Here is a 112,901-nt window from a genome sequence, read left to right on the forward strand (position 1 = left end):
GTTAAAGGATTTACAATAGCCTATCATGGCTACTCAGTTAAGAGATTTAATTGATTCACATGTTAGAATGTCTTAGCAATGATCCTTTAGTTAGCACTCTATTGTTTGATGTCAGATCACCTCTATCTCAATGTATACTTGATCCTTTCTGATCAGATGTATCTCTACTATCTTCTGATTCCTTTCCTCTATTATCCTTTAACTGATTCTGTAGTGTAACTCAAATCATAACACCTTAGTCACCACGAATGCTCTATTTGCACGTGCAAACTCTCTTCAATTCTCCTTAAACATTCATAAAAAATTTATGGTTTGTCCTCTTTAAGAAGACTTAGGTGACTTAGGGTTAGGTATGAATCAACAGTAGTGATTCACCCATATTGCCGGCTAATCCTTCCCTTTTTCTAATTGGATGCATGCAATGCATAGTGATTCACAATTAAGATTCATCCTTATCATCAAAGATTGTAAAATAATTTTTAAATAGGCCAAAAAATGGTTTACATAGAAGTTTGTGTCATTGCAAGCATTTATGTCAAACTTGTGTAACTCAACACTTGAAGTTCTTGATGCTCGACATCAACTACAACTTCAATGCGATAACTCGACTTTTGAATAAATCGGCATCCACTTATCACTTGGCATATGAATAGCTTGACACATACCATCTACTCGACACTTGAGTGACTTGATACTTACTAGTTACTCGACTCATACTAAATATTTGTCACTCGACATATACTATGACAACTTTATGATCGACATGTATTATGTCTAACATGAACTAAGTAAATGACTTAAGTATATTGTAACTCATATGTCAAAACCAATTTGAGATTAACCGATAGTAGTTTAATATAGTTATTATTTGTATTAGTTTCATAAACATTATAGAAAAAATTATTAAAATATTTTTCATATTTATAATTATTTTTTCAAATTAATTAATAATATTTTTTAATGAGAAACTAATTCATTTAGCTGATAGGCTATGTGGGAACTTTGTTCCTAGAAATTGAAATTTTGACAAAAAAGTTAGTTGGCTAAAAAATTTGTCAGTTTGACTGGAAAATTGTCATTTACTAGCTAGTATTTATCTTACTCCACTTTTAACTTTTATTTTGATATTAATTAGTTGTTATCTCCACTTTTAACTATTATTTTTTCTTGTTCTATTTATTTAAAAAATTAATTACTTGTGATTTCTAATTAGCTCATATTGTGATCTCTATTTATTTAACTTTTGATTTTTAAAATTGATTTAGATTTTAATTTTTAAATTTTTTTAATTTATTATTTATATTAGTTTAGTTCTTTAAATATTTTTATTTAGTTTATATAATTTATTTTGTCAATAGAATATTTGTTAGATGTTGCTATTTATCTCACTCCACTTTTACCTCTTGTTTTGATATTTATTAGTTGTTATCTCCACTTTTAACTATTATTTTTTCTTTTTCTATTTATTTAAAAAATTAATGACTTGTGATCTCTAATTAGCTCATGTTGTGATCTCTATATATTTAACTTTTGATTTTTAAAATTGACTTAGATTTTAATTTTTAAATTATTTTAATTTATTATTTATATTAGTTTAGTTATTTATGGGCATTTCTAAACTCATTATAGAAGGTGATTCACAAATCATTCTTAATGCCATTAGGAAGCAATCCATGCCCAACTAGATTCTTGATTCAAGGTTACAAGAAGTCACCCTTCTACTCGAGAAATTTGAAGAGTTAAGTATATGTCATATTTATAGAGAAAGTAATTCGAAGGCAAATTCCTTAGCTAATCATGGGGCTAATGGTTTTCATTTATCCTTTATTTGCTCTTAGGTTTTATCTTTTGTGCTTTTATGAATTTCTATAACATTCAGTGAGGATTTAGTGTAATTAGATTATCCTTTTGTTCCTCTTGGTATTATGGCTTAGATGAGCTTTTATGTTCTCTCCAAGTCATGATGATTGGAGTGATGGTGTCGGTAGTATTTTAGCCTTATTTAGGTCTAGGTTGTGCCCTCTTCCTTATTAATTTAAGATCTTTATCTGTGATCTTGGTTGGAGTACTTTAATTTAGCTTCTTATAGGTTGTCACCTCATTATGTGGTGATAGTGGTTTGTTTCCTATTAATGAGCTTTGTGTGCCTTCGAGAGTCTTCCATCTACCCTTGGCTTCTGGTTTCCATGCGTGCTCGGTCTAGTAGGGTTTGTTTCTGCAAGTATGGACACCAACGTTTGCATTTTCCACACCTCTAAAGTTAGGACCATGGCCTTTATTAGGGAGGTTAAGTCGAAACATTGGAATAACATTCTGAGAAAGCTCAATGGAATGACATGAATTGCAGTAAGCCACGCAATAGGAGAAGGGGTCTTTAAATATGACCATTCATGGTGCACCAACTGTGATGTTATAGGGATTTTTATTGGCTGTATGGCTCAAATTGGTTTCAAGAAGTGGGCAATGGTTAGGTTGTGTCTCAATATTTTTTAATCCACCTAGTGCAAGGGCATCGAGGAGGCCATCATGGGATTGGATGAGAATCAGTGCCTACTACTTCTAGAAATGTATATGAAGTATGCTCCAAGGAGCTTGATAGTTGCCAACATTCCAAGGAGACCTACTCTAATTATTCTAGACAACTATGCTTTCAACATGGTGTGGCCAAAAATGGAACCATCCTTTCACTTCCTAATGGGCTGGAGGAAAATCGTCCCGACAACAAGGCATGGGTGGTTGACAAATTACCTCAAAGTGCATAAAGCCTATGTGCATCCTAGAGTTACTTTCAAAGACATGGACAAAGTTAATTTCACCACTTCGAACATAGAGAAAATGAGTTGGGAGAGGTCTTTATTCATGTTCCCACCATTCTTCAAGGTAGAAGACCCCTGTGACGTTGCAAAGGTGATAATGATTTTTTGGAAGAAATGAAGTTTTCCATTACTCAGGTTGTGATAGTCATTTTCCCTTTTGAGGTCAGTTGTCATGTAGATGGTGATATAGGAATTGATTTGTAGATCTGTATGTTTATTACTAGCCTCTATATATAGGGTAGGTAGCTTCAACATATTGTAGATATTTATATCCAAAAGTTTGGGAATGTAAATATAAAATATTTTGATTACTAATTGAATCATAGGTAGAACCGTATGGACATTATATACTCAAAGCCTTTGTAAATCTATATTTCAACATACTCTATTTTGGTTTGAGCGAAATTTATGTCAATATTATATAATTTTGGCTTGGCTTAGATGTTCATATAGTAATTTATGGGTGTGATTTGATTTACTATTATGATGGATGTTATGATATATGGTTGGGGCTTCTCTTGTGCAGTCACGATGAATTTGTTATGTTTTATATGTGCTCTGTTCTTTAAGGCTCTGGTTTACAATTTCCTATTCTGAATGTTACAAGTTATTTTGGGCTAAATTTTGATGACTATGTAATTATTGAGAAGACATACGGTTTAGATTTGAGTAGGTGTATTTCTATCTAAGACAACATTCGATCAAAACAAATGACATAGTAGAGCAATCTATTAGCAGATTTTCTTTTTTCATATTTGTCACCAGGATTTCAGAGTTAGGCTTGTAGTAAAGTTAAGATGGTTTGGATATCATAGGTGTCTTTCTAGTTTTCTTCAGATGATGTTATTCTCATTAATTTAACAATTTTAATTAGTTAGAAGTAAGTAGAGCTAATTCCTTTTAATGCTTCTATCATTTATTATATGGTAGAGTAGGTTGTATTTAATAGTATATTAGTTCTTATCTTGTTCTACTTAGATTTCTACTGGTTTTATTTCATTTTAGAGCATTTTTCATGGCTCTGGTTGATTATTCTCATTGAAATTGTTTAAGGATGGAATCAATCATTCCAAATCCTTGGTTGGATTATCCTCATTCTATTTTTTTATGTTAACTAACCATTTTATATGATTAGCTGGTTGGATGTCTCTTCTACACGATAGATTTGTCTCTTAATAGGCTGATTTATTGGATTCTGGTCTAACATCATTCAGTAGCAGTCTCAGAAAATCAAATGAAGATGTAATAATTAGGGGTATGCTCCATTATCGATTGTAATCTAATTATAATATAATCTAGGTTATCAGTTCACTAGGGTATGCCCCTTTTAAAATTGTAATAATATAGGACATTTGTCCCGAGCAAGACTGGAGGTTTTCTTCTCCATTCTTTCCTACTAGTGCCCATTTGAACAAAGTAAGCTATTGTAACTTATCATTTTAATTAATAAAATTATCATGGCCTTGGCCATTTATTGATAATAAAAAAAAATAGTTTAGTTATTTAAATATTATTATTTAGTTTCTATACTTTATTTAGTCAATAGAATATTTGTTAGATGTTGCTATTTTTTCATATTTCTTTTATTAAATTTTTATAATAGATTTTTTGATGGGATATATATACATATATATATATTTTTTATTTGATAAGTTGAATTTAAATAAATAATATTTATAATCTATTTAAAAGACTTTAGTAAATATTATGTTATTTGAATTAAAAATTATTAATACTCTAATTTGTTCACATAAGATTATACATTAAATCTTCACTTTTAACTATTATTTTTCTTTTCTTATTTATTTTAAAAATAGTTACTTGTGATCTCCACATTAGCTCATATTGTGATATGTATTTATTTAACTTTTGATTTTTAAAATTGATTTTGGTTTTAGTTTTTAAATTATTTTAATTTATTTTTTAAATATTTTTTTCTATTAGCTATAGAGAGATCAAAAGAAATATACAATTCACCGAGAGTCAAAAGGGAGGCAAAGCCTCACACCAAAACCAAAGATGCCATAATACAAGTATGATAGATCATATACAGCAAGAGCCCAAAAAAGAGAACAACATAACTAGTGCAGAATATCAGAGTAGTTATCCACCCACGCGGTCCAACTGAGTGGGCCTTCCATCCAAATGATATTCTTCTGCTCTTGGATCTAGGATAGCTTAAAAATCTCCTTTTGAGTGGCATTATGATTCTTTTTAATAGCTTGGTTTAGCTTCCAGCACATATGCTCAAACACCCGCAAATTATCTAGAGTCCTCCATTAATACCCGTGTTTAAGCTCATAAAAGAAGAAAGTAGCTTGGCCATCCTTGAGGAACATTTGTAGTTTGTCTTTTTCAATAATCATGGTGGTTTGAACCTGGAAGAATATTTTAAAATGTGTGAGTTTATGATAAACTCAGTAAGAACTCTTGGCTTACCTTGATATTTTTCCTCGTTCCAGCATTTCCAAATTTGCCAAAGAATGTTAGAAGACAACATATTCTAGAAAAAACTATCATCTCTACTAAGCCCTTTAATGTGACCTGTAACAATTTCAATAATATTCACATTAAAGGGATAGTATATACCAAAAAGATTCCAAATTTCTTTAGCAAAGAGGTAATAAATAAATAAATGTCTACCAGTATCAGGTAGCCTACAAATATTACATAAATCAAAATGTTGATTATCTCTTTTAATAGGAAGTCTATCAATTAACATAAGCCATTTAAAACATTGGATCTTAGGCTCAACAGGACTTTTCTAAATATAATTCAACAATTTATTCCAAATTTTATTATCAAAAGAATAGTACCAAATTTTATTCAAATGAACAATAATATCCTCATTATGATCAATGACCTTGTATATGCTCTTAGTTTTAAGCTTGTCTAAGACTGTTCCATCTGGCCATTTACATTTAAGGCACCTATAAGAGTCCACATGACACACAGAAGGAAGGTCTTTAGAAGCTTGCACAATTAAATTATAAGTCTTATTTTGAGACAGAGGTAAATTAAATTTACTCTTAAGATCCTCCCAAGGAATAAGAATATCATGCTCAAAGATATCAGCAAATTAAGTGATACCAGATTTAGCCCAAGATTTGGTAGAACACCCTTGGTAGAGGGCTAAAGGCTTATTGTTTATACTCAAATTCCACCAAATGGATCTCTCACCATGAAGTTGATAATCATTATAAAAATCCTTATTGGTGATAAACCTTTAGACATGGTCCCATGCATGCCAAATAGACTTAAAGATGGAAAAACCTTGAACAATACCTAGAAATTTACCAACAATAAGGTCATATAAAGGGAGATTCTTCCAAGATCTAGCCTCCTTGGGAAAACCTCTCTCAATGTTGTGTCTCACAAGCACTTTCCAAGGGCTATCACCTTCCAATGACTAAAAGATCCACTTGGCGGAAAGAGCTATACCTTGTAGCTTGAGGTCTTTTAACCCTAGCCCACCTAGTGACTTATCAATATGACAACAGTCCCACTTAATAGCATGATACTTTCTTTTGCCCTTGCCATCAGACCAGAGAAAATGCCTGATGGCCTTTTGAATTTCAAGAATTTGATAATTGTTAAACATCCAACAGAACAGTAATAAATACTATAAGAAGATAAAAGATTTTGACAAACTTGAATTCTCCCAGCAAGAGATAAGTATCTATTATACCATTTTATTAAGCTTATTCTTAATCTTGGCCTTCACCCAAGCCCACATGTCCTTAAGAGAAGGATCAACAGAATAGGGAATACCAAGATACTTGACAATAGTTTTGGGGCCTCCCCATTGATAATTGTGCTAAAGGAACCATTCAGGAGGCTAATCATCCCAACCTAAACAAATATATTTAGCCTAGGAGATTGTAGCACCCAAGATAGTACATTACATATCCAACTTAACTTGCAAATTCTTAAAGTTGTTATCAGTGAGTTCAAAAAAGATAGTAGTGTCATCAACAAAGTGGTTATTTATAAGCTCATCATTATTAGGAAGATACAAACCTCTAACTTCTAGAGACTGAGTATTATCCCTAAGAATATAGGATAAAGCTTAAGTAGCAATAACAAAGAGAGCAAGAGCCAAAGGGCAACCTTGCCTGATGGACCGACTAAGGGGGAAAGGGTTAGAAATAGATCCATTAATCTCAATTTGGGCACAAGCATCTTTGAGCAGGGTTTCAACAACATTACAAAAATAAGGAGGAAAACCAAAGGACTGCAACATCATGATGATAAACTTCTACTCAACCCTATCATAAGCTTTCTCGAAGTCAAGGAGGAGAAAAGCAGAATTTTGATGAGAGCATTTAGCCCAATCCATGGCTTCCCAAGTAGTAATAAGATTTTTCAGAATGTATCTACCTTTAATGAAACCAAATTGAGTAATACTAACAAACTTAGGGAGAATGTGAACCAGTCTAAGGGCTAAAACTTTCACAAGAATTTTATAGGAAACATTAAGGAACATAATAGGCCCCAATTCTTGATAAGAGATTTGTCTCCTTCCTTAGGAAGGAGTTTAATAATACCCCTGTTGATCTTCGAATTGAGAGAGCCATCGTTTAGGGCCTCATTGTAAAGATCAAACATATCCTTGCTGATCCAACTACGATTAGCCTTATAAAATTCAATAGAAAGCCCATCAAGCCCAGGGGCCTTGTCATCCTTGAGAGCTTTCATAGCCCCTTTGATCTCATCAATAGATATAGGATTTGAGAGGAACATGACATCTTCAACATCTAATTTAAAAGGAAAAAGAGGCCTACACTTGAGTCTAATATCATCAGCCTCCATGGAATCTTCAGAAGAGAAAAGCTTACTATAGTAATCAACAAAGGCCAAAGAAATACACTAAGGATCAAAAGCTTCCTGATTATTAATAACAAGTTTGTCAATAGACTCTTTAGTTTGTTTCTGTTTAAGAAGATTAAAGAAAAAATTAGACCCATGATCACCATGTTGGAGCCAGTTAATCCTAGATCAAATTTTAGCTCCTTGGATTTTGGTATCTTGGTGTTTGCTGAGGGCATCTTTGATGGCAATTACCTGGTTCAAGAGATCTGTATTAGATGGGTTAGCCTGAACATTATACTCAGTTGATTGAAGTTTAGAAGAAAGAAGTTTTTTAGTGAATCTGTAGTCTTTGGCACACTTTTGGCCAATAGTTTGAAGAAAAGCTTTCCAAGCCAGGAGATTAGCCTTCCACTTGTCAATCATGGAAGACTCCTTCATATTAAAGAAGTTGATGTTTCTAATGATTTGGAAAGCACAAAGAACATCTTCATCCTACAAAAGCTTAGTATTCAGTAAGAATTTGGTACAGGTAGGTTTCTATCAAACAAGCACAAAATTGATACTAATATGGGTGAAAATAGGATGATGATCAGAAAGGGTGGTAGCAGAAACCAAGACAATATTACCTTTACTATCAAGAAGAAAAGAAAAGAAGTCCTTGTTACCATAAAAGTGATATAATCTGGAATAGATCCTAGATTGACGTTGCTAAAAATTGCACCATGTGTGCCAAATTCCAGGATGGGAGTCTTTATTGTTAGCCACAGGATCAAACAATTTTTTTGAGTTAATAAATTTAGACCAATGTAGATTTTCATAATCCTTCCATCTGAAAGGGTTGCCACCAATTTTATGCTTTTGGGACTCAACCATGTTGAAGTCTCCTCCAAAAAACCAAGGAATATCAGGGAGAGTGGATAACCAATTCCAAAGGGAGATTCTATCTTTAGTATTATGAGCGTAAATAGAGCAAAAAATAATAGGTTTATTATTAATATTCATAGTAAACCAGACAACCCTTTGACAAGGAGAAACACCATTATTAGATATGAGTGTCCCCCACTTGGGATTGATAAGGACAACAATTCCACCTTCACCCCTAATGTGATTGGAGTAAAACTTAATAGCATCTTTCAAAATAAAATTAAGGTTGGTATCAATCATGAAGCCAATAGCTTTAATTTCTTGCATCATAAATAAATCAATAGAATTAAAAGAGTTTAAAACATGCTTAACAACATATTTTCTATCTAGAGACTCAATCCCCCTAACATTCCAAGATAAGCAATTCATTGGGACACATTGAAAGGGGTTTTGTGGGATTGCTGGAAATATCCCTAGCTTTTTTATTAGCAGAATTGTTCTTGGATCCTGGTGGTCTCCCACGCCTTTTGGTGGAGATGGCATCTAACCTATAAGTCTCATCAAAGACAAACAATTCCATGTCCATTTTAACATCATTCTAAGGTACCCTAGTAGCAGGGATAGCTTTGAAAATATAATCATCATCAATTTCCTTAAACACTTTTGGTGGTAACTTTGGCAAGTTCAAAGTGGGTTTGACAGTGTCAATAGCAAGAGTAGGACATTCAATCATGTCCATACTTGGAGGAGGATTCATGGTGGGAGGAGACTTGGGAGTAACATTAAGATTTTTGGGTTTAGGGTTACCCAAGGTAATCCCTTTCCTCTTTTTTTGATTTATGAGCAATGCAAATTCGTCATCTAATTTAGGCCCTGACAAAGCTTCTGAAGAGGGAGATAAATTTAAATTGAGAGCGGTCCCAATCTAGGTATTACCAAAAGAAATTGGAGCTTTCTTAGCATGTTGACTATCAGATGTGGAACCAACAGGGGGGTTAACCGGCAATGGGTGATTGCGAGGAGAATTAATGTTACTGTTAGGCTTAGCAGAAGGTTTATTAATGATGGGGCAATCTTTTCTATGATGTCCCTCCTTCCTACACAGAAAGCAAGCATTCAAGCCCCCTAAAACTTCAATGGGGCAAATAAAAGTTCATTAAGCGCATTAATATTAATCTAAGTAGGAATTTCTTTGCAAGGGAGAAGTGATATAAGGACTCTAGCATCCATGTGAGGAACTAATCTAACAATTTCATCCATCCTTACAATTTTTCCCAAATTATCCAACAATTGTGGCAAAAAGTGCCAAAGAAAGGGAGGAATGTTTTTCACAAGAATCCATCTCGGCGCTAAGAAGGCCAAAACTTTCTCATGGACGGCTTTAGGGGTCCAAGCTAATGTGCAGAAGGATGTCGACCCAATCGTCCAATATTGTTTTTTCAAAACCTCTTGTTGGGCTTCATGGTTAGCGAAAAAAATGACAAATAATCCCTTTTGAATCTGTTTGCAAAATGAAATATGAAACCCTAATTTAACATTCCAAAAATTTGTGGGGAGGACACTTTTCAACTTCAACCAAAAAAAATAAAATAGCAGTGTCCTTAAGCCTACTTTTTTCTTTAACTATTTCAGCAATCATCTCTGAATTAGGAATCAAAGAAAAAGGAGCCGAGGAAGCCAGAGAGTTCTTACCATTCTAGGCGACCTCATTGTTTTCAGGGCTAGTAACAACAAACCTAGCTTGATCATTGATTCCACCTACTGAATTGGAAACTGCCTCTGAGAATGTTCTTGCTTTGAATAAATTGTTAGCAGCTGAGTGGGGATCTCCATTAATGCTAGCAGACGCATTAGCCGTAGATGGAGGTATAGGATGCTGTGAGGGGTTAAATGAGGTGCCTGTAAGGGTGTTAGAATTAAAGGGGAGATTAAGGGAGGAGATATCACCTAGGAAGGTTGTACACTTGGGGACACCCAGGTGTCCATCGCCGTCGACCCCATTCTTTTTCATCACCACCTTTTTGGCACAAGAAATCGAAAAAACTAAATACGCTCTACCAAATTCACACTGCTAATTCGCTCTGCTCCATCACATTTAGAATATTCGCATTCCAACACCTTTATTTTTTATATTAGTTTAGATTGTATTAAATATAATTTTTTAGTTTCTATATTTTTTTAAGTCAAATATAATATTTTTTAGAGACATCGTTAATTTTTCATATTATTATTTTTATTTCTCTTGTTAATTTTTCATAATAGATTTTTTGTTGGAGTTTTTTTAAAGGATTTTTTTTCATATTTGATAAATTAAATTTAAATAAATAATATTTATTAATCTATTTAAAATATTATTTTATTTAAATTGGAAATTATTAATAATCTAATTCACATAAGATTATATCTTAAAAAATAATTTAGTTGATAGGCTATTTGTGAAAAATTTGTTCCCTGAAATTGAAATTTTGACGAAAAAGTTGTCAATTTGACTAAAAATTTGTAAATCCTTCCCATTAATTATTTATCAGTCATTTTTTATTATTATCTTACTCCACTTTTAACTCTTGTTTTGATATTTATTAATTGTTATCTCCATTTTTAACTATTGTTTTTTCTATTTCTATTTTTATTTATTTAAAAAATTAATTACTTGTGATCTCCAATTATTGTGATCTCTATTTATTTAACTTTTGATTTTTAAAATTGATTTAGATTTTAGTTTTTAAATTATTTTAATTTGTTATTTATATTAGTTTAGTTCTTTAAATATTATATTTTAGTTTCTATAATTTATTTAGTCAATATAATACTTGTTAGAGACTTTGTTTTTTTGGCATATTTCTCTTATTGTTTTTTCATAATAGATTTTTTGATGGGATTTTTTAAATGATTTTTTTTTTTCATATTTATTAAAATAAATTTAAATAAATAATATTTATTAATCTATTTAAAATATTTTAGTAAATATTATGTTATTTAAATTGAAAATTATTAATAATCTAATTTGTTCACATAAGATTATATTTTAAATTTTTACTTTTAGCTATTATTTTTATTTTCCTATTTATTTTAAAAATAATTACTTCTGATTAGCTTATGTTGTATTTGTATTTATTTAACTTTTGATTTTTAAAATTGATTTAAGTTTTAGTTTTTAATTTTTTTTTACGAGTTTAAATTTTTTTAAATATTATTTTTTAGTTTCTATAATTTATTTAGTCAAATATAATATTTGTTAGAGACATTGCTATTTTTCCATATTTCTCTTATTAATTTTTTATAATAGACTTTTTGATGGGATTTTTAAAAATGATTTTTATAAATTGAATTTAAATAAATAATATTTATTAATCTATTTAAAATATTTTATTAAAAATTGTTTTATTTTAAATTGAAAATTATTAATAATCTAATTCAAATAAGATTATATCTTAAAAAATAATTATATTATCGAACACCTATCGGCTTATTGTTGCAAGCACAAAAGTGTGCAACTGCTAGTTATAATATTGAGCATCTATTGGCTTATCATTGCAAGCACAAAAGCATGTGATTGCTAATTTTATTTGATTTGTAATAGGAATATAGTTTAGTGTAAGTTATATTTTATTGTTTAGTTTATATTTTTATTATTATTCCAAATTTATAATTATATTTTTATTATTATTCCAAATTTATAATTATATTTTTATTATTTTTACATTTTCTCATCTTCATGATAGATCATAAGTGTGAGAAATAAAGTTACCAAAATTACATATGAGATTAAAGTTACCAAAAATGTTAAAACACAACTAATAAAAACTTTAATAACTATTTAAATAAATATTACAAATGATGTTTATATAATAAAATAAATTTATTGGTCAAATAAAATTTTAGATAGTTTTTATTTTTTTATTGATCTTATAAATAGATTTAATTGTTATTTCAAAATGAAAAATCAAGTTTTAATTTAAAAATGAATAGATATACCTAATAATATAAAAAGTTTCAATTAATATTTTTATTAAATTAAAAATAAAATGAATGAAATATTTTTTTGAAAAAAATTTCTGAACTTACCTTAATTTCGAGGTGAAGTTCATGGTGATGGGTTACTTGGCATGTGCTTCACATGACATGCCCATAGTTTCTTGTGAACTTTGAAGATTTCTAATAGTTTTTAAATTAGAATTAATGTTAATTATCTTTATAATTTAAAACAAACTAATTGGTCATGTCTATGGATATTGTTACTTTGACTCAAATTAAATTCCTTTATGATCATTGTTGTATATATATATATATATATATATAACCTTGCATGTATAAAATTTTGGTTAAATACTTAATCTTGAATTATTTTCCTTTCCACTAATTGATCACTAAACTACAACAATTACTTTTAAAAATTAATGTTTTTCAATGTTAAAGCTCATGCAATAGTCAAAAAGTACTTCTCATTTATAATATTAAATTTGGCTCACAACTAATTGTAATAATCTTTATAATTCAAATTAAACCAATCGTACATTTTTGTGGATATCTTTTCTTTGACTCAAATTAAATTTCTTTATAATCATTGTTTTACATATTTTCTTTCTTATTTAACCTTTGCATTTTGCATGTATAAAATTTTGGTTAAATAATTAATCTTGAATTATTTTCCTTTCCACTACTACTTGATCAACTATTACTTCATTATGTTTTTAAAATTAAGATTTTTTCAATGTTAAAACTCATGCAATAGTTAAAGAAACAAATTACTATTCCAATTTGACAATTATTTATTTTTTGAAAAATAAAATAATTAACCACCCCTTAGAATGAATTTTGTGTGTATTTCAATATTTAGTGAATTGAAAACTTGTGCGCCAAGACAAGTTGCTCTACAAAAGAGGGGTAGAAGGCACAAATTCATAGAAAATGGAGCAGATTATTCCAGGTCTTCCTATTGAAATAGGCAGAGAATGCTTGTTAAGGGTGCCATTCATATATCATGATAAGCTGAGACAAGTTTCCAAAAGTTGGAAGACTATGGTTGAAAGTCATTTCTTTTATCGAGATAGAAGACGATTAAAATTAAATGAGGAGGTTATATTTGTGGTTAGAAAAACACTAGATCTGGAGGTGGGTTATACTTATGAAGTGTGTATATGCGATCCTCAACAAGATGCAACATGGAAGACTATGGGTTATATTTCTACACGTTCAACAATTTTGGCTATTTTCGCTGTCAATCAGAGCCTTATTTCTATGCAGAAAGACAAAATTATGAGCTATGATTTTTCTTCTAATATTTGGTTAAAGGTATTTTACATACATAGTTTTGTGTATTCATTATTTTAATATTATTACTTGTTAGAGAATTGCTATCACCTTATTGACTGATTTATGTGTGCATATATTGTTTGGGTTTAGGTAGCTGATGTGCCTAAAGTTAAATATTTCTATACATGTTCGACATCTCCAAATGGACATATATATGTGAGTGATGTAGATTTTGACACAGTGAAAACAATAGTGTACGATATAGAGGGACAAAAGTGGGAGTCTCTCCCTCTTAAGAAGGCGTCGAGGTCGTGGTCGTGGATGTATTCCTCAAATAGCATTTTTCTTGATGGAAATTTGTATGTGATAGATGTTTCAAACAATGTTGCAGTCTTTAATACAAAGACTCGAGCATGGAATAAGATGAAGCGTACAAAAATATGGCAAGCAGGGTATTTATTGGTTGCTTTTGGGGATTTATATTCTTTTGAAGCATATGGAGTGATGAAATACGACTCAAGTAGAGACGTGTGGAGGCGGATAGGAAGTTCACCAAATCATTTTTTTGGAGTTAAGTGGGCCACTGTTTGGAATAATCATATTTTTTTGAGTGTAATATCTAACAAGAACATGTTTAAAAATGTTTACTATTTGTATCGACCTCCCGTACAAGGAGAAGTGACTCAAGAAAGGTGGATTTCAGTCCATGGTCTACCAAATTTTGAATATTGTATAGATTCGGCAACTACTTTATTGATTTAAATGAAAATTTATTTTCATGTCTGTATAAAAAAGTGATAAATAGTTTTATTATAAATATTATTTTATTTTAAAAAATTAAATAAATATTATTTTATTTTTAAAAATTAAATAAATATTATTTTATAATTTTTTAAATCATTAATTCAGTATTGATTACAATTCATAATGATTAACACTCATCTATTTCAAATCGTATTTTGAAACTTAGTGACCAAATATTTTTTAAAAAGTATAAGATATTGTATAAATTTGAAAAATCTATTTTTTAAAATGTGCTACAAATTTGAAAGTGGGACTTAAAATAAACATATATAAAAAATGATTAAGCAAGTTAATGGTTGCATGTAATACAAAAATCATATAATCTATTAAAGACATGCAACAAAATAAAAATAACTTATTATAGACGAACAAGATTGATCTAAAAATATCAAAGTGCCTGTTCTGTTGGTACATAATATTTCCAAAATCGGGAGCGGCATGACCGAGTATATCGGGCAAACCTCTTCTCAGTTCCTGCCGCTGCAGAGAACTTAACTTAACCCGTGATTAACTTCGGTTGCATGCAGAAGACACCTAGATTGCAAAATGTGAGTGGGTTCCACTTGGTATAGAATTTGGAATACCACTTTTCAGCCCAGAATTGTGCAGAAGCATATTTCAAAGGGTAATACAATCAGAGTTGCTTCAAGCTAACTCACGTTCTGAGCATCGCGAAGCAACGCAAAAGTTAAGGAAAAGGCTGAGTGATTTTTGTGAAGAATATCATGTAACTGGTCCTACTGCAAAAGTTAAAAACTTTTCCATGCTAGGGAACAATCAACAAAAGATGCATCACCCACGCTGACAACTTATGCTAGTCGAAGATGAGATCCTTTTGTCGAACCTTCTTCTCCATGGATAGCAAGTAATAAGAAACTCACAATTTTGATTGACGAAGGCATTGTGAAATTTTAAGTTTTGATGTTGATATTTTGAGGTACTGTCTCTCCCTTGTATAATGTGTATTTCTATTGTTTGTTGGTGGTCTTCAACCTATCTTCTGGTGTTGTAGGGACTCGGGAGTAATATCTGAGTGCCTAATTTCACTTGTTTTAAAATGTATTCAATTGATTTTACTTGTACTTGTATAGCTCATATTTTTTATTTCATATATATATTTGTTAAAGCTCATATTTAAACTTATTTAGGAAATTGAAATTATAACCTACCCTTCTTCTATAATGGTCTTCCTTTTAAAATAGATGAATTTCCCTGGTTCAAGATTTGTTTTAATAGGACAAAATTTAAGACAATTGTTTTAAACACCATTTAGCATTTTTGCTAATTCACAAGTCACATAGCTATATATTTAGGAATTTAGGAGTAATGTTAAGCAGTTGGCAACATAATTGTCTGTACCTATGTTGCATATGAGACTATGATGCATCATCTGTAGAGTTATTTTTGGCTAAAAGAGGATTATAATAAAAATTCACCAATACAAAACAATATGTAGGAAACTATTGCCTCACAACAATTATTTTGAATAACTGACGTGATATTTCCAGAGTCCTTCTAAATGATAAAGAATGCTTCTTGTGATAACTACGTATGTAATTTGTATATCAACACTTCAGGGTGGACAGAAAACAGTAAGACCACAAACTCTCTGCTATCTAAAAATACTATTATTTAAGATATGGAAATTCTTTGAATCAAATTATTGGATACCATTCAGCAATGGAGTGCATTATACATGAAATGAGTTTGAAACAACCATGGGGATATTTTTCATCCATAATGCTAATAAATCACTATTTCCTCATTAACAGGAATACCAAGCCACATCTTTGTCAGGATTGAAAATAGGATCTTAACATCCAAGGTCGAAGACATTTATCTATAGCTTCATTGGCAACAACAGACTTTATTATTGATGAAGATTGTGAACTATGATAATTGAAAAAAAAATTATTTATGCAAATTTTCATCCTGGCGAAACCAAGAATAACTGCTAAAATTTCCAATAACGTGATAATGCCAAAAAAAAGCAAAGTTTGTTTATCAAATCAGAACTGCTAATTTTCCTCCCTTGCTTCATATGCACGAGGTTTTTCAAAATTCGCATAGATAGAAATTTGAGTGCGTAATGACTTTCCTGCAATGGTATAATCAACTGTAGAAACATGTGAAATCAGCCATGCTGTAGAGATTTTTTAATGTTAAATTATGTAATGGGCACCCAGGAATGCCCAAAAGCTGAACCAAGGCTGAAATTATATTAATTCTAAAAATGCTGCAATCAAGTACAAAGAGATGTATTCCAAAGGCCAAACCCTAAGGGAATGACGTCTAGAATGTTACAAGAGAGAATGAACGTCCTCTATTGCCAAAAAAAGGGAGTGTGATTCACACCTCCAAACTCTTATCAAATGCAATTCACAATCATCCAATACAATAATCCCATGCTAAACAATGAGACTTTCAGCCCTATTTATCCTTTTCTTCATCCTTTTGGAAGGAACTAAAACATTAATTAATTGCAAGAGCTAAAAGCTTCTCCTTCCAATAATTAATGCATACCCCACAAATTCCTCCTTGGCAATAATTAATTAAATCACGAGAGGCTTCCGTCCTTCCAATAATTAATACATACCCTAAAAGCTACTCCCTTGTAATTAATAATTAAATTAATTAAATACAAAGTCACCTTTAAATTGAATGACTTTATAAGAAATTAATTTAATTTTTTTTTATCCTCCACTTAGACTTTGGAGAACGTGAGAGCTAAAAATGGGATCATTACAAATCCGCCCTCCTTGAAATTGCTTGTCCTCAAGCAATCTGGCAATACAATGAACTCCAACCTCCACCCGGATCCCAATTGAAATAGTATGTGATATCCATATGGACATTAAACCAACTACAAATCAGCATCATCAGGGCCAACCACATGTCGTGCAACCTAGCACCCAATACTTGTGCTGATGGTGAAGAAGTCAGAATGTCACCAAAAGGTAACTCCATATAAGATCTATGAAATCTCTTCTTCCCAACTGTTGCAACAGAAAACTGTATCTTTGTAGATGGTGAAAACTCATAATCATCAACTTGTGTGGCTTCATTAGAAAATACATCAACCACTGCATTTATACCATTAAACTCCTCATTGGATGCTTCAACTAACATAGAAGTGGCTGCTGATATGATAGTATCTTCGCATTCTCCTAATCCCATTATTGTTGCATCGCCATCCGCTAACAAAGCTTGATATGTGGACTCCTGACTATCACCAATAGCATAGCCTGGTGGTGTCTCGATCCCATCTGAAGAATCAACTACCTTCTGCTTTGGAGCAACATACAAATCATCAATGTTGATGCCCATCGTTCTAGCCATAAGTTGCAACATCATATCCATTCGCCTCTTTTGCTCCTGTTGCATACGTTGCCTCTTCTCTAATGTACCCAATAACTGGCTGAACATCACATCTTGATCTGGACTAATATACATCTTTATCCGGCTATCAATATGATCTCCACAGGATGGCAGGACTTATAGCTCTGATACCACTGTAATGGGCACCCAGGAATGCCCAAAAGCTGAACCAAGGCTGAAATTATATTAATTCTAAAAATGCTGCAATCAAGTACAAAGAGATGTATTCCAAAGGCCAAACCCTAAGGGAATGACATCTAGAATGTTACAAGAGAGAATGAACGTCCTCTATTGCCAAAAAAAGGGAGTGTGATTCACACCTCCAAACTCTTATCAAATGCAATTCACAATCATCCAATACAATAATCCCATGCTAAACAATGAGACTTTCAGCCCTATTTATCCTTTTCTTCATCCTTTTGGAAGGAACTAAAACATTAATTAATTGCAAGAGCTAAAAGCTTCTCCTTCCAATAATTAATGCATACCCCACAAATTCCTCCTTGGCAATAATTAATTAAATCATGAGAAGCTTCCGTCCTTCCAATAATTAATACATACCCTAAAAGCTACTCCCTTGTAATTAATAATTAAATTAATTAAATACAAAGTCACCTTTAAATTGAATGACTTTATAAGAAATTAATTTAATTTTTTTTTATCCTCCACTTAGACTTTGGAGAACGTGAGAGCTAAAAATGGGATCATTACAAATTAATATTCATAAGTTTAATCTTCTAATTTTAAACAAAGACAATCAAACTTCATAGCACTCAAAAATATAGTTTATGTAGCAATCAAGCATAAGGATATATTATAATTCATCACACAATGCATAAGAATTGATTACAATATGATCGAAGCGATAAATTATGTAATAATATAATGATGGAATATGATATATTGAACAAAACATTTCAAGGAATGGCTTTATAAAGTCATTTTCCCACAGAACCAACAACCTAGCCACCAAAAACTTCTCTATCTAACAAATAACTAATTACAACCACCTTACTCAATTAATTAACTATTAATGTAATATATTTTAAAATATCCCCCTTATTACATCACTCTGAACAGATGTAGGAACAACGGTACAAGTTTGGGACAAACAACCACCCAAATATCACAAACCATGAAGGAAACACCTAATTGAATATATCCTTGGATGTCCTTAGTATTCATTAATACATATGAATTGATACATTCTCAACTATTCATGAATACACCATTCTTCCTGGGAACCAAGACATTCCCAATTATCCTCAAGAACCTTGCGAGACACACTATCAACACTCCACAATTGTAGTATCTCAGAACAGGGATAATAAAAAAATGACAATATTTGTTGAATATTTTGTCATTGATGTCAAAGGTTGATGATCAAGGTCGTATGGATTTTGGAGGATCACTATAAGAAATAGAGAATTGGAATGAAATGTGTATCAAGGTATTAATTATTCATTAGATCTTTAGATCTTCATCAAGTACTTGGTTGTCTAGGTGAGCTACTTGGTTACTTGGTTGAATTCCTTGGTTTTCTAGTTGGGCTTCTTGTTTGTTTGTTTGAGCTAGTTGGCTATTTGCTTGAGCTACGTTGACGGCTTGAGCTACTTGGTTGTGTGCTTGAGCTACGTTCTCTACTTGAGCCACTTAGTTGACGGCTTGAGCTACATGGTTGCATGCTTGAGTTGTGTGGTCATCTACTTGTGCTGGTTGCCTGTCTACTTTAGTGGCAACCTTATATTATATTAAATTAATATATTTCATTTTTAAATCACTTCCTCCTTGGCATACGTTGCATGTAAATCATAATCCTCCTTTTACACACATAGCATGTCTCTAAAAAATTATTATTTGTATCCAAATTTCTATAGATTTGTACTTTGATTTACATCCACTTTAGTGTGTCTTTCCCTCTCCTAAACAGTGTCAATTTCTCTGATGTGAGATGAAATATCAATGACTGAAAGAACATCTAGGGACGGGTAAGGCTATATAGTTTTAGATAGAATCTAAAGTACAAAATCTAAAGTCCAGAGACAATATATTTGGGCAAGAGGAAAATAGGAAGAGCACGAGCATTGAGGAAGATGGTGATGATGCGCATAGGGGAGAGTGATGCAAGAGGAGACAATTTCTTTACTAACGCATGAAAAACTTCAAGCCATGCTTCATTTTCGTCTGCAAACATTCCCCTGTGTAACTAATTTCTTCATTTTCTAAAAAGCCATAGTTATAGCTCATTACATGCCCCTTTTAAATATCTAGAGAATTGAAGAGAAATCAGAAAGACAGACATGAGAATTGCAATGCTTTGATGTTCTTAGACAGGAGAATTGCAATGCTTTGACCAAGAACATCTACACCTAAATTAGGACATCACCGCGCAGTATATTAGGAGTAAAAATCACTTTGGAATTTTTTTTTACTTCGTGTCCAATAATTAGAAACCAAAGAAAAGATAAAAATCTATTTCAAGTTAAAAAAATAGGTTCACAGACCCATCTTGGGAGAACTTGCTGGAAATTAGAGCATCCTACATAACATCGCAAAACCTAGATATTTGAGCAAAGCATCCAATGGGATAGTCAAAAAAATAATTACCTTCTCCTCTTCCAGTGCTTGGAGCGGCCTCTCCTATCAATCATTTTAGGATAGCCATACCTAGATGCGTCACAAAAAAAGGTACTTACAAACATATCAAACCTGTATAACCTTTAGGCTTAGATGTAAGAACGCTAACAATAGTCTTGGTCAGTCATGGTGATTCATTAGGAGATGGTGAATAATTATGGGTATATAGGAAACTGATTCAATCAGTGGTGAATCCGCAGAACACTGAGGGACCCCGACCAATTGAAAGGACATGAGATCGATTAGTTCTAGACGAGGTCTGGATTTTCAACTGCAATACTCAATTAATTGTTTTTGCATACAGACACATAATATAACTTTATTTCTATTTTTAGAGTTTCTTCAGAGATGGGAAGCTATGTGGATCTACACTCTAAAGACGTTTCTTTATCCTATTATCTTCATAATCCACATAGAGTATACTATAATATGTAAGATTAGAACACTTGCAATCTAACAATTGATTGGAATTGGAACAACATAATTTTATGGATTCAACGTCACCCTTGAAAGTGTAGCAACGACAAAGTGATTGCGCAAAGGGTTGGATGCATTTACTCTTTCAATGACCCCCCTATATGCGCACATTGATTCAAGAGGTAATAGTATCTGAGAACCTTGCTTAATCTAGACAAGAGGTCTATTGGTGACATGTAATGCATGTGGAATCTCAGCATGGAAGCATTTCTCTTCACACTCCACAATCAATATAAGTAGATATTTAATCCAGCCTTGTTGATCTTTATAAGCCATTGCCTGTTCTGTTCTTGGAATTTGTACTTTGCGAGTTTCTTATTCATAGCAAGGTTTCTATGATACTTTAAACTTTAAATAAACCTATTTGTACTTAAATTTGTCCATAAACATATTCTCATAGTCCATATTAGTAATTGCTTCAAGTGATATTAGTATTAGTAATTGCTTCAAGTGATCTTCCTGAAAAGCCCCTTGTGACAAATACATACAAAATAGTCAAGAAGTTCTTGATCAAAATGTAAGAGCTTTTCTACATAATTTGAAACTTTTGATGCTATCTTCTTCATAACTCCCCACAACATTATGTTTTCTTCATACTTTTCTCTTGCAGTGTACTACAGATTTAAGTACGAAAATTGATATATATATATATAAACAGATCACAATAGTTCAAGCGTGCATTAGATTTTGATATATGTATGAAGTCCTAAGAACTGTACAAAAGTTTGAATTGATATTGCATTAGTAAATCCCTACCATTTGGCAGGGATGGCTAGAATCTTTGAAAACTAAAAGCTAGAACTTTATTTATAGAGAGAAATTGAGAAGTTCAAGTTCAACTAATTGGATTTTTCATAGTAGGCTCCATAAAGGGGCTTGCATCCTTTCTTTAATTCTAAGAAAAGTACTACAGAAATAAAAAGTACAAGTTACTGAAGTAAAATAGATCTATATCTATTAAATGGGAGCTCCTCGTATATAGATATAAGCTTCAAGCTGGTCTTGGAGCATTGAAAGTTTCTCCACCAGTTTAGGGAATTTTGTGCTCTGTGGCAATTTGCAAACATTTTGTATTTAAAATTTATAATCTTAGAAGAGAACAAGATACTATCTATTTTGATATAATTTCAAAAATTTCTGACATATACTCAAATGACTTCTACTTAAGTTATTTCCACATTATTGGTCCGCACTGTGTATGGGTGATAGTGTCGGAAAATGCGGCCTATGAATTCCTAGAACAGATATGTAGAGAAAAACAAGAATACAAATTGAATAACTCCGTACATGAAGAGGATGAATATTATAAACAGACCATTTTAAATATGCTGTAGCAAATCTATATAAATTTTTGAGCTAATAGTGCAAAGAAGAAAGAGGAAAATAATGCTATGCTTAAAAGGAAATCCATAGGATAGCTGGGAAAATACCATTCGAAAGTAATAAACAGGTCTGTTGTCTTTCATAACCTAAATAATAAAATAAAGTAAAGGATAAAGGATTATCCAAAATTTGTACTTAACCAATAGAGATCCAATGCAAATCCAACTAAGACAAATAGGCCAATTTAAAAAGCAGTGACAGAGGAAATTAAATAAAGGGGTTTTTTTTATCTTGCATAACCTAGAACAGAGCAAGGGATAAAGTATTATTGAAAATTTGTACTTACCCATGTTATAAAACCAAAACATAAGATATCAGCATGCGTATTTAGTTCGGGAAACAGATTACCTGTTTGCACTGCAGATCTGGGTTTCTGTCCAACCCAATTGAAGAGTTTGCAGATAGAATCAAAATGGCTAGAGTATAGAAAATCCATAATATAGTGTTTGTGGAGCATATACCCTGTAGAAAATTGAAAATATAATGTTTCTGTGGCATAAACGTCCTTAAGATCCAAAAACCAAACTGAACCAATTCTGTCGTTGATAACTGCAATTCCATGATTTATCGGTGGCTTAGAAGTTGTTCAGAACAGAAGAAGAATGAGTTGAGTGCCCGCGAAAGAGGAGGAAATGAAAAGTTATGTTTAAGAAATCTGATTTTAGGCATTGTCTTTAACTTGAGCTAATTAAAAATTAGAAAATATAATTTAAATATAAAACAAGTATTAAATGTATTAAAGACAAAATTAAAAGATTGTCTTTAATTAACATCTTTAACCACTCTAGTGAATGCTTTCCTTCACCATTTTCAATGTCTTGCTGCACTTTTCCAGATTCATGGTTCAATTTCTTTGAATATCCAACCACGAAATCGAGAGACTGCACTTTTGTGTAATGGGATTGACGTTTCCCCATTATTTAACAAGAGCTGCAGGGCAGCCAAGTCCCTGCCGAAGATAGCAGAAGTTTCATGCTTGAATGCGAAGTTTTCATCCAAATAGGAAGGAGGGAATTTATAGGTACCTCAACTAAAGAGAAGAGCCCTACTCCTCAATTGGGCGCTTTTCTGTGGCGGTGAGAAAGCTCATGTGCAACCTGCAAGTTCTAATATATTTAGGAGTTTCTGGAAGGCACAGGAGAAGGTTGGAGTATGATGCAAACTGTTGATGCTTTGGAAAACAGCAGAGTCCACCTCTTTATATGCCCTCAAATGAGAATAGATACAATCTTCAGAAATGCATGCATTGCTATGAATTTGACAGTTACATTGCTAATTCATTTAAATGGACTGTATTAGCAAATGTGTTGTCCACAAATCTAGTATTCATCAAGAAAAAAGAGGAAAAACTGAACAAACAAATAATAAAAGTTAAATTTGAATTATTGATGAATTCTTTTACATAATCTAAAGTAAGTTTTGCCCTAACAAACTATAAATACAAAATGGTCTCATATATATGAGTTGTACATTTTAAGATTGAAAATTCTACACTCATTGAAGTTTGTCACCTGAAACATGGAATATAAATACTACAAAGTAATTCAACTGCAGGAATCTTCTATTTGGTTTGCGTTTAAAATATATGCCTTCCCTTTGAAAAGATCTTCCAAATATTGTATGAAAAATAAGATGTACTATGATATCATTGAATTGTTTTTGCACTTCAATTTCTGATCCACTCAACATTATCAATTTGCTTGTTACTGTTAAACTATAATAACGCAGAGATGACCAATGATTACCCCATTAGTTGTGGCCTATGGATACAACATTTAGGATACAGAGTAGTCACAACTATGAAAGATAACACTAACATAAACAGAACAATATGAACTCCACAGCACAGATTAATTATTCAACTGTGATTTGCATTGTAGTACAAGCACCTCCCAGTATAATTAGAGAAAAACTCATATAAGGAAAACACAGATCATATTGCACCTGAAAGAACTCTAATGAAAAGGAGCAGGGCATGGACTAATTGCACAGACCTATTTAAAGCTTTAAGTACTCTTCAATTTTCCTTCTGGAATTAAGTACATAATTGAATAGAGAGAAAAAAGTGATGCACGTCCCTTGACTTTGGCGATTACATGTGAGCAATACATCTATAGAGAGTCTATTGATTGTTGACTGGAATTCCAGAGCAGTAGACAGGCAGCAGGCATCCCATGCCATGAGATTTAATGTGAGTATTTGGTTCCAATGAACATTTCTCATTGATTATGTTATTGAATATTGTTGACTGGAATTCCAGAGCAGTAGACAGGCAGCAGGCATCCCATGCCATGAGATTTAATGGTAGTATTTGGTTCCAATGAACATTTCTCATCGATTATGGTATTGAATTTACAATGTAATTGCAATGCCATGCATGCTTTCCTATCCACTACAATATTCAATGTGACTGAGTAATTGAGATTGTTGTTGATTATAGTATGTGATTGGTTCTGCCTTTTGTTTTCCTTAATGGGGCAGGATTGCCAATTTCAGTCGTCTACTTGCTATTTGAGTGTCCTGGATGTCTCCACATTCTGTATGCTACTGTGTAGGTCTATCAGTGTTATATAAAAAATGAAAGAAAACTTTATAACTATATTAATGATTTGATCGATTGCCTTCTAGGTAAATTGTGTGTAATATATATGATAGTGTGCATATAAAATTTAAAATTTGGAGAACAGTTTAATTTTGTGCTAGATAACATCAAATTGACTATTTTTTTAAAGATCAAAAAGTCCAAACTCGTCAATTAGAATGCTACAAATCAATTATATTTGAAAAAAAAAAAAGAAAATTTGAACTTTAAAAAACTGTAATGATTTTTTCTTTCTCAGACTTCCAAACCAATTGATGCAAAACATGAATCCAAGTATATCTCTAGCTATGGAAAGGATGGTAAAGCTATCCTATTAATTCATTGTATCAAATCAAATGTCTAGCTTAATGAGATGATCAAGGTCATATAGTTATCTCAGAAATGGAGAATCTTACACTAATATCATTTTTTGAAGAAAATGATTTTTTTTTATTTGAGGTAGATTCATGCTTTCCATATTAATAGTTAGTGGAAAAGATATATTTTACATCTAAATTAAATCCCTTGATTACATTAATAAGTCAGGCGATAGCTTCTGCTGGGACTGCCAAGTTTTGCCAAGACCTCAAATAATATTAGACAAGAATAATTCTAATCATAACACTAATGACCAAAATCACTAAAGTAATTCCTCCATTGCTGGTGTTACTCGAAAAATTAAACCACCTTGCCATTTTAACTCTAAGCTACTTCACAAAATAAGATTGTAGAGCCTAGAAAGTTGTTGTTGCTTTATGACAGAGAACAGTGATATATTTAGACTAATTGGAATGTTGTTTCTATTTAATTGAATTAGCACTTTTAAAACAAAAACCTAAGTTACTGGGTTTTTTCAGAACCATCTCTACCAACCAGGCCCAGTAAATGCCCAAGATGGCTTTGTATTTTGCCCAGAGAAGCCCAAGGCTACACCTACTTGGCTATCTTTAAATCTATGCCATTTGAACCCTTTGTCAAGTGCAGCCAATTTGTTGCAAATGATGCTGAGGATTTCGTCCATGTGCACTAGTATGCTGAATTACATGTATCTCTTTTGACATAAGAAACCAATTACAATGAGGGGGTGATGAAGAATCGAAATCTAACTCTGAGTATGCTGAATTAGACATTATTGTTGCACAACTTGTCAAAACTTCTTTAGATGGCAAAAATTTCAACTAACCTAGGTAAAAATTCCTTCCAAAAAAAAAACTATTCTCTAATCGAACATCTCATATTCAGAAATCTTTAAAAGTATGCTTTCTAGAAATTTATCTGCGATCACAGAATTAGTGTAATTGGCTTGACGGTGATTTTCCCAACTTGTTTTTGTGAAACTTCAAATATCATTTTCAACCTCCTTTTGTAATGTCATATTTCACAATTCTTGCATGTTGAGTAATACCAACGTAAAATTAAGTTGACCATGTTTAATACCTTGATTCATTATGGGAAGTAATGAGGAGCTAAGAAGCAAGATACTGGATGGCATATTATAAGAATCTTGTTGACTCTCTTTACTAAGATCCAAACTAAAAATAGGTCTTGTGACTGGTATGGACAGTTTACACTCAAATGTCATCAAAATTGATACTACAATACAAACAATTTTGTACTCTAGAAAATTTGGCCTTGAAATGTAATCATTAAAACTCTGTTACCTCTATAACGCTTTCATAGTTATTTATGGTTGAGCCTTCACTTCCTACAGAGCTGAAGTTACTATTACTGAATTCTTGTCAATAAAATTATTAATTTAGATTTTGTAATACTGTCTGGTTCAAATGAATTACAAATATAATGTTCCTGTGTATCTACTATTAGGGATATTTGGCTGCCAAGCCTATCTAGAAGGAGGGGAGAGCTCATGGTTACAATTCGTCAAAGATGGAGATCATCTAGATTTGGAATCATAATTTGGGAATGACAAAAGTGTCCTAGAAGCTGGAAATATGCTGGAAAGACTGCAAAAGGAGTATATTACATGCATTCAGATAGATTTTGAAAGGATGTAAAGAAGCATTATCTTGGAGTGCTTAGGAAGATAATCCTTGGGGTCCTTTGTTGGATCAGTGAAATAGATACACAAGGAAATTGAGAATCCTAAGCTCCACCACAAACAAAAGGAAAAACAACATATCACTTTTTCAATGCAGGATTAAAACAAAAGAGTCCCAGCAAACAATGTCCATTGCTAAATAAACTCCCCAACCAAAAGATATTGATGAGCCGTACAAATGTAGAACTCATCTATTCCACATTAGAATGAATTTTGAAAAGTAAATTTGGGGAAAAATGTTCATTTCAGCATAATGAATCATTTGGTAGTTGTCACAATATTATCCAAAATCAATTTCTTTTTAAAAGCTTTCTTTCCAAATTCCATAAAAGTCAAAGCAAAAAATTTGATTTCCTATCATTGTGTTAGCACAAATATTTAGTCCTAGAAGCTACAACACATAAGGGTCCGGTTAACTAGATGAATAATCTAAAATTCAAAACATTGGAAGAATTTGTACCTCTTGATATAGGATTTTTTAAGACAAATCCTCAATGGATAGTTTGTGACAAGGCTAGTCTTCTGCCCTTCAATTGTTGTTTCCTGCAGCCATTGTGCAACTTTCAATGTGCAATAAGTGGCTGAAACCATAAAGCAAACAATTTATTGAGCAACATTTAATAAAGCCCATGCTCTGGGAGAAGTACTTGCCTTCATAAATACATCTATAAATGGATCTAGTTTGATGCCTACTTCCTTCTCATGTCTCAAAACTTCTTGCAGTGGGTATGCAAAGAACAAAAATATTAGTATGGAATATGCTTACAAGATTGAGAGAAACACAATGCTTGCACAAAAACCCACCATATCTTGACTTGAATCCTTGACATCGTCTAGAGAAATCTAGTGTTTCCCTTGCAGTCATTTCCACATTGTGCAAATCTCGCAGGCTAATGTAAGTAGAAGTTCTTTGAGGTACAAACACTGTTAACAAGTGTCCCTTGCAGGTCACGGTTCTGGCATCTATAGAAATGCATACGATTGCTTTCTCTGTGAGAAATAGATAAAAAGATACAAGTTGTTGTCATCACCAACATCAGCTTAGCACTAATATGGGACCAAATGAAGACAATAAATGTATGTAAACATTTGAACAAGTCTGAATGAGCAGAGCTTCTCTAAACAACAAATAGACTCTCAGTGCTCTATAAAACAAGTAGAGCTTCAAGCTACCCTGAGACAGCGATCAGGTCTTCCAGCCAAAGCTGTTAGCAATGTAGTTTTCCTAGATCTAGGTGGACCAAGAAGAAAATAGTTTAGTGATTGAACCAAACCTCTATACTTGGCAACTCAATCCCCACTGTAGTTGTACCCATTTTTATTATTATCACCCTTCTTTGTTTTGAATGCCATTACTGCAAAAGGATTTGAGTTTTAATTTTACCTCTCTACTCTTTCTCTGAATTTGGAAAGAAAGCGCTACTCTATGAATGAACGTCCTCTGCATTTCAGTGAAAAGTGTTGTGACTTCAATATTCTTGTATTTGAAATTTCAATTGCAACAACTTCACTGAGAATGCTCTTCCTGAGACTATCATAAGTAGGTAGCTTTTGAAGAGCAGCTCATTTAAGAGCCTTTCGATCACTGCTTGTGAATGATTGGATAGATCATTCTCTTTAATATTTGATGCATTAATTGGTTCTTCTCAATCCAATGATATTGTTAGATAATGACAACAATTGAAGAAAAGCAGAAAAACAAGATTGTGAAAACAATTTTTTATTTTATTTTAAAAAAAGAACAGTTTTTATTTTCAAAAGGAAACTTTAAGTCTTTGAGGAATAAATTGAGTTTTATTCTATGTCTCTTATCTTCAAGAGGTCATATTTATTTCTTCTTTGTGAAGGCATAATCAATGTTTGAATAGAAATATTGCAGCACCAACTATGAAGTTGAAGATGTAATGAGTTTCTTTTGAGCAATAAGAATACCAATACTTGCTCCGTGGATGTTTCCTTCACAATATGTAGACACATTTTGGGTATAGAGATACATAGAGACAGGGAACATGGGAAGCTTTGGTTATCATAGAAGAAATATGTGGAGAAGATTCTCATCAGATTCGGTATGCAAAATGTGAAACTTGTTAACATCCCTTTGGCTTCCCATTTTAAGCTTTCTTCAAGTTTATGTCCTAGTACTAAGGAAGAAAAGGATTATATGTCTTGTGTACCTTATGCAAATGCAGTAGGAAGTTTAATGTATGTAATGGTATGTACAAGACCAAATATTTCATATGCAGTGGTTGTTGTCAATAGATACATTGCATAATCAATGTCTAAATAGAAATATTGCAACAGCAACTGTGAAGTTGAAGATGTAATGAGTTTCTTCTGAGCAATAAGAATAACAATACTTGCCCCGTGGATGTTTCCTTGACATATTGTCAAGGTTTTACCACGTATATCTGTGTATTGTCGTTTCTATTGTTATTATTTTATATTTCTTTTACTATTTCTTTGCATCTAATTTGTGTTGGAAGTATATTGTTTCTAGTTAATGCTTCCGCTTCCATAACAAGTGGTATCAAAGCAATTTCGTTTTTATAGTAGTTGTATTAGAATTTGGTGTTGAATTTTTTGCAGCATCAAATGGCAAAGGTTTCAGATGCAAGATTCGAGGTGGAGAAATTTAATGGCAAAAACAACTTTGAGCTATGGAAGCTCAAGACACGTGACTTGTTAGTCTAGCAGAGATTGCATAAGGCATTAGATGGAAGATTTGGATATGAGATCCCTAAGCACAATCCGGTTGTGCTTGGCAGATGAGGTGTTCTTTTTAATATTGTTGAAGAAGATACAATTGCAGGTTTATGGGGTAGAATGGAGAGTCTTTATATGACAAAATCCTTGACAAATCAAATCTACTTGAAGAGGCAACTGTATAGCTTGCGAATGAAGGAATGTATAAAAATTCTTGATCATTTAAATGTTTTCAATACTCTAATTTGTCAATTTGGTAGTATGGATGTAAAAATCGATGATGAAGACAAAGCAGTTACATTGTTATGTTCTTTGCCTGAATCCTCAAATCACTTAGTTGCTTCTATTAGTTTTAGTATAACTAACTTCCTTGAATTTGATTATGTTGTGGGAGCTTTGTTGTCTGAAGAGGTGCGAATGAAGTCTAATATAGAAACCTCCACATCGGAAGCAGTTGTGGCTAAAGGTCGTTCCACAGAAAAAGGGGAAGGTTCGAGAGATAAATCTAGATTCAAGTCAAGAGGCAAAAAGAGTAAGGGAAAATGTTGGTATTGCAATAAAGCAAGGCATCTTAAGAAAGATTATTGGAAAAGAAAAGAAGAGAATGATGACTCCAAAAAGGAAGCGAGTCCAACTGAGGCAAATTCAGCTACAGTTGGTGAAGTGTTATTTATTTGTAATATCTTACAAAATCAAGATGAATGGATTTAAGATTCAGGTGCTTCTGATCACATGTGTCCACATAGGAGTTGGTTTTCTTCTTACCAACCTATTGATGGAGGTGTTGTTTTTATGCGAAATAATGCTTCTTATATGACTATTGGGTTTGGGAGTATTAGAATCAAGATGTTTGATGGTATTGTAAAGACACTAACAGGGGTAAGACATGTACCAGAACTAAAAAGAATTTAATTTCCTTGGGTGTTTTGGATTTTACTGGTTATAAATTCTCTTGTCAAGGTGGAGTTCTTAAAGTTTCTAAGGGAATTTTAGTGGTGATGAAGGCTACAAAAGTTGGAAACCTTTATAGGCTAGAAGGAAGTGTAGATGTAAATCATGCGACAGTGGTATCTAAGGAAAGTGATGAATCTACTCATTTATGGCATCAACGATTGAGTCATATGAGTGAGAAAGGGCTAAAGGTACTAGTAAATCATAATTTGCTTCCAAACTTAAAATCCTTGAATTTGAATTTTTGCAAGCATTGTGTCTTTGGAAAGCAATGTAGACAAAAGTTTAAATCTGGTAGCCATACAAGCAAAGGTATTCTACACTATATTCATTCAGATATTTGGGTTCTATCCTCTATAGTTTCTTTTGGAGGAGCGTAATATTTTCTGACATTTATAGATGACTACTCAAGAAAAGTATGGGTCTTTTTTATTAAAAGTAAAGCTGATGTGTTTGGTGTATTCAAACAATTTAGAGTTTTGTTGAAAAGAGTATAGGCAGATCAATCAGGTATTTGAGAAGAGATAATGGAGGTGAGTTCACATCTTTAGAGTTCGAGAACTATTGCAAAGAAGCTAGGATCATAAGGCATAAAACCATAGTTTACACTCCTCAACAAAATGGTGTTGTTGAACGCATGAATAGAACTCTTCTAGAGAGGGCAAGAAGTATGCTCAGTAATGCCAAATTGTTGCAATATTCCTGAAGAGGTATGGATAGGTCATTTATGTGATTTTTCAAATTTGAAAAATATTTGGTTGTGATGCTTATGCTCTTGTTTCTAAAAATCAGTGTTCTAAGTTAGACCTCAAATCCAACAAATACTCCTCTGTTGGATATGGCGATAGAGTTAAGGGACATAGATTGTGGGATCCTACTACCCATGAAATCATCATTAGTAGAGATGTAGTATTTGATGAATCCACTCTAACAAAATCAGATTTTGTTAAATAATTTGGAACAGAAAGAAGTACCACAATATCAACAAGTTCAGTTGGAAACTCATCCTTCTATAGAAGAAAAAGAGAAAGAAGATCTCTCCGAAGAAGAAGATGCAGATTTAGATATATACAGGAAATTGTGGAAATACCACAACCATCTCTTAGAAGATCTACACGAGTTAAGAATCCTCCTAAAAAGTATGATGATTTCATTTCATTAGTTGCTTTGATTTCTAACGATAGGGAACCAAGTTGTTATCAGGAAGCAATGAGTAATGCTAAATGGAAAATAGCAATGAAAGAAGAAATGGATGCCTTAGAGAAGAATAAGACATGGGACTTGGTAGAACTTCCGAAGGATAGAAAGGTTGTTGGCTGCAAGTGGGTCTACAAATTGAAGAAGGGTGTTGATGATAAAGTTGAAAGGTACAAGGCAAGGCTGGTAGCAAAAGGTTATTCTCAAAAAGAAGGTATTGATTTTCATGAGGTTTTTTCACCAGTTGTTAAGCTTGTCTCTATTTGGATTGTATTAACATTACTTAATCTTGAGTTAGAGCAAGTAGATGTTAAAACAACATTTCTACATGGAGGTTTAGATGAGGATATATATATGGAACAACTAGAAGAGTTTGTTCAAGATCGCAACAGAAAATTTGTTTGCAAACTCAAGAAATCATCGTATGGCCTGAAACAGTCACCCAGGCAATGGTACAAGAAGTTTGATTCCTTCATGGTGAGTCAAATCTTTGTAAGAAGTGAGTATGACCATTGTGTTTACTTCAAAAATTTAGAAAATGGCTTATTCATTATCTTGGTATTATATGTTGATGATATGCTTGTAGCAAGTAAAAGCATGGCTGAAATTAATAAGCTAAAGGCTCAGTTGGCTAGGACATTTGATATGAAGGATCTAGGAGCAACAAAACAAATTTTTGGTATAGAGATACAAGGGACAGGGAACATGGTGAGCTTTGGTTATTACAGAAGAAATAGTGGAGAAGATTCTCATCAGATTTAGTATGCAAAATGTGAAACTTGTTAATATCCCTTTGGCTTCCCATTTTAAGCTTTCTTCAAGTTTATGTCCTAGTACTAAGGAAGAAAAGGATTATATGTCTCTTGTACCTTATGCAAATGTAGTAGGAAGTTTAATGTATGCAATGGTATGTACAAGACCAAATATTTCACATGTAGTGGATGTTGTTAGTAGATAAATGGCAAATCCAGGGAAAGAGCATTAGGCAGTAGTGAAATTGGTGCTTCAATATCTTAGAGGCACAAGCAATTATTGTATCACTTATAACTGTTGTAGCGATTTGGTTTGTGGTTATGTTGATTCTGATTTTGCAGGTGATTTGTACAAAAGCAGATCTACAATAGGTTATGTCTTTAATCTTGTAGGTGGAGCAATTAGTTGGATGTCAAAACTCCAAGTGACGGTTGCTTAATCTAAAACTGAGGCAGAAAATATGGCTGTCTCACATGCATGTAAAGAGGCAATTTGGTTGAAGGGTTTTTTGGGTGAGTTTGGAAAGTGCTAAATAATGTGATTATATTTTGTTATAGTCAAAGTGCTATCCATTTGGCTAAAAATCCAGCTTACCACAGTAAAACTAAGCATATTGAGGTTAAGTACCATTTTGTATGACACGTTATTGAAGAAGGTGGAGTATCTCTTGAAAAGGTCCATACACCTAAAAATTGTACAGATATGTTTACTAAACCAATGTTGGTAGAGAAGCTAAAATGGAGTGTGGTTTCTCTTGGAAGTTGGTTTGCAAAAGGGGTGATACATGGACGTGGGCAAGTATTAGGTAAATTGTTGTCAAGGTGGAGATTGTTAGATAATATTTTTCACTTCCTGATAAGGGCAGAGGAAGCAATCTAATCTGCTGACCTTTCATTAGAACAACAGAAACAGGACCAGAACCTGCTACTAAATATAGAGTCAGTTCCATCCACATTGTCATGGAAGAATATGATGGTGGACCAAAATGGACAGGACTAGTACCTCCGGGGAAAATTACTGAACGAGAAGAAGGGAGATGGATCATTGAAGCAATTATGTCTCATAGTCACGGCGAAATAAACAATGCAATATGGGTGGTGCCAAGCCAGCTAAGCTTTCACAACGAAGAACATCTACACGGTATTTGCGCTTCCTGTTAAAAAATTTCTTTGAATTAATGTCGGTGTCTATAGAACTCAAAAGAGTTTTCTTCGTTCTTAGCATAAAGGCCCACATTTGTCAGCTGGTCTTCATAGTGCTGAGATGATCTATCAGCTCCATCTGAGAAATTTCAGATTCAAATGAGCTCCAATGGAAATTATTTCCAGAACCATTTAATTGTAGCTCTTGCCTAACATTAGAGTTTCCAATACTTTTTATTCGATTCTCTCCATCAGAAAAAGCACTTTTATTAGAGAAAGCATCAATTAAGTCAGAAATGTCTCCCTCTGTCGCATCAGTTGTCAATCCACCAGGCTGGAGGCATTCAAACACACACTGAAGATTGGATGCGTGATTTGCAAACTCTTGCAGTTTACCTTCAAACTTTGTACCCTCTAATGCAAGCAGGTCATTGCATAGCTCGGAAGTGCTAGCATCACCAAGCTTTCCTGCTTCATAGAGTGTAACTGCATGAGGTTTCAAACCTGAAAAATAAAAATAGTTTACAAGTCATGTTCATTGTTAAGTACCTTTAAATCTTCTTATTGAAAAACATAATTGTAAGCATGAGAATGGATCAAATAGAACATTTAACAGAGATGAATAAGAAAAATTTTAGATACGATGGAAACTTACACATCAGTATTATTACTCAAGAGCTCTACCAAATTCACAGCCTGATCATCAGTTGAAAATTGTAACATTGCATGTTTGTAATACCTCTATATGCTATAATATACATATTACTGACCCATTTATGTAGTTGAGTTTTGAGTTGTCATTCAAGTCCTTACAATAAAAGTGACATCTCATAAGTTTGATGCATATTTGATTGAAAAGGTTTGCATTTTTTCTTATAAAAGAGATGTCTAGGTATAAAAAAGAGGAACAGTTCACAGCAGCCAACTGATTTATACGAAAAAATGTTAAACAGAAAGCAAAATGTAATTACAGTCTTTTCCCAAAAAAGTGAATTACATATATAAGCCCATCAGTTTGGTGTGAAGCATAAGAAAATTGAAGTATAATGTCATAATATTTATACTTCTAATAATTGCACTCTAAAATGTTCTTTCATTGGATGCAAAACAGTGATATATTATCATCAAGCCTCCCTAGAAAGAAGGCCGGCCATCACTAGTGGGAAAGTTTGGATTAGTTGCATGATGTCGCTTTTCCAGAACTTCACCCTCTTTCCCAAAGGTTAGCCAGTGTTTAGACAGTTCGTAAAGATTTGCAATACGAATAGGAAGTAATTAAACTACAAAAGAACATGAAAGTAACCATCCATATTCAAGAAGCTCTCTTTAAAAGTCAAGCAACTTGTCAATGAAATAATTTTGGATAAAACCTAAGTTACCATGGTTCATCCCTGGATCCCCCGGACCTGTAGAAGTTTGAACTGGTTCGAAGTTTGGGTCCGGTTCGCAGTCAAGTTAGGGTAGGGTTCTAATTTTTTGTCTGCTGGTTCGATCTGGTTTGAACCTGGGTGAATCAGGTGGAAAAAATCGAAACCAATTCAGATCATGTGCTTTATGGGCCTTGTGGACAAATGAAAAGTGTTCTTTTGCAAAATTTAATAAGTTTTTGGTGTCGACAACCCTAAAAGTTTGTTTTGAAATGCTTTTGGTGGCCTCTCATTGTCATTGTCATTTTTTGAAGAATTTGATGCCAATACCATTGTTGCTGCTGCTGATCCCATTGGCCTTAGCTCTATTGCTGAGTCAACTAATGCCAAAGAAGAAGATGAAGATTGAAGAAGATAGAATATTAATAGATTTTTATTCCATTAGTTGAACAATGAACGTGAAACAATGATACTTGAACTTGATACTATGTTTCATTTTTAATGTTTTGATTCTTTGATGTTGAACTATATGGTGGTATGATCACTATGATTAGAAGTTTATGGTGTTTTTGTTGTTTAAATGTGTTTATGCTACTATGCTACTAATGAACCCAAACAAACCCAAACCCCTTTCCAAAACTTTGACGAACTTGTGAACCGATTCTTGAACTTCAAACTTGAAACTGAATCCGGACTAGTAACTTAGTAATTTATTGCTGAGCACCTTGCGAGCTATACCACAGTGGCTTTCCAAAGGGACCATACCACATCATTGTCTTCAAAGAGAGTTGAGCACATCAATTGGATGCTAATGCGGAGTGTTGACTGGCTTCTGCAATATTAGCCACCTTTTTAATGAGCATTAATTACTTTGTAATATCAGTAGTTTGTATGATGAACATAACATTGCTTAACAAACAATTCGTATATTACACATGGAGAATATATTTGTCAGTAGATATATTAGAAAACAACTGTTATCAGCCACTAGAAATTGAGAAACAATAAAATTTTGTAATTGCTGATTATAAAGTATGCAAAAGAAAGATGCCCTGTGCAATTGACAAAATGCGTTTAAGACCAAATTTTGAAAATGTGCCAAGTTTTTTGGATAATTTTTTTGTCTACTATATTACAATAGTAGTTTGAATTTTGTTTAGATTTTTTTGTTTCAATAGTTTCTGTTATTTTATAGATCCTCTAGTTTTAGAACTCTTCTTAGATCTTTTCTATTCAATAAACTTCCCTATTTGGGTGTTTGGATTTCCTATGAGAATTCACACTACAGCTGGGTGATTTAAGATTTCATATGATGATTCTTATCAGGTAGCGACAATAGTATTTGTGTGCACTTTTTCCCTACATTCTAGCACTAAAATTTCCTTGTAATCTGGGCATTTTACAAGGTGAAGTTTGGGCAGCATGGAGTTTCAATTCTTGACATTGCTGGTACATGCTACACTCACATTTGGCATGAGCTTAATTTCTGCCTGGGCACGACTATTGCAGCTCATTAGAGGTGTTTGGCTAATATCTTTGGAGCAGCGTATACTTCTGATCAAGTTGTGTATGGTGCTAGGCATGGAGTATCTAGTTCAGGGGCAAAGTAGACATATTCAGATGCAAACAGTGGCTGCTATCAACCAGTCCTAAATCTGGACTGAGAAAGGTTCACACATAAGTGATCTGCTATAAGCAACTAAATTACCAGGTTGCCAGTATTTAGTATTATAATTTCTTGAGCATTTAGTAGTTGAATCCTAGCATATGGTTAGAATCTTATAACGATTGTCAGATTGTAATGTATTGCATATAATTACAATCAATGAATTCATCCTATCTTGCTAATTAACTCTTTCGTGGTATAAGGTTTTTTCTTACATTGCATCCATATATCTAAGTTTGGTATTACAAGAAGTAGGAAAGCTGCAATTTTTAAGCATCCAAGATACATACTCTCTTAGTTTGTCAATGTGAGCTAGTTGGGCTCTTTACAAGTTGTGTCCTTAAGTGATGTCGGGTTGCCTTATTAGTGCGAGCTCCCTAAAGTAACAATTGAGATTGTTTTGGTCAAATCTTGTGATGAGTTCGTCTCTGAACTTATAATAGGTTATTGTGTGTCAGTGATCTGGAGTAACAAGGCAATGTTGCCACTAATCATTTTCAGGGTAAGTAATTATGTCTTTGTTTATCATATTTTGTGTTTGTGTGAAGGTGTTTTCATAACTTTCAAATGCTAGCACATTTCTATTAATAATAGCATGTATTTATTGTCACTTTAAAAGCTATGGACCTTATCGAGAACTAAAATTCAGCCATTTTTTTTCATGGTCTTCTTTTCAACCTTTTGAATCATAAGAAACACAGCGAATATTTCATTGGAAGAGTAGGTAGATTTTTTTGGATAAAAAGCTTAAGACAGATAAAAAAAGTCTGGAAAATAAGAGAATGAACATAACTGGTTCTAATGACACAGCTATTCTTAATCTTAAAGTTATTCCTAATTTTTTTTAATAATGAAGCATGACATTCACACATGTTTTCCTTGATACTTTGTAAAGCCTTTATCATTATTTACATTTTCTAAATTGTTGCAGGCAACAACAGTCTACAAGGGATTTGTGTCATTGTTGATGGTGGGATTTCGAACACAAGACACACTGTGAAGGCCTTTACATTGAGAAAATCAATTGTTATGATGGGGTAGCTTTCTTGCTGGTATGGAAGAGGCACTGGTTGATAATTTTACGCAGGTAATCTTTAACATGTATAGATGCATTATTTCCATTTAATATGTTGATAATTGTCTATAACCACTTTAGGAATAGCTTCAGTTTACCTTTACTTCAAATAAGATAAATCTAGTATAAATAAACTGTATTTTTTGGATAATTTTTAATTTAAATGCAATTTTTTTCAAAATAGACAGGGAAGCATTATGATATGGTCAAATAAACAACCCTTCCAACTTAAAAACCATTGGCTGGAAACAATAGCGAGAAGAGGAAATCCAAAACATAACCAACACATTTTGGGAACAAAATTTGTGAGTGAAGATGGAAGGCTAGGGATTTGTTCAACATTTGGCAATAATTTTTTTTTCATAGTTACACAAAGAGGTTTTTTACAACAAGTTTTACTCCAACTTTAATCTTGTGCCCCCTTTAGTATGTGATGCTTTATTTTCTCATGCTCTATCACTTTGGATTTGATTTTCCATTTGTTCTGGATTTTTGGCTGGATTTTTGTTTATATTTCTGAGTTGGCTTGTTAACTGCATTGAAGACTATTCATATTGAGGCTTTGAATGAAATATTACGCAAATGTTGCAGATCAAATAGTAGAGCCTCATCAGGAGCATAAACTATAGGTTCTTTTATTAACATCTATGGTTGATGCTCCATTTTCAAGGAAATGATGTTAGACAAACAGTCAACTTCTGAAGGGACTAACAAACAAATAGTATTTTGAATCAGAATGGGGGATGTATTTCATTAATAATATGACAATATAGTTGAAAGATCTCCAAATGGAAAATGAACTCTTGCAAAGTCCAAGTAATGAATAAAATTCTTGAAAAATATTCTAAGAAATCAAGTAAAACTGTTGACTCGTAGGCCCATAAACATGTTAATGATTAGTATTTATGCTTACTAATATGTACTTCAGTTTTATTCATTCTAGGTGCCCAAATGTTAAATTGATATTCATTGATGTCAATTGTTTTGCTCCTACTAGAATTGATAACTTTATAGGAAGACTCTTCATGGAAGAGAGAGAGAGAGAGAGGCACTCCTCAGATGACACCAACACAAATGTTTCTAAATTCATTTAGTTCTCATTGCAATATGTGTATAGTGAACTAATCACTATCACTGTCAAATAATATTACATATTGGAGTCTGCAATTTTTTTCTACACAGTAGTGGTACAAGATTCCCACTCTACCATGAGGATATTATTAAAGTAATTCATAGAAGATGTATGCACTTTTAGAGTGTCTATGATCAGTTCTGTAGTTCATTATACAGGTGATAGGTCACACCTCATACAAATTCTCTATTGATGGGATGTATTATTTATGTGCCTTTGTCTTCTCCTTTTGGCATTGAATTTGTAGGCTCTTAGTTCTAGAGTTATTAATTTTTCTATTCAGATTAATTGCTCACAAAGGAGACGCTCTGTATTACGGTTATGGCAGTTATTTGCAGCATACACATAAATTTTTTGTCGTGATTTGGGACTATTTTGAAAACATACATTGCTCTAAATCCTCAAATCAAAAGGGGATTTTAGAGGCCTATTGGGAGGAAGTTGCCCTCGCTCATAATGTGGAAGACACTTTTACAACCACAACAATAGGATGATATTTGGTGGAAGGCTAATTTAGGGATATCTTTTTCATAATTCTAGGGTATATTCAATGCTACTATTAAGAGTACTAGCATTAAAAGTGCTGCCAATTATATGGTCCAAATATTTTGTATCATATTTGGTTGTCATCGTGTCCTTTTCATGTGCCTAGAACTGGAACTTGCTCCATTTACCTTTAAAATCATCTACCCAAGATTAGTTATTAATGCCCCTAGATACATGATTACCTTGAAGTGTAATTCATGCATGCTAGGAGATATGTTATAGATATCTTTTCAAATTACTCTACATAATGATACCTAAGCTACAGATTTGGGTAAGAGAAGAATCATATTCCAAGTCATTTCTCCAACATTCTAAAAACAAATGGAAATGAAACTCATTTATAGGGGATATGTTAAGTGCCCAAAAAAATATGCATAATATAACAATCTGTCCTCTTTCCTAAATCATATATCCAGTTGGTAATAACACAGCTCTCTAGGCTGACAACTTACATAAATCTGTTGACATATTGTTTGGGTAACTGTAGTGAATTAATGACATAGTTTATTTCTTGTTACAAAAGAGGCCCATTTTGGTAATTAATGTCAGATGTCATATTTTACCACTAGATTTCTCTTAATTCGATTTCTCAAATAGTAAATTCTTTTGCCAAGTTAAGAGCATAACACTTGCCAATGATTCCATTAGTACTGATTTTATGAATATTTCTATCCACAGTGACCTAGTAATTTTTGAGGGCCACGATGGCCATGTATGTTTGCATCTCCTTAACAGAATGTTTATATATTAACCAATCTTATATCTGATTAGAACCTTTTTGTTCATATACTCTGATCTTTATTATTACTCAATGTGTAAAAGTTTCTCTCCTTCTCTTGGTTGTTGTAGAAAATATATTTAATTTAGATTTTAAGTATCCCTCCTAAGTTCCTTCCCGATCGATTAGAAACATACATGAGTCTGAGCTCCAACATGTTTGATTCTAGCATGATTTGGTTATCTGAGGTATGGCCTACATACATTGATATATCTTTTTTTGCTATTCGCCAATGGCTGTGTTATTGCCTTTGAATCACTGCCTGGTAACAACTTCTTTTTTAGTGGAACTGCCTTTATTTTCTTTTTTGGAAATCCCACCTTTTTTCCAATTAAAAAGTAATTGCATATCATTTATATTATGACTTTGGTTCTAAGGAATTTAAGAATAACTCACATATAGGTGTATATTCCTTGTCATATATCCTCCATAGTCCATGGCAGTCAATAACCCTTAAAACCACTATGATCACAGAGAGAATGTTGTGGTTAAGTCTCTTTATCTCAAAATTATATGTTATCCCCTCCTGATTCTGGTTTTAAATCGTCGTGATGTGTTGGAGCCAGTTCCCTTCTATTCCCTCTAGAGTCCAAACGTTGGTTGTCGTTTCCTTACAACTTCGTTTCAGAAAATATTGAATCTGTATATGTATATTTCAATTACGTTTGCAGACTACGAGAACCATTTGGAATAGTTTCATAGCCATCAAGTGTTATGGAATATTTCTTTTCATACTATGGTCATCTATTGAGCATGACAATCATCTTTCCTGAAATCTCTTATTTTAGGAGTTCGTAGTTGTTCTGATACTATATTCATTAATAAGGATTGTTGCAAATCTATTAGAACTATCTGTACAATATATATTTTTCAAAGACAGTAATCTCTCACATTTATATCGTGGCTAAGACGAGAAGAGACATGTTCTGTAAAGGGACATGTCTATTCATTGATTTATTATTTCTGATTATTACATTTTAGAAAGTTACTAATTATGCAAGATTATATATGTGTGTGTGTGTGTTTATATATTAATTATCTTATGATTACTAATCAAAATGATTAACTAGTAATAATACTAATGTATCTCATGGTTCAATCAATGCGACTGAAGCTACAACATAAACAAAACAAAACCTCAACCAAAAATCTCTTGATTCCCTTAGGGCCTGTTTGCTTGCAGGCATAGGAATGAAGAATAGGAATGGCTATTACAATAATAGCTATTTTTTGGAATGGGTATAAGCTCCTTATAGAGGCAAAATGAGAATATGTATTCTTATTCCTTATTCCAATTGACGAACCAAACTAAAAATAGATAATGTATTCCAAATTTTCTGTTCCTATTCCAACAACCGAACTTAAGATTTTGAATGATGTGAAGATACAATCTTCCACTACTTAACCAACAAATATGAAGGACTTTTCTACAACATTAGGATGTATGAAATCGTCCAGCATCTATAGCACTAAATAGGACCATCCACCATAATAGTGAATCCACATCATTACAAATAAATCACAAGAAACTATGGTACCAAATTGCATATAGTACCTTGACAGCCATCTCTTAAGTCAAGATTATATAGAGTTTCTCACATAGCTATCATGTTAATAATATCTAGTGAAACCAAAAACTTTCAACCAAGAAGATACATACAGATGGAGCCCTAATTTTAATTAAAATACTAAAGATCCATATATTATCCTCTAATTGTTGAAGACTATATATTTGAATCAAAGGACTCCTTAGCATATCAATTAATGAGGTTTCACGAGGATTGCATAGAGCACAATAGGGTGGTCACATACAAATTTATTGGAGCATCTGCACTAATCCCTTCTCTTTTTGGCCCACATCCTAGAGATTTGGACATCCTAGAGATTTGGACGCACTAGGCAATCCGTTGCCCCATCCCCAGCGACACTACCAAATTCGGCCACCTCCCCTGAGGATGGGGACGTCTCGATGTTGACTATTTATGTTGGATGTTTTATGTTCCAATTCAATGCAATGTTCAAGTATCTACTCTTTTACATCTTTATATCTTATATTGCAATACATCTTTTCATAACTATTATTTTAAGTGCCATATGTATATTATACACAACCCTCTCTCGGTCCCTCGCCACCGTTCCCTCGTCATCCCCCAACCATCCCCAAATCAAGGCCCCTCTGTCCCCCATCCTAGAAACTTGTCCACCAGTTCCACCGCCCCCCATCCCCCAAGGTGGTGTAACTATGCTATTAGGTTCGCACTCTATTTGGTATAGAGTATCATTAGGATAAATATAAATTCACGTGTATATCTTGTTCTCGTACAACTGCGATACTCTTTATTCAGTTTTCCATCCAATATTGGTGCGATGGTTGGTGCCATAGTAAGTGGGCAAGTTGGTAATTTTATTGGATGGAAAGGGGTGAGTATGTCTGACATCTTATGTCCTATTTGTCATACATATTGTTGTCATACACATATCGTTGTTATACGTTATTTACCAATGCTTGTCAATTCCTTAAGTGATTTCATATTGTAAACTGGAAATTTTTTACAACGCTTGGGTCTGGTTGTTTTATACAGGCACTAATAGTAGCAGCCATCCCAAATATTGCAGGATGGCTCATCATTGCATTTGCAAATGTAAGTTATTTCTATTAAAATCTGTATAGAAATTAATTGGCCATTTTCAAAATGAATAATTGTAAATATATTGACAACATATGTTTGTGAAGGTTGAATTTGGAATGATTTTGGATGCAGGATGCTGTGTTGTTGTATGTGGGTAGATCATTGATAGGCTTTGGTGTGGGAGTGATATCATTCATAGTAAGCTTATCAACTTGTCTATTTGCCTATATTTATCAAAGTTTTATCAATGGACAATTAATTTAGATTGTAATGAATCTGATTCTCTCCTTACAACATGGTAAATTCAGGTGCCTGCATATATTGCTGAAGCAACTCCAAAGCAACTGCAGGGTTTTCTTGGTGCTGTAAATTGGGTACGATTCTTCCATGTCTTGATTTTCCCTTAAAATTATTATCTCAACATGGTTTTCAGAGGAGAAGAACATGAGAGAATCAAGAAAGTCTTAGAAAGTCTATACAAGAGAAGTTCTCCATTTCTGCTTAGGATTTACTTTACATGATAGTATCAGGGTCTTCTTATTTTTTTTATGATTAGAACAATGTGTGTTAAATGCTTGTTACTTTTCCCGCCAATCAGGTTTAGAAAGACCATTAGTTATCATTTTCAGTCAAGCTAGAGAACGAACTATTTAGGAATGGTGATACATTTGCATGCTACAGTATCAGTGAATAACAGAGTTTGTTCCACACCACTTTTGGGGAGGCAAAGATGGTAGTTAACTATTATCACAACTTATCCTATGCATGTTTACTCAATGGACATTGAATGATTCCATGCTTTAAAATAGCCAAACTTGTGTCCACCATATTGTGTAGGAGATATTTTTATTGGGTTGACTACGTACTCAAAGTCAAGAATTTAAATAACGCTGGATCCAATAGAATTTTTACATTTTTGTTCCCATCAAATCCATGATAATGTATGGATCAAAAGCTTCCAAGGTAACTGTTGCCTATTTTGCTTCCCGCCAAAATTTGAACTTTGAATGCTTGCCCTACCCAATGGTCACCTTCCCATCTTTTATACTATTTAAATCCCCCTGGAAATACGGGAAATAAAACATTTGAAACCTATGGTATTTCCTAAGTATATTTCCATCAGCCTGCGACTTTTCGCGCTATTAGATCTCGGCGATCTATGGTGGGTGCTTTCCCGCATTCTCCAAATGCACGACCTTTAGTAATGCGGGGAAGCCCCTTTGCGATGTGTGGATTGTGGGTCCATGTTCTTCTTGCGGGCCATAGGATACAAGGTGGCTGGCTGAGTTGGCGATTCTATTGGTGCTCGCTTTCCCACATTCTGAGCTTTGTTAGACTTTTTGACAATGCGGGCAAGCGCCCTGGCGACACGCATCCATGTGACATCACAGAGGGTAGTTACGCAGGTTCAGAAAGTGTGTGTTACGAGCACCGTCAAATCTCCCAGGATCAATGGCTGGTGCATGCTCGCAATAAGGAGTTGCAAGGTAATTAAGTAATGCAGGTATGCGCCCTTGCGACACGTGGCTGATGCGACGTCCTGGGCCCGCCTTCTTTAGAAGGTGACGACCGCTCGTCTTCCGTGGCAGGTGTCAAGTGAGTCAGGGTACGAAGAAGGTATCTCATTGGTCCATCTTGCTGAAAGTATATAGTTGTATGAGATTTTTGATCCACCGTCCGATGCAATGAGATCGACGACAACGCTTGCCCACAATATGGAAGTGCATGAAGATTAAACATAGCGGGGAAGTGCCTAAACAACACGTGTCCCAGTGGGCCCGACGGAGGCAGCAATAGTTAGAGGTTGGTAGTTGGAAGACCGCCACGGTAAGGTTTCTGAGGAGGTGGTGCAATTAGTTATGGAAATATGGTCAACCGCAGGGATACTTTGCGGGGTGGCAAAATGAAATAAAGTGATTGGCCCACGTGGCCTATTTTTCTTACAACGTTTGGTTGAATGCTGATTTTTTGCTGATTCACGGGCCAAAAATGGAGGGAATCGAGTTCTGTTGCGTGATCTAATCCCTGTGATCAATGCCAACGACTCTTGGGTAAATGCTGAGCTCAGCGAATGCGGGAAAACACTCCCCTTCCCCAGTTTATCTATCTACCCTGGTCAGAACTGTTTAATGGTGACATTTCTCTCTTCTCAGGGCCTTGTTTCAAAAAGATCAGATTTCATTGCATCTGGATCTGTGCTCAGATCATAATTTCTCTAGATCTTCTCTGTAGGACTTAATGGCAGTGGTTGTAGAGTAATTTCAATGGGAAAATATCTTAGTTATGCCTGAGCTATAAAGGCAAATTTTGTAGATTTTGAAAAGGTCGACCCTTCTTTGACTTCTCTGATATTGCTCTGCAATTTCATGTGTAAATTCCCTTTGCCTCTGAACTGCATGACATTCTGCCTTATTTCCTTCAGCCATTGATGTAAAGTGCAAGAACTATTTGCCTCTCATTGGCGTATTATAGAGATCTGCAATCTTGCATGACTATATCTCTTTTAGCCTATGAATGGTATATGAGTGAATCCTCTCTTTCCTTGTGTCATTCATTTAGGTTTTCTGATCTGCATGTGATTGTTAGATTAAAGCAAGTCCGGATGTGTATATCTTTGGTGTCATGATGGTCCAATAGTGCATGTATGGGCAGAGATTGGTTTGAACACTCTATTTTGGTGCATCACCCCCTTAGGCTAGAATAGGTAGATTTTCTTTTATGCATTCCTTCTCCCTTTTCCTCTCCAAGAGTAGTTAGGTGCACCCTGATAGTAAAGGAAGTCGGCCTTCTCCAGAGACTCAATCTCACAGTTCAAGCTCCATAGCTTGGAGGTTGTTTCCATGTTTCACAAGGTTGTCCTTAGGTAAAAACTTTGGACAAGGGTGCAAACCTCTGTGACAACAGTAACTTATCTTTTGAAACCAAGGATTATTGTTGAAATTTAACAACAAAAATTGAATCACTCATTTAGGATATCATATGCGAAAGTTATGCCTAAAGTACTAACTGCCTATCTTAAATTTGCAATGTTAAAACTCACATTTTATACAGATCATTGTTTAGTCTTCTTTCATCTTCAATTGGAATCACATCAATCCATCCATAGACAAAAATATATATACTCAATTTCGTGAATGTTGGTCTAGGTCAGAATTTGAAAACAAAACTGGCATGCATGTTGTTCCTTAGCATATTTGGCATATTAATATATTATTCAAGCATGTTTTCAAAATCTATTTCTAACGGAGATAGACCTCTAAATATACTTTCATATAGATTTGAAATCACTCAAATTGAGCTTAAAATGAATACTTTGTCGATAAAACATTGTCAAGTAGTCTAAGGTGGTCAACACTCAGTGGATTAAAATTGAATTTTGTTTTGATCTTGTCCCTGGATTTGTTTTATATGCACCAGTTATGAATTTCTGTACATTTCTTGAATGTAGAGAGACCAATCACCTCTCTTACTCCAAGATCTCATGTTTTACTATAGTTGATAAATCATTTAGTGAGCGAATGACTTGGTGAGTTATCCTTGTTTCTTGTTTAGGACTTGGAGAAGCTGATGATGACGTAACATTGGCCAAGAGAAAGTATAAAACACCTTCCACTAATTAATTCAACATGCTTTTTTCGTAGTCAATGACATCATAACCTTTTGGAGAAAGCTCAATAAAAACATGTGATTGAATGCATTGCTAGCTATGCTTGGAATATTCAACACTCAACTCCTCTCTTGGGATGCAGATATTGTTGCAAACTGGCAACTAAATGCCTACATAGCTAATGCCCTAAAATTGTTAGAAATTAGGCCCTCAGACTATAGGACCTTGATTGATTCAATCATGAACTCTGGATCGTTTGAAAAAATGCCCCTATTTCTTCATGGGTATCAGTGAACTGGACAAGTTCCATAAATGGTAGAAGTTTGATTCAAGTATACCGCCTGTGACTGGTAATTGAAGAAAAAATGCATGCATATCAGACGCAAGTCCATATGATAAATCTCAACTCACCAGGTATTTGGTATTTATATACTAAATCCTTTAAAAGATTCATGCTATCTTCTGGTTGCAGAAGCAACCCAGGAACATGCACAACTTGTAAACCAACCATATTTTGACCACTTGTATTTTTGCAGTGTCCAAAGTAACATCCTTATTAAACTCAAAATGCAGGGTAGACCCTAACTGGCTTGCTGAGGAATCACACTCATTTTCTAAAACACATGAGAATAATCCCAGGCCTTGTTCTTTACTACCCTATCCCTTTGACAATGCAAAAGATGTCGATATAACACCACACTTGTTAATCTTCCACTAAGGTAAAGCTTTGCTGGGTTAATCTTTACAAGAGCCACTTGCAGAGCTGCTAAAAATATTTCAGGGTCATTTGATGCAAAAAGATGTGTAAAGTGCTTCAAAATACACCAAGTTAGAGGTGAAATTTTCATTTATCAAAGAGAAATCCCAAACTTCTTTTTTGACAAATAGTACTTAAGGATGAATTCTATGTACAATGAAACCAAAGAGCTTAAAATCAACAGATGCATTAACTCTAAACCACTTAAAGAACCCGTATCTCAACATAGCTCACTTGAAAATTACACAGGATAGAAATTCACTCTGCATGTCTAAGGGTAATAGAAATTCATGTTCAAATATAACAAAGAAATGAAGCCTAAAATTCTATTCATGAATGAAGCAGACACAGGACACCCCCTCCATATTAAGTATAGAAAACTTTTTCAAACCTTTAAGGCTTTAAGTGAACCAATGTTGGTGTCAATTACCTTTGAGAAATTTTTAGCTCCTTCGAGTTTGTGAGACCGATAAGATGTTTGATAACTGATTTCTTTCTGCAATGGCACCATCCAATATTGAACAACTCTTTCTCACTGCTTTTGACAGTGAAGATCATTGAATTGTATCTTTTATTGATTTTGATTCTTCATTACATTGATATCTTACATTCTAATTTTATCATGATAAAGTAACAACTCTGTGATCTTTATGCAGCAACATCTCTTTGTACCTTATTCTATAGCTTTCTTACCTCCATGCATAGGTCAGAGTCATCTTAAATCCCATCATTATTTTCTCATTGACTCTTTCTCACTGCTTTTGATAGTGAAGATTATTGATTTGTATCTTTTAATAAGTTTTATTCTTCTTACATCGATGTCCTGCATTCTAATTTTATCATGATAAAGTAACTAGCTTATATATATATATATATATAAATAAGTTGAGAGATATCCTTCTCGAGGAAATGATTTGAGACTTTTGATCTGCCTTATTTTTACTTCCATTTCCTCTCTGTAATTTTCATGATTTTAATTATGATTTATCTATTTCTATTTTATTTTTCTGACATGTAAATGAACTTCAAATTTTTTTCAAAATGGAAAACGTTTACATTGAAGATTGCTGCCACTGTAGAAAGCCTCTCGGCTTAACAACTTTCTGATCTTTTAGCAGTGGCATCTCTTTGTACCTTATTCTAGTACTTTCTTACGTCCATGCTTTAGGTAAGAGTTCATACTTAATCCCATCATTATGCCCAAAATTATTTTTCTTCCTTAGCCTTGACAGAATCTCTCTTCCTTAATTCACGGATTTATCGTTATATCATTTGTTGTCCTTGCATTAAGTGTCTAACATCTGCAGTTCATGCTGTTTGGTTCCCCAATGGCAGATGTTTACTCATTTTTTAAGATTCAACTGGGCCGTACTACTCCCTAAAATGCCAACTTAAGAAACACATAATTTAATGTACAAGAAATGAAGTATGAATTTATAGGGCATGGGTCTGCTAAATTTGCACCTGCCAAACACAAGAATGAAGAACTTTTTTTAAAAATAGTTTTGAGATCCCTTCAGGTTTCCTGTAATCCCTGCCCTAGTTTTCCTATAAAAGCCAAGTTTGAGTGAAACATGTAAAACTTATAACCAGCGAAAAACTCTCAGCGCTTTGACAAGAAGCTGAGAATTAGAATTATAAGTTATTTGATAGGACTTGCCCCTTCAAACTTTGGAGTGTAACTCACCAGACATGAAAACAACTAGTGAACTTGCATATTTTCCATCCATGAGTCTGACAGCTTGTTTGAAAGAGGATGTTCAGGGTATGGAGACTGATAATGCTGAAATTGGCTTAATCTGTAGGAGTCCAAAGAAATAGGTTCTAACAAGAACAAGATCATAAGCATTTTGAATTATTATTTAAACATGTATGATTTTTTAAATTTTTGACCAGAACTCATGGGATCCATATCGTTTCCCTTCCCTAAGTTTGAGAAATGAAAGTGGCTTTGTTGCTTGTAAACATCCTCTCACGCCACTTTAATGTTTTATTGCATTTTCTTGCACTCAAGACGTTTGGTTTTGTGTATAATAGTATATAGTACACGGTCAGAATAAACTGTTAATGTTTACTAGTATTACCTAGACTTGTAGATCTATACTCATTTGGATCATTCCAAAGATGTGGATTATAGATCCATACCCCATTTGGATCATTCTAAAGATGTTGGTTATACTTTTAATGTTTACCATTATTTCCCAGGACATATTTCCTTAACCTGGAGACCTATACTACACATCCAGGGCATGCTACCTATCAGATCTTAATTTCTACTTGATCTTCATAGCCTGCAATTGTTAAATCATATCTTACATAAATGTATCATAGTTAAGGGTTACCAATAAGAACATAAAACATTGAAAACAATAGGAACCATTAATAGCTTCTAGGAAATGAAGAAATATCATTGTGGTAAATGCTTAAAACAATTAGATAGTTCTTTGAAGGAAAACCAAAGTGCAAAAAAATGTGTTACAAAGATAAAGTAGGCGGTGGTTTCCAGTGTGTCGGGCTATACAGTGTTTTTGATGCACTGTTGAATCCTGATAAAACATCACATACACTCGTCAAGGTCAGCATTATTCTCCAATTATAAGGTCAGCATTATCCTACTAAAGCTAGAGATCTAGAGCTATTTCACATTATACATTGGAATCTGCACAAGAACCATGGGAGAAGAATTGTTCTCAAGATCAATATTGTCCCTTATTTGCTCCCATTCATATCTTTCCTTAGGCCTCTTGCCAAACATTTTCACCAACACTATCACCACAACCATGCACACCCCTCTTCACAAACATCACCGACATTGCCAAATAGATAACAACTTCAATCTTCAGTAGTGGAACAATAATGGGTGCTCTTACGTGTTCCCATATTAATACAAGCTGCTTAGTCATGTCTTCTCAAGCACCTTGAAATGTCTCCGGAATGAGACTAGAATGAGACACCTAATCCATAGTCCGTCAATGCCACTAAATATGCATCAAATGTAAAAGAATCCTTCTACCTTGCTTTATATGATGCCACAAGTGTGGATCTGGGCACCAAGTACTAGAGGATCTCAGTGTCTTATCGTTCCCCTAAAGCCCTATATCATAATGTACAGAACTAATGTTTTACTGTTAGGCCTGATATTGTGGATTTCAGCTATTGACAAGTTCATTCTGCAATGTGGGTGTTGCATATCATGAATCCCAAGTCAAATATCTCCACCAGAAACAAGGAGATCTGCACTAACTCTATTTGGGAAAGATAGGTGTTTCACATGCACATTAGCCTTCAAGCTTTCCAAATGTTGAATGGCTCAATTGGTAATGAATCAACTATCCCCTACTGTAATGCCTCTAGCTACCATGTGGGCATTACTTGTAGTCCTAGTTGACCTTATTGCAATGCACACATCACAATAAATGAAACGAACATGAGCCACAAAGTCTGCAAAAGCAATACTATGGCTGCTTACGCTTGCTCTACAGACTTCTTTGAACTTTTGCAGTACTAGTAGCATTAAGTAGTGGGAGAGACACCAAATGGCTGCATTCACTGATGGTCTTAGACTAACTGTTGTGACGCAAGAGAAGAAGATAAAGTGTGGAATAAGATTCTTTCGAAATATACACTAGCATTAGGAAAATTGTTAAAAAGTGGAAGTTTAAAATCTTATTAGTCCACTTATGTTCTCATTTGTCAACGATGGGTATTAGTTTAATATATGTTCTCATTTGTCCACGATTGGTATTAGTTCAATATAAGATAAATGCAATAATCTAAAGTTTAGAAGGTTAAATTTTAAAAATAAAATATGATACACTTTCTAATTTTTTGATTGGTTAAAATAATTAATTTTTTAGGTTTACTTATATTTTGTAAATAGAAAGTGCTCTGTCACTTATCCTATGCAACCTTATTTCTATCTTTTCTCTAACTTTCCGGAGCCATAATGTAAATTTATCTTGCACGCATGCAATGTTTTTAATCTCATCTATTGAGCTAGATATCTACTTCCCTGGCATAGAAAGAAGATAACACTTTGGTGTTCCACAGAATGACAAGTTTTTTGAGTATAGGTAAAATCATGTGGACCTTCTGGAATACTTACTATCATCATAGGAACAAAATTTGTATGGTAGTTTCCGTTGAATTGGCTGAGTTAACCTGCACTACCAAGATAGTTTGTTTGCTGGTTATGACCATTTAGTTTATATTGACTTTAATAACAACTGCCCGACTCAACAATTTCAATATTCACAAAATTCCTGTCAATATCAATTGCTATATTATGATTGGTAAAAGTAGAGGATTAATAGTAGGATTAAAAGTAGAGTTCAGTTTTGACTCATGCAACATTTGTGTGATCGCTTCTTTTGAATAGGCTATAAGTTAACCTGCACTACCAATATAGTTTGCATGTTATGACCATAGTTTATATGACTGTAATAATAACCTTGTGTATTTTTCTCGAGTTCTAGAGCTTTCAACGGAGCCTAAGAAATTCCAGATCCATGCAAGATTGTGCTAAGAAACCCTATAGAGAACTTTAGGACTGAAGTCCTTATTGGGGGCTTTTTCCTTTTCATATTTGTGGGTTGTTTTTTGTTTTCATTTATTTATTGATAGCAGTTCAGATGATGGTGGATTACAACAGTAGAAATAATAATTTTGCAGGAATGAGAAAGGATGAGGATGTGAGAGAAGTTGCATCTACAGGCCTGGAGAACATGGAAAGGCTCATCAGGCTTCTCTCACAGCAACAATACAGTAATATCTCTAGTTCTGCTGGAAGTAGCAACATGAGTTCTAATAGCCAGATGGACATGGATTGCAGCACTGGTGCAGATGCAGCAGATAACAAGTTTAAGAAAGTGGTGTCTCTGCTTGGCAGGACTGGGAACGCCAGGTTCAGAAGAGGGCCTAATGTCAATGGGCCTCAATTATCAACAACATTGTTATCTTCTGGAGTCTCAATGGCAGAAACCAATACAATTTTGTGTGATACTAATGTTTCCACCAGTCACACGAACAGTACCAGGCCTATCGATGGGAGTGACAATGTTTATGGAAATGATTTTGGTAGAAGTAACGATTCCCTATTCCATCCCGCTCCCAAGCCAATACAGGTTGCTAGGACTCATTCGCAAACTCTTATCAAGACCTTAGCCGCATCCCCTGTCAAAGCCTCAGCCTCTCTCAAGACATCAACCAAAGCCACTCTTAAATCCTCAACCCCATCCACTCACACAGCCCCAGCTTGTCTCAACCTCAATCTATTTCCTTCCCTTTTGTGCAGAGGAAGTTTTTGAATCCCTCATACTTCTTTATGGATTTAAGTAAGCCTGCAGTACCAACAATAATAGATTTTTATGGCTATAGCCTATAAAAAAGAGTGCATTGATTCTTCTCCTCCCCTATCTACAAATTCATTTATGTCATCCATAGTTGGTGATGCAAGTGTTGTTTCCATGACAAACCAATCTCTTCTTCTTATGTCCTTGTTTCATCCGTGCCTCAGCAGTGGCAAGCATCCCTTGTCTCAGTTCAAGAAGATATGTCATGCCCAATCTGATGATGACACCATTGGAAAAAAATCATGTGGACCTTTTGGAAGATGTCATTGCTCCAAGTGCAAGAAATCCAGGGTTAAAAGAACCATCAAAGTGCCTGCAATCAGTGTCAAGATGGCAGATATTCCATCGGATGAATACTCTTAGAGAAAATATGGTCAGAAGCCTATCAAGGGTTCTCCACATCCAAGACAATACTCCAAGCATAGTTGTGTCAGAGGTTCAGCTACTAGAAAGCATGTAGAGAGAGCCTTGGATCACCCAACCGTGCTAACTGTGACTTATGAAGGAAAGCCCAATCATTCTCTTTCTATGTCTGAAATCACATGCCTTATTGTAAATACTTGAGGTCTTTTCTTGATTGGTATGTGGCATGCTTAAAGAATGGCAGTCAGTCCGCTCTAAAGAACATATCTGGAAGATCCTGCATAGGTATACAATCAACTGATATGGTTCAACCTCCATTGAGGTGTTTTTGGATCTATTGCCAGAAGATGGACAAAGAATATATTATATAGGACTAATTTTTGAAGATATTTTAGCATTTTCCTTGCTAGTTATAACGATTTCTGAGACCTGTGTCATAATTCACTAAAAAATTGAAAGAGATCTGAATCAAAAAGTTATTATTATTATTGTTTTTAAATGGCCAACTCAACTGCTTCAAAATTTGCGACATTTATGACAATATCAGCGGCTATATATTACTGGTTAAAATTAAGGGATTTAAAGGTAATTAGTTGCTATCTTTCATTCCTTTGTGTTTTCTATGTTAGAATGGTTAGGGGCTATCAATATTCTTTATTAGGGATTAAGAATGAGTATATTATTGTGTAGAAAGTGAGATTAATCTCACGTATACCCGCCTGAACCTTGCAAAGTTCAAAGAGGAGAAGACTGATTTGTCTTGTCAGTTGGTCCTATTGGTCTGTCAGGGTTTATTTGTCATGGGTTGTAGCTAATCCCTAGGTATATTCCACATTCCATAAGGTGATTGAAACCCTTTCAAATTAGGAGGCTAACATCTAGTACCACGAATAGTTGTTCAAAGAGGAAAATCACATAAAGATGCCAAAAAACCACCCGTGAAAGTCAAAAATTCATGAGTAAAATTCCACCAAACTACCTCAAAAAAATAGATAACTGCCTATTTGTAAGCCTGGAAAATTAGTTGTAAAAAAGATCATCGATAAGGAGGGCATGTGGTGGCAGGCAGAGCAACGGTAGCTTGTGTCACAGCTGCTAGAAGCAAGGTTGGTGTTGGCCGCTAGCGACATTCGCAATTTGAGGCTGCTAGTCAGTGGTTGCAGGTGGTGAAGTATATTGTTTGGCCTGCTATGCTAGTACTGACATTACAGGCCTTGCCTTAGCTTGCGGGACCCAATATATAAATTATCCTTTCTTGTAAAAAATGCCTCCTTAAAAATGTGTAGTGCCCTTTCCGATATATATATATAGATAATCATTTTAAAACATATTTCAAGTGTTTCTAGATTTGCATAGTTGAGATTCTATATTTATTGCCGACAAGTAATGAATACTTGCTCTTTTTATTGTGATTTTCACATTAAAATTATAAGTTTATTGTTGCTTGTGCTCCATTAAATGTTTGTGATACATTTTGTACTTTCTATTGTAGTAAAGTTGTTCATTTGACTTATAATTTGTTAATTCTATATTGCTATAATATTGTTTATAATTTGTTCATTCTATAATTTGTTGTAGTGTACTTTATAATTTGTTAATTCTATTGGTAGAGTATTTTTCATTTATGAGCAACATCATTTGGTTAGTTATATTATATATATTCTTACACATCTTTTTTTAACTTTCAGGGTACTAGAGAAAAATGAAGAATGTGATATGCTTCTTGTTTGGTTAATTTTTTTTGGTTACTGCATCTCCAAGTGATCCTTTTGGATATGGCATGATAAAAACACTACAACTTCAACATATTGAAAATGAAGCAATTTTTTTTTTCCTAAGAGCTTTTATTCAACACCATTGGACTTGGTAGAAATGTTTTGTATGAAGAAGTTTTTAACTAGTAAATTATAAGGTTGCAATGTTTGACAAATTAGTGTCAAATGTCAATATTCAATAATGTGTTCAAGGCACATTGTTTTTCTTGTGGATTAACTGCCACATTATTTTGTAGGACAACATTGATAATAAATGCAATTAATGTGATTTTTTGATTCAAGTTAGTTTTATGTTATTTTGTTAAGTGCTTTGCTAGAATAAAATATTGGAAATAATTATAGTGAATATTCTATTATTGATATTTTGAAACATTAATGTTAAAAACCATATTAAATTTAAATTATTATTTTTAATATATCTAGAGATAATAGATAATATTTTAAAACGTATTCTCAAAGAACACCATTGTTGCTAGACAAAGACAAACTTGAATTGTTTCTAAGAGACAATAAATACTTTTGTTTTATATCGTCTTTAAGAAACAATAAATACCTTTACAATATAAGAACAAATGTATCATTACCATGTGTATACATTCAATAAATAATAACATACACAATCAAATTTGCTTATGACTCAGGATGACTAGGGTTGACAGGCATCTCTCTATCTCCACCCTCATGAGCTACAAGTGCAACCTATATGCAATAGAACAAACAAATATGTCACAACTTATAATTTACTACATTGAATAATATTATATTTAGAAATAAATAGAATATCTATAGACAATTAAATAGACATGTTTGTAAAGTTTTACCTGTTTCCTCCTATACAGGATGCATAGGTGCCTGCAAGTCCACATATGACATCATCATCACAAATATATGTCTACTTATGTCAATCAGGTCTAAATCACTAAAGGTCATATTTGAGATGTCAAGAATAGGATCCATGAGCATATCTATGAACAATGATTTTCATGGTGGGTAAGAACTTGCCTCAGTAAGGGGGGTTACATCCTCCTCAACTGTGGTCTGCAATGAAGTTGTATCTGCAACATGTATGTCCTCCAACGTCTAAAAAACCATATGCCTCTGATCTACCATTGAAGATACTGATCATATATGATGGCATTGCACCAAGAGGTTGTTTGTTCAACAACTGAATAACTCGATAGGTTGAAAGAATATCAGTAGACAAACATATACTCATAGCCCTCAAACTATCTACTAAAGACTCCACGGAGATGTTTGTTAGAGATGGGATGTCAACCTTATGATACATATCATCAACTGAAGATGATGCACCATCTTGACCATCCTGACCACTTGTAGTGTAAATTGTGACCGTGTCATGTATCTGTGCACTCGATCCGTAGACTTGCATGAATCAAGATCTACTTATAACTTATTTCACTTAATCTACTTTATTATATTATCTAATATACTTGCATGCATGGAACATAAAACAATAAAGTAACAACACCATAGCACTTTAACACAAGAATTGGTAACCCATAAACCCTCTAAGTAGAAGGTAAAACTAGGGTGGGGATGACACACACAATACTTCAGTACTGCAGTAATAAAGTTGGTCTATTAGGGCTTACAATTGGTCACTTGTGGTGATCTACACAGTTAAGAGTAAGAAGGAATATTAGGTCCACCTTGTGAAAGGATTTATACAATACAATTAATTATGTACTCTGTTAGGAGTTTTTGCAAAGGACTGTTAAGTCCACCCTATCAAAGAATTTGATTGATGCACTTGTTAGGAGGAATCAATGGATTGATCTTTGTTGTACAACTTGATCTGCTAAATAAGATCCTTTGAGAAAAACTGATCACCTGACTATGATAGATGAGTCTCTTCCTTTCATGTATACTCCTTGTAGCCTTTTAATTACTCTGATCTTTAATATTCGCTTCTATGCAATGTTCTTCAATTCACACTTCTTCTTTTGACAAACAAAGTAACTAATATTTATATCCATCCAAAATAATTGCATTAACAAGTTGGCTACAATAACACTTCAATAGTTTAAAAAATAATTACCAAGTCGACTCAGTGTTGAGACGCAAGTCCAATAGCTTACTCAGGTGATACTATAGACACTCAAGAAACATTGTCAACTCGGCTAACTCTGGCTCTCAATTGATACTGGATGCTTAGTTCATATCGATCACTTGACAAACTTAGCTAGCTCGGTTCACACTAGTCTACCTTCTTAGTTCTCATTTTGAAATAAGAATGCTAGTTTGACTCGGTTTACACTAGAGCTCAGTAGATACGGTCAACTCGATTGACACTATTAACTTGGTTAATACATGAGCTCAGTTAACACACTTCTGTCTGGTAGCGTGGTCACTATTGTCTTCTTATGATGACTAATTGTTTTAGCACTAATTGACAATATGTCTTTGTCATAAGGTCAACAATCTCCCTCTTTGTCATTAGTGACCAAAACACTTATCATGCACAAAATCTAAAATCAAAATCCTTCAATCAAACTCCCCTTTGTGTGTGCTCTATTCTGCAACTTGGTTTGAACTGAAAACTTTGTAACTCGGTTACAATTTTCTGTTTTTGATTTTTCAAAATTGTATTTGTTTATCTGCTTTTAACATATCTTTATGTTGTACATATTTTCTCTTATATACATATATTTTCCCCCTTGTTTTTGTTACAAATGCCAAAAATTTAAAAGGTTATGCCAAAGTGAGAGAGGAAATCATAATGAACCTTCAAAATCAAAGACAGAGTCTTATCCTAGTTAGTTACAATACCTTTAATATGTGCAAATCTATCTGAAGCAAGGTTGATAACTTCAACACGTGTTATGCCACTGAAAGGTTTGTGTCCTTAACTAGTATCTTTGCATGATCCATTCTCTTTTGCATAATATCCATATGGGGAAGCATCATATCCTGAATGTCTACTAAGGTTGCTCATATTCTGGCCTCTTCTCTTAATAGTTATGCTTGAAGATCTGTCAAAAATTTGACTTTTATAGAACTCGGGTTGAGTGCCAACTTATCGGCACTAGCCATCAATACCATATCAATCTTAGTCAGTGTATCCTTGATTTCCTTGGTGAAGTTTTTTATATCACTTAACTTTACAAATAAAGATATAACATTATTAACAACATTTTCTAATGCAAAAATTAAAGTAGGCAATTCTATTTGATCGATAGTGATTTTATTTGCTACATTTTCTAGCACTTTATTTTCAAACTTCCTTTCAGCCTTCTCAAGAAGTTTGTCCTGACCATCTGCATATTCATTGAACTTATGCACAATTTCAACTAGTTGTTCAATGATAAGAACTTTTTTCGTTTACCTCTATAGATGGTGCATCGAAAAATATTTCTTTGATATCCTCAAGGACTTTGCTTCTGTCCCTTTCTACCCTTAGCATCTGCTGCTTGGCTCTTTTCTTTCATAGTTCTCCCAATATGTCCATTTTCTTGGCAGATAGATTAGATTGGTCCCAATTTGGAATCACAATCTCTTCATCAAGATGAATATCATTAATGATCTCTTATTTTTCTTTGTCCTTGGCCCCTGATGAAGGTATGACTTCCTTTCCTTTGATAACCGAATCCTTCCTTAGCTGATGTTCAGTGAATACCCTAGGAGCCTGTTGCTTAGTTACTAGAGAGGAACTTGGTAAAGATGTAATAATCTTCACTTCACTTCTTTGTTGAATTGGGTTCAACTCAGTAGGCTATAGCTCGGGTGTTGACTTAGGAGGAGTGGTTGGGAGAGATGCCATGATCTCTGCTACAATTTTTTCAAGATCATACTCTTCAATAGTCCAAAACTCTAGTAGATCTCCCTCTTCTTCAATATCAAAAATGTTTTTTCACATATTGGATGTGGATTGTACAACATTCTCTATTTTATTTGACGAAATTTGAAAAGCTTTAAATCTAGGAGTCTGTGTGCTTTCATATTTAGACATTGCCTCCTTTATTTCCTTCTCAAAGAGATTTGCCATTATTTTCCTTAGAGTTTGTTCTCTAATGTCCTCTGTCTTGATTACATTTGCCCAATGGTGAGAGATAACCTTTAGTAGGGTTTCAAGAGCTTTCCCTTTGAGTTCAGTGGAATCATATTTCCATTTGGCCATCTTCTCAACCAATGCATCTTCAATTTACCTCTACCCTCCTCTGGTTTCATAGTTGAGGAATTTGAAGTCTACCATGCCACTACCTTCCCTTAATGCTTTCAATCCTTGTTCAAAGGTAGGTGGGGGACTTTTTAGAGAGATGATTGGAGCATTATCTTCATCTTCATCATCATCATCCTCAAGCCTCAATTTATTTCTTGGCTTCCTAGGCTTGGTGGCAGTGATCATAGGAGTTGAAGATGTTGTTGATTTCCTTAATGGAGTCTTTTCCTTCTTCTTTGGAGGTTCCTCTACTTCTTCTTCATGATCACCTTTCTCTTCTTCTTCCTCTTCTACATCATCATCTTTACCCTCAGTAAACATGATAGGGGAATTAGATTTGGAAATTTTCTTCTCAAGTTTTTTTAACCTTTTCTTTCCTCTCTTCAAGATTTGAGGAATCTAAATCTCAAGTGAGATTCTAGTTTTTGCTTCCTCATAAGTTACAAAATAGGTAGATTTAGGATCTATAGGTTCATTTATGAGAACATTAATGATCTATCTAGTTTCATCACTATTCAACTCATATGCTAGAGGTTTCACCCATGCGATCCTAGATCTGACTACCTCAATATGCACTATATCATAGTCAACCGAGAAATATATATCTTGCTTATAATATTCAACCAACTGTTTAGGGATCCTAAACCTACTTTGCATCTTCTCTTATAAGTTCTCAAAATATGCATGCATGATGCCTTCAAAATTCTCAACCATTTCATCTATGAAATTATTGATATACAGGTCCTTTTGATGGAAAGAATTTTTGGACATAGAAAAATAAACACATAAGAAGAGAGCCAAACTTACATGAATTGTTCTTGAAGATCATATGCTCTCCATGTTCTTTCTCAACTAAGTGCTTTGAAGCTTGACGAGGCAAAGTGACAGGTTCTTCTTCACAACTTTATATGCCAGGTCAATTGCTTCACAAGGCACATTGTTGGGTCGGCTTGAACTATAAATATCGTGAGCTATGGAACTTCATTTCCATGTTAGTCATGTTATTCAACTTCATGCCTCTATTCTCCCATTCAACTAGGGTTAGCTTAGCCAATTCTGCACATCCTAGGGTTTTGGTTACTTTGGACTTCTCCATCATTGGGTAACTAGTGATTCAATGTATCATCTTCTTGGTGATTGGAACTAGTTTCTCAAGCTAGAAGGTCATGTCATGGACTCGACTCAATACAAACTTTATCCACTTAATTCGAAAGTTCCTCTATATATGAAGGATGTGGGTCAAACCCTTAACTTCCAGATGCTTGTATTTTGGTTTCAACACTTCATTCTCACACAATGCATTGTATGCTTGATCTAGCTTGAAATTACCCAATTCTTGAATTGAACAATGATAAAATGACCTTACATCATGAATGAGGATTACCTTGGGAGGAATGGTTGAGTGTGTTCCTTGTGGATCCTTCTCTTTAGCAATTGCGAGATATAGTTTGAACTTGGGTGCTTTGCATTACATTTTTGACCAACATCTCAGAATCCTTATAGACCTTTGTGTTGGATGAAGCTTCCATATCACTTGGTTGATGAATAACTTTAGATGATAACTTCTCTTGCAACTTTTCTTCGACAACAAATTTTCTCTAAATCGCTCGGGGGCTCGAAAAATGCTATACTATTTTAGATCTCTAAATTCATGGTAAAGAAATAAACCTTTGATTTCTTCTTTTATTAGATTTTCAATTTTGAGGGCCTCATTAATGTTTTGTACTTATGTAGGTGAAGAATGCTTGGTTAAGTCTTCAAACTCGATTGCACCATGAAGCTCGGTTAAGACTAGGTGACTGCACTCAGTTGAGTCAATGACTTGGTTGAGTCTGACCTTGCTCGGTTAAACTTTAAGTGTAACTAGGTAAAGACCAACAACTCAATTATAACCAAGACTTGACATGATTCTTTCATTTGTCCTAGTGCATCTATTATAGATGTAATGCCTCGCTTGAAAATCCTTCGAACAAGGATAGATAAAGCCAAATGATTTTTTTTTTAAAACAAGTATGAAAACACAAGACAACCATCATACATGGACTACGAAGATTGCCATCGAAGACTAACTTACAACCAAAAACCAAAGATCTCCAAGCATCACCACAGACCAAAACATTAACTAGAAAATAGAAGAGGCCAACCATGATCCCACATACATCAAGATGCAAAGGAAGCACAACTCAACTATTGAACACCATGCTGAAAGACAAAAGTTGACTCCTAAAAATTGGCTAAGTTTGAGATCCCGCGGCCCTAGAATTTCTTAGAATCTTTAACTTAGCTCGTAGAGGTTTGGAACCTATCTCAAAAGATTGGAACTGATGTAGAATATGATTTTGTTCACAACTCTAGTGGTCTTCTTGTATGCTTATATAGAGATGATCGGATCACCCCACTCATTACCTTGGGTGTCAATAACTTCATTGTTTTGGTCTGAGCTCTCTAGATATTTCCTCACCCATTGTTGCTTCATTTGAGTCTTGATTTTATCATCTTTTGTTTTCTTTTCATCTTCAACTATAGCTTGGTTCATATAGTTCTTTGCTAGATGATCAAGTTCTTTGCATACATAGCATCTTTTGGTAGGATTCCTTTTTATGAACTGAGTCCTCATATAGTTAGCTCCAATGTGTCCATATTCACCACATAAATAACATATGTACCATGTGTTGTAATCCCAACCAAAGATAGCTTTAGCAAGTTGTTTAGTAGGTTTTAATTTCTCGGCTCTACACTTTGAAGATTTATGACCTTGTTTGTTACATGTGAAGTATTTTCCTTCAAACTTAATCTTCTTTGTGCATTCACTTGCTCTATGTCCATGCTTGTTACAAGTATACCATTTACCATTTAACTTTGACTTTGCATTGCTCCAACATTTGTTTGATGTATGCCCTAACTTTCCACAATGATTACATGTAGGTCTTTTGTTGTTTTGAGCTTCTTGCTGTGATGATTCTCCTTGTTCAGTGTAGCCCAATGCTACTTTCCCTTTGTGTCTTTTCTAAGATAGATCAACCAATTGATCCATTCTTTCATGTGATCTCATCATTCTTTCATTGGTTTCTTTTTCTACTCTAAGATCATTTATGAGTCTATCATTTTTTGTCCTTAGATCAACAACTTCTTGATTTGCACTGTTTAATTGATTTATCATATCTGCCTGATTTAGTAAAGTTGGTGGATTTCATTGTCCTTTTCTTCTAGTATGGTGTTGAGTAATATTTTATCTTCATCTACCATATCTTTATCACTTCCAACTTTGTTCTTTTGTCCCATAACTTCACATATCCTAACTGAATGAATCTCTTGTTCTCTTTTCAATTTTCTAACTTCTTGCAGAATGAGGTCCCTCCCAAGTAGATCTTCTATAGCTACATCTACTTCATCTAAACTTATTTCTTTGCAAATATCTTCAATTCTTTCTTCTTTGTATATATCTTTGCTCTCAAGCTACTAAACTTATGATAAGAGAACCTTTCTCTAATACCAATTGTTGGAAATGTAATGCTGATCAAGTGACTGAGAGGGGGGCTGAATTAGGAACCACTTAAAACTTCTTTCTCTTAATCCACTTTATTATATTATCTAATCTACTTGTATGCATAGAACATAAAGCAGTAAAGTAAAAACACCATAACACTTTAATAGAAAAATTGGTAACCTAGAAACCCTCCAAGTAGAAGGTAAAACTAAGGTGGGGATGACACCTACAATGCTTCACATACTACAGTAATAAAGTTGGCCTGTTAGGGCTTACAGTTGATCACTTTTGGTGATCTACTTGGTTAAGAGTAAGAAGGACTGTTAGGTCCACCTTGTGAAAGGATTTATACAATACAATTAATGATTTATTATGTTGAGAGTTTTTGCAAAGGACTGTTAGGTACAACCTTGTTAAAGGATTTGACTGATGCACCTATTAGGATGAATTAGTGAATTGATCTTTGTTGTGTAACTTAATTTTTTGAATAAGAACATTTGATGAAAACTGATCATGTGATTTTGATAGAGGAGACTCTGCCTTTCTTGTATACTACTTGTAGCCTTCTATTTACTCAATTTTTTCATATTTGCTTCTATGCAATGTTCTTCAATTCACACTTCTTCTTTTGACAAACAAAGTAACTTATATTTATATCCATCCAAAATAATTCCATTAACAAGTTGGCTATAATAGCTCTTGAATAGTTTAAAAAATAATTACCAAGTTGGCTTAGTGCTGAGACTCGGGTGATACTACAAACGCTTGGGAAGCACTATTAACTTGGCTAACTTTGGCACTCAGTTGATACTAGATGCTCGATTCATATAGATCACTCGATAAAATCATTTGGCTCGATTCACACTTCTTTGCCTGCTCAGTTCTTATTCTAAAATAAGAATGGTAGATTGGCTCGGTTTATACTAGAGCTTGGTAGATACTATCAACTCAATTGACACTATTAAGTTGGTTCATATGAGCACAATTAACACACTTATGTTTGGTAGCTCAGTCACTTCTATCTTCTCATAATGAGTAAGTGTTTTAGCACTAATTGACAATATGTCTTTGCCATAAGGTCAACAAGAATGTTCTCTTCACACTCTCTACTAACACCATCTCATCTACCTCTCTCCACCTCTCTCCACCACTGACATTGTGGGATAGAGCGTTATAAAATGTGTCCAAACTTAGACTATCATAAGGGTTAAAACCCTAGATAGTGTACATCATATTGATCAACTTATCTCTAATCACAATCATCTTATTCCTATGTTGTAGGGTAGATGAAGCCTGTAAGCTCTGATCAATAGCATCAAGTGTGTTCGATAAGCATTGAAGAGTCTCAATGAAAATTATCTGCCTATCCTAGGTACTATTAGTGGATCTACATAATGATCCACTAGGGGGACAACCATGTACACTGACCTCTCCAAAATCACTACCGCCAAATGCTACAATGATGAAATATATAAACAAAGAAAAAAAGATAGGTGACAATAGAGATCTGCACATGCACATATATATACATATACACATTATTTAAAAACTAATTTAATCAAAACACACTAAATGAATCTTGCTAAAGAAACTTACTATACAACATATTATAAAGAAATGTTAACTACATTACATTTTGATTTCAGTAATAGGTACAAATAAAATTTAGATAACAATAAATAAAAATCAGCCTAGTCATACTTGAAAATCTAATCATGATTAGAGATACAAGGTTAGAGAGAGGTTAAGAGATTAGAGAGAGGTTTAGGGTTTAGAGAGATGGGGTTTAGGAGTTAGAGAGAGGAACTATATGTTATAGAGAGAGAGATAGGAGGTTAGGGTTGGGAGAGATGAGGTTATGTGAGAGAGAGAGAGAGAGAGAGAGAGAGAGAGAGAGAGAGAGAGAGAGAGAGAGAGAGAGAGAGATGAGGTTATGTACATGAGAAAGAGAGAGAATTTTAGGGATAATGAGAGAGAGAGATGGTTAAAAGTTAGAGAGAGAGAGAGAGAGAGAGGAAGTTAGGGTTTTGAGAGATGAAGTTATGTGTATGTGTGTGTGTGTGTGTGTGTGTGTGTGTGTGTGTGTGTGTGTGTGTGAGAGAGAGAGAGAGAGAGAGAGAGAGAGAGAGAGAGAGAGAGAGAGAGAGAGAGAGAGAGAAGCTTAGGGATTGTGGGGTTAGAGAGAGGTTTAGGGTTTAAAGAGATGGGGTTTAGGAGTTAGAGAGACAAAGAGACAGGAGGTTAAGTTTAAGAGAGATGAGGTTATTTAAGTTAGAGAGAGAGAAGTTTAGAGATGATGGGGTTAGAGATAGAGAGAAGGTTTGTGTGTGTGTGTGTGTGTGTGTGTGTGTGTGTGTGTGTGAGAGAGAGAGAGAGAGAGAGAGAGAGAGAGAGGTTTAGGGATTAATGGGTTAGAGAGATGCTTAGGATTTAGAGAGATAGGGTTTAGGAGTTAGAGAGAGGAAGAGAGAGGACGCTAAGGTTTGGAGAGATGAGGTTATTTAAGTTGGAGAGGAAGAAGACCAGGGATTACGGGTTAGAGATAGAGAGAAGGTTGTGTGTGTGTGTGTGTGTGTGTGAGAGAGAGAGAGAGAGAGAGAGAGAGAGAGAGAGAGAGAGAGAGAGAGAGAGAGAGAGATGTAATTTTTAGAGTTAAATTTTCATTACACACACACTTCTCTTATATTATTTATATGATCATTATCTATATAATTTTCTTATACTATTTGTATGATCATACTTCATTCTTTTGATTTATGAATGCTTAAATGCATTGTATACATATGTAATGGTCATTACTGCTATCCCTCTGTATATTTCTGGAGAACAAATTACTAAGAATAGGTGCAAGGATATAACTGATAGTTGTACATTATCAATCAATCTAGGAATGTGAAAGACAAAGAAAATAGGGTGGCTCATGTAGATACAAGAAAATAAAATGAACAATGTAAGAAGATAGATATTGAATTGAATCAAATGGTTAATACCATTTTCCATTAGCATAAATTCAGAAACTAATGTAATCCACCTAGGGCTATAGTTTAGAGAAAGATGAAAGTCTTCCTATTATAGAGAAAGCTTTATCTTTTTGAAAATATAATCAAGTTACATTAATTATTATTAAAAAAATCATACACAAGAATTATCAATTTTGTATCATAATAAATAACCCTAGTAATGTGGAACAAACAATTACATAAATTACCACAAATCTATGTACTATACCACACGTGATTAATGTGGAAAAAACAATTACATAAATTACCACAAATCTATGTACTATACCACAAGTGATAGAAAGTTGTAAGCATCTACTAATAAAACTACTACAACCCATTCAAATTAGTGTGCAACATGCAATAGAAAATTGTACTTTGTATACGTTTAAAGAGCTTTCCAAAATGACAAACCATAGACTCATAGTAACTAGTATGATATATTCAAAGTGTGCAAGGACTTTTCAAAGGCAAAAGGCTAGAAATACATATAAACTATGTGAAGACACCCAAAAGACATGAACAAAAAAATAGAAAGTCACTCTAATCCCTTTCCAACTTATACCAACCATTTACTTTTTATTTAACAATGTAACCTGAAATAGCTCATACTTAGCTCTCATAGAATTGGTGGCTTGGAGTATGTTGCCCTGATAATGTGTATGCCTTTTGTTAAATTGTCAAGACTGGGTGTATGACAAGACTTTTAATTTAAACTTAATAATTAAATTAAAATTAAAAATTTTATAAGCCTTGTCACATGCCTTTTGTTTCTAGCATAGCCAACTCCTGCAAAAATGACTTTGTAATTGTCAACTTGCAAAAGGTTGAAGTAGAAAAATTACCCTCACCAAGACCTTTTGAGAAAAGTGGACAAGCTAACCATAGGGAGTAACTTACATGAGATGATGTGTTAGCATTTTAATAAATAAAAATATGCCTAATGGTAACATGTTTCCTTATTTAACACTTATATTGAGCACAAATCTAATGAAAACTAGGAGTCATTCTTGAATGTTAACATGCACATATTTAATTGATTATTTCTCATAAAATTCCATGTCAAACCCTACCCCGTGTTATTGGTATATGGGTTAATGCTTTAGGACATCAAGAAGTAGGGTGAAATTAATCTAGTAAGGTCACAAATGACTTGAACATCACACTAAGACTTGACTCCTAGGCTAAGAGTGTTAAAAAATCAAGGTTGACTTACTTTTTGTGAGCTTAATTTTTCCTTAATGTGTGATGTTTAAGGGTGGTCATAAGATCCAATGATTCAGCAACATAGTTGTAATGAATCTCCTCAAGATTATGCCTCCCCCAATCAATACCTCTTGTGTGAAAATATAATGAAACCCACATTTATTCATTTTTAATATATACCTATCATTTCTTTAGATCATAATCATGTAAGCCAAATATTGTATTATTTAGGTTGTCTTAGTCAACTCAATTAGTCATATTAGGTTCTAGTTCATTCTTACAAACAAATGTTCAAACACAATAACAATATTCATCACTTTCTTAGTCCATGTAATTCCAATTTTTTTTTTTTGGTGCATGAAGCCATTTCAATCTCTTAATATTATATTAATGGTATATGATGAGCAATCCTGTTATTGGCTTAAAATATAAAGATCGTGAGATTGGTTTGGCACGTAAACCCAACTTTGTAAATTTTGAAAAAGAGTTCCATAAATAAGTGATTGTGGGATGTGATAGTCCAAAATATTTGATAAGTGATATAATGTACAAAATTTGATTCTTTTTTGCTAAATAACAAAAATAAAAATATAAAAACTTTCTCATGATGCCTCCCGCGTCTGTTCCTACTTTGTCCACTCCCACTTCTTCCTTTGACGGAGATGCCCTTGTTGAGTGTGTTTGCCAGTCTTCTCCCACCCTTTCTTAGGTGGCCATTGGGGTAGGGTTTCGTCCTTTGCCCATGGCGAGGGGCGGTCTCTCTACTATGGTTCAAGTTGGGGCTTCTCCTATGGTTTCTATTGGGGTGGCTCTCCATCCCCCTAGTGTTGTGGGTAGATTAACCATTTCTTACGCTGATGTGGCTGCCTATGAGGTTGGTCTTGGTAGTCAGGATATGCATTCGAGGCCCCATACTACTGTGCCTATTGCTATAAGTAACCTGATTATGATCAATCTAGAGTATGGTATTGTTGATGAGATTTCCACTTATGTGGTGGACTTCTCCTCTATAGCTGCTATTTTTTTCGTTTTAAGGGTTTTTGGCCCTCTTTGTTGGATGTGCATGCTTGGATTTCCACATATTTGGAGCCTATCATTTCGAATTTAGTCCAAATTTGCCTTGTGGCAAGGGGCTTTTTCATTGTGAAATTTGCTACTACTAAAGATAGAAATGTCATCTTGTGCCGTGGTTTCTCTTGGGAGGAGAGGTTCCCCTTGATGGCCAAACCTTGGTATGTAGATTTTGATATGTCGATTTAATCCTTTGATAAGATTCCTTTGTGGGTAAGGTCTCCTATTCTTCCCTTTCACTTATGGCTAGATTCTATCCTAGAGGCTGTGGGGGAAGCGCTCGAAGATTTTTTGCTAATTGATACCACATCATCCAATGTGTTTCCAATGATGTATGCTCGCATTCCAGTGGGGATAAACATCTCCAAGGGGCTCCCATAAATGATTAAGTTGGCCTCTCCTAATGGCTCTTGGATTCAACTTCTTGATCATGAGGGTATTCCATTTAGATGTAGGAAATTCCATAAGATCGGCCACCTCGCTGCGCACTGCCCCGCTGAAAGGGTAGATCAAAGAAATCACCTTCTTGGTGGATGGGGGTTTCAAGTGATCACTACATGGATTAGAAAGCTTCCTCTATTGGGGTTGGGTTGGTTGATTCTTCTTAGGACTCTTTGGTGGTGGATTCTGTTGTTGTTGCTAATGATTTAAATGTTACCCCTATGGCGGTGACCACCACAGATGTCACTCCTTCGGAGGCATCAACTATTGATTCAAATGTTGCCCCTCTTATGGCTTTGTCTCAGGATGGAGCTGTTGTCCATCCTAGTAGTGTGGTCTAGATTTCGTGTGGTGGTGGTATTTCTTCTCCTGCTATGAGGGTTTTGGGCACTGGTTATGGAGTGGATGACTTTGCATGGTAGAAGGCTACTGGGATGGTGGAGGATGGATGGAAAATAGTAAAAGGAAAAAAGGTCAAGCCCTCCATTCCATCGTTTGATATGTCTTTATGTTCTCAAAAGATGGGACCGAAATGTAAATCTTGAGGCTTGATTTTCTTAACCTATTGCTCGCTTGTTCTTTTTGAGGTTGTCCCTTTTTGTTTGGTTCTCCTAACCCTATTATCATGTTGTTTCTTTGTGGTTTGACATGGTTAAGGACTAATTGTCTTCTTTTGCAACCATAGGGTTTTAGGATCCTGTTCAAAACCTATTTAGGTGGTAGTAGTCCATGTGTTATTTGTGAGGCCACCCTGTGCACGTTGTTTTTGGTGGGTGACCTGTTTCACCTTAGGAATGTTGTATTTTTTGTTTGGGCTTCATTGAAAATTATTTGATCCGTATAGGGTTTCATACATCCTTCAAAACTTGTTTTCTTTAATAAAAAACAAAGACAAAAATATTTCTCTACAAATATAATCCTTATTGAATGAACCACATTAAATCTCCATATCATTGAAATTTGGCATTTTTATTGTTATTAGGGGAAGATACCTACTAGTGGGTTTAGCCAACTTTGCCTTAGTTAGGTGCCAAAAAACATAAAAAAAGATCATAATTTCTATTTCTTGTTGTTCTTGTATGCAACTTAATTGCTTAAAGCTAATGTCACAAGTTCTCGGCAATAATAGGCACTCTATAAAAGACATTATGAATGAAAGGGCCCCAAAAATTGTTCATGATACTTGATCCCATCGTACCAATAATTTTTCATTCAATCACCTAGTGGTTCAGAAAATGTCTAGTGTTTCACAAATCTCCAATAGTGGTTCATAAATCATGAATAGTGGCGCACAAGTGTCCTTGAAAAATAGAACAAAAGATTAAAAAACAAAGAGACTAAACATGAAGCTTTTTATTAATAATTGATAATAGTAATTACAAATATTTAGTCACATGACTTCATTAGGATCCTATAATTATGCTAATACAAATGACAACACCGTAAAACAATTGACAAGAAACTAATTGTGATTGACAACCAACTTCTATTATTGACAACTAAATCAAACACATGTACAATCTAGTTTGATTCATTTTCTAACTCTCTAATTAATTTTTAGAACATTAATTTCCAATAAAATGACCCAATAGAATAAAAAACAATTACCATATAAATGATGTACTAACCAAAACTTCAATGTGTACAAGTGACTTAACCTCTTCAAAAGTTTATACCATGTGTTCTATCCAAATTTGACAAACTACTTACATTGACAAACAGTACCCCTGTGAAGTAACCCAAATCTCATTCAAAGCCATGGCGCATGTGCTGCAACAAATCTTCTTCCAGAGCCCTCCATCTCTATATCTCAAAGCTACTGGAATCATTACTCTTATTGCCGCATTTAATGTTGCAATCTCCGAGGTTAGAGGTACCAATCTGACATACTCCAAATTTTCTCAGACAAGAGAAGTAAAAGAAGCTAAAAAAGATATCCAGTAGAAATGGCATGCTTATTTGCTATGGTCCATCCTCGGTAGCTTCATCGCTGTTTTTGATTTCCAAACTGGAAAACATTGGATCAGCAGGCCCACATCTGCTCACCCTTGCATATAGTTTTTTCATATATATATATATATATATAAATTATGTTCTCTTGTATATTCTGATGATGTATTATAGAGTGTATTCCAAACCTTATAACAAAAACTATACATAATTTAAATAAGAAGAACATAACTGTATTGCATGGATCTTAGAAATCTAATAGCATTAACAGAAAGACACCAGTTATCTTCCAAGAGAATGTATCAAAACTCAAATATTTCTTGTTTTTCAATCTCAAAAAAATTTAGTATTTGTTTTACAATTTTATTATTATTTTTGTTTACAAAATTGGAAATGGTAAAGAAAAAATGCTAGAAATTTGAAAATATATCTATTTTACAATTTTCTTAATTTTGGTCAAAGGTGTATTTTGTGTGGGCGTCCTTATAGAAATATAGATAGACATTAATATCATCATGGACTGTACCTCACTGGAAATGGGCTGCTTCAAACTCGTCATCTTCCCTAAAAAATCCTAAATATTGAGAGTTCTATGGCAATAGAAATATTGGTTTTGTGCTTAAAATTCAGTTTTTCTAAATTTTGGGTTTTGTTTTAACATATAATTCTGCTTCTACCATGTGCTAAAAATCAATGTATATGTAATATCATGGATTTTGCGGGCTGCTTTATTGATTTCAGTTACACATTTCTTTCAAACTGTTAATCTTTTTTATGCCCAGCAGATGTCAGAGGGCTTGCAACTTGAAATTGGAATTGGGGGAAACTTTTATCACCATTATCTCTTGTCAAGGCTCAGAAAGGATGGAAAAAGAGGGTATGTAATTCCCAATGGAGGTTTGTTTGATTTGGTGGTCTGCCCACATTATCTATTTGAGATTATTGATTTCTGGGTTTCTGTGTTGGACAGTGTTGTACTTGGCAGGTAGAAGCCTTGCCATGAGACAATGGTATTTGCACAAGATGGATAACTTTGCCAAGCAAAGGAAAGCACTTTTTCCTTTCATATTCTGAATCTTGTAATTTGGTTGAAATATTATTTTGCTTTAAATTTAACACAACATTTTTCATTCCTTACATTGTCATTGTCATTCCATGTTTAATACTAAATAGCAATTGCACTCCTATGAAGTTTAATGGTTAGGCTGATAAAAATATATAAATGTATACAATATTAAAAGGAGAGAGAATATTTTGAGTAATAAAATAGTTGTCTTATATTATAGTGTCTTTGAACATACAATTTATCTAATTTAGAAGGAGATGCAATGGCCATGTATAAGACCTAAAGAACAATAGCATTCACAAAGAAAAATGTCATATACCAATATTCACAAAGAACCCACCCAATAAACTTCTATGATAAACCTAAGAATGGTGGCATGCAGTAAAAAGAACAACAAAAAACAAGATCTTGGTTATATTTTGATGATTTGTTTCCTTTCAATTGTGGGGAAAACTATATTCTTTGTTTGAGATTGTTAATGATAGAATGGTTATGATAATACAAAATGTTTATACTTTCTTCAATGTTGTTGATCTCTCTTTTAGCGATGAATAGTTAAAGAAGACAAGTTTAAGAAAAACCTTTTCATGATAAATAAAACTTTGACTATCATACACTTGTTGCATATCTATGGTACAATCAAAATCCTTTTAGAACCCTCTTGCTCAAATTTTGAGTAAATTAATAAAGCATAGATGAAATTTATTTGTGTAATGATTTATTCTTTATAGCAATTCAAGCTTTCAACATAAATAATTTGAATCTAACTATTGAGTATTGCTAATGACTAAAATCTATAACTTTATTCATGATCAAAATGAAAAGAAAATATTACAATAGTCAAACTTAGCAATTTTTCACAATCCATAGTTGTTCTTAAAATGGCTGTATTTTTTTCTCCTCTAGCTCTCTCATCCAAATTATGGATCAAAAAGTGTGATTTGAAATGTTCATGCAAGTAAGAAGACTCTATCATTCTATAAATAAGTGCGAAAGATAATGAAAACTACTTTGATATATGTTACCTACATAACCTAATATAAAAGGTTAATTAGGGAGTGCAAGAATATTCATCTCTAGAAACTATTTTGTAATTTCAAATGTCATGCATGGGACAAGGTATCTAGTGTTGTTGTCTTAGCATTCTAGTGCTAAACCATAGAACAAAGTATACCATCTATTGATAGTCAAAAGAAAATAATAGAGATTCAACCTGACAACTTTGTACCATTTCTACAAGGTGCCTTAGGTTCCTTACTTGCACTCCATTGAAAGTCGATACCTAAACATATTTATCAAGAATATCTAAAGATTACGAATCACCAACAAAGCCATATTGCATAGATAATTTAAACAACCAACTAAAGGATATTATCAAATATAAAATTTCATTTGTCACTTTTGTACCTACATATTGATGGTCCAATATACTCATAAACAATATTTATGTTTGTCACAAGTACCCATCATTATAAAAAGTCACGTCTCTAAGTGATCTAAACTTTAAGAAAGTAGTAAACATCCATCTACATCAATATTTTAGCAAACTAATGTATCTTTTCAAAGTAGTAAACTAACAAAATACCACTAACTATTCATCTTCTAGTTGAGCCACTAAATCTAAAAGCATGTCCAACAACTTTATTGGTGTGTTGTAGTGATAAGCACTATCCTTGTTTGAGTAACATGCTTTTATGATGAAACATTCTTGGGATGCCTTGAAAATAGGTAACTTCCAACTTGAGGTTAGGATGGCTTGCAAAGGCTATCACAAGGCTCTTCTCCCCATCCTCCAATGGTTCTTACAAATACCTTCTCAATGCACAAAAACACCATTGAGAAGCATTTATTTTTTCTTGTTGTATCTTGCAAAATTATTGATGTTGGGTGTAGCAAGGATATACTAAAAAAACTGCCATACCTTGTTACTAAAACTTTTGGAACTAGATTAAAATTACATTATATCAACAAAACACATCCTAGGAAGATTGTAACTATATGCTATATAGTTGTATATGTGGTGATTAAATCAATGACACTATTAATAGATATTTTGGTTTGTAATTTGGGCTACAAAAGACACTTTTATTTATTTTCTCAATACTCATCCTTTATAAGGATGTGGAGCATCTTATCAAATTTAAGAATTATAATAATTAATTATCATTATATAAAAAATAATAATCATTGTATATAAATAACATTTTTTGTTTTGTTTTGGCAATAGAACATACAAGATTGAATCTTTATTGTACTCAACCATGATTTTAAAATGCCTCAATTTATTAGTTTTTAGTAACTAACAAATGGATGCCATGGTTTCGTGAATCATTAGGATTAATAGATAGGGATCTACTTTATTCAGAACAAAAAATCCAACATAATCACTTTAGGAAAATTTCTAGAACTATTATGTATTGGGTGCTTATGATGTTTTTTAAATCAAAATTTTCCAAAACAAAGGGGTTGACCCAAGAATAACAACCATTAGATACAACACATCAACAACAATTGAAAACAATTTTTTTACAACAAATTGTTATCCTATCCCTTCCCATAATTTCAAAATCTCCTCCCTTAAAAACCAAATAACCATCATTGTATTTCTACTAATAGAAACTAGAATATTCACTATAAGAATGTTTTTTTAAACCAAATTCCTATATATACCAAAGACTAAGCCATTATGTCTCTTAATGAAAATGTGCCAAAAAAAATAAAGAAAGTCTTATGTCATGCAAGGTCGATATTCAAAAATGTAAATGGGAATGCTAGAGAGCCTCAACAATAAGACAACTTGAACAAAATAAAAAACATTAAAACAAATTATTGCCTTCATTGGGCATCAACAATAGTAATTGGGTCCAATCCTCGACAAGGAAGGAAAATAACTCCTTAGTAGCTTATCTATCAGAGCCCTCCTTCTTGTCTTTCTTTTCTTGCAAAAGGCTGAAACTAGTGGTCATGGAGTGCATCACCCTAAGGGCATAAGTGGTTAGTCTAGTGTACCTCACATCCATATTCTCTATTTGGGGCTTGAGTTTGGATATCACCTCCTCATTGGATGCACATCCATCAAAGACACCAAAAATTTGTGGTCACTGCCCATGTAGAAACATCCTCTAGAACTTGTTTGCCTTTGTCTTGAATAGGGAAGGCCATAATATTTGTTTTATCAATGTTTTTAGGAGAGTCATAACTATCATCATTAAGTTTGGTAGAGATATGGGTGGATATTTTAGTGGAGTTTTCCTCATTTTCATAAACTCTAGAAATACCACAAAAGCAATTTCAAGATCACCACGAACTTCATACTAAAATAGTTTTAGGTCACCAAAAACCTCACTCATAAATGTTTTCAAAATACTATTAACATTTCACTCAAGTGGTTTAAGATACCACTAGCCAAGCACATATTATGCACAAACCATCACTATGGGGAGACCATCATCACTTTGGGATTTTCTCCTTCTATACTTGCATCAAAGCACTATTGAGTCCATATAAAAGGAATTTATCTACTAAGATGCATGGGTACCCAACCACTGTACTCTATAGTTCTATAAGAACCATTTTTAGATATGTGTCTCATCAATATGTCAAACAAAAACCTTTGAGGTGTTAGGTAGAACTGACAATGCACCCCATACACTCACATATCCCAACAAACATCTTTAAATCAATCTTCATTATGTTGTTGGGAGATTTGAATCCAATAATCTTCTATTACATGACCACACCTTGACAAAATCATAGCCTTCACAATTAAACAAATAAATTGTCATGTTCAAACAACTACTTTTAACCCAAACCAAAGTACACATCTAAGGTAGACTTCATTGCACCATGACAACCAACACACCACCAATCCAAATTATTTTCACTTAATGCAACCACAACTAATTCCAATAATTATTCTATACAATTAGACACACATACTTCAAACACAAGCACATAATTAAACACTTATAATAGAAGCAAAATAAGCTTTCACCTTCAACTTTAGCTTCCTTCTTTTTATGACTTTTCTTATCTCCATACCGAGTTTTCAATCTATTTATTTTTCTTCTTGCAAAACACATTTTTTAGTCCATGTTGCACCATCAAAAAACCATCATTCAAATACTTTCATAATAATTTTTTACAACAACTCAATCAAACACTCACAAGAAGTTTGCATGCAAAGTCTAACACTCTTGCTTGCACAGAGGTTCTCAACACACTATTAATGATCAATGAAAGCCAATACTCCAAATCAACACTCCTTTCTATGCTAAAAACTTCATACTTGGATGGAACCCAATCCATAATTGATCACTTTCCTCAAACTAAATCCACAACATATCATCATATTAGATTATGCAAAATCTCATCATAACTCTCCTACAATTGCACACAATAATCTCAACCTTGAGCTCGCACCACTTCTCACTTTTGGCTCAAACAACTTGCATAGTATTCTCTAATTTTTAGTTTAATCTCATTTCCTTCATGAAACCTAACAACACTTCTTGAATTCTTTACTTCTCCCTCATCTCAGTGTGTAAAATAGATTTCAATAGAACTCACTCATGGGTTTGATACCACGTTAAATAAATGCAACACAGAGAAGAAAACCATGGAGATGAGAAACCCAAAAATGGGTTAGGTGAAAAAAGGCTTTTACCATTCAATTTATAAAAGATTATACATTAAATTCTACATAAGCCACAAACCAAATTTTGTTGTTGCATTAATGAAGAATAACTGAATTAGTGCATATGAAAAGCATGGTCAAACTGGTGGTTAGGTCGTTGATGCTTTGTATCGACATTTTGTAGATAATTAGTTTACCTATCTAACACGTAAGTCACATCATTTACATAGTTATCTTAGTCACATTGAAAATGTATTTTTTAAGACCAATTCATGATTCAAATCTAACAACATTTATATTTTGAACTCAATGGCAACAAGAATCTTGACCTAGCATTGAGTCAAATCTAGATTTCATCACTGGCCCAAACATTATAATAGAAGAGGCAATGAAGTTTAGAAGTAAATCAAACCATCCAAAGATTGAAATGATTTTAGAATTAGGAAATGAAACTCAAAATTTTGATATAAACATGATACCCTAACTAGCAATGGGACTCAAACCAAGGAAAGTTGAATCTCAATCCCTACCAGTTGCATGCTCTAAATAAGAAAAACTATCCTTATGAACACAATTATTTGGTGGGAAAACTAGTTATAACTTAAATCTCTTAATTATTGCTATTTGTGCTCACATTGTATACAGTTATATTGTTTACAATCCATTTCTTTATGTTAAAACGACAACCATTTTTCATAGTAGTACTTAATAGTTGGTACTTTGTTTTGAATTTTATTATAGGGAATTTAAAGATGCACTCTTCTATTTACACTTGTGCATATCTTAGTTATCACAAAAAGTAGTTAAATTATACATTGTACTAACATATATTTGACTTTAACCAAACATATTAAATATCACTAAAAAAAAAGAATATCTCACATAATTATAACTTTAATTAAATGTTATTTATTATTTTCTTTTTCAAATTCATCTCCTTAGATAATTTCTAGAAAAGGGAAACAATTGTTGAACAAATAAGTTGGGTTGATACTTTGAAAGTGAAATAACTAGAAAAAAAGATTTATACTACCCAAATCCAAAACTTTTTTATATAGGTGAAAAATATATACAAGAAATCTACTGCTTAACAAAAAAATCTACAACCAAAAATAGCATAAGTGTAATACAAGAAAACAAATCATTTTTGGTGTCAAGAATAAGTCTCAAAGAGCATATAATTTCTAATAATTACTTGTGCAAATACAAAACTAGTGGAAAATTATAGTAAATAGTTATAAAAGTTGGGATGCGAATGTGATTACAAGCCAATTTTGGAACTAAAGTAACTCTTGTAAATTGGTATTGTAAGATGGACACATAGAAATAAATGCATAGTAGAAGAGTTTAAGACCATCAAATCACATTTGTTTCTATATTTGGGCCATATTTTGCAAATTGTACAATAATACCTCTTCCATCAACATTTCAACCTACAAGAAACAATATTTACTATCATAAAAAAACATTGAGAAATCCATTCATCAAAATAATGCAACTTAAGGCCATATTAAATTTAAGATGTTATTTCAAAACCAATGTTTCTCATTTTTTAAAAAAAGATACATATTGATTAGTTAAAAACGAATGTATTTATGATCAATAAATAAAAGCATGCTAGAAGATCATAAATTTTCAAAAAAAAAGGCAATACCTTGAGTGAACAAGCTCTTTTCAACATCTCCAAGTCAAATCTATGCTTGTGAAAATAATCCCAAAGTAAGGAAAAAATTTCTACACTTACAATGTAGAGGTGAAATATAAAGATAAGTTAGTTGGATTACTATGGAGTTAAATTTCATAAATCAATTAAAAATTATTTTTCTACCTTCTAACTTCTTCAAAAAACCTCTTGCCACCAACCATGGAAGTCACATTGTTTCAGCTATTGAGACTATTTGATTTGAAGGAACAAGTTGGGTTTAGAACAAAGATAACCTTGTATAAGACTACAACCAAAGAGGGATTGTAGTTAAACTACTAAAAGTTGAATATCCATATTGTAGATTTCCACAATACACAATTTTAAGATGTGGTCAATTGGAGGAGTAGTATGGAACCATTCAAAAGTATAAAGAAAATTTACCCCAAGCACGAGAATGAAAGTATCCTTGGAGAACTACTCAAGATTGGTAGTTATTTAGGAATCTTGACATTAAATATGACTATGATAATCTTTTTATTTTTTAACAATTCAAGATTTAAAAGTTTTTACAACTCTATCACATTAATAATTTACATTGTATAAACATAGAAAAATTATTTCAATCATTGAGTCCATTGGAAATATAAACTGGACACCAAGATACTGAGAGGAAGGTTTGGGGGGGGGGAGGGTGGGGGGGTAGGCGAGGATGGTTATAAATTCATAACCAATAATCTTATGTATGTAAAACATGTAAAAATAAACTTTCTATAATATGTAGATCTAATCTATCACATGCATGAAACGTAAACACATAACACAATAATTAGTTACCTAGAAGCCCTCCAAGGTATTGTAAAACTGGGGTGGGGATGACACCTGCAAATATTCACTACTGCAGTAATAAAGTTAACTTGTTGGGGTTAATGTTTGACCATAATATATGATCTACCTTGTTAGGGGTCTTCCCAGTTAAAAGATTTTGAGGCTATTAGGTCTCACCCTGTTAAAGTAGTTTACACTTACAATAAATAAAGGACCCTCTTAGGAGATTTACATAGATATGTTAAGACCACTATGTTAAGAGATTTACCCTGATTCAATTGATTAAACTATTTCAGTACTCGACCCTCTGTTTACTCTGTAAGCTAATAGTGGGTCTCCTCTTTGCAAACCAATCCTCTCTCCAACCTAATAAATCTTTTCTACTCTTCATTGCTCTAACTAGGTCACTTGCCTTATTAAGTTGTAACAAAACACTTCTCCTTGACTTTTGCTCCAATCTCTAATTACTAGATCCTTCTATTCACCATTCACAAATTACTCCTCTCTTTACATTCATCCATCTTAGTATTTCCTATCTTTGATCTAGGTTAAAATCTTCTCTATTTAAAGAGTTTCCTAAAGAGTTTTATAAATCCTTCCTTATTTCACCTCTTCATCTGATTGGATAATCAAAAAACATAGGGATCTGTGATCCATGTCATAAGTGTAACCACTTCTATAACAACCTCTACAAACATTAAATGGATTTTCCATGTCAACTTGAAAATGGTATACCTCAAAGTTTGTATCATTCCTGACTTGAATTTAAACTTTGCATTGCTCAATACTTACTATTTATGATACACAACATGTTGTTGATGCTTGGTCTCTACTATGCTTGACAACTTTTGTGTAACCTAGCATCCATATGCTTGAACTTCTTAGTAGGTATTGAACTCATTTTGTATTTAAAATATTTGACAACCAAAATATTACTTGGCTCTTAACGAGCTCATTACATATATGTTTATGTACAATTCTATCAATGACTCAACCTACGTAGAGTATCTCAATCACAATAATGGTCATCTGACTTTGCCTTGTATATGACTAAGTATTTGACTCTAATAGACAACAATGATTAGAGATACCAACAATGTCCCCCTTTGATACTAGTGGCAAAAATAAATTTTCATGATTACATTACAAATAATATGATATGAGTACTCCCCCCTAATCCTATGACTTAGTCCAATGTAAAACTTTAAAAAAATTCACAATCTTATACTGAATAAATAATGAATAAAAAATGTATGAATACACATGACTCTTAGTAGTATGATATTGTAGTGCCATACCATGTTTACCCTTTGAACACACATTTCTGAACTCTAAACTCTAATGCCCATTCATTTGCCAATTCTCCTTTATTAACATCTCTTCTTCATGCCAATAATTTCCCCTTATTTTTTTCACTTATGTCACTTTTTATGGTGTTGAATGGGTGGAAGCAAGCCATATTTGTCAATGAATGTTTGATGAATTTGGGTGATCATGGAAAGTACATGATCCCAAGTGGTTTGTATGTCTCCAGAATGTGATTTTGTAGTTGTAACCGTATTGCTAATCAATTAAACTATCATCTACTAAAATATTGTGATCTTTGATATGATCCTGCACTAATTACATTTCCCTTTGCATGACCTCCAAATGAGGTATTAGCAATGGTTTTATAGAGATCAATTTGGATCTCATGTTGTTGTCAGCTTCCTGAAGCTAGGTTAATTTGTCTTGAGCATTCAATAACTTATTGTAATGTTCAATACTTAATCCTCCTGATTATGAAATAATATTGCTAGATCCTTACATCTCATCTTAAGTCTATTGAATTTATACTTGAATGTCACTTGTAAATCTTGGAACATCTACCAAAATATTTTACATATGTTGTACTTTCTATATAAGTTTACTTGTATTCTATATACGTTCTTGCAATTGAATGTTTTGCTCGACAATTGTTATAGAAACTTTATTCACAACCATATTTTCAAATCTTTTCGTTGACCAATCCATTAACTTCTCATTGGATTCAATATCTTTGATGTTTATTTGTTCAACAATATTTCCAAGATGGGTAATAATTAGGGCTTCCCCATCAAAATTTTGAATATCAAAAGCTTCAACAAAAATGTATTTAACATCATGTAGCACCTTCTTTTGTTGATGCTCTCTCCTAAGCTCTTATTTCTTCTTTTTCTTCACCAAAATTTATTGTTAAAAAATGGTTTTCTCCAATGTGAGATTTTCCAAATTTAATTGTGACATCTCATTTACCTCATCTAGGCTAACTTCAATATCTAGTGAACTGTCTTTTATTGATTTACCTTCACTGGGTGAAGGAATGTTGTTGCTTAGCATTGTTTTGGGAGTTGGTGAGGGGGTTTCAACACTTGGTCTTGTTAGTGTATCAATACATGAGACAAAAATATGTGCACTTGGCTCAACTTTACTCACCTCTTTATTCAACTCAATGTGAGGTGTTGACATAATTTGACACTACAAAATTGTGTCCTTTACATCTACCTCTTTCTCTTTCTCTTGAACAGTCTCTGTGAGCCTTAATTTATCGACATCTAGAGTATCAAGGGTGTCGGTATGCACTAGAGACATGTTTCCTTGCAGACTTGACACAAGCGAGATTTCTCCATTAGTTTGATCATCTTTGATTGTTACTATCTCAATTCTTTTGTCTATGTCCATTGCCTTGGTGGCTAATCTAAAAATTCTTTTCCAAAGAAATTCATCTTGTTGTACTACGACTTCAATTTTATTTTGCAAAATCTTAAAAATAATGAATTTAGGGATGAATGGGTTCCTATACTTCTCCAAAAATGTTTTCTTTTTCTCACCTATTGACTTAGGTATGACCTTTTTCAATGTATCCACCCTTATATCCCGTTCTACCATTGTGGCCTATTGCCATTTCTAGTCTAACCTGTTGTGTAAATCTATCGAGATTTTCTTCTCAATTTTTGTAACATATAGATGATTATTAGCCATCATATCTAAAATGGACTCTTCAACCTTTAATCTACCTTCATCATCTAGAGTTACATATTTTACATACCAAAAGCATGACAACTATACAAAGCTATGGAGGTCACCACCACATACCTCATTAATCATTTTTTCTCTCCTTAGTACTATGACCAATGTGTCTAATTCTACCTTCTCAGCTTCCTCAACATCTCTTGTTGATTTCTTGATCAACCTTCTTCTCTTGGGCTGACTCACTGAGGCTTGTGATTTCTCCTAATCTGCTTTGGAGCTACTCAACCTAGTACTACTTCTTTCTTTATAGTAGGCTTAACCCTCACTATAGTTGCCCTAGTCCTTGGTTTGGTCGGTGGTGGAGGAAAGAGGGGTGTCACTTCTAGCTTCTTTGCTATTCTTTTAGCCTTCTTGCTAGGTGGAGTGACAACAAATAAAGCTTTACCCTTGTCTCCTCCTTCTTCTTCCTCTTCCTCATCATTGGTATCGTGTTCTTCATCTTCTCCAAGACCTTGTGTAAGTTGCAAGGTTTCCTTGCTTTTTCCCCAACTACCTAGTTTTGCTTCTAGGTCTTCAATCATTCTCTTCCTTTTCTTCTCTTTAGAAGATATCTTAATATTTATAGTTATTCTTTCCTTTTCTTCTTCATATCTCCCAAATGTTTCTACCTCAGTGTATATTTCTTCCTTCAAAAATGCAATAATGTTTGCATTCACCAAAACACTATCAATTTGATAATCAAAACCTTGTAGCCAAGCCTTCCTCGACTTTATTGCATGTACAAATGTATTATCTATATCTACAAGAAAACATATATCATTGTAATACTTAGTTACCAATTCTTTAGCTATTCTCATCTTCATCTTCATTCTTTGCTTGAATTCCTCAAAATATTCATCCATGACATTCTCAATTTTTTTTCCTTATTGAGTAATGTATTCACTTATTTGTCTTGTCATTGGTTTGTTTTGTTCCCACAAAATATCAAAAATACCATTAAAATATTTATGTACATAAAAGAAAATACACATAAAGAAAGATCCAAACTTACACATTTAATTCTTTTCTTTTCTGATAGATGCAAGATTTTTTGCCAATTGCAGTCTCTTTAGCTTCCCAAGATCATATTTATGATCTTTCATTACTATCTTCCTTGCTTGATCTACTACCATCCATGGCATACTGTTTAGTCTTCTTTGCTGGTAAAATTTGTTAGTTATAACCCTCACTAAAAATTCAATTAATGAATTAGAAATGTTTGTAATGGAAAACCCTCATCCATTCCACTCAGCAACAGTGTTTGCCTCATTTTTTTCCCAAATTAGGTATCACATGGTTTTCTTCTTGTCTAGGGTTGGATAGCCTATAACCTTGTGAACCATTTTCTTTGTGATCTCTATAGGTCCATTCTGTTTCCAAAATTTCATATCATTGATTTTGCTCAAAATAATTTTAATCCATTCAATCTTCAAATTTCTTGGAAATTATAGGGCATGAGTTAACCCTCTCTTCTCAACAACTTTGAACTCATCCTTTAAGATTCCTTCACTACAAGACTTCTCATATGTTGCTCTCATTTCATAATATCATACTTCTTTGATCTTACACATATAAAAACTTTTTATATCATGAATCATGATAACCTTGGGAGTCACCTTTCGTTGAAGTTTATGGAATAGCACGAAGCTTTGGTGGAGGACAAGCGTCACTCTTCACCAATTGAATTTTACTAACCTCTTGGCTCTTTCCTATACTTGATGATGTTTTAATCTCTTTTCTTATAGGGTTTCAAACTTTCTTCTATGTACTAGATAACTTGAAACCTTTCAAATCTTAACTTCGATCAAGCTCTTGTTCTTATATTCTCTCTAATTTTCCTTTAAGTTTCTTTGTTAGTTGCTCAAATTTCAAAATTTCTCTGTTCTGTTATGTCAAAATCTGTTTGCAAGGTATGAAATTATGTCTTCAAATTTTGATATCTACTTCATTCTGCTCAATTCAGGGTCTTCATCAATGTTTTATACTCAGGTAGGTGGAAGCTAGTTGTCTTGGTCTTCATTATACAACTCAGTCTCTTCCATCTAACTTGGCTTATACACTAGTTTAATTTTGAAGTACTTGGTCCATATTGCAATGGTCAGTTAATATAGACAATTTTACTAATGTTTGACGCTGACTATATAAATGATTCTTTTGTACTAGTTCTTTCACAAATATATTCTTATGCATCTTTACTTATGCAAATATAAACTTTGGCACATTTTATGTTAGGAACTGATGTATGATATTTCAATTAAATATACAATCCCATACATACCTCTTTTGTTTAGTTTGAGATTACACAATCACCTTCTCCATTGGATTGGGTATCCTTAACTCCATTAGCTCCACTATTTCCATCTTCTTCTTTCTTTTTCCATGTTGGATTCATCTCCTTCTCTACTTGCTCAATGTCCATTTTACCTTTTCCTTTGTTATTGATGTGATATGTTGGTGGTACTTGAAGCTACAATTCTTTCTTGAATGTCCAAACTTGTGATATTTGGAACATACATTTTTAGGTGCATAATTTTTCCTTCAATTTTTCCAATAGGGTGTTGTCTGTGATATGCATTCATATGTTCTATGTTGATACTTTTGATAGTTATAACAATATCCTTCAAATCTAGGTGCAGTAGATTTATTCCTCATTCTTTACCTACACCCATGTATTTGATGTCCTTATTTCTTGTCATAAAATTAATAACCAACAAATTTGGGTTTAGGTTTTTGTATATGATTTTTACTTTTGCAAAAGTTTGTAGTATGACCAATTTTTCCATAATGATAGCATGTTGGTCTTCCTTTGGGCTTTCCATTTCCCAGTCTCCACTTTTGGACAGTTCTCCTTGCTTGGTACATGAATGTCCTGACACATCACCACTGCTAGATGACATCATAAGTTCTTCAAAGTATTCCATTGCTTTATTTGTCTTGTTGAATCTTTCCACAAGTTCTTTCTCTATTTTTAGTTCATTTTTCAGTATGTCCTTTTGTGATATGAAAATTTCTATTTCCACATCCTTTCAATTCAATTCTTGATTTGCAAGCATTGGTTGATTCATCAGGTATAGTTCAATGTTTGTGAGCTTTTGTACATCTGATATCCTTTCATCAAGTCCAGTTGCCATTACCCTTTTGTCTTCCTCAACCATGATTTTTTCTTCAACTTTCTTCTTTTATTTGGTCACTTCACATAGTCTTATTGATTGAATTTCATGTTCCCTTTTTTGTCCTCTGATCTCTTCATTAAGAAGTTTATTCTTTTCAAGTAGATTTGTAGATGCTTTGTCATTTTGATTGATTGGTTCAAACAATCCTTCAATCTCAACTTCTTCATAGTAAAATTTGTTATCTTGGATAGCTAATTCCTTTCTTCTTTTTAGTGATTTCTTTAGGTCTTGTCTTGCTTTCTCAAGTTGCTACAGTAAGAGTTGGATCTCAATCACCTGATTGTCAATAAACTTGTCCAATTTATAAGGCTCGATTTCCAAGATCTAAACTCAAGCGATTAAGCTTCTCCAAGAGAACTAATTCTCTAATACCAATTGTTGGAAGTATCAATTGGACACCAAGATATAGAGAGGGTGTGGGGGTTGGGGGGTTGAATCAGGATCTCAACCACCTTTTAATTTCCAAAATACTTATCAATTCATAACTAATTGTCTTATGTATGTAAAACTTGTAAAAGTAAACAATCTATCACATGCATGAAAAGTAAACACATAACACAATATTTGGTTACCCATAAAGCCTCCAAGGTGAAGGTAAAACTAGGGTGGGGGTGACACCCACAAATATTCACTACTATAGTAATAAAGTTAATCTATTAGGGTTAATGTTTGGCCATAATATATGATCTACCTTGTGAGGGTTCTACCTTATTAAAATATTTTGAGACTATTAGGTCTCACCTTGTTAAAGGATTTTACACTTACAATAAAGTAAGGACCTTGTTAGGAGATCTAGACCACTCTGTCAAGAGATTTACCTTGATTCAATTGATTAAACTGATTTAGTACCTAACCCTTGGTTTATTCCAGAAGTTGATCGTGGGTCTCCTCTTTCCAAACTGATCCTCTCTCTAATTTGATAAAGATTTTTTTGTCCTTCATTGCTATGATTGGGTTTCTTTCCCTGTTAAGCTATAACAAAACACTTTTTCTCGAATTCTGCTCTAATCTCTAATTACTAGATTCATCTCTTCACCATTCACACATTACTCCTCTCTTCCCATTCGTCCATCTCTATGTTTCCTATCTTTGATCTAGCTTAAGATCTTCTCTATGTAAAGTTTTTCTTAAAGATTTTTCTAGATCCTTCCTAATTTTGCCTCGTCATCTAATTGCATAATCACAAAACATAGGAATCTATGATCCACATCATAAAATACATAACCACTTTTGTAACAACCTCTACAAACATTAAATATATTATTTTTGATACTCGACATGTTGTTGATGCTTGATCTCTGTGATACTCAACACCTTTTGTGTAACTCAACATCCATATGCTTGAACTGCCCAATAGGTATTTGTTGGTCATTTTTGCCTTCTCGCCAAAATTGCCATATTTGAATTCAAATGTCGTGACATTCACATATTTGAAAATTCAAATAAAAGGGGCACAAAAATACTTTATATTAAAACCTTATGTTATATTGTTTGGTTGCACCTTGTATATCTTATGGGCCCATATTTTATCTTCCGTCAGATCTTCTTAGATCAATGATTAGCACTTCCTCGCATTTTGAGAATTATCAAAATATTGTATGATGTAGGAAATTGACTTTGTTCCATATGGAAAGTGTGGGTCTATTTCCATAAGGTGGGGCACAAAATGAAAAGGTGATGAGTAGGACTGAGCCGACATACAATAGGAAATTCATTAGTAGAATCTCTGACATGGTCAGTTGGGTGGGCCGCTTGTTCCTATATTCTGCCTTCACCACAGATAAAAAAGGATTGACGATTCTCACTTTTTTGCATTTTGAAGATGTAGGAAGTTTAGACAATGTAGGAAAGTGAGGTCTCAACATGTGGACTTCATGACATCATTCCCCAATGTGGGCCAATTTTTTGCTCACCATCAGATCAAAGTAGATCAATGATGGGCACTTTCCCACAATATGAAAATGAATGAACTTTAAACAATATGGGGAAGCACCTTAATGAAACTTGTCCTTGGTCATTGTAGTTAGAAGAAGATGCCATAGTTAAGTTGCAAAGTAGTGACTAGTGGTTAAGTGCTAATGTTCATAGTTTTGCATGGATAAATAGTTTATGAAGTGAAAAGGTGACGAAGTTGTGATAGAATAAGGTGGTCAAGACTTGAAGACTTCATGAGGTGGCAAGGAGATATAAATATATTGGGCCAATTTGAGTTTCTTTGTCAACTTGCTAATTTTTCAGGGTTTTGACACATCGAAAGGGTTTAAAAGCGGAATTAATTATGAAATTTGATCTTGGATCAATAACAACCACTCTAGAGTTCTCCCCATGCACAATTATGTCTAAAGGTTTTCTATCCAATCATCTGGTTGCTAATTTTTCTCCATTCTGCATTGATTGGCATCATTTCCATCACTTCAGGGTTTGCTCCAGTCAGGGTTTCATGATTTTTATGCCTCTACAAGTGTACCAAATCAAATCTTTTGTTTAGATCATCGTAATTTTTCCCTTAGCACTTAATGGCAACAGTTGTGGAGTAAAATCAATGAGAAATATCTAAGTTATACTTGAGATATAAAGAAACATTTTGTAATCTTTATAAGGCTTGATCTTTCTTTGATTCTTTAGTGTTGTTCTCATGCACATTATTATAATTTCTCATGCCTTTGAGCCATTGCAATTCTCTACTGTGTCTCTTTCAGCCATTAATACACTGTGCAATATTTCTTTTCCTTTAGTTAATGTTCTTGTATCATTTCTGTACCTATATGATTGTATCTATTTTGGCATTTGAATGATATTGAGTGAAGTTTCTCCTATACCATTCTTGTGTTGTCCGATCTATGTGTGGTTGCTAGATTAAGAAAGGTCTGAATCTATATTTTTTTTGAGATTACAACTGGTTAACTGTGCCTTTATGTGTAGATATAGGATCAAACACTCTATTTTGGTGCATCACCTCCTTAAAATAGATTAGGTAGTTTGATTCATACATTCCTTGTCCCTTTTCCTCTCCAAGAGTAGCTAGGTGCATCTTGATAGTAAAGGAAGCCATCCTTCTTTGGAGACTCAACCTAATAGTTCAAGTCCCACTGCTTGGAGGTTGTTTCCATGTTTCACAAGGTTGTCCTTAGGTAGAAACTTTGGACAAGGGTGCAAAGTTTTGTGACAACAGTATTGAACCCTACTTGTATTGAAAATACTTGGTGACAAAAATATTACTTAGCTCTTATAGAGCTCGGTATATACATGTTTATGTACAATTCTATCAATGAGTCGACCTATATAGAGTACATCAATCATAGAGATGACCATTTGACTTTGACATGTATATGACTAAGTATATGACACTAATAGACAACAATGGTTAGAGATATCAATAGAATCAAGTTGAAAGCATTGATTTCTTGATTTAAAGCCAATAGAGAAATAAGTCTCATGCAATCTTATCATGGAGAATTTAAGTGAACTACCTTGCATATCCTAGAGTGTATAGGTCAAATACACCAATCTTAAGGACCAACCACAAAAAAAAAAAGTTTATGATCAAGAGAATTAAACTTTCCTTAATAAAAAAGTTGTATCTTGTAGACAAGGAGAATCCATGTTGTCTTTCTTCCCAAAGGAAAATGTTTGATAGTTAATGGACTTGTAAGGGAGGAACATATATATGTAAAAGGAATTCAATTATAATTTAATACAAAAAACATCATATTATTAATGTAAGCCTTTTTATTAACATTGCATAATTCTATAATTATAACCTATTAGGTATCAATAGTAAAAAAAAGTGCATACCCATAGGAAAGTTCTAGATAGAATGTGCTAAGAAGGTGAATAAAGTATATTAATAAAAAAAAATTATTTCACTTTCTTGGGGCCATATAGAGGATAAGTGGATTGGGTATAAACATTTAAAAATAACATTATATCTTGCTTAATATATCTTTGTATATCAAATTATTAAAAAATAAATATATTATATATTTTAATTTGTTGAGCACAAAATTATTTAATTTAAATATTAAGAATATTTATTTGAAAATAAAAAAATATTTTAAATATTATAAGGATAAGTTTTATATAAGTATTTTGATATGATTGGTCAAGCTTAATACTATTAGATAGATGTCATATTTACCTCTCTTATCTAGGAGGATTTTTGTCTCCCTTGGCGTGGGAGTTTGGTCCAATAGTTTTTATACACAAAAATAGTAGAATAGTTACAACCCACTTTCTCAAGAGTTCCTAGCTTGTCAATTTGTTGGGTGGGTTAACTTTTGACTTGATGTATTTTATTGTAAACTTTATTTCCTTATCCTCCTATCCTCCTTTCTTACATGATGCTAAGTTCAAATCCTATTAGAAAGAAAGAAAACATGCACCTTTAATAAATTTAATATTTTACTTTCTTTGGTTATTTTATGCATATAATTATTCTTACATATATGTTAGTAATTAGGTAAAAGTTGTGCATTGAATAGTAAATAAATGTTTAATTTAGTTTTATGGTCTTTGTTTTTAGATGATCGATTTTGGAAGATGTACAATGGCTCTACCACTTTTATCTATAGAAAAAATAATTTATTTTATTTCTTTTAAAAATCAAACACAAGGGTAATAAGTAAGATTCTTCGAGATCACGTAATTAATATAAAATATTATAAGTTACGAATACATGGTATGCATTATAGTGATATAGATTCTAACATTTCATTTTAATGATTTCTTTATGAATGAATGCATTTTTAATTTATAACTTAAAAAAAAGAAAAATAATTAATTGTTTAAAGTTATATGGAAATGACAACATACAAGATTATTATTATTTTGTTGTTTTTTTGTTTTTTTTTTTTGATCGGTAAGAGGCCGAAGCCAAGATTAATTATTATGTATTATTTTTTATTATTATTTTATTAAGCACAAGTAGATTTGAACCCAAGAACTCTTTGATAAGAGGCTCACAATTTACTATTGTGTTGTAGGCTCTTGCCTACAACATACAAGATTATGATTTGATAGTTAAAAATTAGATTATTTAAATGATAACAAATATTTTTAAATATTAATAATTAAACGATAAAAAATATTTTAAACTATTGATAGTCAAATAATTCAAGAACTTTTTCTATAATAGTAGTTTAATACAATTATTATTTGTATTAGTTTTATGAATATTACTAAAAAAATTATTAACATATTAAAAAAAAATATTTTTAGTTATTTGTTCGTATTAATTAATGATATTTTTTTAATGAAAAATTATTTTAAAAAAAACTTTGTAATAGGAATATAAATAGTGTAAGTTATATTTGTGAATTTAAAATTATATAATTAATCAAGAGGCTCTTCAGTTAGATAAAGACCCCCAATCTACGAAGGAACGAAAACCTATGTAAGTAGGTAATCATTTACCATTTACCTTTTTAATGTTATTCAAAGTTTTATTTTGTTATGATGTGTTTGAATGTCTCATAATTTTTCTTTCCTAGGTTGTAATAGTTGTTCAGAAAGTTAAAGAAACATAAATTTTAGAGGAGAAGACCTCGCTACTTGTAATTGTATATTTTAATGCTTATTTATTAATGCACATGATTTGTTTGAAATATGTCTCTACACACATTGGTTTCTCTCTCTATATAAGAACTCATGATAACTTTTTCCAAAATTAGCTTGTATAGAGTTAATGAAGTGTCTTCATTGATTTATACTTTCCATTTTTCAACTTCTATATAGATAATGGAACACTTCATTTACCTTCCATTTGTCCTAGTTTGAATGACTTAACCATTTATAGTGGATCAAATAGTGTACTTTGGTCATTTTTATTTAAATATTAAAACGATTTACTCATTATTAGAACATATTTCTGTGCATACTTTTGACTCATACTTTGTAATTGGATCCTATTGAAATTTTATAGTCTTTTTGTAACATTTTTTAAAAGAAACAGATGATAACCTATTGATTAATAGAGAGTCTCTATTTGAAAAAAAATGGAAAATCTACAATTTGGTTCTAAAGTTGCCTTATCCACTTTCAACACTAGAAGTTTGTAGGCATCACATTGTTATACAAGTAGGTAATCATTTACCATTTACCAATTTTGTGTTATTCAAAGATTTATTTTGTTATAACATGTTTGAATGTCTCATAGTTTTTCTTTCCTAGGTTGCGATTGCTACTCAGAAAATTAAAGTAATAGAAATTTTAGAGGAGAAGACCTTGCTACTAGTAAGTGTAAATTTTTAATGCCTATTTTTTAATGTGCATGATAATTATGAAAGGCCCACTTTGAGAATAAAAAGAGTTACATTTTTTTAGTAAAAACATCTCATATGTTTTGTTTTTCAAGAATATATTTACATTTAGGGTTATAATGGCTATAAGCACGCCTCTTTTCCTCATCCTTGTGTTCCTTTTCCACCCTTCATCATCCCAACCCCCCTTTGAACCACCCAAATTTGGTTAAAATAGCTGGAATGACCTCCTTTATTTTATTGATGAGATTTACTAAGGAAATTTAACACACTCTATAGCTTTTGGAATCCACAACACATCTTTGAAGTTAGGGCATATGAACTCTATGACCCAAGAAATTATTCTATTGAACAATTTATTTTAAACAACTTTCCTCGTAATTTTTACACATTGATTAGAATATATAATTGTAAAATCTTTTTCCTCCTAAATTGCCCATTAATACCTTTTCTCTGAACCATAGTTTTTCTCCCATCAATTTAATTGTTCACTTTTAACAGTAGTACAAAGAGTGTTTATTATATTGTATCCATTTAAAAATCTCATATATTTTGAATAGGAAGCCAGTCAATTAGTAAAAAAATTGAAAATAGGAAAGACATTTTTAACACTATGTATTTAATCGATAATTTAGTTACGAATATTAAAACTATATTTTTTGAAAATTTTGAAAATAATTTCAGTATTCTAGGTTGAAATCCTAGAATAAAAATATAGATCTAAAGTTGTTATGTTAATCATATGTTAAGAGAGGAAGTATATCATAGTCCAGGACAATGAGGGTTTCACTAGAGTACTGGAGTCCAAAATAATCACAAATGGTTTCAATCGAATATTTTAGTGCTTTTAGATGGAAGATTTTAGAGTTTCAACATAGTTTCTAAGGCTTTCAATTAAGATTTTAAAATTTAAAATTTAAAATTTCTTAATTAATAATTTAAGGTTTCAAAATAGTTGATGTTTCAATTGGAAATTTTAGAATTGTTTAAAATTGAATGTTTTAGAGTTTTGAGTAAAACTTTAGGACTTTTAAAATATTTTTTTTTAAAGTTTAAATTGACAATTTTAGAATTTCAAAATTGTTGTTTCTAATTTCAATTAAAATTTTAGGAATTCCAAATAGATGTTTTCTTTTCATTATAAACTATAACACAAATTAGATATTAAAGGTCTTAAGAATTCAAATTAGTAATTTAGATTTTTAATTTTTTAACTTAGTCAAATTTCCATCAATCAATAAAGTGATGTATTGTATTGCATTCTTGGGATATAAATAGGCCCTATCACAATGCCATAATGCTTAAATGCATTACATGTTATGTTAAAAAATTATTATTAGAACATATGTTTATGCATACCACTAATCATGATATATCAATCAATCATTTTGACTCATACTTTGTAATTGAATCCTATTGAAATTTTATAGTCTTTTTGTAACATATTTTTAAGAAATAGATGATAACTTATTGATAAGCAGAGAGGCTCTATTTGAAAGAAATTGGGAAATCTACAATTTGGTTATGAAGTTGTTGTATTCCCTTTCAACACCAGAATTTTGTAGGCATCACATTGTTAGGTAATTATTTACCATTTTATATTTTTACGTAATTGAAAGTAATACTTTTTTTGAAATATTAAGCAGCCAAAACAAGGGGGCTTGTAATTCCCCACTTGGAGTTCCTTGGAACATGGATAAATAAAAGCCAAGATATTTTTTTAAAACATGTATGAATGCACATGATAACACCATACAGGGATCACAAAGATCACAAAAAAAGACTTCACCAACAAACCTAGCAACCAATGGATTTCCAAATGCCACTGCCTAACTAATACGACCAAACTAAAGAACAAAAAACACCAAATATGGCATCAAAAAACAAAATATCTGATCTATCAAAGCATGAAACTACTAGCAATCCTAAAGGGTACTCAAAAGTCTAAATTGCATTCTTTGAAAAAAATGGAGATGCCCCCTTTTTTTCACATGAGAGAATAACAACTAACAGTCTTGCATGAAGAAGTACCACTTTGCATGAAAAAGTAAACTAAGCCATGTGAGGAAACACCATATCACACGAGGAAGTGCTGGGTTCAATATCCAAAAGCACTACATTGGTGTTGAGGTTCATGCGAGGAAGTGCTAGGAGCCATGTGAGAAAATGCAAGGCCATGCATGAAACTTCCACAATCTTGGACGAGGAACCAATATAGCACACTAAAAAAATAAAGGATAAAAAGCTAGAAAAGATAATTCCTCCACATCGGGGAGTACCAGATCCACAATCGAGGCATAAACACTTGAATCAAGAAATACATAACACCATTCAACAAGGAGAAGAATAACATTATCCATATAACCCATAACGACAGATGAAGGAACATGCAGAAAGCAACATATTAATGTACATACATGGTTCATAAACCAAATATCATATGAAGGAAACATAAATGTAAAAGCACCAACACAACTAAAACTTGTGCACAGTTCCTCCCAACCATAATAACATCATGAGAGCTCAAAGGCCCTAGCCATCCCTTGTGCATAACATCCCAAACTACTGACCAGATCATTGAAGCTGTCTTATGAGGAGATCACTACTAAAACATAGTACAACATAAGAATAAGGAAATCTAACATGCTGAAAAGTAAAGCATTAGATATTCCAACTAATCAAACTCATCATCAAATCATATGCTAAACATCACAATATTGGAATGCATCAAATAAACTAACATCATCTAAACATGATATCTAAGCATTCCAATGAAAGCATAAATCACAAGAAAGCATACTCTAGAACCCAAAGTACCAAGTGAAAACATCCAGCAATGGTTGCACTGGAATAATAGACTATCTCTATACACCGATTACCAATAGTGGTATAGGTAGCTATGCCTCCCAACCATGTGAAACATGTAGGTCCACTCCCACTGTACTGATGGAGATAATGATCCAATCACAAACACACATAAGGAAAATGTCCATGTCATGCTAGATAGTAATGATGACTAAACAGTAATGATGACAGAATGCAAGTACAATAGGTCTTGGTCAGACACTCAATGGGCTACTATGTAGGGGATAACATCATGGAGAGTTGCTTGGAATTAGAAATCCCATGCTAGTATTGGAAGCAACACTCCCTAATGGAAGGCACACAATTTGGATAGTGACACTCCCCAACAAAAGGTGCACAATTCCCACTTTTAAATTATCTTAAATTTTATTACCACTCACATATTTTTATTTAGTTATCACTCACTTAAAAATTCCTAGAGATAGAAGCCCATCCATATGCTACCCTACCCTACCCATGCTCATCCAATGATGAATGCCCATAGGCATGCATATTCCCAACCCAACCCCAAATGATCATAACTTCCAACAAGTCCATGGAAGATCGGGCCTTGCAAGTCACTTGAAAAATGCACGCATATGTGCTTGTGTGTAGCACACCGCCATCAAGAAGATCATAACACAAGGACTAGATGAGAAAAAAAGAAAAATACCACTCAACCAAAAATAAACTCAGGAGGAAAAATTCTACATGAATCCCAATAAATAATAAAACTATGCATCATAAAACTCACTCAATTGGCCTCAATCCGGGAGTCAATTGGCCTCAATCTGGGAGTATGGATTCTACATGAATCCCAATGATGCAATAAAATCAAACATCATGAACTAAGTCAACTGACCTCAATCTGGAAGGATGGATTTTACACGAATCCTAGTGTCCACAAAACAACAAGGGTCTAAAAGAAACAATAATACTAGGTACACAATCACTCAACCAAACATAATGTTGAGAGTATAGGAGTGACATACATCCCAATGCAAACATAAAAGTACAATAATGGTGTGACCAACATCCTATGGATTATCCAACTCCATGACCAACACCATGCCAAGAAAACTTAAGAAAACTGGGTGACACACAAATCAAGGCAAAAAACCTCAAAACTCAAAAACTTCAAAATTAAAACCCATTTGGCATTAGGGAAAAAAAGCCACAAAAATAAAACAAAATATGGGTTTGGAGTCTGTATGAAAAAATGACCAGCATAATGGTGCAAAACCCCAAACCCTTATTGTGGAAAATAGGGAAATGCTCATACCCACCCAACCAGGTAGAGCTAGCATATAGAATGGAGGGGAACACTAGTTCTTAGCCTCCTAAAAAATTGCTACCAAAAAAATAAGTAGAAATATAGATGAAACAATAAAATGGGAGAGCCCTACCTCATATCCAAAAGGGAAAAATGGGGATTTGAACCATAAAATAAAAATCTCACAGAAGTAGCCAAAAATCATGGCAATCCAAGGTCTCCCTGAGCTAGATCTAATGAGATTGATCTCAGGAAAATTCCACACCCATAGCTCCCATAATGAACATAATAGTAATTCCTCATGAAGAGGATTTGGGTTTTACTCTCAAAATTTCTAATTCAAAAGTGAGAAGTGAGGAATTAAATTTCTTTTTGGATACTTATTCACTTTTCAAGTGAATAATGGATTAGGGAAAATAACCTAGAGAACTAGTTAAATCCTGAATCAACCCAAATGAAAATAGGCTATTCCAAGTAATTGGAATTCATTTATGGAAAAGCTGCCAGAAGTCAAAATCAATTAAAATAAAGCCCAAAAAACCTTAAACCAAAAATCACAAAAAGCCTTAACAACTTCACAACAATGTGAAACTCTAAATGCACAGACCCGTTCATTAGCCTAATCACATAATGCAAATGAGTCTAGATTTATCAAATCACCAAAAGATTTAATTAAACAATTAAATAAGATACGTTGACCATATAGGGATGACATTGGTAAAATATGAACAGTTGAATCACTAACTCCATGTGCTGCTACCAGGGATATAAATCTTGGACACTAAAATACATGATTAAGTGTAATTTTATATAATAAATTAGCCAAAGCAATAAATGCATTAAATTATCTAATTCAAACATTTATTCAATTATATTGAAATAATTTATTTACATCACTCATGCTTGCATATAGCATAATGAAGCAGGAATGAAGTAAGTAACCATAACATTAAATCCATCATATAACATAATTAGAGATATGTCCAAATATCAAATAACTAGATATCATCATAAAACATAATGTCATCTCAAAATGGCATTATCATGCAAATATTATCAACTAAATAGCATAGTAGTCTAACATTTATGATATTGAAATCAAAGTATAACATCCGACCCTTAGGTCATCTCAAATGCAAAAATAACAACATGAGTACAAGTATCTCGTGGATCAAAATATAACAAGGTAAATATATCTATAACACATAACCAAAGAATCCAACATGGAAAATTCATTTCTAATTATTTAAGAATTTAGTAATGGTTGTTTAAAAAACATAAAAATGCATTTAAAACACTTAAGTGAACACAGACATATACATGACTAACCACTACTACAGGAACCTAGTCCAGTGTAGCAAGATAATAGTACATAGTGCAATCTCCACACACATCTCTGGGTAATCATAGAACAACACATGATACCTCATTGATCTTGGTAACCATTGGCACAAACCTTAGTGAACCATATAACACATCATAATATCATAAATCAGCCATAAGCATGAACAAAGCAACTGATATAGTAACATAAATCCAACCACCTCAAGGGTGTAGACCACTCATGGTCTGAAACATGATCACTCACCAAGCAAGATCATCAAGATTGCATCCATCAGGATGACTTACAAAAATAAAATGGGAGATATACTACAAGGCTAACCCTTACAAAATAAACTAGTAGACTACTCATATTACCATCCATAGAAAGGATCACCCTAGGGCTAGACAATAAAGAAACATCCATCTAAGATAACATGTAACCAAACTGCTAAAAGTAAATATTTTTTTAAACAAAGGCATCATAGCCTTAACTTGACCAAGTCCAAATACTAGCAAAACTAGGAACAAAAATCCATAAGGAAATAGGGCACTAACTAGGCTATCCCTCATTTTCTCTCTCGAGGAGGATGCTTACCCAATCTTTAGCTAGTAACCCAAACAAAAAATTGGTGTCCTCCTAGCTCAAGTCCTCCTCTTTGGTGTCCTTTAGTAGATGCAGGGTAGTGGCCGCCGCATGGGTCACCTTGAAAGTGAGCTTAGACAATAGGCCAAAGCTATCCTCTAGAACCTACACTTTGTCTCTTAGCTCCTTAACCCACAAATTTAGGGCTTCTACTATTTCCTCTAGTTTTCCTCCTGACTTGTCCATCTCCCTACCCACATTGTCAAACTACAAAACTATAGAGTTAGAAATAACTTTAGTAATGGGAGTCACCTGATTCGGGGAGCACACCATCACAGGAGATGTGGCCTTATCTGCTATCTCTAGGAACTAATCCTACATGAGGTCCAACATATTCATCACGAGGGACTCAAATATGTAGGTCACCTCCTTATCCTCCTTATCCTCCCCTCTTGAGCCTAACGTAGACAAATTTGAAACCTCCACCTTCATATCTCTACTATCATCTTTTACCCAATCGTAATTCAACATCTTTTGTTTCATCCATTGCTTTGGGGGGCCATATCCTCTAAGCTTGACTCATCCTCCTCTTGCGAGGTAGTTGTTCTCATTTTCTGTTTGGCATTCATTTTTGCTAGTCTCCCAAACCTCCTTTTACCCTCTCTGACTTCCTCCTTTGAATCCACTAGTTCCTTCTCTTTCCCTTTCTCCAAATTCACCTTTTTTCTAGGTGAGATATTCTTTCTCTCCTTAGCTAACCCTCTAGGTGAGGGTTGGGGGGTGGGGGCCCTAGGTCTAGTAATTCTAAAAGGGACTTGAAATAGACTGGGGTTATGGATAGCAGGGATGTCAACATCCACAATTCTAGGAAGTAAAAAGGCCAAGTGAAAATGGTATAGGTAGAACATTAATCTATGGTGAAGGATAGTGTAATTGGCATCTTTTTTTTCATTTTTTCCCTCACATCAGCAATAGTATCAACCAATTCATGCAATAGAAAGAAAGAAATGGAAAGGCTATCATGGTGCCTAAAATGGTTTAGGAAGGGAAAATGATAGTAATATAAAATAGTACCATACCTCCCTTTAAGTGTTAGATACTTCATCAGAAAAACACACACCTCATTTTGTGGTTCCGAAAGCTTTTACCTTTGAAACCCACCCCAACGGTGAATGGGTTCCTCACCTTGTTGGAAGAAGTGACCCAGACTATTCTCATCCACAAACCTTGTCACTTTCTACCATTTTATTCCCTTCAAAAAAGTATTGTTGCTAATGCAATGACTTTCTCAGACACCTAGAATGAGATGTCATTCACTGTCACCCTTCTATCCTCCCAAGAATTCACGAATTGAAGCGAACAACTCTTGCCATAAAGTTTTATGTTATTATAACACGTTTGAACGTCTCATATTTTTCTCCAATAAATTTAATTGTTCACTCTTACCATTAGTACAAAGAGTGTTTATTATATTGTATCCATTTAAAAATCTCATATATTTTATAAGTTTCCAACCAATTAGTAAAACACTTCAAATTAGGAAAGACATTTTTAACACCATGTATTTAATCGATAATGTATTTATGGATATTGATTTTTTTTTTGAGATCTCTTTTCCTCTCTTAAATGAGATGTATCACTTCTAAGCATTTCTTATGATTTACTATTTTGGTTTTATAAATGAAATAATTGTCCCAATTTATGTAAAACTATCTTCATGTTGAACAATTTATCAGAACAACTTTCTCCGTAATTTTCACACTTACATTTTAGAGACTTAAATTTAAATGAATTAGTAGTGTAATTTTAAACTTGAAGCTAGAATTGGTAGAAACATGAATAATATTAAGAAAACTTTAACAAATCAAGAAAACTTTATCAATTAAAAAAATAGTTTAGCTTTAACAATAAATGGTTTAAATTTAAAAAAAAAATACTGTAGCTTTGTTTTTTATATCTATCTTTCTATTTTGGTATGCATATTTTAAAGTTATGGTTACACTTATATGAATCTATCTATTTTAAAAAATCATACTCTTTCTTAGAAATAACTTTATATCTTTATTTACTTTGAGAAATTATTTAGATGTATATTATAAAATCTTTTTAAATTGAAAACTCTTCCTTTGATTTGTTCTCAAATAGATACTCTCAGTACCTTTTGGATTGTTCCATATATTATCATCACTATTTGTATATTTAGGTATTTTATTCTATTCAAAAATCAAAAAAATTATTTTATTTAAAGTCTCAAATATTTTTAACTTTCACCATGATGATTGATTTAAAAAGATATTTTTGTTTTTGAATTTTAGTTTTATTTATCATTTTAGCATTTTTTTTGGTTTATAAATCCAATATTTTCTCCTTTCTCCAAGAAAAAGTACTATTATTTGTAGTGAAGTTCAAATATAACAAAAGAATTTGTTAATCTTTATTTTCTTCTACATTTGAGGAGATTGGGGAAATAGACTTAGGTCATGTCAAGACATTTTAGAATTTTTTGAAAGAATAAGCAAGGGGGATTAGACTTCAATTTTTTTGCAAGGCATAACCACTTCTAGTTTGGTTGAAGCAACAACATTCCCTATTTCCATGCAATTAGTGGATTTGGTTCTACAATGTGCACAATGTTATGATGAAGAGAAAAGAAAGATTTTCATTGTAGATGGAGAAACCATTTTGGAAGTTAGCCTTATGATGGTATGAAAACATTCTCTATACAAGGGCATAATAAATATGTGACCATGTATTTGCACATAGGTAATGAGTATTACATTAAAAAGAAACTAAAAAAATCTATTTCCTTTGTTTAATGAAAAATTGCTGCTTCAACAAAATATAAATGTTAAGAAGATATCAAGAGGGTAGCATAAATATGAGTTTAGAGAAGAGGCATAATATTGCATCACACTCTTGCATAGGATGCATGGACATAAAAAGGCCAACAAATTTCAACCATGGATGTGTATATTTATCATCAAAATGATAAAAATAAAATAAATAGAATGGGCTACAATAATCAATGATAACCTAAACAATAAATTAGTGAATGTTTATTGACTAAGAAATTCTTCATGACATCCAATTTGGTGTACATGTTGGCTTTGCAGGAGAAATACCTAGGTCTCACAAGGGTTAGATGTATTAGTGATAGAAAACCAAGGGTGTATGAATGTTTGCATAGTTAGAGCTCATAGAAAGTGAAAGGCATTTTTGCAGAGTCAGTGATACATTCTCATATTGCATAGTAAGAAGACTTGAAAATGATGTAGGGAAAAGGATATCAACAGAAGCATGTATTGAAATAATAAAGTTTGGAAATTGGTATGTTGAATTTCAAACTTTTTCATACCTAAGAGTTTATGGTTATCATGGTAATCCATTGAAATTATCGAGGTATCCTTTAGATAGAATCTTGTTGCTTGAATCATGTAGACAAATTGTGGATGCATGAAAAATTGTGGTGAAAAGGCAATCAATTTTTTTGATCTCCCAATTACAATTGGTGATTATTCACGTGTAGATAAAGATGTTGCTGAAACAAAAGAAAGAGATATATCCCCTTTTTGTATCTATTAATTTGGAAATGGAAGATGTAATTGTGACCTAGTAGGTACTTTCAATCTATCTTTAGGGAACAATAAAAAACATTTACAATGTTTGGAAGACCACTGGGAAAAATGTTAGAATAATCTAGAAATTTGGATTCTAGCAAATTGTAGATTAAGTATTAATCTGATGAGAGCATGAAAATTGAAGTATATAGATGAAGACATGAAAGAGGATGGGAATTGATTAAGTCCACTATTTCTTATAGAAAAGATTTCAGATAAAGATATCTAGAGAGTTAATTGGTACATTACTATTACTGAGGATACATCAACTCAAAATAGGACAATGGGTGTCATTCTTATGTCCATGGAGTGGTTACAAAGGACATATCCTTTAAATTCAACACCTACAATGAGTTATCAAATTGCACCACATATTATAGTGGGCTTTAATCCAATTGATGTAATTATGATCAATGATGAAAAATGCATCACCCCAAGGAAAGTAAAAGAGGTTGATCTAGTTTCTTCAAAGGACAAGTGCCTACATGTCATGGATGGAAATGATAGTGATGGTGTAGATCTATTAAGAAGGAAAATATTAGTGGAAGAATCTGTTACTGTGACTACATTACAAGAATCAACTTCCCATGGATCACCTTTTATACATATGACTTCTAATTCTCATCCTAAAATGATGCAGGAGCATCTTGCACCCAAAATAAAGGGGAGGCATGTTGAATGTAAAATTTATTAAAAAATAAATAAAAAAATTAAAAAAATTGTGGAGGAGAGAGAAGGTGATGAAAATTAGAGGAAATAAATAAATAAATAAATAAAGGAAAAGAGAAATTTCTATTTTCGAGGTGCATAGGTGGCATAATAGAAAAATAAAATAAAAATGGTTGTCATTCCATTTATCGAGGTGTGTGGGTAGAATTCTAGAAAAGTTATGGATATTGTAGAAAGTGTGGATATTGTAGAAGGTTGTCGATATTATGTAGGTGGAATTCTAGAAGGTTGTGGATAAGTCATGTATTGGGTGGTGAGTGCATATTTAAGCAAAGCATACGAGCATTTCTAATCAAGCTTGAGAAGTAGAAGCTAGAAGGCGTGAAGACTTCAAGGTGTGAAAGCTCTAAAGGTGTAGCTCTTCAAGTAGAAGTTCTTGGTGAAGCTCTTGGTGAAGCTCTTGGTGTGAAGACTCTTATTTGGGATTTCTCTTATGTTGAAGAATTTGTAAACTTCTTTTTTGAAGAAGTCATATCTATGATATCATCTTGTGGATTTTCAAGTATAATAAAATTGCTTGTGAAGCATTTTTTTATTTCTCTTGGTCTCCATATTGTTGTGATCTTGGTTGTGAGTTGGTAAGGGTTGTATCGCCCTTCACCATGAGTTGGTAAGGGTGGTGTCACCCTTCATCAGTGGTATCAGAGCGGGAGTTCCTGAGTGTGTGGATAGATCGCCGATCGTGAGGTAGTTTACACCAGGATTTGCAAAGAAGGTTCACCTTGTGGTTGATTGATCTTTTAGATTGGTGGATTTGTTGCTTAGGGTTTGCAAAATTTTTGGAAGATGCCTCCAAGAAGATTGGATCCTAAGGAAAATGATGACCTTACTGAAGCTATGGAAGAAAGAATCTTAGAGAAGATAAGAACAGAGCTCAAATCAAAGATTGCATTGATGAAGAGTGACATGATTGCTGAAATTGTGAGTGCTTTGGGTGGTGTACCTAGGCATGTGGGTACTAAAGATAGATATGATGAAGTTTCCGAAGACTTTGAAGCTGCTAGTGAGGATAGAAGTGATCATGAGGAGAGACCTGTTGGAATTAGGGCTAGTCAATTTGCTTGACCTGGATCTCAATTGAAGCTGAAGCATAAGATGGAGGTTTCTAATTTTTCAGGTACTTTGAATCTTGAAGACCTGATTGATTGGATTGGTGAATTAGAAGACTACTTTGAGCTTGAGGGTATTGAAGATCCACTGAGAGTAAGGTTGGCACAAACTAAGTTGAAGGGACATGCTGCTCTTTGGTGGAAGGAACTGCAAAGAGATAGAGAAGAGGAAGGTGAGATGAAGATCACTAGATGGAAATTGATGGTGACTAAGTTAAAGGAAAAGTTTATTCTGGCTGATTATGAACTTGAATTGTTTAAGAGGTTGTAGAATCTGAAACAGAAGGATATGACTGTGAAGGATTACACCAAGGAGTTCTACAAGTTGACTATTCGGTCTGGGCATAGAGAATTGTCAAAGGAGAAGGTATCACGGTACATTAATGGTTTGAGATTCAATATTTAGGATGAGGTTGGTATGTTGAATATTGCCACAGTTGAGGATGCTTATCAGTATGCTTTGAGAGCAGAGGAGAAGCTAAAGAGGAAGAATCAAGGTCAGGATAGTTCGGTATAAGCTAAACCAAAAGTAGAAGGTGAACCAAAACCTATTGAACAAAGAAGAAGGACAGGTGGAGGTGTATTCAGAGGTAATTATTTCAAGTGTGGTCAAGAAGGGCATAGATCTTTTGAATGTTCTATTGGTAGGACAACTACTATTTTGAATGAGGTTGAAGTCAAGGAAAGTCAGCCTAAGGAAGGGGAAAGTTTGTTGGCTCGGCAAGTACTAATGGGTAAGAAGAAATTGGATTCTTGTTAGAGGACTAGTTTATTCAAAACTTGTTGTAATTTTGGTGGGAAAGTTTGCAAGGTGATTATAGATGTTGGTAGTACTGATAGCCTTGTTATTGAGGAGATGGTTCATACATTTGGTTTGAAGAGATTGAGACATCCTTGTCCTTATAGGATTATCTGGTTGCAAGGTGAGCATGCTTAGGAAGTGAGGGAGCAATGCCTTGTTGATTTTTAGATTGGGCAGTATAAGGATCAAGTATTGTGTGATATTGTGGATATGAACAGTTGTCACATGTTACTTGGTAGACCTTGGTAGTATGATTGTAGGGCTATGCATGATTGTGTTAGGAATGTGTTTACTATTGAGAAAAGTGGTAGGAAGTTTTCCTTGATTCCTTTGCAAAATGAAGCACCTGGTAGGAGAAACCTAAGTATTAGCAGTCGAGTTGAGTTGGCAGATTTTGAGAAGATTGAAAATTAGCATGGGAAGTAGACCTATGGAACACCTATGGTGGATGTGAAGGAGAAGAAGAAAAACAAGGGAAAGAGTGTGCAAGTTGAAGATTTGGAGGACATATATGTGAAGAACAAGTTTGGGATTTCTGTGCTGAATCCCGAAAGATGTTCTTCCAGTTATTAGAACATCTTTTAGGACCTGGGGAGTCTGATGTAGGAGCATCTTGCATCCAAAATAAAGGGGAGGCATGTTGAATGTAAAATATATTTAAAAAAAAAAAAAAAATTGGGGAGGAGAGAGAAAGTGACAAAAATTGGAGGAAATAAATAAATAAATAAAGGAAAAAATAAATTTCTATTTTCGAGGTGCATAGGTGGCATAATAGAAAAATAAAATAAAAATGGTTGTCATTCCATTTATTGAGGTGTGTGGGTAGAATTCTAGAAAAGTTATGGATATTGTAGAAAGTTGTGGATATTGTAGAAGGTTATGGAAGTTGTAGAAGGTTGTGGATATTGTGTAGGTGGAATTCTAGAATGTTGTGGATAAGTCATGTATTGGGTGGTAAGTGCCTATTTAAGCAAGGCATATGAGCATTTCTAATCAAGCTCGAGAAGTAGAAGCTAGAAGGCATGAAGACTTCAAGGTGTGAAAGCTCTAAAGGTGTAGCTCTTCAAGTAGAAGTTCTTGGTGAAGCTCTTGGAGTGAAGACTCTTATTTGGGATTTCTCTTATGTTGAAGAATTTGTAAAATTCTTTTTTGAAGAAGTCATATCTATGATATCATCTTGTGGGTGTTGTAAGGATTTTCAAGTATAATAAAATTGCTTTTGAAGCATTTTTTAATTTCTCTTGGTCTCCATATTGTTGTGATCTTGGTTGTGAGTTGGTAAGGGTGGTATCGCCCTTCATCATGAGTTGGTAAGGGTGGTGTCACCCTTCATCATAAAATTTGACTTGAATAGTCTCCAAGTTGCAACTTAGTTGAAGTTTTGTGTTGCACTATCTCTTCTCCTTTGCATTCCTTGTCATTGCGTCAAAATCCAAAATTTGAAGTAATATGCTTTGCATTTACAAAATGGAAATGTGAACTTCACTATTTGGGTAGTTTGTTCATAAATAGGGGGTTAAAATGTTAAAATAATATTATGGAGATCACAAATGATGGGGTGGACGTAGATGAAAAATTTAGAAAAGAGCTACTAGTTTGTACACAAAAAATTCCAATTTTAAAAGCATTGACAAGATCCCCCCATGTCTAGCTATAAGATTTGGGTATTTTTCATAGAAAAGAGATTCTTTCAAAGTGAATTATTGTAAGAATTTTCCTTAGGGAAAAATAACACCAAGATCATGAAGCTCAAGCACTTATCACAATATGGACCAATAAAGTATGATTAGAATAACAATAATGAGAATGTCATTGTGTTACATACACACTAGAAGTACCTATATATAAAGGCATCTGGAATGAGTAGGAGTTAGTGAAGAGATAAGCTCAACAACTAAGAACATGTCCACCAGAAGTGGATTATCCTCCATTGTGCATGAATGTACATGGGATAATGAGAGGACAAGTATGACACGGTGTATCTCATATAGAGATGTTGTAGACACCATGTGCTTAAATAAGGTGCTAACTCCTATGTTGTCAACAAGATAACTCATATGAGTACGCATGCTCCTAGGTGTCTACATGAAAACTAATAAATAATGCATTAACCTAAGTAAACTTAAGTAAAGTGTAACTAGTAAATACTTAATTACACCAACACCCCCCCTTAAGTGAAACTTAGGGGAACAAACTTAAGCTCATAAAAGCTAGATGAAAATGCATGATGGGTCCCAACTACTAGGCCATTTTAGGTACCCATGTACAAAATACAATGCAATCTCTCTAAAAATAGAGAAAAAGTGAAAACCTCATGGGAAAAACTCTCCCCCAAAAAAGAGAGATGAAAAAACAAGATGCATGGATGGATGGAGTAATCAAGACCCCCCCACTACAACATACATCATGTATATACAATAGAGAACTATGAGAAGAAATCAATCCCAAAAGAGAAAAAGGTCCCCCCATAAAAAAGGAGAAGTATAAGAAAAGAGACAATGTAGCCCCCCCCCTTAATGTAGAATATCCATTAGTGATAGCTACTCCAATGTAGAAGCTGATCCATGATTGTTGAATAATGTTCCTCCTATTAGGAAGAAACAATGTCATAGGTACATAGGAGATGCTTTCCCAATGTGTAGAAAGAATCTTGAGGATGAATGGTGTCTTTGGAAAGTGCTCAACTATCCCTCTATCGATACTAATGGTCACCCCTTCCAACAGTGCTAAAAAGAACAAGTTTGAATCTAGCAAGGATAGATGTAGAACATATCCCAAAGAACCAACTGTCTTCTTAAATGATAAAGAGACCTCATACAACTATTGTACATAAGGATCCACAATCATATCAACCTTGAAAGACTAAACATGTAGAGAATGGACAAGAGGACAACTAAAGAAGGATATTCATCATCAAAGAGATGTATATCATCAATAATGTCTCCCAAATCTGCTATGTAGGACTCCACAAACAAACCTGAAATGTATGTGAAGTAGTCATCCCCTAATGCTAGAACTAGAAGCCAAGGTGAACCCAACTATACTAAATTACATGGACCTATCACTATAGCAATGTATCAATGTGAAATGTTTTGATACTATGACCTTGTTCTTCATTTGTCAAAAAGATTCTCCACATCTAAACCTATTGAATAATTATCAATGTTGTCACTATCAATTTCCACAATATATGAAGTATGGAGAGGATTAGAGGATAAGCTAGGTGAACATTCCTCAAAGTGAACATTCCTCTCTATGAATATCTCATGAGTCTAAAGATCCATAAGTCTATATGCCTTAACACTTTCATCATATCCAATGAAACTACAAGGCCTTGGTGGTGGTGCCTTGCATTTTCTTGAAGATATGTGTGCCCATGTTGGACAACCAAAAACTCTAAAGTGTTTCACAACTAGTTTTCTTCCACACCATGCTTCAAAAGGAGTCATTCTAACTCAGGAATTATAAGGAGACCTATTAAAGATGTGATTGGTACTACTTATAGCTTCTATTTCAAGTGATGGATCAAGGGACCTAGCTTGAATCATGCAACTTTTTGTTGACTTAAGAGTTCTAATCCTCATTGCTACAACACTTGTCTTTTGTTGACTAAATGGTATAGTATTCTAAAGTTCAATACCCTCAAGTTTATAAAAGTCTCTAAGTCTTGAGTTCACATATCTACTTTAATTATCTACACAAAGAACCTTGATGCTTTACTTGATTGCTTCTCAAAATGACTCTTGAAGGATAGAAACTTATCAAACACTTCATTCTTGTGATGAAGAAAGTAGACCCATGTGTAGCATGAAAATTCATCAATGAAAGTGAGGACATAGCGACCATTGCTAATTGATTTCATTGAAAAAGGGATTGCTAGAACTATGTGAACCAACTCAAGAACAATTGATGCTCTCCAATACTTCCCTTTGTCAAACTTCTCTTCTAGATGCATATCCATTGAACGAGTTGAACATTCACCCTTATAAAATTTGATTGTAGGTAGACATTTGACCATATTTTTTGAGCTAAGTTGATGAAGATAGTAGAAGGCAAGATGTCAATACCACTCATGTAATAATTTACTTTATGATTGTGACTATGTCAACAAGGCATGTGAAGGAGACTTAGGCACAAAGTGGGAGAAAGAATAAATCCTTGTGTCATGTTTGACTTTACCCATTTCAACTAATGAATCATCTTTAAGATTTCACACCATTACTTAATCAGGATGGAACTCAACTTTATTTCCATCTCCATAGTGAGTGATTTGGTAAATTTAAAGGAGATTAGTGCTAAGGTGAGGAACACAAAGAACATTTTTGAATTCTCCATTTTCCATCTCAATTTGTCCTTTCCCTTCAACTTCTCCTTGTGTATCATTACCTAGAAAGATGTGAGGTACCTTGGAATGCTCCAATGAAGAAAAGTGTCCTTTTGAAGAACCCATATGATGTGAGGCACCTAAGTTAGGAATCCATTCCCCTAAAGAACTTGAACTTGCCATAAGTACTTTCCCTTTTTCCTTTGAAGTGGATGGATTTGAATCCTTGGAAGCATTTGACACATTGATTTTATTCTTTCTAAGTAAGTTTTCCAACTCATATATTCTCTTAGTCTTGCAATGATTCTCATAATGATTCAGTTTCTTACAATATGTACAAAATAGTTTATCCTTCTTGTTGTTTCCTTTCTTGTTGGAAGAAGAATTGCCTTGTTTTGAGGAGAAAGATTGTTGTGCCCTTGATTGTGATTTTGGCTTCCCTTGTTTTTTCTTGCTGTTGGTAAAAATTTTTCCACTTTGATTTGTTTGGTTCTTAGTACTAGCCACCAATGCCTTGGGAGTTGATGACTTGAGGATTCCCATATCTATCAACTTGAATTGTTCCAACATCAACATTTTTGCAAATGCATCAAATGAAGGCTTAGTGAAGTCACTTCCCATGGTCAACTTGTGAGTGTTGTAACTCAAAAAAAAAAAATGCATAATTTGAAGGTATCCTCTTCAAGATGTGATAAATCAATCTATCATTATTCATGGGATTACCACAATCCTTAAGTAGTGCTCTCAATTCATTGGTTTTGTTGACATAGTCTTAAATTGTGTCAAAAGTCTTAGGATGCAAGAGAAGTAGATCATCCTCAATTTGGAATCCCTTTTCCTCATCCACCTTACCATACAACCCTTCAAGTTTCTCCCAAGCACCCTTGGCATCCTTAAAGCTAGAAATGTGGAAGAAGAGATCTCTATGAACACAACTCCTAATAATTCCTAAAGCCTAGTTGTCTTTAACTTTCCAATCAACTTGTGCATCAACATCATTGAGTTTTACAATTGTACCATAAAAATATAGATTTAAACCTTTTTCCATTAGTCTACTCCATACAAAATCTTTCCATGTGTTATAATTGTGTGAAGTTAGAAGTGGAGTTTTAGGTGAACCCATGATGCAAAAAATTAAAAGAGAACAAGAGAGACACAAGAATACAAGACCCCCCTTGTCCCTTTTAAGTCAATCAAAGAACCCCCCCTATAGTGATGCTTTTGGCACTTTATATGTAGTGCATGTACCATAGCCACTTGCCAATTTAGGCCTAAGTGGACTTTGATTTTGTTGTTTACAACCTCCCTTGAGAGTTCAACTCTGGTACTAAGCACTGTAGCTCAAAAATACAATAATTTTGAAGTTTGGTTAAAGCATTACAATGCAAAAAAGGACCTATTTATTAAAGTGATATTTATATCCACACAAGCATATAATCTAATTGTAGATCTAGAAACTAAATGAAAAATTAAGCACTTTAAAAAAGAGAGCCTAAAAATGTGTCCAGATGAGCCTGTACTAAACATTTGAAGTAGCAAAATGTAGGATTGGATAGGTACAATTGCCAAAAACTAAAATTTCTAAAAAATACATGCACCAAAACCAAAAAATAATAGCACCACTAAATAATTCAAGAAATTCTAGCCAAAGAAAGAAAAAATTGCATCTGATTTGGAGTTCGGATGACTAAGATATGGCCTCCCTAAATTGGACTATCAAATTAAAATTGCATATGGTGAGGGGTCTACTTAAAAAAATGCAAGGATAAATTTGATGTGCAAATGACTATATGACAGTGCAAGTTGGCCTGCTGGTGATGGTCAGATGATCATCAAATTTATGCTTGTGAAATTATGATGTTAGCAAAAAAGAGCCCTTGGGTGACATGGCAGTATGAATGATGATGTCAGTGTTGACATATTCTACAACTGTTGACGTGGTGCTATTTTTTTTGATTGGCATGGAACATAGTCATCACTAACTGGGCAACCACTATGGAGCTGATGTGGCATTGCATTGGGGTGGATGTGGCACTTGCAGTCACTAGTAGTCAGCACATGGCAGGGTTTTGTAGATGGTGTCAAAAAGTGGAGAAGCCAGCAAGATCACCAGCAGGGAAGTAAAATATTGGTGGAGGTGGATGTGGGATTTTTAATCCCACATTCACCAAAATGGTGAATGCTAAGCCATTTAAATAGAAGAACCCATGGATCTTGAAATGGCTTGAGGGCCATGAAATTTTGAACTACCGATTTGAAATATTGTTGATTTGTGGTAGATTCTTTGGGTGTGAGGAAAATCAGTCGTAGTTTGATGTGATCCACCATAGAATATGGAATATTCTTGGAATATTTTACGAGCACTGAGATTTGATCACCTAGTTCTTGCAATAAAAAATGCTCCTTTATAGGCCTAATGGCCAAAATTTTTCAAAACAAAAAATGCAGATCTGAAAAATAAAATAATTGTAGAGACACAAATATGCAGATCTGAAAATTAGGTTCACAGATCTAAAAAATCATACCAAATTCTATAAATTAGGCCTTCAGGTGCTAGTTTGTAATTTTTTTTACCTCAAATTTGACTATGGCCTCGGGTAGGCAAATTTATAGTCAAATTTCACCGAATCAATGCTCCAGATGCAATGGTGAGGTCCGCTTTGGCTCTAGATGCTCCTAATAACTATAGATACCCTAAATTTGAGTCGAGGTCCTTTGAGAGGTGAAGCAAAAATGGTCTCCAATGGCTATGCGAAGAGAATCTCCCTCAACTCTAATACCATGTATGAATTTTCCTTGGGGAAAAATAACACCAAGATCAAGAAGCTCAAGCACTTAGCACAATATGGACCAATAAAGTATGATTAGAATAACAATAATGAGAATATCATTGTGTTACATACACACTAGAAGTGCCTATTTATAAAGGCATCTAGAATGACTAGGAGTTAGTGAAGAGATAAGCTCAACAACTAAGCACATGTCCACTAGAAGTGGATTATCCTCTATTATGCATGAATGTACATGAAAAAATGACATGATAAGTATAACAAGGTGTATCTTGTATAGAGATTTTATAGACACCATGTGCTTAAATAAGGTGCTAACTCCTATGTTTTCAACAAGGCAACTCATATGAGTACGCATACTCCTAGGTGTCTACATGACAATAATAAAATAATGCATTAACCTAAGTAAACTTAAGTAAAGTGTAATTAATAAATACTTAATTACACCAACACTTACAACACTTGACATGAGGAAAAGGATATTTTTAACCTGTAACAAGAAAATGAATGCATTTAAGGATATGCCAAAAAATAGTTTGTCACTAATTCAAATGTTTGGAGAAGATCTCAAGTGTCCTTTTCGGGAATATCCATTGAACATTCAATTTGAAGAACACATTTTTCAACAATTTTCAAACTCAATTCAAAAGTTTTCATGTAAAAAAGACATTGACAATTTGATGGAAAAGAAGATTACTATCACTAAATTTCAAAAAGATTGCAAATGACCAAAAAAATGAAAAGAGCTATTACATTTATATAGGTGAAGATGAAGTATCATCTAGGACCAAAAGAAGATGAAATAATGAAATATCATCAAGACATATGAGGCTAAAACTACACAAAAATTATAGAATGTAGTTCTTGTGTACATATTTTGCTAAATTTAAATAGACATAGTGGTGTTATATCATTTTTATTTCTTTATGGAGAATTTTTAAATGCTTTGATGGAGCTATGTTGTTCATATACACTATCTTGGAAAGATATTTTAATGCAATACATTTCATTCAAAACATGTCTTTTATAATGTAACAATTTCTTTAACTTAAAGAAAAAAAATGTTTTCTGTACATCATATATGTTTATATGTCAATTTTGTATATCATGCGAATAAATTCATCATGTTTGTATGCTAAATTTTATATGCTAAGTTTTTTTCAATTAAAAAATGGGTGTTAATAAACTATCATTATTTATTAATTGCATGAATAATAGAATACTACCTTTTAAAATGGCTTATATGACACAAGGGTTAGAAAAGTCAGTAGTATGTTGTAAAGTATATTTCAATAAAATATAAATCATGTATCAAATTTGAGTTTATGTTCTTATGTCATACAAATTGTTGTTGGTAACATCTAATTTCTCAATTTGTCTACAATTATCTAATAGTAATTTTAAAAAAACTTGATTTTTCAAATAATATATATTAAATATCACATTATTTAATCTTTTATTAAAAATATTCTCATTTAGTTATTTGATGTTTATAGTAATGACACGTGGAGCTTTGAACATGTTCAAACTGATGAAGAATGAAGACAACATGGAGGACAAGAACAAATGAGTGCCATAGAAAGGGAAAACTAACATCTCATTTGTAATGAAAAAGATAGAGAAAGATATGCTAGAAGACAAATAGTTCAATACTACATTAAGAATTACATGATATAAACAATAATGAAACAAGTCATAGTTGTAATGTGCAAATGCATGAGAATTATCATGAATTCTTCGGGAATAGTTTTCATAACCTTCAATTACTTTTTTGGCATCAACTTGATAGTTTGGTACACCTATAAATTTGCTATGTGTGTCAACAATGTTATCCTAGCATAAAAGTAAGATGTTTAAGAGAATGTCCGATGTGTTTAAGATGTCAATAGGAAGAAGGAAATAACAAATTCTTTGAATCAAACAATATGGATCCAGGCTTGCAACTAGAGGAACTTGTGAATTTGTGAATTTAACTCAAGTAGAAGAGATGTTGATTTCATGTATAAGTCCAATATTGTAAGTGACACATGAAATAGGGACACAATATAAATGCAAAGGACATATGGTAAGCTTTCCCCAAGATATAGAAATAATATATAAAAATCTTCTGTGTCCAATTAAAGAGTCTCCAATAATTATTGTTTGAAAAAGGATCAATGAGGTAAAAATTATGACTTTACAATCAAAAGAGATTGGGTATATTAGACACTCAAGTATAAGATTAATAATGATAAATTATATTCTAATGTCAAAGTGGATGATCATTCTTTGGATGATGTTGAACAAAATATAGACTACAATATTTTCAATAAGATAAAGACATATCATTTTGAATTTGACTCAAAATCAAATGATATGTTGTTAGTAGAACATGAAATAGAGGAAGATAGTGATAATAGAAATCACATGAAATTTATGGCAACATAACCACCAAAACTTCAAAGAGAAATGGAATTTATCCAGGCATGGGTTAAAAACCCAAATATTGATCCCTTGAGGTTGATTGATTGGCCATCAATTGGTGCATCTCTAGTGAACAAATATTTAACATTGAGATTATTGGATATGGCTTTTCCTACATTATTTCCTAAAGGAGAATGTGATTGGCTAGATCCACAAGTGAAATGAGTATGTGACACATCTAATTCAATTTAGAGACAATAGATTTGGAAAACATCCTAGATT

At 33.3% G+C, this 112,901-nt stretch overlaps 1 protein-coding gene and 2 pseudogenes across 10 annotated transcripts; all 3 read left to right on the forward strand.

Moving 5' to 3' along the window:
- Positions 1-14,909: 14,909 nt before the first annotated feature.
- On the forward strand, positions 14,910-55,138 carry LOC149555166 (sugar transporter ERD6-like 6). Of its 10 annotated transcripts, none has more exons than XM_089829217.1 (7): positions 14,961-15,486; positions 36,584-36,846; positions 37,775-37,930; positions 42,957-43,016; positions 43,137-43,202; positions 43,313-43,378; positions 52,040-53,581. In XM_089829217.1, the coding sequence occupies exons 3-7, from the start codon at positions 37,898-37,900 to the stop codon at positions 52,043-52,045; spliced, it is 231 nt and encodes a 76-aa protein (XP_089685343.1). In that variant the 5' UTR covers positions 14,961-15,486; positions 36,584-36,846; positions 37,775-37,897; the 3' UTR covers positions 52,046-53,581. The 10 variants fall into 10 exon arrangements, with proteins under 10 accessions (XP_089685339.1, XP_089685344.1, XP_089685343.1 ...); XM_089829211.1 differs by lacking the exons at positions 14,961-15,486; positions 52,040-53,581 and adding exons at positions 37,302-37,345; positions 54,771-55,138 and having other exon boundaries at positions 31,139-36,888; XM_089829215.1 differs by lacking the exon at positions 14,961-15,486 and adding an exon at positions 37,302-37,345 and having other exon boundaries at positions 31,401-36,888.
- On the forward strand, positions 52,735-53,581 carry LOC149555167 (putative WRKY transcription factor 11 pseudogene; annotated as a pseudogene).
- Positions 55,139-69,999: 14,861 nt separating the features above from the next.
- Positions 70,000-71,265, forward strand: LOC149555168 (uncharacterized; annotated as a pseudogene).
- The last annotated feature ends 41,636 nt before the right edge of the window (positions 71,266-112,901 follow it).

The sequence above is a fragment of the Cupressus sempervirens genome, chromosome 5 (assembly GCF_028749045.1).
Source record: "Cupressus sempervirens isolate cs-2001-9-10 chromosome 5, ASM2874904v1, whole genome shotgun sequence".
Taxonomy (NCBI): domain Eukaryota; kingdom Viridiplantae; phylum Streptophyta; class Pinopsida; order Cupressales; family Cupressaceae; genus Cupressus; species Cupressus sempervirens.

Coding starts and splice junctions, on each gene's coding strand:
- LOC149555166 (XM_089829209.1), top strand. CDS start 52,042: ATGAGAAAGGATGAGGATGTGAGAGAAGTTGCATCTACAGGCCTGGAG.